We start from the raw sequence: 144,179 nt of genomic DNA, 5'->3' as shown, positions 1-144,179 counted from the left end.
TATGTAACACCCACACCAGCTGCCGACAGTAGTATCGCTACCCTTTATGTAACTCCCACACCAGCTTCTGACAGTAGTATCGCTGCCTATATGTAACGCCCACACCAGCTGCTGACAGTAGTATCGCTGCCTATATGTAACGCCCACACCAGCTGCTGACAGTAGTATCGCTGCCTATATGTAACGCCCACACCAGCTGCCGACATTAGTATCGCTGCCTATATGTAACGCCCACACCAGTTACCAACAGTAGTATCGCTGCCTATATGTAACGCCCACACCAGTTGCCGACAGTACTACGCTGCGTTTACAGATGGAGCCAGCCTCAGTCTCTGCATACGTGGACACGCAAGCGTCTTGGATGCTCGCACGTCCTTTGCCGGGAATGGGGGGGGGGTGAGCATCGGAGACGCACACATGCCAGAATCCCGAGCACACCACAGCGATTGGCATGCCGGGGACAGGCACAATAAGAATGGCACCAACTGGACATAATGCCCACACCATTTACTAACAGGATTACTCCCTCTCACACACTTTTTTTTACCTGTGTGGTAGCTCATCCTGTCCTTCAATCAGCCCTGCTGTGTTCAACTGTAGCTCCGCCCCCTCACCCCTTGTGGCTCCGCCCATCTGTTCCGTGTAGCTCCTCCTCATGTTCAATTCCTGCTGACAGATCGTGTAGTTAAAGGGGGAAGGGAGGGGGGAGGGGGGGGTCAGACTTGGGAGCTGGCTGAGCAGGAATTCATGTTGCAGCACAGCTGCCTGTCATGCAGTGTGACAGGCAGCTGCAGCCACAGAGAGAGAACAGCAGCCAGGATGCAGGGCAGGAAGAGCGTCCTGTGCTCCGTAGCTTGCTGACTCCTCACTCCACTTGTCAAGGGGGGGGGGGGGGGGGGGGCTCCTCTGATGCTGTGCTGTGACCAATCCTCCTGCAGCAGCCCCGCTGTCAGTGAGCTGCTGCTGTGATCACTCCTTCTGGCTGGCCTCCTCTCCTCTAGGTACAAAACAAATGTGCGCTGGAAAGCCAGAAGAGGGGCAGCTACTTGTACAATGCTAGAGCCGGAGAACTGCTTCCGGGCCGGTCACTGCTACCCATAACTCCGCGGTGGCCGGCCCCTTTTTTCCTGCTGCACTGCCATCACATTACATTAGCGATGGCGATGGGGCTGTGGGGCAGTTATTGCTGCTGTGACCTGGATTCAGTGTCACCTGCACTTTTCAGCCTCAGGGTCGGCCGGCCTCCCGGGAAAGTTCCCGGTGGTTTTAATTGCCAATCCGCATCTGGAGCCTTTCATCTACCCTTTTTGACTACCAAACCTTCTTAGTGTCTAGCTACCTCTTATATGTTATATACATGATAATGAAAGACCATAGTCATCTTTGTGGTTGACTTGCAAAGCCGACCATCAAATGATTTCTAAGGCGTTTGCAAATCTAAGTCACTCTCTGGTGACTTAAATATGCAGTGCCTTGGTATGGGAAGAGGGGGCAGCTGACATTAAGTGAAGTCAGCTGCCCATCCCTGGCATCCGCATTACCGGCGAATTACCATGGGAATGCCCAGTGTTTTCATGGGGGCACCCATGAAATTCTTGACATTCCTATGGGCACGACTCGAGTCTGTGGCCCCCCACCGGAACTGCTCCATGCAAACAAGCCGCCGACTAGAAGTCACCACATCTGCTGGCACAGATGGCCCGTACATGCGCATAAGCGAAAATGCGCATGTCCATCACCATGGCTCATCATTGCCAATACGCAACAATGAGTATGAATTAAAATCACCTCCTATATGTATTGCTTTTCTTGTCAAACTCACAAATATGTATACATGTCTTGAAACTATATAATACGTCATCAAATTTGTTGAAATTAATAAAAATTACATAATTTAGAAAAATGCTGGCTTCCTGTCAAACTGCGACTTTCTATGCGTATGGTTGATTATGCGCAATATGCGTGTGCTGTGCACGTGCAGTTGCTCGATAATCCCAGTTCTCTGAATAGTGATCCATTCTGAATTAGGACCTACAGATGTGTCCACGTACATCTTGGTTTTACTGCACTATGGGGCAGATGTATTAAGCCTTAACAAGAGATAATGCAAGGGTGATAAAGAGAGATAAAAGTCCAGCCAATCAGCTCCTTACAGACTTTTTTCAAACACAGCCTGTAACATGGCAGTTAGCAGGTGATAGGCTGGACGTTTATCTCTCTTTATCACCCTTGCCTCTATCTCTTGTTAAGGCTTAATACATCTGCCCACATGTATGGCACAATATGACACACCTTGGAGTCTGCAAAAGTCACGCTTTGTGATTTTTGTAAAAATTTGCTTCTCTAATCTATTACTTTATACAAGTTCTACTGCTTCAGAAACTTTTTGTATATTTTGTTTAGAATGCAGTGACAGTTCTCTCTGTTACTGCTGGTGCTAAATGCAATTTGGGTTCTTTTCTTGTGATTGTAGCGATCAGTCACAGGAAAAGAACCCAAATTGCAGGTGACTGACAGCGGGTTTGATGCAATGCGCGGTCCTTTGTGCATTGCACTGAACCCTTCATGTTGCCCTTGCTGCAAAAGCAATCTGTTTGATTACTTATGAGCCGGGCCAGCTTGGCTGGAATTGCATGCGATATATTGCATACAAAAGGACCACGTGACATATCACAAGCGATCCTGCCACCCGGGAAGGTCCAGGGTGGTTCAAGGCCAGGGAGCACTGGAGAAGCCGCAGCAGTGTATGGGGACCTTTAGCATCCCTTATCCATAGCCTAATTTGTTCATTCTGTTATATATACTGCTGATGTGATGATCTATTACTACAATAAAAGCTGACCTTTACATTTTAGCGCAATGTACTTTTTTTTTCTAAACTCAAGATCATGCTTTATATAGTGTGAGTGATGGGGCTTACAATGTTCTACCTGTGTGGGTGATCTGGTTATTGTTCAGTGTAGATCTGTGAGCAATATTGTATTCGGCACTTAAATGTGCTTTGATTTCATGTCGCAGCATAGTAAGAGAAGTTACGCAGGGCAAACAATGGAAAATATTTCACTGTTTACATGGAAGAGAATGACTGAATGTGAGCTCTCTAGAGCTCTAACTCCGGGACACAGTGATCTGTATCAGTGGCTGTATTCTATGTCTGTTAAAGAAACAGTCAATGACTGTATGTCAATATCAAGTGTGGTATGACTGGTCAAGAGTTCAACAGTCAGGATTCCAATGTTCATTATTTCAACAAGGGGGCAAGCCAGGGCCATCTTAACAGCAGTGTGGGCCCCTGGGCAAAGCAATGCACTGGAACCCTTACCCATTCTCCCCTCCTAAGGGTGGGGGGTGCTATCAGCAGCAGCTTTGATGTCCCACTGGTGGCAGGGGGTGCTCTATCTTCCATTCAACATGTAGGACCTGGAGCAGTAACTTCTGCTAATTACTCCTTTACTGCACAGGTGGTGGGAGGGTGAACACTAACGTGTGGAAGGGGGCACTGAGCTGAATGAAGGATCCCTTGTATATGACTTCCAGGGAGGTAGGGGGTGTTTTATACGCAGGGGAGGGTTGGATAATGGAGTGGGCTTAATATTCGTCATTTTCCGGTGGGCAGCTGGTTTGACTGCAGATATCGCCATTATCTGGAAATAGATTTCTTAGCCTTCAATAGTATAAAAACCTAGAGTCCCAACTTTCAGGAGGTGCTGGGAACTTGGGGATCAGAGATCAGGAGCCAGAGCAATCCATTGACAAAAATATAAAACTGTACACCAGATGTTTGGAGCTGGAGCAGGGACCGGCTGCTGGAAGGCTGATACCTCTGGTTCTGGGCATGATAGAGACAAGCCGCTAGTGTCAACAGAAAGGGAAGAGTCCCAGCTTTTGGAATATGGAAAAACTCAGAGTCAGAGAGAACCTGAGAAATATGACTGGGAATTGCAACTACCAGGTTGGATGTGGACTGCTGCTTTGAAGTTGGATATCTCCAGTTCCCCAGGGCCGATTAAAAAAATTCTGGTATCCCTGGAAAATGGGGATCATCAGCTATCAGCATAGGGCCCTTATACACCTGGGGCCCCTGGGAAAGTGCCCATTAAGCCCATACAAAAAGACGGCCCTGGGGCGAGCACTAAGAAGCCCCTTGTGTTCTCACTGCACCTCCCCATGCTGCGGGCTCACTGCACTCGCCACAGGTTCTATTCTCCCTCTATGGGGTCGTGGATCCACCAAAAGGGTGAATAGCCCCTATCAGTCGGGATCCTTACTGTTGGACACTTGAACAGTCGGGATTCTGATGTTGGGATTCTGATGTTGGTATACGGACCATTGGGATCACGACTGTCGTGAAATATTATTTCAGGACCAATATTCATGGGTCATACTAATATTCATGACACATAAGTTCCTACAAATATAATAAGCAAAACACTATGGACCTTATTCTGGTTGACCTGCAAAGCTGTCATTTTCGCAGCTTTGCAAGTCCACTAAATGCCGCCTGCACAGCCATCCGGCCCCACGCCTCACGCGCTTCCCCGCAGGAATGCACATGGATGTTTTGCATGAACATCCATTCGCAGCTGGCATGCGGGGAGGAAATCATTCAATGGTCGCCGACCACTGAATGATTCCTACAGAACTCTCAGAGGGTAGACACCTCTCTGGTATCTCACATCTTCATGCACCCTGTTCAGGCAGCTGACATCCGCTGACATCAGCTGCCTGCCCCCGGCACCCACGTCATCTGCCCATTTCCATGGGAACACACAGCATTTTTATGGGAACTCCTATGAAACACTGGGCGTTCCCATGGGTGCAGCCCATCGCTGCCAACCCATGGCCCCCGCCCGCACTGCTATGTACGGGATGGTGAACAAGAAGTTTGCCTCGCTCGCTTGCACCAAGCGGCTGCACATGCACATAAAAGGAAATGCGCATAGGCAGTCGCAAAACAATTTTCCCCTGCGCGAATACACAGGGGAGTGAAAGGACCAGAATTAGGTCCTATATGTATGTGAATGGTGCTGTGGAAGAAGTGATTTATTTAACATACTGCATTTATATCGGAAGGCTTTACTCAAACTTGTATTACTCTTTACCACATACAGTATATTGTGCTCTAGAAACATCCTAGGACCATCTTAATGTATAACAACAATGGGCAGCTGCCCAGGACCCAGCAGGTGGAGCTTCTTGGGAGGCATAGCTCTTGCCTGCCTTCTCTGATTGAGAATTACACACATTTAAAGCACTCATGCAGTATTCTTTACCTGCCTCCCAGCCAGTAGCCAGATAGTAAATGGCTGTCATCATGCAGGAGTTATCCACCAATCAGAGTGTTGAAAGCCATGGAAGCATATGGCAAAACGATGTAGGAGCGGGCACTGGCTCCAAAATGAGGCAAAACATCATCTATCCAGCATTGGATCTTACATGGTTTGGATTTGATACACTATAATACCTTTACACAATGCCATTTTACACAGGAAATCCTGAGAGGGAGCACATAAATTAGACTGCTAGGGCAGTATATATCTATGTATATATATCTATATATATATATATATATATATATATATATATATATATATATATATAGGGCTGGGGCAGACAAAGGCACTCAGAGACTTATCTTATGTAGAAAACGAAACGTAGACAGGCTTAGCACCTTTCTGGATTAAAATTGGTCCACCGTTTGCTACATAAGATAAGTCTCCGAGTGCCTTTGTCTCCCCCAGCCCTATAGTTGTCTGCTGCATCCCATGCAGCTCTCTGACCTACGGCAACGGAGCAAGAACTTTTCCCCTGCAGCAGAAGTAAGTCCTGAGTGACGGTTCTCTCCCTTCCTTCCTATCTATATATATATATATATATATATATATATATATATATATATATATATATATATATTTATACACACAAGGCTGGCGCCACCACTAGGCAGCTTAAGGGTGTGGGTGCCAGCCATTGAAGGGTGTCATTGCACACTGCTAGCGATGAATGGTTGTTACCTGTAACTCAGTAGTGGGCAGGATCAGTTTTTGTGCTCTCATCCACCCGCAGCTGTGTTCTGTATCTACATTGCTGGCTGCAGAAGGCCCATAGGAGGAAGACCAGTGGCTGCAACCCATACTTGCCTACCTGACCCTCTCCATGAGGGAGAAAATGCTCTCTTCCTGGACTTCCCTGGTAATGTGTGATTGCCATCACCTATGGGGAGCTTGGTAAGAGACAAGAAAAGTGTTTAACTACAGGTAATGCCAATCCCACATTACCAGGGAAGTCCAGGAACAGAGCAGTTTCTCCCTGAAGGAGAGGGTAAGGTACGCAAGTGAGAACACGCTGTGCACTGGAGACGCGCCACCATACAGAAGACCGGCCACTTCAGAGACCCGCTAGAAGTCCCATGGCCATATCAGGGAGTAGTGGCTGCACTAGGAGACCCACGAAGCATCATAGACCCACAGATGCCAACACACAAGAAGACCTGCTGCTGCACAAGGAGATCCGGCGATGCATGAGAGACCCACAGCCACCACACAAGTTGACCGAGCTCTACACAGGAGACACGGTGACACCACTTCTGGTTAATGGGAGTTACAGTACTGAAAGCTGGTGAGTGTGATACCTGCCACTGCCAAATGTATACAGCAATTCTTGTACTGGTGTAGGAGGAACTGATGCCTGTTACAACCCTTCCAATCCCCTGCTCTCCATCCTACCCCCTCTCCCCTAAACCCCCATTGCTTCCTCTACCCTCTCTCACCCCCTCTCTCTCCCTCCATCACACTACCTCTTTCCCCCCCTCTCTCCTCCTCTCACATCCCTTGTCTCTCCCCCTCCCACACCTTCTCTCTTGCCCTCACATTCTCCCCCCCTCCCCCATTCTCTCCCTTCCCCCTCTCTCCCCATTTTTTCTCATTCTCCCTATTTCATTCATCTTTTTTTCTCCCACCTTTTATTCCTCCTGGATCCTTCTTTCTCTCAATACTTTCTCACTCACGCTCTGTCTCACCTCTCTATCTCTCCTCATTTCCTCTTTCCCCACACTTCCCCTCTATCTTTCATCCCCCTCTGTTTCTCACTCTCTTTCTCTCTACCTGACACCTTCTCTCCCTCTCACTGGTGCCCTCTCTCTCTTAGCGGGATGTAATGCGGATGCAAAAACTCAGGTGGCGTTATATCAGCCCCCCCCCCCCCCCCCATCTTTCCCGGACACCCATCTCTCACTCCCTGTCTCTCCCTGACACCTGTCTTTCACTCCTTGTCTCTCCTTCATACCCTCTATCACTCCATCTCTCTCTCTCACACACAGCCTCTCTCACTCCTTGCCTTTCCCTCACACACTCTTTCACTCCCTGTCTCCCTCACACCCTGTTTCGCTCCTTGTCTTTCCTCTCTCACTCCTAGGAACTTATTCTAATCCAAACTCTCCACTGCGCAGGGGATATGGTCATTTGGTCTACAGTATGTTGGTCGACAAGTATTGGGTCGACACCATTAGATCAACAGGAGGATAGGTGGACATGGTTCTAGGTCGACAGGTCATTAGGGCGACACAAGCATTAGGTTGACAGTGTCTAGGTCAACAGTCGAAATGTCGACATGGGGTTTTCACTGTTTTTTGAGCCGACATGTGCTGACAGGTGGTATTTCATGCCCTACCATCCACTAGGGCATGGTGGGAAAATAAAATAGTGTGCCAAGCATAACGAGGCACCGTGCCCAAAGCATGGCAAGCACAGCCAGCCATACGAGGGGACACAGTGCACTTTAACCGGTGTCTATGTCGACTGTGTCGAAATTTGCGTAAAAAACAGTGAAAACCCCCATGACGACCTTTTGACTGTCGATCTTGCCCAAGTCGACGTAATGCTTGTCTTGACCTAATGACCTGTCAACCTAAACCCATGCCGACCTAGACCCATGTCGACCTAATGGTGTTGACCCAATGCTTGTCGACCTACTTGCTGTAGATCAAATGATCCATACCCATCTCATAGCATGTCTTCTTTAAGACAGCAAATGAAAAAGTCATTGACACAAAAAAGACATAACGGGGGAAATTTACCAATATGAAAAACCTAGTTTTTCGTATTGGTATTTTCCCTACGGTTGCATACGACTGTATAAGTCGTATGCAAACTCGTGTTCCGGAGGGTCAGTTACAAAGCAGTCAGATACGACTGCTTTGTAACCCTCCGATGGTGTAACCATCCGTATTAGCGGCCGTATATACGGCTGCTAATACGAATTATTTCTAGCAGTCTGCACGGATCAGTCAGATCCGTGCAGGCTGCAAGGTGTAAAAAAAAATAGATAAATAAATAAATAAAAAAAAAAACAGCGTGGGGTCCCCCCCACAGCTGTAACCAGCACCAGGCTGAAGGAGCCGGGGCCGGTAATTAAAAATCAGGGAACCCGACAAATAGGGGCTCCCCGATTTTTAACAACCAGCCCCAGGCTTGACAAATTAATCGTACAGCTCATCTGCATTATGAAACCTATCTTAACTCTGCCTAGATATATTGACTCTGTAATGCATTTACCAATTGTATAACTTAATATGATGCATATGCTTCAATAAAAAGAGTTTGAAAAAAAAAAAAAACAACCAGCCCCAGGCTCCAGGTCCGGGGCTGGTTCCCAAAATACGGGGGACAAAATGACTAGGGGTCCCCCCAGGGCCGGTGCTAGGGTGTCCGGCGCCCTCCTGCAAACCATACATTTTGCGCCCTTTCACATTGCCATTGCAACAAGCTGCAGCCCGATTGTGGAAGTGTATGCAACATGCGATCCTACTGTATGGAGGATCTCGGGTGCATGTACATGTACTGTACATTTTGCATACACCATCTCAGTGCTGTGTCCGCAAAATGTTGCAGGCACTAAAGGTGCCCATACACGCTGCGAGAATCGCATACATTATGGGTTAGATCGCATCGCACGGCATGCATGCAATGTGTGTGCGATGCGATCCGAAAGCAGTACAAAAAGTACTGTACAGTACTGTACAGTATGTGCAGCACTCGTGACTGAGGGGGAAAGGAGGGGAGACAAGGAGGAGATGGAAGAAGAGGGGAGGAGAGGACTGGCAGTGGCACTGGCACAGCACACTGAGAAGAGGGAAGGAAGGGGAGGCGGCGCTGCTGCCTGTTCGTCATTTGATTGACAGCTGACAGGCGCAGGGAGCAATGGGTAGGTGGCGGATCCGGACATGACGGGGGAAATTTACTAAAGGAAATTTGTAAAAAATAGGTGTATTTGTATCCAGAAATACACTTATTTTTGACATTTACTATCCGGAAAATACAGCAATTCGTATTCGTATTGATGTACTATCAATACGAAAATGAATTGCTGTATTTTCGGGATAGTAAATGTCAAAAATACTGTAAGTGTATTTCTTGATACAAATACACCTATTTTTTACAAATTTCCTTTAGTAAATTTCCCCCGACATGTCATCCAGGCATTCACAGACAGCGCTACATGCCTCAGCGCAAGTGTCTGTGAGGAAGAGGGGGCAGGTCGCAGGAGGAGGACAGTGTGTGCGCGGTGCAAGGAACTGCTCAGCCTCTCCATACTGCCGCCCGCTGTCAGACAGGCGTGCAGGTGGCAGTGACAGTGAGGGCTGAGGCAGCTTTAGCAGAGCAGGCAGGGAGACAGCGCCTTTTCAGCATGGCGCCTCCCTGCTTTGCAGGAGCTGCTGAGTGGGTAGCGCCGGCCCTGGGTCCCCCGTATTTCAAGAACCAGTCCCAGGCACAACCAGCCACCAGGGTAATGCCACAGCCGGGGGGAGACTTTTTATGCAAGTCCCCCCGGCCAAAGCATTCATCCCTGTGACCGGTCAGCCTGGCCAGGGGCCCTGGGGGAGTGGGGACCCCCCCAATGAAGGGGTCCCCCTCTCCAGGACTTACCTGACCAGGCTGAAGCCTGGTACTGTCCCCGATGCCCCTGGGCGGTGGGCATCGGGCTGATTATCGTGTAAAAAAAAAGATGAACCTATTGTTTTTTACTGTGGCACTACAAGTGCCAGCAAGCCTCCCCAGCAAGCTGGGACTTGGAGAACCACAAGTCCCAGCCTGCTGGGCATTAAAGGGCCCGCTGGCACTTGTAGTTCCACAGTTAAAAAAATAGTGCACAAAACACAATGACACACTTTTAAAATAAAACTTTATTACATACAAAGCCCACACATACTAATACTTACCTATCTTCTTTCCGTAGGTATCCCTGATGTCCTGGTCCTGTGTCGTCTTCTGGTCCTGTGTCGTCTTCTTCCTCCATGTCGACCGTCGCTGTCGCCGTCCGGATCCGACGAAATCCATTTGGGAAGCTGTGGAAGGAAACCATACTCACCTGTCCCAGCGCGACGTAGTCCAGGTAAGTGTCTTGGCAAAAAAACAAACCGACAGCCCGAAACCAAGCGGACACGGAGACGCACGGTGTTTGTTTACATCGTGCGGCTCCGCCTCCCGAATGCCGCTATTGGCCGCCTTGCGGCCTAGCGGCCAATCAGGAGCCGCTAGGCCGCAAGGCGGCCAATAGCGGCATTCGGGAGGCGGAGCCGCACGATGTACACACAGTACCGTGCGTCTCCGTGTCCGGCTGGTTTCGGGGTGTTCGGTTGGTTTTTTTGCCAAGACACTTACCTGGACTACGTCGCACTGGGACAGGTGAGTATGGTTTCCTTCCATGCATAAAAAGTCTCCCCCCGGCTGTGGCATTACCCTGCTGGCTGGTTGTGCCTGGGAATGGTTCTTGAAATACGGGGGACCCCTAGTCATTTTGTCCCCCGTATTTTGGGAACCAGCCCCGGACCTGGAGCCTGGGGCTGGTTGTTAAAAATCGGGGAGCCCCTATTTGTCGGGTTCCCTGTTTTTTAATTACCGGCCCCGGCTCCTTCAGCCTGGTGCTGGTTACAGCTGTGGGGGGGACCCCACGCCGTTTTTTTTTAAAATTTATTTATTTTTCTATTTTTTTTCACTGAAGCCTGCACGGATCTGACTGATCCGTGCAGGCTAAAATGCAAATAGAACAGGAAAATGGTGTTCTATTTTCCTGTCGTATTTGCGTGGGTGTTTCACACCACTTAGCAGCCGTATTGTCAGTACGGCTGCTTAGTAAATCAGGAATCACCATTCTTTTGAATGGTGATTTCTGTCATATCCTATCGATGGTGTAGGACATTCGTATTTGTAAATATGTTCCATCTTTAGGACTACGAATTGTTGTATTTTTGGGATTGTAAATCCCGAAAATACAAATTCGTAAAAAAAAGGTGTATTTCTGCCTACGAATACACCTTTTTTCTACGAATCCATTTTGGTAAATTTCCCCCAACATGTTCGGACGGTAGAAGCAATCAATATTCCAATGTAAAGCAGCATTATACGCATATACTATAGATGGTGGATTCTCTTGCAGTTCACAGCAGCAATATAAGAAATATTCCCATTGCACTGTCTTTAGCATTAAGCAAACAGCTGTTCCTCCCAAATTTGCTGTTGGCATCTCCATGGAGACTCTTTCACTCAACCAGGGCTGAGTGGCTTTCCCTGATTGGCTGAAAGCGTCTCAATGGCGAAGCCAACAGCAAATCTGGGCATTCAATGGTCGGCAACCATCAAATTATTTCTTCCTATCACACAAAGCTATTTGCATGCGTGCCGGTGAAATCTACGCGCGGGTGGAAGAAGGACCTTCGTGCAGGCGGCGGGCCATCGTTTAGATGACCCGCAAAGCGGCGAAATGTTGCCACTTTGCGGGTCAATCAGAATGAGGACCTTGGTGTGTATGTCTTTAAAATTCCTTTTACAGGTGAACTACAAGTCTAAGGGGGCCAATTAATGCCCCACATAATGGGACTTGTGATTTGCCTAGTCCTAGCATGCGGGGGAGGCCTGCTGGGTTTTGTAGTTCAACTCTAAAAAAGCAATGTTTATTATAATATTACATGTGCAAGCCACAGGTGTGTGAAGCCTGGGGGACCCCTTTATTGGGGAGTCCCCACTCCCCCAGATACCCCATCCAGGGCTGACCAGCCCTGGTGTGCATGGTATGGCCGGGGAACCTTACGTAAAAAATGTCCCCTGGCTGTGGCATGACACCGCTGGCTGTTGGAGCCTGGTGATGGTTCCAAAATACGGGAGATCCCAGTTTTTTTGGAACCAAGAGCCTGGTGCTGGTTTCTGAAATACGAGGGAACCCTAACACATTTTGTTCCATGTATTTTTTAAACCAGGAACGGTTCAATGAGCCCAGGGCTGGCTATGCTCAGGAGGGGGGACCGCAAGATAGTTTTTTTTAATTTTCACACATTTTCACACATTTTTGGGGACAGAACCATGCACAGATCTCAGTGATCAGTACATGGTTTTATGCTCAACTCAAACTCAACAGCCTAAACTTGTTCTACTTGTTTTGTGGTTTTTGGTAATGTTTTCCACAAATCGCACCCTATTACATTTGCGAGTTGTATGCTTTATAATGGGAAAACATCTGGGTATAAATTGAAGTGTGCAAATTTACAAACCGGCCATAATGTTTGATTTCACCGCAAAAAAAAGTACAAATCAATTTGCCTCCTATTACTGTATATATGTGATTTGGACAAAACAGGCGAATTCAGCAGTTTTTCTGGAAAAAAACAACAAAAGTCAAAAATCCACACTCTATTACAAGAACCCCTATGTTCCCTATATAAGGTACACATTACAGGTCATTATGATGAATATAAATTTTTGCTTGACAATTTTCACACTTAATTTGACAAATTCACTTGCCACTCGAAGGGTTAAAACCAAAGGGCCCATACAAACTGGGCAACTTTGAGCTGAAAGTCGCTCAATTGACCCAGTGGCTTTCAGCTCAAAGCCGCCCAGTGTGTATGCCCCGCGATGAGCGGTGACCGCTGCTGCACACTCACACAACATCACCGGGAAAGCCGTTCATCTGCTGGTATTACCCGCAGATGAGCGGCTTGAGGATGGCTTTGCAAAGCTCTGCGCTAAGCAAAGCTGCCCTCCCCCTCCGTCTGCGCCGGGCAGGGGGAAAGCCGCTCAGTGTGTATGCACTGAGCAGCTTTCCCCCAAGCAATGAACGTGATCATCGCTGTCCATACACACTGGGCATAGTCGCTCAGTGTGTATGAACCTTAAATGAGATTAAAACAAAATGTATTCCTCAAGAAAAAAAAAGTGGTGATTAGTAAAATAATGATATAGAAATGTTAGTAGAGAGGACTTGAAGTGATATTTTCCATCATAATCATTCCCATCTCAGAGTACAATTCCTAAATGGCACGCTAACTATTTTCATGGAAACATTTTCTTATGAAAGAACCAGAGTACAGCCATGTGTGTGCAATTTTGTTTAGATAAAGAAGGAATAAAACTGCTGAATATTAAATGGTCTGTGTCCGCAAAAATAAACTTGTCATGGCTCTTTTTTCAAAGCACATTCTAAGCTGCTTTTCTTTTGTTTTTATAAATTCATATTTGTCAAAATAGGTGTGAAAATTGCCAAGCAAACATATTACAATATTATAATGACCTGCAATGTTTACCTTTATATGGGAAATATAATCTTTTTTTACATAACATTTTTTATTTGATTCGACATAACAAAGGTGAGTGACGCTAACAAGTTCAGCTGATATTTTGCACAGTTCTCACAGAGATGTTGGCATTTTTAGGCGGATATTTTGCACAGCTCTCACAGAGATGTTGGCTCTCTAAGGGTTAAGGCTTTCGGTAGCTTTTACAACAAACAGAACTTCAATGATTTAAGCCATACCTCCTAACTTTCATTGGTGGTCCAGCGGGACCTTGCTGCGTGCCCGAACTCCTCCCCCCCCTCCCGGCCTTGGGACACTGTTGGCCTCGGGCGGGTCGCGGGAACATCCCATAATAAATGTTACGGTTGGGAGGTATGTTCAAGCAGTAGTTGTTCTTTGATTTTTATACAAAGCTTCTTTCATTGCCTTGATGGCATATGTCATATGTGTATATCAGGAACTGTCAATGACTATTTTCTAGACTTCCTTAGTGATGACCCATTGCAACTTCCTGAATGCGCAATGCGTTTGTCTTACTAGTGAATTCTGGTGACTTCACCAGCTACAACAATGACTCCTCCTTATGTATTGCATACAATGTACTAAGCTATACATTTACAATCACAGCCAGGGAGTGAGCTGACTAGAAGATTTAGTCTTAGCCTATGGAATGTGACAGGAAGCCTTGCCCTGCATACTTCTCATGTGAAGGCATTTCCTGACAATGCTGAATTAAAAGAGCCTACTTTCATTGGTCTGAGAAAACTTAAGGTCCCCATCAACTATTGCAATATGGCCATTTTTTTATGCGATTCAGGCACATTGCATTTAATGGATCACATTAAAAGTTACACAACGTATGTTATTTACCTGTGATTGCGATGAGAGGCACGTTCCCGTGCACCTTGCATCGTAGTCACAGATCCGATATGCTGCCATGAATATTTGTCGCAGCCCTTGCTAGGATCGCATACGATACATTGTATACAAAAGTACCGCATACAATGTATCGTATGCAATCCTAACCCCCAGGAGCCACCATGTGAGTTGGCAGCATAATCGAAAACAGGGGTGGCCAAACCGGTCCTCGAGATCTACCAACGGTCCATGTTTTCCAGTTTACCTAGCTGGTGCACAGGTGCAGTCATTACTAACTGTCACAGTTTCAAACATGCAACATTTATTCCTATTATAGAGTCACAGGTTGCCTGAAAAACATGAACTGTTGGTGGATCTTGAGGACAGGTTTGGCCATCCCTGATCTAAAAGGATTGCGCTGAGTGGAAAAATACAGTATGTCAGTCCCAGGGATTCCACCCTTCCTGCTGGCTGAGCTGCACTAGTACAAAGGGAGGGATCTATCTATCTATCTAAAAGGGTGCCAGGGATCTATCTCTTTATTTCATAATCTATATAACTAAAAGAATTGCGCTGGATGAAAAAAAGATGTGGTTCCCAGGCAACCCACCCTCTCTGCTGGCTGATCTACACTAGTACACAGGGAGGGGGGAAGGGGTCCCTGCTATATTACAGTCTATCTAAAAAGTTGCGATACTGTATGTAAAGAAAATACAGGTGAAACACAAAAAATTGAATATCGTGCAAAAGTTAATTTATTTCAGTATATAAACTTAAAAAATTAAACTAATTTATTATATAGACTCATTACATGCAAAGTGAGATATTTCAAGCCTTTATTTGTTATAAATTTGATGATTATGGCTTACAGATTATGAAAACCCCAAATCCAAAATCAATAAGAAAAAGAGGATTTTAAATACAGACATGTCGGCTAGGGTGCCACTCAATAGAAAACAAAAAAATAAAGTTTATAATTTCCTCGTTCCCACCCCCTAATTTTGTTCCATATTACGATATAGTAATATTCTGAAAATTGTATTCAAATATAGTTATATTTAGAGGTCGCTCAAACAACTTAAAGTTTCTTAAAATATTAAATATTCGTGAAATTGGCATTAATCCCTTACCCATATTAACGAATTCCATCCTATAATTTCTAGGCATCATTTTCTATTATAATACTAGGCAATGGAGCAGGGCTGCCATCAGAAATTTTGGGGCCCGGTACTGACAAAATCCCAGTGGACACCAAGTTTGATAATCTGGAAGAAAGGCGTTTAGAGAGGCAACTGAACAGTGAATCCAGGAAGAGAAAAGAGGCAGAGAGATCAGTTGCGTCCACGTCCGTCAAAGGCAATCATTCAATGGTATCCTCACCAACCATGAGGGGCAGAAACTATTTCTTCTCCAAGTTGTAGAGCAACATAGAAATAAATTTCCTAAGGCGAAGAAAACTACATTACTGAAAGGAATTTGTAAACTATAAAATCGTAAAAATCTTGTTGCGTATAATGTGTATTATAATATGTAGGATTTTTATATAAAACTTTTACAAAATTGAGTGACCTCTAAATATTGTCCGATTTATTTTTTAAACTTTGTGTGAATTACTTTTACATGGAAAGGAACAAAATAAGGGGGTGGGAAGTTGGAAACCACAATTTTTTTTGAGTGACACAATAATGTCAGCCCTTTGAAAAGTCTAAGCAAACATATGTACTCAGTACTTGGTTTGGGCTCCTTTTGCATGAAGTACTGCCTCAATGCAGTGTGGCATGGATGCTATCATCCTGTGGTACTGTTGAGGTGTTATGGAAGACAGTATGCTTCAATAGCGGCCTTCAGCTCTTCTGCGTTGTTGGTCTCATGTATCTCATCTTTCTTTTGGTAACGCCAAGGTCAGGCGAGTTTGCTGGCCAATCTAGCACTAGTAATCCGACAGTCAATGAAACCGGTTTTGAAAATGAAATGGAAAAATATGCCAGCATCTCCATAAAGCTTGGCTGCTGATGGAATCATGACGTACTCTAAAAATGTCCTGGTAGATGGCTGTGCTTACTCTGTACTGCACAGTGGACCAACACCAGCAGATGGCATGGCTCCTCAAATTAACACAGACTGTGGAAGCTTCACACAGGACTTCAAGCATCGTGTGCCTCTCCATTCTTCCTCAAGACTCTGGGACTTTCTGAATGAGATGCAAAATTTGCTATCATCAGAAAAGAGGACTTTGGCCCACTGAACAACAGACCAGTGTTTTTTTCTTCAGCCCAGGTAAGACGTTTCAGATGTTGTTAGTTTTTCAGGAGTGGCTTGCCAAGAGGAATACAACATTTGAAGCCCATGTTTAGGTAGGATCTGTCTGTGTGTGATTGCTCTTGATGCTCTAACTCCACTCCTTGTGAAGCTCCCCTACACATCTGAATGCCCTTTTTCTGCCATTCCCTTCCAGGCTGCGGTCATTCCTGCTGCTTGTGCAACTGTTTCTTCCACGCTTCGACTTTACTTTCTATTAATGTGCTTTGATACTGCACTTTGAGAACATCCAACTTCTTTTGCAATTTCCCTTTGAGGCTTTCCCTCCTTGTGGAGGGGGTCAATGGTGGTTTTCTGCACCACTGTCAGATCAGCAGTCTGATTGTGAATTCTACTGCACCAGACTTTAAAGGCTCAGGAATCCTTTGCAGGTGTTTTGAATTAGTTAGCTGATTAGAGTGTGCCACTTTGGGGTAAATTTACTAAGAGTACGTATTTCGTTGTCATTCATATTTTAATTAGATTGAATTTCTATGTACATATTTGTCTTCTAAAACATAGAATGTGTAAGTATAATTTACTAAGTATTCGTATTTGGGTCAATCGTAATTTCCAATGTCGTTGCCGTTCCTAGTCATTCGTACACTATACGCTCATAATTAATATGATTCATAAAAAATGTGTGCGTATCTGTATATCTATCTGTGTGTGTATGGGATGCATACAGATGACTGAGAGTCAGAATACCAATGCTATGGATTCTGACAGGGGTCAGGTGAGTAAACTTCCCCCAAAGCCTGACCGCACCTCACCACCTACACCTAACCTCCTCCTCCGCAGTCTAACCCTAATTAATCTTTTGAAGTGTACTAAGTATTACTCCCCACTGCCTAATTGCAAACTTCCCACAAGCAACCTAACCCTAAATCCCCTCCCCATAGTGCCTAAAAGAGCCCCCCCCCAAAAAAAAAAAAAAAATAATTAGCAGTCCCTGGCATACTTAAAGTGCCCATACACCAGTGCAAAATGAACCCTTTTCATCCAATTCGTATAGATCAAGCTGAAAAATCAGATAAAAATTGTCATCACATGGGTTTAACCTCTGATTCTGATCCATACCCTGTGTATATTAGTTTGGAGATTGCAAGTCCTGTACTACAGACTTCTTGATCCTGCAGTCCTTGCTGGCTTTGCTTATGATACATCATATTCAAAAGGACAGCATACGATGTATCGTATGCAATCCTGCTGCTTGGGAAGCTCCTGGGCAGGTCAAGTGAAATCTAATGTGACTTCTCCCCTGATCCCTTTTGTGTGTGTGTGTGTGTGTGTGTGTGTATGTATGTGTGTATATATCATACATTTATTTTATTGATTTATTTACAGTTTCTTATATAGCGCAGCAGATTCCGTTGCACTTTACAAATGTTGGCAACACTGAAAGAACAAACTGCTTATATCCAGAGACCTTACCTATATGAATGTAATGTGCAAGATCAGACAGCGCCCAGGAACCCCCACTCTGTTTATCTAATTAGCTGTGTCACCAGTATTACATTTTTGCAGGGGGTCCTGAGTGCCGTCTGATTTTATGCGCACACACACACAAATATATTTAATTTTATACATTGGGGGTCCTTGTTTTATCATCCCAGGCACCCCAGAAGCTTAATCCAGCTCTGCATACAGCAATCACAGTACACCTTTACAAAAGCATTTACAGATGGGGCCGGGCTCATCTTTGCAGGGGATGGCGATGCCATCCGCCATCCCCCGCCACCCACCATCTGTATTTGCGAAAGGGGACGCGCTCGCATGAGATGCGCGCGCATCCCCTTCCGACGGCTTCCCCTGGGTCCCCGCCGGCTTGGCGACTGCAAGCTGGATCCCTATTGTTGTTTCCGGATATTCACTTAAGTATAAACCACAAAAATGTGCACATAAAGTGGGGACTGTTATCTATGAATGTCTACTAACCGGTTTAACAAAGGACAATCCATATGAATGCATGCATCTACTAACCACCAATAACATCTTTAAGTACGAGCTATAAAGTTGAGAAAAGTTTATCTTAATCTTTGTCTGTCTAAATTGTTGCGCACAATATTTAACTTTTTTTAATAAATATTAATACTAGTTAGCACAGTGCTGTTCCATTCTGATTTTTGCTTTTTTAGATTGCTAAGGGGTTTTGGTAAATCTCCCTTTTGGTAACAGCAGCAGTGCACAATAGTACACAATCAGCGATCATTATCAAATTGTTATCTTTTGGTTTTGCTGTAATACACCCCTGTTTTTATGTGAAAATGTTTGTCTGAATAAAAAGCTTCTTTTTTTCATACACTGCATCTGGGATTGGAGGGACTTGTGATTTAGTGGTGACATTACCGCTCCCTAACAAGCGAGTTGTGTCTACCTTGAAAAGTAGACCACCTTATGGGGTATGAGTCCTACTTACTTCGAACCTCTAAATCAACATTTGTCAATAACTGCAAAGATTGTATTACACTACTGTGGTTTTTTCTTTCTCTTTATTTTGTGTACAATTTGATGAGAACAAGAGAAAATTCTCTGTCTGCACCAAAGAATTGTTGGCATTTTCTCGTAACGGAGGAGAGCTGGGCTCCGGCGCCAGGATGGAGAAGAGCCCAATTGCAGCACGGAGGAGAGCCAGGGTCCGGTCGCAGCAGCAGACATGAGAGCCGAACTCCGGGGGGCAGCAGGAAGGAGAGCCGGGTTCCAGCAGCGGGAAGGAGGAAAACCTGCCTCCAGGGGCAGCACGGAGAAGAACCCGGCTCATGCAGTGGCAAGCAGCAGAGTGGGGTTATGGGGGCTTTGCTTTGATGCTGCCATCAATCCCAGTATGCACCACTGCTCCCACCATTCCTGGAGGAAATTTCACAATACCTTGCTCTGCTCCAACCCCAGTGGCACCATTTGTGTTGGTGTTGCACCCACCCAGGACTTAATGCTTCAGGCTGCAATCAGCCTATTGGTTAATCAGGTTGCTAATCTGGGGGCATTTTTTCAATCCCAGGATTCATTTTGATAAAATGGGCAGGCGTGTCAGTTGGCCCGGGAACCGGGTGTGTGTGTCCAAGAGCCAGGCAGATGGGTGCAGCTATTGGCCACAAGTCAGAGCAGGTGGGTGCGTCCAGGAGCCGGGCGTGTGAGACAAGCAGACGGACGGTTGGGTCAGGAGACAGGTAGTTGGGGCATCTGTGCAGCCAGGAGTCAGGTGATGTGGCCGTGTGGCCTGCGCAGTGTGACCTCTGACCATGTCATGCTGTACACAGCCGGGGACGGGAGAAGCCTGGCAGCATCTGAGCGGGTGCTCAGACGCTGGCTGGCATTAGACCATGCATGCGCAGTCTAATCTCGATATCCCGGGATTGAAATCCCAGGGATTTTGGGACCAATTCCCGGCCATCCCGCTGATCCCGGGATTGGCCACCCTATTTCTGAGCCAACAAGAATCAGGCCATAAATGTATGATAAAAGTCCTGCGATAATGCAATTACAGTCAAAGCAAAAAAAAGAGAAAATTACCATTTAATCAGGAAGATATTATTGAGAATTTCTATGAATGATTTAATTATTAAAGGAATTGTTTGGAGTTTTCATGTTTATTATATACTTTAAAGTAAGAAAAACTTACTTGTCAAGAATTTACATATATGCAAATCTGGTTACAAGAACACTGGAGTGTTCATTTTGGCACAAGTAAATTAACTTCAAAGCCTCTACAAAGTGACCATCCCCAGCTGAAAACTGCCAAACATGATGCATATTCACATCTGACCCTGCACATGCATTTCTGAGAGACATCCAGCATGTCTGCACCTGTACATCCACTGTGCTGACACATGTTCCTTCCTCTACAGCCAGCTACACGGTGATCACGTTCAAAGCACTCCACTAGGGGTCTTTGCTAAATATATTATTCTTTCTCTAGGGTTTCACATGTGTCTCAACCAAACATCTATTACTAATAGCGAACTGTCTGAACTTTTTTCTGTAAGTTTGGGAGGAGTTTGTTTTATTTAGATGTTTTGAATCAAAATAACTTTTATTTTCTTTGCAAAGGTTTCCAGAAATGTAATTGCACAAACTAACAAATTGCAGGATTGATTGGAGTCTGTAGCTACTGGGTGCACATTTTGCACCTGGAAAAACCATATTGTGCTGTAGGGGGTTAGGATAACAAGAGAGGGGTTGCCTAGCCCAAATGTACAATGTGGTTTAGAAGGTAGAGCAAGCTAATGTAGAGGAGAAAATATGCGTGACCAGAATATAAGCAGGAAAACAGCATCCATAAAGAAAATTACATGTATGCGGTGCTCAAAGTGGAAATTTTGAACTGGGGGTATGGAAAATTGAAAGTTGTATAATGATGCGTGCGCCCTGGAAAAAGAAGTGTGGCAACTAAATAGGGGCATGTCATGAAGTGTAATGTACCACCCATATACACATTATGCACCACAATAGTAGGACCCCTTATACTAGATAGCACTAGTGCATGCCCCTTACACATTATGCAACATGGAATAAGCCAACATTCACATTACGCCACACAGAATGAGCCATATTTCCCATAGAATAAGCCTGAAATCACACGATATGATCCAAAATTCCCATGGAACAAGACAAAATTCACATTATGCAGCACGGCATGATACAAAATTTAGGGTCAGAGGGAATAGCAGTAGGGGCAGAGTGATGGACAGCAGGGACAGAGGGACATAGGGACAGGGAGAGTGAATGCAAGGACAGAGAGACTGGCAGCAGGGACATGGGGACAGAGAGACTCAAAGCAGGGACATAGGAACAGAGAGAGTGACAGCAGGGAAAGAGACAGGGAGAGTGACAGCAGGGACAGAGAGAAGATTACCTAAAGAGGAGACTCTGGATGGCAGCGGGAGTGGTGGCTCTGGTCAGCATCAGCAGCAGTGGTTTTGGTCAGCAGAGAAGGCTCTGGTCAGTCGCAGTGGCGCCACCAATCTCTCTGTACATTCCCCTCTAACCGATTTTCACAATTACTCAGTCATTGTTATTTCCCTACTTTTTTATTAGATACCATAGCACTGACAGTTCTTTAGTCTCTCTCCCCCCCCCCCCCCCCCCACCAGGCTCACCATCCAAACTATAGAGCAGAAAGTGGCCCACAGGACAGCCTTGGGCAGAAGAAAGGTCCACCAGTGGCTGGACATATAGTAACTGTAAGATGACAGCCATCAGTCCTTGAGTGCCCTACTGGATATTCTTCTGTTCCTACAGACAGGACACTGGGGGGGGGGGGGGGGGGGAGACAATAACAGAGGGGGATGCGAAGCTGCCGGATGTTTAAACATCAGGCAGCATCGCTTAGGGTCCCGGGGCTGCCGCCTTTCTGGGATGGCAGTAGCCCATTGTAGCAGGGAGTCAGTGCCAACTGCACATACTGTATGCAGACCCCCAGGCACCCAGCTGAGCTCATCGTAGAATGATTCTGCTCCTGAGGAAGCTGGGAGACCAATCCCAGGGAAACGCATTGAGCTTTTAAATATTGGACATTCAATCCTATTTCCACTGTGGAGGACCCAAGAATACGGACAGTCTATTCAGCCATCTCCACATTAACAACTTATCCGGAGGACATTCCGAGGCAGCGTTAGACTTGCAAAAGTCATCCAGGTTTACCATTTACCCCATCAGAGGACCTTAATCCACCTATGGACTCTGCTCTTTTGGACTAATTAGCCACCTAGTGTTTCATCTGCTGCTAAATTGGAGACCATTGACCTATAGGGTGAGATTTAATAGGATGAGAGATTCAGAAAGTGAGAGATTTGGTAAGAAATCTCCAGGTTTTTTAAAGCGGCAATCATTTACACTGCAAAACCAGTTTGATTTTGTAGTTGACATGATTGCTGCTTTAAAAAAACTGGAGATTTCTCACCATAGGCCTTATTCTAGTTCACTCTGCACATGTTACATCTGCCCCACCTGCAGTGCACATGGTTTTGTCCATCTAAGAAGGAACTTGTCAGAAAGAGTAAACTAGAATAAGGCCCCAAATCTCTCACTTTCTGAATCTCTCATCCTATTAAATCTCACCCTTGATGTCCACTTGGTAATATGCCCAACATGAATTATACAGTGATGATTATTGATTGATTATTGTTATTGTCCATAAAATTCTTAACATTTTTTATATATGGAATTCCATAATTTTAACTACAGCTAATGAATTAAAACTTAAATAAATTGTAAAAGATAACGTTCTAGTAGCATTTTAATTATGCTTACCCCTCTGCATCATGCCAGGACTTGCCGCATCTGTCTGTGGTCATGGCTCGCCCAGCTCCCGCCACCTCTAGCATTTGCCACCTCTAGCATTTTCAAAATCTGTCTGCTGTATTAGGGCAGCCATTTTGTGAGTCTCACACCTTTTTATTAGCAGCAGGAGCCGGGAGAGCCATGACCGCAGACAGATGCGCCGGCAGGTACCGGCTGACGCCAGCGATTAACATTAGCCCCGCAGACCCCCCGGTTCCTATACTTCTCAGCGCCTCTCCGCCTGCTGGGCTATTGTTACGCCACTGCTAATTGCACATCACTGGTGCACAGCATGTGTGTCAGCAATGTGTACTAAGCGATCTGTGCTAAGGTACATCGCTCAGCAGAGGCTCTGTCACCCCGTATGTAAGGGGCTTAAGGGCCAGATGCACTAAGCTTCAAAAGTGATAAAATGGATTGTGATAAACAACAACCAACCAATCAGCTCCTGCCTGATTTCAAACACATTGCAGTTTAGAGCTGATGACATGGCAGTTAAGATCTGATTGGTTGGTTGTTTATCAGTTTATCCATTTAATCACTTTTGAAGCTTAGTGCATCTGGCCCTTAAGACTTTTAAAGCATGGATTAATCTGTCTGTAGCAGTGTTTGAATACTGTATATGACAATAACACTATAAAACTGTCAAAAATGGGTTTCCTAGTATTTGGAAGAACACACACGTTAATTTGTTATATCCCTTTTCCATTAGCCTAAATATCCTGGGTTTTTGCATGGGAGCGCACAAAACCTGGGATTTTAGGCAGGTGGAAATGCTCCCTGTTGAAATAACCCAGGTTGTGAGACCTGGCATTTCTTCCCAGGTAGCGACAGGGGGTTGAACACAGGTTCAACCTGGGTCACTGTGTAGTGTAATCTAGAGATGAGCAGGGTGAGAGGGGATGCAGAGTGAGAGGGAGATGGTGCAGGGTAAGGGAAGACGCAGGGTAAGAGGGGGTTGCAGGGTGAGAGAAGATGTGGTGTGAGAGCACGCATGGTGAGAGTGGGGACACAGGGGGTGTTTGCAGGGTGAGGGAAGATGCAGGATGAGAGGGGCTTGGTGCAGGGGGGGGCGGAGGATGCAGGGTGCAAGGAGATTGGTGAGGGAGGACGCAGGGTGGCAGGGAGATGCAGGGTGAGGGAAGGCACAGGGTGGCAGGGGGGATGCAGGGTGAGGGAAGACACAGGGTGGCAGGGGAGACGCAGGGTGAGGGAAGAGGGCCAGAGGGGGTTGGTGTTGGCAGGCACCATACTCCCACCCCACAGATAGGCAGCACAGGCACCATACTACGGGTGTGGTATGGGACTCCGACAGTTGGGATCCTGACAGTCATTATCCCGACGTCGGAATCCCGACTGCCCGGAGTCAGACAGCATTGCGAGCGCAAAAAAGCCCCTTGCGGGCTCGCTGCGCTCCCCACGCTGCGGGCACGGTGGCTCGCTACGTGAGCCACCTATTGTATTCTCCCTCTATGGGGGTCGTGGACCCCCATGAGGGAAAATAGCGGGTGGCCATCGGGCACCCGGATGTCTGCGTTTTGACAGTCTGGATCCCGACGTCGGGCACCCCCATACTACCTCCCCCCATAGATAGATAGCACAGGGCAGGCACCATACCCGCCCTCCCCCCATAGATAGACAGCACAGGGCAGACACCATACCCCCTCCCCCTCATAGATAGACCGCACAGGGCAGGCACCATACCCCCCCTCAATAGATAGACAGCACAGGCACCATACTACCTTCCCCTCCATAGAGAGATAGCACAGGGCAGGCCCCATACCTCCCCCCCCATAGATAGACAGCACAGGGCAAGCGCCGTATGCAAGGAGAGAGCAGAGAGAGTCAATGAGTCACATGGCAGTGTAGGCAGGCACCATCACTTACTTGCAGAGATGCAGCAGCAGGAAGATTACTCATCCACCCGGCGGGGGACCCAGCGTTGACCAGAAGGAGGGTGGTGGATGCCTGAAGTACCCCCAGCGGAGGCCTGGAGGACCCAGCGGTGACCTAGAGGAGGGTGGCGGACATCTGATGGACACCCAGCGGGGGACCCAGCGGCGGCCATGAGGAGGGCAGGGGACTCAGCGGTGACCAGGAGGAGGGCGGCGGATGCCTGAAGTACCCCCAGCGGAGGCCTGGAGGACCCAGCGGTGATCTGGAGGAGGATGTTGGACGTCTGATGGACACCTGGCGGGGGACCCAGCGGCGGCCATGAGGAGGGCAGGGGACTGAGCAGTGACCGGGAGGAGCGTGGAGAGCCACTTCAGGGACACCCAGCGGGGGATCCAGCAGCGTGTGGAAGGAGAAGCAGCTGAGCTGAGGTATGCAAGCTGCGGGAGCAGAGGCTGGACCACAGTGCCTATCAGAGTAGCCCCTCCTGCTGCACGGGGCTGCCTCTGAAGGCTGAACAATGAAAAAAATAGCACTTCCGGATCAGTGGTTGAAAAGAGCCGGTATGCCATACCGTTGCATACCGGCCCACTTCGACCACTGAAAGAATGTTAATAAAAGCTCAGATGTTTTACTAGGGAACTCAGCACAGGTTGGCTCCATACTTGCCTACTTTTGAAAACTAGTTTCAGGGAGATTATAGGTGGTGATAGAATTTTGCACAGCGCCCCATTGTGTCATGCTCCACCCAAGGGGCGTGTCTATTCCATATATGGAGAGATTGTGCACGTGGCACCTAGAATCGTTGGTGTGTACTGCTACGTCTGAAATTAATCTTTTAAAATGACTTATATATAAATGTAGAAGAGCCCCAAAGCAGTTAGTAAGAGCTACTATACTTGCTAAAGTGTTGGGATATGGTGCTGATGATTCAGTGTCAGGGCCGGTGCAAGGCACCAGAGCGCCCCAGGCGAGTCGGGGTGGGGGCGCCCCGGTGTCTGCCGCCCTGGGTACCTGTCCTGCGGCGCTGTAAAGCTGGCGGCGGTGGCAGCAGGGGTTCCCTGCAGTCAATAAGAAATAACGAGCGCTATCCGCCGGGCTATGCGGAAGCACTTCTGTTTTGGAAACACTGGCCGCACGGCACACGCTGATTGGCTGAATCTCATCCAATCAGCGTACGGCCAGTGTTTCCAAAACAGAAGCGCTTCCGCATAGCCGGATAGCGCTCGTTATTTCTTATTGACTGCAGGGACCCCACGCTGCCGCCAGCTTTATATACGCACAGCGCCGCAGGACAGGTACCCGGGCGGCGAGGGGGGCGAAATACTGCCCTCCAGTGGCCGGCGACCTAGGCAAATGCCTAGATTTGCCTAGTGGTGGCGCCGGCCCTGTTCAGTGTAAATGTATTTACAGTATCTCTCATTTCTTTTTTTCATAAAAATGTAACAGTGTAATGTGGGATATGTGAAATGATGGAGATTTCAAGACTAATGAGGAAGAGAGGGAGATTGCTGCTATTTCAGGGAGTCTCCTGCAGAATGCTAGGCAACTATGGTTGGCGCTGTGTTAAACAATAACATGGGGATCCCCCACTACCACTTTCCCAGTTATAGTGTGAATAATCCAGCCAGGTGGGGGTGGGGGGCGGACGGACGGACGGACGGACTACACATTCTAACACACAGTGTTAAGGGGCCCATACACGGTCCGTTAAACGGACCCGTTTGGGTCTTAATTAGCATGCATCGCATCGGATCGCATGCCTAGTGCATGCGGTGTGCATGCAATGCCATCCGATGCGATGTATAGCTAGTACAAAAAGTATGTGCAGCACATACTTTTTGTACCGTACTATGTGATGCGCGGGAGCGTGCATCGCATAGTACAAAACGGACGGTCCGGGAACGGACCGTCTATGGGCGCCTTTAGCATGCTCTAATGGCAATCTGGGAAATGTAGTTCTACAGCAGCTGTAGACATTTGAATACCTTTGTTAAAGTAAATTATGGTATACAATTATAGGCTTCTATGGGATTTAGATTTGCTATATGGATACTATTAACCCTAAACCATACCTCCCAACATGACCCTCTCCAGGGGGGACACATTGCTCTGTTTCTGGACTTCTCTCTTAAGGTACGATTGCTATTACCTGTGTGGAAGCACCTTTCTTATCCATTTACCTGTTTAAAACAGGTGACAGCAATCATACATTAAGAGGGAAGTCCAGAAACAGAGCAAAGTGTCCCTCCTGGAGAGGAGCATGTTGGGAGGTATGTCTTAACCATTCAGTGATTAAAGCAAGGTTAAAATGCAGGCATGTAGCCAGTCCGGGCTTGAAGGGATAGTATGGTAAGCCTATGCATTAAACACAATGTAAAACATCTGTGCATATCTGATAATTCAATAGGTGTGCAAATGCACCATCTTTTTAACCGCCTTTTACATATGCAGTATATAAATATATATATATATATATTTTTTTACTTAACATTGAATATGAATACATAAAAAGGAGTACATGTGTAAGAAGGTATAAAGGTGCCCATACACGTTACAATTATTGTATACAATATTGTATGCAATATCACATCTCGGTTTTGCTGCACATATTTTTTTGTACTAGATCTCACCTCATCGCAAAACCGAGATGTGATGAGATGCAATATTGTATACAATAATTGTAACGTGTATGTATGGGCACCTTAAGAGGCAAAAAGCAAGTGTGATACATATGGAGGAAAAAAAACACAACAGTAAGCTTAAGGGTTATAATGAAAAAGCAGCTATAAGAACTAGAAGTTACAAAGAAATCAACAGGGAGTGTCCAGGCAGTGACCACGGCTGATGCATGAGGTAGCTGATTGCAGAATCACACAGGCAAGTGTTGGATGCTGTCCTGACAGAAGTTTTCCAGGTAAAACATTCACCTCTGTGCAATTTACTGTTTATAAATGATACACTTGTTAACAGCCTTTATAGATGAAGTAAAGAGGGTTCCAAAATCATGTGGCCAGTATCTGGAGCAGGGACATAACTAGATAATCGTAGACCCCATAGCAAAGGTTTTTAAGGGCCCCCTATTTAGCAACTGATGGTGTTCAATGTGTGTAAAACATTACGTAAACCGTAAAGATGGGCCCCCTTCAGCTCTGGGCCTCATAACAGCTGCACCCCTTGCACCTATGGTAGTTACACCCTTGATCTGGAGCGCACCATGGGCCAGATGTCCTAAGCTTCAAAAGTGATAAAATGGAGAGTGGTAAACAACCAGCTAATCAGCTCCTGCCTGACATTTTTCAAACACCGTCTGTGACTTGACAGGTAGGAACTAATTGGCTGGCTGTTTATCACTCTCCATTTTATCACTTTTGAAGCTTATTAGCTTAAAAAAAAAAGCTCATCTGGCCCAAAGAGAGATTACAATGTGTAAGAAAACAGAGATTTCAGGGCAAGCATCAACTTCTAATCATCACTTCTGGTCCATTAAAGGTGTTACACACAGGGTGACTTTGCCCAGCATGTATGCACAGCGGTGGGGAAAATTGCATACCCTCCAACATGACCCATTCCATTAGGTACAAAATGCTCTGTTCCTGGACTTCCCTGCCAGTGGCAGTTACAGAGGTTGGACTCCAGCACAGTCCAAAATTCAAAGAGGGGAGGTCACATCAACTGCCAGTGAGTCCAGGACAGTGATGTTTGGAGTGGCATTAGGTGTGGCTCCTCTTTTTGAATATTGGACTGTGCTGCAGCCTCACCTCTGCAACTGCCACTGGTAAGTAGGCCAGAAACAGAGCATTTTGTTCCTAATGGAATGGGCCATGTTGGAGGGTATGAAATTGCTGGGCTGAAAATCGCTGATTGCATACACACTGAGGGGGAAATTTACTAAGATGGAAGTTCTATTTCACATTGGAGGTTGCTATAGGCAACCAATCAGAGTCTACTTCTTATTTATTCAGCACCTTCTAGAAGATAATAGATCATATCTGATTGGTTGCCCATAGCAACATCACATCTGAAATAGAACTCCCATCTTAGTAAATTCCCCCCTGAGTGTTTTTCACCTGTTTTAGCAATTTTCTCAGGGGGTGGATGGCTTTCCATAGCTTGAAATATCAAACTGTTAATACTCACTGGGCAGCACAAACGACAAGTTTTGGTTCATTAGGTCTACAGTAAAATAATCATTGACATACACAAGGTCAATATGTGGTAAAGTGTGTGACCTGTCTACCACGGACTTGCTGCCCAGCCTCTCCTGTATTTGGATATTGGATTCCACCTGCCTCCCCTGGTTACCATCGTGGGTGAGAGATCCTATACTGGAATAGCCCAGAAGCATTTGCCTGGTGGATTTTGTGTGTTCTGCTTTTTTATCAAGTCTCCTTTTGTGAGTGTATTTTTAACAATAACTACCTGTTATACTTTTAAGAAGTGTTGCACCAATTTTCTTTGATCTCCACCGCATCCCAATAAAAAAACATCGGTTTTGGATGTCGGAGAGATCGATTTGATTACAGAGGCATCAATATTGGATTAAAGGGATATATCTTGTGGAAAAGCCCAGCTGTTTATGCCATTTGGAGTTTTTTTATATGCGTTGACACATCGCATGTCTGTGAGTGCATATCATTTAATAAAAACTTCCTCCCTCTCCTTCGAACCTACTGCACCAATTGTTATTCTTTCTCCATGAAAAAAACTCAAACTTTTTGGGGGTTCTTGGAGATTATTTCTTTCAGAGTTGAGGAGAGGAATATTCATGATTGTGATGCAAGAAGGGGCAATCAACACTGCCTAAAGTTATGTATTATATCCCATTCTAAATATATGGTTTCACTTTGCTTTGGAAGTAGCGCTTATTGGTGTTTACAATATTCTCTTTGCACATTGGTTTATATTATTGGTGATTGACAAACACTGATCTTTGTAGACATCTGAGCTGCACAACTTCCTCTGCGGTTGAGTTCTGGAAAATGTTGGCATGAAAATGGACGACACATGAAAAGTTTGACATGAGTTTTTTTGGGTGTCAGTTTTTCTTAGAAGCATGGATATCCCCTCTCTTTGGCATTTGTTTCAGAGCTGGATAAAGGCTTTGAGGCCCGGATGCATTTAAAATAGAGAGCCCATAAAGTAAAAAATTAAAACCTTAAGCCAGGGGTTGGGAACCGTTTTTGTGCCAAGGGCCGTTTGCATGGGGGAAAAAATCCTTCGGGGGCCATATGTAAAAAATTCTCTTACAAATTGTCCTGCTGCAGCCACCCCACGCTCCGACAGCTGCCGCTGAACAGGGCTGACAGTCTCCGGCTGCTGTTGATTAAGAGGAATCTTGCAAGAACGAACGACCTCTCACGAGAATTCCCCTGTACTTGACTCCCGGAAAAGCCACCAGACAGGTGGGTGGGCCACTCAGACCAGCTACGGGGGCTGCATACGGCCCCCGGGCCTGAGGTTTCCCACCCCTGCCTTAAGCTGTGTACGATGCTAGCAATATATCGCTCAGCAATTATATTGCTTAATGTCCCGTTTTCATTAGCGACCAGAGATGGTTGCTGATGAAAATGACACACTGCCGGGAAAGAAGGCAGTGGAAGTGTCTGGTCAGAGGAGCATGCTCCTCCGACCAGTGACCATTAGGGGGCTGAAAATGGGAGAGCGCACCCAGTGATTTATCGCCGGTGCAAACTCCAATCGCTGGCAATATGGACGCTCGACGACCATATTGCCAGCGATTTATGCCCATGTGTACACAGCTATAGATTCATCATTCACAAAAGAGAGATAGTTAGAAGTAACTGTCAGACGAATTCCATCTTACAGGTAAATTTATTTAATAAATAGTAGCACTCCATTTTAAGTACTTTATTTTGCTGTGCTGATCTGAGCCCCCACCAATGTGTACAAATAGAATATGCATGTGGTGCCTTTATTCAGTACTGACTTAGTGAAATCAGGTACCTAACTTAGCCTGGGTGGGCATTAGGTGGTAGATGCTGGGTCATTTGTACAAGATGGCAGTACTTTTCGGAGTATAAATATTTTTTACTTCTATTGTAGATCTTAGCTGATCCAAAAGGGGGAATTCCTTAGTAAGCAGAAGCCAGAACCACGAACGTGTTTAGCAATGCATTTACAGGCCAAACTAAGTGTTTTCCATTAAAAAAACACATCTCCTCCAAAGTAAACCAAACACCAGTATTCATAGCCAGGTCATATTACTGCTAATATATTACATAAAAAACAGCCCAAAGTCCGCTAGCACGTTTATTACTGCATACCTCCAACTGTCCCACTTATCTGCGGTAACGTCCCATTTTTTGGGGGACGTACCTGCCTCCCATCCAGGGCCAGCAGTGTCCCGCGCGGGGGGCAGTGGGAGTTCCCACTGCCACCCGCTGGGCAGCGGTGAGTAGACGATGTGCACAGCGTCTATTCCCTGCAGGCAGAGGGGCAGCAGTGTCAAAATGTGCATGTCAACTTTTGACTGTTGACCTTCCGATTGTCATCCTAATGTTTGTGTCAAACCTTCCAACCCTGTAGACATTAGTCGTGTGGACCCTGTGACCCATACCTGGCCAGCAACAGTGACCAGGATCATATACATTTTATACATAGGGTAAATGCTGCAAGTTTATTTTTCCACAGTTGTTTCTTACAGAATGTCAGCAGTTTTGTTGCAAGTCATAGGTCATTTAACAGATCACAGCAGGTCTTTTGCAAACAGGCTGTAACTCCTCCAGAGACCACAACGTTCCACCCCCTGTCCTATCACACGAGTGACTAGTTCACCATCAGAAGCAATTTCTCTGAAATCCTTTAACAGCAGACTGCAGGCTTGCTTTTTGTTAAACAGGGTTCACACATCTAAAGATTTATCTGTTTAATGTGTCTGGTCAGAAAAAAAATCAGCTAATGTATGGGAGCAGTGGCAGATTTTAGCTATGGGCTGCAGGTCTGATGCTCCCCCAGTAAAATCTGCCACCTTAGCTCATGTCAATATGTAGGGTTACCACCCATATATGATTACCCCAGACAGTCCAATAATTAAGACCGGAGTCCAGAAGAGTGGTGGTCCTGGACTATGCAATGTCATAAATCAGTCTGGATTTTGTGAGAGGCAGGGAGAGAGTGGTAGAAAGCCCTGCTGTATTCAGAGCAGGTCCACAGCTATTTCAAATCTTTTACTGGCTCGCGAGCCAATCAGAGCTCATGGTCTGGCAGCCAATCAAGAGTGGTGGCTCCTGAATGGCTGCCGGACCGCAAAGTCCGATTGGCACGCAAGATGGCACAAAAGTTGTAGTAGCCGCCGTCCCGTGGACCTGCTCTGACACAACCGGGCTGACCAGAGCTCGCTGCCAGGCGGTCAACACTGTGAAAGAAGAGCATTTCATTCCCTGTGGCAAAGAGCATTTCATGGGGCAGGCCACTGTCTGGGAATTTTTCAACACAAAGGTGGTGAATGGCAGGACCTTCCTATAGGAAGCACTACCTGCCAGTCACATGCATGACAGGCAGTCCCATTGAGAGGTGTTTCCTCCATCAGGGACTGCCAGACCAGGCTGCAATAGGAAAAGAGTTGGCTTCCTCTAAGAAGTCAACACCTGCTTTATTGTCATCCCTAGCCGGCTTAAATAGGCTGCAGTTGATGTAGCCCATAGAATCTGATTGTCTATGCGCCATACCATTACCCCTACTGCCCAGGCAACTGTCAGTAACACTGCATACTATAGAAGCTGGGACTCTGCCAGCATAGGCGTATCTAGGGGGTGGTTCCGGGGGTGCACAGGACCACCTATTAGACCGCCAGCCGCACACAATTTAAAGTAAAGACAGCCGGGCAGAGAGCTGTGTGCTGCCTGGCTGTATATGCCGGCTGTCTCCCAGAGCGGCAGTAGGCTGTAGCAGCTTCAGTGCAGTCAACAAGTTGGGATGCAGTTAATTTGCCGGCGGTCGGGATCCCGGCGGTCGGAATCCCGACACTGGAATCCCGACCGCCGAAATCCCGAAACTTTCTCCCTCCGTGGGTGTCCACGACACCCATAGAGGGAGAATAAAATAGCGTGCCGAGCCCGCTGCGTGGCGAGCGCAGCGAGCCCGCAAGGGGGGGTGATCCATGTCCCCCCCCCCTTGTCGGGATTTCGGCGGTCAGGATTCCAGTGTCGGGATTCCGACCGCCGGGATCCCGACCGCCGGCAAATCGTATCGGATCCAACAAGTTGGTTGTCGCCTCTCGTCCTCTGGTGTAAGCGGCCCCTGTTCCCCCTGCACGTTGTCAGTTATGCACGCCCTGTGATGTTAATGTCAGCGCAAAGCCTGAGGAAAGCCTGCGCGCCCAGTATAGAGTGTCCGCAGCACATCCTGACCCCAGTTAATCATCGCCTCACAGGTATTGACTCGCGGTCCAGAGTAGAAGAGCTGCTGACAGGACGGGCTGACAGCGCACGGCGGCAGTCGGAGGTGAGCAGTGCAGGGTGGCATTAAAGAGGCAACTCATCCGACCTGTACCTCTGGGTGCACCCGCATGGAGGGACTTGCTGTTGGCACTTGGCAGCACCTGGCCCATCATAAGCCAGGTGCGGCAGCACACAGTCAGCAAGGGGACATGGGAGTTGGCCACACCACCAGCAGGACATACCTGGCCCTGACTACCCAGGAGAAGTGGGCAGTGACCACTTGGCAATGAGCATGAAGCCCCCTTGGCATCGAGCTTGAAGCCCCTGGCATCAAGCAAGAACCCCCTAGCAATTAGGTAAGTAACACTTATATGTGTCAAACATTATGGTTTGTTATATAGTATTTAATGGGCATCATGATGTGTGGCACAATTTGTAATGGGCATTATGGACTTGTGTGTAAATGGCATTACGACGTGTGGTTTTATGTGTAATGGGTATTACAGAGTTTGCTAAAATGTGTAATGGGCATTAAGGTGTGTGGTCTAATGTGTAATACCACGCCCCTTTTTGTGATATAACACGCCTCCTTTCCACAAGACCACACCCTTTTTGCAGCGCAATAGTCCCACATAGTGGTTGAGCCTGGGACCACCCATTACCATATTTCTAGATTCGCCTATGCCTGCCAGTGGTGGGTAATTGGTGTCAAGGGCAAGGTGGTAGGGACCACAGGCAGCCCCCCTTCCTCCTTCCAGATAGGAGTCACTGCTGTTTGGGAGAAAATTACAATTGACCATTTGTTCCCAAACACTGAAAAACAGCCAATGGTCCTTCAGGCAAATTGGTTAAATAATTTTAACAAATGTATCCATTATCAATAATTTCGCTCCATTTTCCAATGTTTGGTGTTAGCAAGATGTGTGTGGACATTATTTATGCGCGCTTCCCCCAAACCCTGCCCATCTCCCTGAAGCGGAGACGGGCAGGGTTCCCATCCCCCGCCGATGGGAAAGTGGGACGTGAGTGTGTGTGGGACACTCGCGAGTCCCAGTCAGATGTAGCATCCGTTCGCCAGTAGGGGTGGTCTGGCAAGCGCTGGATGAGCAGCGCTACATCTGTATAATATGTGTGTGTTAGATATCGATATGTGCTTGGCTCTGCATATGAGTAAAGTTAAGCTCCATAGTTGTAATGTAAATTACTTGTTTTCAAAATAATTTTTAGGTATGTTTTTGTTTTGTAAAAGGAACACAATTAAAAAACCAGGATCATTAATTCTAGTTCATATAGGAATATAATCGGGTATGGATCTTTAAGTCTCCATCCAGTTAGGTCCACACCATTAGGTTGACATGCAGAAAGGTCAACATGGGTGTACGTTGACGTGGCATTAAGTCGACATGTGCAAGGTCGACAGTCAAAAGGTCAACATGGAATTTTTTTTACTTTTTTTTGCCCTTAATGTCGACACAGTTGACATAGACAATGAAACGTAGCACCGCACCCCCTCCCATGGCTCGCTGAGCTTGCCATGCTTTGGGCACACTATTTATTCTCCCACCTAGAGGATGGTAGGGCATGAAATATTGCCTGTTGGCTCAAAGAACAGTGAAAAACCCCATGTTGACCTTTTGACTGACGACCTAATACTTGTGTCGACCTAATGTTATGTCGACCTAACGGTGTCAACGCAATGCTTGTTGACCTAATGACCGTATCAACCATGGGAATAATCAGCAATAAATTAAATATTTCAGTCTGACTCATGGTATATACAGTAGCTTCCTAGATAACAATAATTGCCAGGCCCCCAGGAATAATTCGTTTTCATGAGATATCCCACATTCCTATAGGAGTGCAATTTGTAAAATCATCACATTTATATATACAGTTGTAACAATTATCTGAAATACAATTGCAAAAAATAATATACAGTAACTTTCTCCACTAAAGCACAGGGTCTCAAAGTTGGTCCTCGGGACCCCACACAGTGCAGGTCTCCTCACAGAATCAAGTGAAATAATTAGCTCCACCTGTGACTCTTTTAAAATGCGTCAGTCAGTAATGAGTGCAACTGTCGGGTGACCTGGAAAATGTGAATTGTGTGGGGCCCTGAGGACAGAGTTTGAGAAGCACTGCATTAGAGGACAGTATAAAAATGTATTTTAAATCATAATTTGTCAAGCAAGACTAATAAGGCGGCAACTCTAATGTGTGGTACTGTATGTGCTCATGCTTGTCTTTGTCAAAGCATTGCAGTTACAGTGGGTATAGCACCCTGATGGGTGAAAAGAGCAATTCACCAATCAGAATGTCAAGAGGACTTGTATTGTTTGTTGAACTGAGCCTTTGATGTACACAGACTTTTTATTATATAGTTTTTCTTTATTTACCAACTTATAAATAACTTAAGGCCCGTCCGATTGAGTTTCTGCTTATGCAATTCTTGTTCCACCTACCCTTTCCAACCACAGCAGGGCAAAAGCTGTTGCAGCAGCAGCGAGAGCAGGTCTCCAACTATCCACCTACCTACCCCCCCCCCCCCCCCCCAACCACAGCAGAGCAAAAGCTGCTGCAGCAGGAACAGCAAGTCTCCAACTATTCACCTTCCCTTCCCAACCACAGCAGGGCAGAAGCTGCTGCAACAGCCAGAGCAAGTCTCCAACTATCCACCTACCCTTGCCAACCACAGCAGGGGAGAAGCTGCTGCAGCACCTAAAGCAGGTCTCCAACTATACACCTACTCTACCCAACCATAGCAGAGCAGAAGCTGCTGCAGCAGGCACAGCAAGTCTCCAACTATCCACCTTCCCTTCCCAACGACAGCAGGGCAGAAGCTGCTGCTGTAGCTGTAGCCAGAGCAAGTCTCCAACTACCCACCTCCCCTTGCCAACCACAGCAGGGCAGGAGCTGCTGCAGCAGGTACAGAAGATCCCAAAAACCCTCAATGAATAAGCAAACAATCAAAAAAATACTCACTGTGGATCGATCTCACATGGATTTCACAACAATATCTAGCGTTCGATTCACAGACCACTCTGCCGATGAGTCGCTTATTAATTTCAGTTTCTCAAAAGTTTTGTAAAGTGAAAATGTTTTTCATTTAATGGACCCTTACACGCATTTATGGGCCCATTTAAGGGAGTCAGTTTATTGTGTTGTAATTAAAGAGTCATAAGATTTCCAACGACATATCATAATGCATGAAAACTACAGAAATAGCATGGACTCTTAGAGAAATTGTCATGTGAAGGGAAGAATGGAGGTAGGCAGACCATTAAAAATACTTCTAAATATTCCAATAACAGTTGTTGGAAAGTAGTGACCAGTCAGGGGGGAGAGTGAGAGAGCCCATGAATGCAGGTATTCAATACTTTAATTCCCCTTGTGCAGCGAATCCTGTTTTGGATTTGCTGCACAATCGCCGGGTACCGGAGGGCTGCAGCATTCGCTGCCAGCCCTCCCTCACCCCCTATTCAATGCCTCAGGGCTTGCTGCCCCTGGCGGCGAATTTTAACCTCCCGGCGAATGCCGCAGGGAGCCGGAGGACGGCTGTAGGCAGGGAGATGAAAGCCTCCCTGCCTGCGCCGGACACTGTGGAGGTGAAGGAGGGCTGTCGGGGACACAGGGAGAGCCCCCCAGAGCTGGCAGGGGGCTGTGTTAGGGAGCCGCTACACACTGGTCCTGATCGTGCATATGTAATGATCCGGACCAGTGTGCAGTGAATGTATGAATATTAATGAGCGGCTCCCGGCTCGGCCCCCTGCTGGTGAATGTGTAAAAAAAAAAAAAAATGAATATATCCATGTGCTGCAAGCACATGAATAAAAATAGCATGCCCCTTCACAGAAAAAAAAAATCAGATTTTTTTACACCAAAATAAAAATAAAAAACGCTTCATTTTCAAAGATCACATTCCAGTTCACCTAAAAAAGATGACGAATGTAAAATGGAGAATCCTGGCGAAAATCACTGGAGAAAGCAGTTCTACACTTCAGCATTGAATACACTCTCTGCGAATTCCACTGAAAACCACATTGAAAATCGCCAGACATTCACTCTTCATTTGCAGCGAATTGTGTCCATTGAATAGGGCGAATTTGTTTTTTCTGTGAGAAAATTCACAAGAGAACAGGCGAATTGCCACATTCGCTGAAAAAAATTGCGAATCAGAGGCATTGAATACTGCCCTAATGCCCTGTACACACGGGGGAGATATGTTGCTGAGCAATATATTGCTGAGTGTCTCTCCTGTTCATCAGCGACCAGAGATGGTCGCTGATAATCAGGAGACTCTGCCGGGAGAAGAGGCAGGGAAATAGCTGATCGCAGGAGCAAGCTGGTGGTTTTCTGCCAAGGTTAAAATGTGAGTGAGTTAATTTTTTTCAGTGCAGGGTAAATACTGCCCGCTTTATTTTGACATTGCCATTTAGAATTTAGTTTTATCACACTCCACCCAAATCTAACTCTCTCTGCACATAATACATCTGCCCCAACTGCAGTGAAACAAGCAGCTTTGTGATCAGGTCTAAATAACCCCCAATATACAGTAACCGGTAATCTGGCTATAATAAGCACATGAATACAATAACTGATCAAGTAGTGTCATCAGAATAAAAAGCCTGTAAAAAAAAGCCACATTTTAGGTATATTGGTAAATAGATCTTAATGCGTCATGGGCTAGTTCCTATTACAAAAGTCCTAAAGAGTTCTGGTTTGGCTTGCTTCCATTCACTGGCCCTGCTGACTGGGTGTGGTTCCATCACTGCTTTAACTAGTGTCATTGCAAGGGAAACTCTAGCTACATTACGAGCAGCCCCAGTGCCAAACATCCCAGAATAAATCTGATTCTGTGTGGAAAACGTATAAAACGAGTCAGGTTTGAGGCCTTAACGAGCACTTTCCTTCTAAATGAATTTGTTTCTATACCATTTACAGCCCTTTACAGAGCCAGAAAAGTTCATACAAGGCTACGCAATTATTCTACGAGGTACTGTCCCATAGTTTACTACCTATTGTGTCAAGACGAAAAATTTTTATTTTATTTGTGCTGAAAAACTTCTACAATAATCTCACAGCTGTAAACCTACAATCTTGATACTGTACCAGAATGTACATTCCTCAGTTTTACAGCTATTACGTACCAAATGAGCAGGAGATGAGCACTTATCACATCATTATTCAGTAGGGCCTATTGACTACAGGGAGAAAATGCCTATTCACTGACAAAAACTGGTATACATTTAATTTATATCCTATTTTTAGTTTGGAATGAATACATTTGTTAAAATATCATGTATGGATGAATATATATTCTTAAACATTTAAGTGCCAACATCTCTCTGAAAGATGTGCAAAATACAGATGGAGCCCCTCTAGTCTTTGCAGGGGCTGTCGATGCTATCGCCAGCCATCGAAAGGTGGCGCACGCGCACAAGACGCTCGTGCACTCCCCCCCCCCCCCCCCCCCCGATTCACCGCCGGTGCCTGCCCCCCACAAACATGTCTACCTGACACGGAGATGGGCAGGGTCGAGCGCAGCGAGCCACCGAGCCCAAAGCGTGGCGACGGGATGCGTAATACAGGGTGTTTTTTTATAGGGTGTGATGCCATGCCATTAGCTATACCAGTGGTTCCCAACCCTGGTCCTCAAGTACCCCTAACAGTGCACGTTTTCCCGGTCACCCAGCAGGTGCACTCATTATTCAGATACATTTTAAAAGATCCATAAGTGGAGCTAATTATGTCACCTGTGATTCTGTGTGGAGACCTGGAAAACGTGCACTGTTGGGGGTACTTGAGGACCAGGGTTGGGAACCACTGCCCTAGGACCAACAGAGCAGTGAATAAGTTACATAACAAAAATGGCATCGCATTGCATGGCACTATAATGGCCCATGAGATGCAATGCAATGCGATTTTGCTACGGAGAATAGCCCTGTACGCTTACAGCATACTAGGTGCCCTGTTAGGAAACAAGTACCGCCAGAAATTATATGAGGGGTGAGGTTGATGTAAACATTAAAATGGTGAAGTATATGGGCATACGATAAAGATAGGGTGTTTATGGTAAAAATAATAAGGGGTGGGTGATTATTATAAACTATATAAGGGTTGGGGTAATAAACAAAATATCAAAGTGGAATACATTAAATTTTAACTAATGTATAAGAGGCACAAACTTAATGTGTGTGTGTGTGTACAGTATATACATGATGGGTACATAAAGCCTCCCAGCATCCCCATATGGAAAATCCATTCAAGGGATTGAAAAAAGTCCCCCTAGTGCCTTGCCTTAACTCTCACTAGTACCTAATCTGGCATTCTGACACTTAAACCTTCCCCCTCCACGCAGCCTATCCTCTCTTTCGCAGCCTGATCCTAACCTGCCCAGCCTATTTTCTTTCAGGATGCCGGCTGTCGGTATTCCAGTCTCAGCATCCTCACTCTTTTCAGGTTTTGACGCAGATGTTCTGAAGTAGTTAATATACCAGTATCGGTGTACTAATCACCAACATCCGGCAATGGTGTCAGGAGGGCATATGAGCACTTCTGGAGTGGGGAAAGACCTCCCGACTGCTGTCTTTATCCATTAGTTCTCCCAGGGGCTAACGCAGGATATTCAGAAGAGGGTTTCCAGTGGGGCGGACCAAAGCACGGAGACGGACACTAAGGTGACCCAGTATATGCCGGGTCAGTTAAAGTACTATAGATAGACCAAATGTATATAAATAATAATAAATAAATATATATATATATATATATATTATATATACATACACTGGAGGAGGCACCGCACTCAGTCCATTTAATGAAGATACAGGGTGGTGCTCCACTTTAAAGGATTATCCATGCCAATAATAATACTTGCAGAGAGAAGTAGGCACTCACCAGTCCTGAGAATTGTGCAAAAAGCAGACAAAGTTTTATTTCAGTTCATCAGGACATCAAAAATGGTCGACGTTTCGGCCCACCACAGGGGCCTTTGTCAAGACTTCAACACCTGGATACAGCAGCAGCACATACAGGGGCATCAGCAGCAGTGATGCCCAATGTATTTGGGCCCCTACCGATCCTCCAGCGTTAGGGGTGGGGGAAGCTTTGATGTCCCGCAGGGGGGTAGGGGGTATAATATCAACCGCTCAGCATGTAGGGCCTGGATCAGTAATTTCCACTAATTACCCCTTTACTGCACAGATGGTGGGAGAAGGGGGCATTGGGCTGAATGAAGGGGTCCTGATACATAACTTCCAAGGTGGTAGAGGACATTTAATACGCAGAGGAGGGGTGTATAGTGGAGTGGGCTTACTGTTCATAATTTTTTGGTGGGAGGACAGCTTGCTTGACTGCAGATATCTCCAGTTCCCGGAACTAGATTTCTTAGCTTTTAATGGAATTAAAAACTAGAGAACCCCACCTACCAAATGGTATTGGGGACTAGGGGATCAGAGTTCAGCAGGGAGAGCAATCTGCCAATGAGAATATAAAACTACATACCAGGTGTATGGAGCTGGAGCAGCTGCTGGAAGGCTCTCTGGTTCTGGGAACAGTAGAGACAAGCTACTAGTGTCCATCAAAGAGGGAGAGTCCCAGCTTTTGTAATATACCCTCAGAAAAACTCTAAATCAGACAGAACCTGAAATATCTGACTGGGAAGCGCAATTAACAGTCTTGGATGGGGACCACTGCTTTGAAGTCAGATTTCTCCGGTTCCCAATGGCCGATTTTTTTAATTCTTGTACCCATGGAAAGAGGGGACCCTCAGCTTTCAGCCTATGGCCCTTAGACTCCTAGGGGGGGTTTCTAGGTACTCAGAAACCCCCCCTGCGCGCGCTACTGTCTCCCACTGCCATGGTTTGCTGCTCAGTGTCGCCATGCCCAGGAAGGAAACTGCTGGTACCTGGCACATTGAAGCAGGATTGCCTGGTGGGGGTGAGGGGATTGTCTTACTGGGGTGAGGAGTGATGAGATTTGCTGGCTGCTGCTTATCTGTGCTGCTCGTAATGGGTGCTCTGCTGATAGAGTGGTGCTGGGTCACAGCATCAGTACTAGGGGGAACCAGCAAAAATATTCCCTATGGCATCAATATGGTTAGGGCTGTCTCTGGGGTAATCTCAGACGTAGTGTACTCTTCTGCACCATGGGCCTGCCACTTTCCTTCAGGCCAGTACATTTGAATGGATTTAGGGTCACGCCTGCCTGTCTATAAGCGTAGAGAGTGCGCTGCTACCTTGGTCTGAAGGCGGGACTGGTGCCCCCTCCTTCCCTCTCGCCCATGCACCACCACATGCCTTGGTGACTATGCTCCACAGCCCCTCTTTTTGGGTCAACAACAGGAATATTGCTGAATAGCTGCAACATATAAAACTCTTTACATCCTGAAGGGACAGCTCCAACCTATAGTAGACCAAAAAAAGTTGGTAAATAGCAATCATAACTTTATAAGGGGGTGTAAAATTGTTGTGGTGGTGGGAGGGTGGTATATGGGAGGGCAATGTGAGTGAAACCTGCCAAGCTTTCCTGTCTGAATGTGCTTCCTGGTAGTCGGGGCTTGTCTTAATAAAAAAAGTGTCAATGCCTACACCAACCACTGCACTGGGTTTGCAGCCAGTGCAGTGGTTGGTGTAGGCATTGACACTTTTTTTATTAAGACAAGATTATGCACTAGTTCAGTGGTTCCCAACCTGGGGTACTAGTACCCCTGGGGGTACTCTGCAGACCAGTTGGGGGTACTTGGAAATAATATTGGTAATGGCGGAAGAAGAAAAAGTCTCCCAATGGCAAAAGAAGTCTACCATTGACATGGAACTGGAAAGGACACAACGTGGCTTGTTTCCATCTGCAGTGTCATCAGCGTCGCCTCGTGCTTTTGCCAACCAGCAATTCACTGAGAGCTACCTGTGAACATCTGCTTCGCACTGACATGGGTGGATGAAGCATTAATCCTACAGGCATTAGCGGGAACTCTGGAGACAATACACAGCCAGCGGCCAGACAAAGAGGGACCTGATTCCTGACCATATACTAGTCCACGGCTACTCCTTAATATTAGGACACGCATACTGCTCACTTCCACTCATAAGTACTGTGTAAATTTCAAATTGGTAGGAGGGGTACTTACTGTATAAATGAAAAGCCTAATCAAGGGGTATGGGAGAGAAAAAAGGCTGGGAACCACTGCACTAGTTGATACCCACCACAATTGTAGCTCCTCCCACCTCTGCCCCCCACCATCCACCTGTGCTTCCTTGGAGAGGGGTGCCCTGTCAATTAGGTTAGTTTGTTGGTCCTGGGACCCACGGTTTCTGATGACAGCCCTGTGTGTGCGTGTGTGTGTGTGTGAAACACTGTATAAGTGTGGCGCATTTGTTCGCCCTGACCTCACCACTGCTATAACTTTGATTTGTGGACTGTTTTGCATTAGTAATCTTTCCTTTTACTATTCTGTTGTTCACATTTAAAATATGGCTAACGTACAGTACACCTTAGGATGTGTTAAAAGTAAACCATGGCATAAGTTCAGCCAAGTCACCTGATGGAAGCAGGATAATTGTTGATGCCCCCATTCCATAGATAGATATAGAGCTAGATAGATAAATATAGAGATATACCAATAAATCGAGTACTGGCGTAGCACTTACGGCAATATGAATAATTTGGCTTGCTGGCGAGGATCCTCAGAGCTCACTGCTGCATCCCTAGTGCACCCATACAATCATATTGAGGCATCTAAACTTCTCCCAGCATTCCATGCTTGGCCAGCAGCTGACCTGAAGTGATGATTGAGCTCATCTCCCTTCATATTTGAATTGATAACACCAGCGCTGCAAGGTATGCAAGGGTTTTAGGGGAGGTCAGGATAAGGCTGCATGAGGGTAGGTTAGGTTTAGAGGAAAGGTAAGGGTAAGGCTGCAGGATGAGAGGGTAGGATAAGGTGCATGAGTTGAGATTATGGGAGAGATGTACTACCGTAAGCCTGAAAAGTAATAAAATGAAGAGTGATAAACCACCAAACAATCAGCTCCTACCTGTCATTTTTAAAACACAGCCTGTGACATGGCAGTTATGAACTGATTGGCTGGTGGTTTATCATTCTCCATTTTATCACTTTTCAAGCTTAGTACATCTGGCGCTAGGTGAGATGGATAGGGTAAGGCTGGGAGAGACTGCAGGAGGGGAGGTTAAGGTAAGGCTGGGAGAGACTGCAGGAGGGGAGGTTAAGGTAAGGCTGTAGGAGGGGAAGTTAGAGGAGAGGATAAGGTAAGGCTGGGAGAGGTTTGGCCAGTGGTTCCCAATCTGTGCTGTGGCACCCCGGGGTGTCTCAGAGCACTTGCAGGGGTGCCCTGGGTTGGTGGTAGAGGACCAATTCAAATTATTTATGGTCAATGAAGTAGGCAAAACCAGTGCCAGTGGCCTCCATTCATATGATTTGCTTCTATTTATTCACATATTCTATTACTCAACACATAACTAAACCTAAGGATGACCTAGAAACACAATTTACTTAATTAAATGGTACTCTTTACCTAGCACGGCGCCCATCGCGGGCATTGAATGCACTTAAAAATCGGGTGCGACACGACCGACGCGATGCCCACGATTTCCCATAGGGATCAATGTTAAATTTCTCAATTGACCCGATTTTTTTCTGTTCAATGCCTCAATTGACCCGATTTTTCCATAGGAAACAATGTTAAATGGCCCACAGAGGCCAAATAGGCACCCTAAAGTGTGAAATGGCCCCCACAATTGTTAACGCCACCCCACGATCAACGTGAACCCGGTCGCGTCGCACCCGATTTTTAGTGCATTCAATGGCCACGATGTCCGCGATTGTTTTACCTGCGATGCCCACGATCAAAATCGTGGGCGCCGTGCTAGGTAAAGAGTACCAATTAAATATTGTTTTCTAAATGACTTAAACACAGAAAATTGGTGTCAAATGGGCTCTTAGGTGGTTAAGCAAAGTAGTTCTTACATATACTGTAGTGAGTTAAAACCAATTTCTCCAGATTGCAATCCAGTAAAGGATATTGGCCCATATTCAGATCCGATCCCAGTACAAATTTGTTCTCAAAATGGGCAAAACCATGTGCACTGCAGATGTAACATGTGCAGAAAGAGTTAAATTTGGGTGGTTTTTTTTTTAAACTGAAATCTAAATTGCAGTGTAAAAATAATGCAGCCAGTATTTACCCTGCACAGAAACAAAATAACTCAAAAAATCTAACTCTCTCTGCACATGTTACATCTTCCCCACCTGCTGTGCACATGGTTTTGCCCATTTTGAGAACAAATTTGTACTGCGATCAGATCTGAATAAGGGCCATTGCCAGGAACAAAAGTGCCCCTACTATAATCCAGTATCCTATTTATAGAATAAAGATCGCCAATATATAGCATATCATCACGATTCTGGATAAACTCCAAGGCTAAGTCCGCATTGAGTCCCAAATTGGTCTACGGGTGAGTTTAGGAGAGGGTGTCCGCTCCACGCGCCTCAACTATCAATATGCATCCAAACGACCTCAGGTTACCAGGAAATGGGAAAGAAAAAATGTCACCAGCCTTCACTTAGTTCTAAATGACTTAATAAGATACCTTTTGGCCTAGGGGTGCCACAAACATATGTGGCATACTAAAAGCAGGGCCGGATTAAAGCAGGGGCAAAAGGGTTCAGTACCCCTGGCCCCCTCTAGCTAGGGGCCCCTGTGGTTGGCATGTATTTTTAAATATTTTTTATTTTATTTTTTAGCTAAAGGTTTTGTGCATGGGAGTGGGGTAGTGCTGCAGCTTCACCTATCTGCCAATGTGACAATGATTAATGGTGCTGAGCATGGGGTGCCAAAGGGAGTTGACTAAGTCCCATGACACTTTGCACAAGAGGGCAGAGGCTGAGAGGTTTGTGCTGAGCTCTGATTGGTGGAGCTCATTACATGCTTCTCATGGAGGACAGCAGCAGCCTAGTCATGGGAGGGTTTTTAGTCAGAGGCAGCACTGGGACTGTGAGGTCTCCTGTGGCAGAGGGACAAACACAGGCTTTTCATGTGGTGTGCGTGTGTATGTATGTATGTATGTGTGTGTATATATATATATATATATATATATATATATATATATATATATATATATATATATATATATATATATATATATATATATATATATATATATATATATATATATATATATATATATATACATACATACATACATACATACATACATACATACATACATACATACATACATACATACATACATACATACATACATACATACATACATACATACATACATCTCCCCCCTGCAGTTACCCATTGACCGAGTTTATACTACCTTTCCTTTACTTTACTGTTTTGACAGTGTAATAATCTCCCATGCAGTTTGTGGGCAGTAATGACAAGTGCAAGGGGGCCCCCTGTCTAAAGTGCCCTGGGCCCCCCGAAGGCTTAATCTGGCACTGAATATAGGACACCGTGATTTGGAGTTTGGGAGCCTCTGGGTTAGGGTAAGGCTGCAGGAAGGGACTTTAGGGGAGTGGTTATGGTTAAGCTGTGGGAGGGGAGGTTTGGGTAGAGGTTAGCATATTATCTGAGCAACCATATCCCCATGCGTACAGGGTGACTGTATGCTTCTGCGACCAGCCCTGCAATGGTCGCTGGTCACAGGAGTATGCCCCTGCAATGGTCTCAGGTCTCGGGAGTATGCTTCTGCGACCAACGGCTTCCCCCGATGGCTTCCTGGCAACCAGAAGCTTCCCCCAACGGGGTCTTGTTTTAATCAGCGATATTGCTGGTCGCTGTTAAAAACGTGACTCTCAGCAATTTGGTCACTGAGCGATATATCACTCGGCGACCAATCACTTTGAGTGTATGGAGCTTAAGAATGAAGGAGGGGAGAGGTTAAGGTAAGGCTATGGGAGGGGAGGTTCGGGTTGGGGGAGCGGTTAGGGTAAGGCTACAGGGTATGCTGTCATAAGGTCAACTGAATTTTTTTTTTGTTAAAACAGACTTGTTCTTACTTTACCATCCCAGTGGACATAGGAGAATATATGATATCTCAAGCTTTTAATGTCGACCAATCACTTGTGCCGTCATTTTGACCATGTCTATCTAATACATGTCAACCTTTTTGTTGTGTCAACCTTTTGATTGTGGACTTGGCTGCAGAAGGTGAGGTTAGGGGAGCGGTTAGAGTAAGGCTGCGGGAGGTTTGCCAGGTTATCCATACCTCCCAACTGTCCCAGATGTGTACAGCATTTATTTAGGTTGGCAGAGGAGTGGGGGCATAGCCAGCAGCTTACAGAGCACTGGCCATGCCCCCACAGAGATTAAACAGGGTGTGGCCTCGTGAACGCGGCATTGCCATGATGCCACACCTCTTTCTGTCCCACTTAGAGGCTGTCAAATAGTAGGTGTGTGTGTGTGTATGTCATGTATCTACCTATCATATTTACACAGTATATCTATATACCAGATCCATATAGGGGCCAACAGTTTATATAGCTAGTCAATGATTGCATAAATAAAATGTAAATCAATGTCTTATTAAACACATCATCAATTACTCTAGGCAAAGTGAATTTAGTCAGCTGCCAAGAAATAGATACAGTAAGCTTACATTCCATATCTACTAGGTAAAACCCTGAGTTTTATTACAGTAACTAAAGTAATGTATTCCCAAGACACTGACATTGCTGAGCTTTGCCCAGTTGGCTGAGGGTGTGATTGCAGCAGGACTGGTATGTTTATAGCCCACTGCCTGCTTCCCATCCGAGCGCAGACTGAAGCTGTGAGGCAGGACAGGCTCTGCCTACTGTATGAATGTCCTTATTTAGTCAGCCTGTGAGGTGGAGCACTGTGCTGCATTCCCGCAGCTCCGGGGAAAACACAGCAAACAGAAGTCACTGTTACCCGTCCTTTATGCAGGCTGACATATGTGAGTACAGACTCACAGACCATATGAGTGCAGTGTCACGGATCATATGAGTGCAAGGACTCCCAGCCTGCACACTTTTCCATACTTCTGCACCCTAAGGAGCACTTATCCTGCGCTCTCCCTTCTTCATGCGCCGCCTGTCTTACTATGAATATGTAAGATGCAATTTTAATGTGGACATTAGGAGTACAGGATGAAAATGACTCCACAGCAGAAGAACCCTAGTAAAGACTTGGGATCTTGGATTCAGGAAGGAGGCAAGGTTTGTGATAATGTACACTGCATGGAGTTAGGCATGGGGGCTGTAGGCATGATTCCATTTGTGTAACACTTGTGCACAGCAGCACAGTATACTGTACATCCACCTGTGATAGGAGCTCTGGTATCTGGGAATGACATAAATATAAGGACTGTTTTATTATTGTGTACATACCTGTTGCATTGCTGCTAATTTATCCTACAGTCGGCCACTGTACATCTACTTTATATTACACTAACTGATAACAATGATGTAGTCTGACCATCTCTGGTTGTCATAGTGATGCAAAACCATCAGGCAAGGAAATGTCATTTCAATAAAATATAATGTTAACTTTTGTTCATAAAATATATGAATCTGTATTTACTATTTGTATGTATTCCTACATTCCAGATATTTTAATTAAATGAAGTTAATACTGTACATTGTTAGTTTTACGTTCTGTTAATATAATGTACATTGTAGCTATAGAAATCAGATTGTAACTATAGAATTTGTCGCAGTTGGTATAAAATGATTTAAGTTACAGCACTAGATAAATCTAAAGCTGGGTACACAGTACACAATATATTGGGGGATTAGTTGTGCACTCCCATGCGTTGTTCCTCACAGTTTTTCATTTACGTGCTGGTCTGAAGGTATCATTAACAATTTTCAGCAAATCATCTAGTTGTGTACGCTGTTCCTACATCTATTGCTGCGTATATAGTTTCCTTCCAAACATCGCAAGATTTATCGTTCGGTCGTTTGAAGGATTGAACAGTGTATATGCACTGTATCCTTGTTCAGTGGATAAAGGGGGATCCGGATGACCATTGTGTCCCTTGTACATCATCTAGTGTGTATCCAGTTTAAGATTTCTTATAGCGCATTATCATTAGATATGTGTTTTTGTGAGCATTGAGAATTTAATCATCACCGATGTCGGCAAAGCTCTCAGTACCAGTTTGGTACATGAAACAGACAAAGGGGGAGATTCTCTAAACTAAAAGTGCGGTAAAAACCCGTTATCTGGGTTTTTACCGCATTTTGGGATGCTCTAAGCCAGTGGTAGCCAACTCCAGTCCTCGAGAGCTACCAACAGCAGCAGCAGTGGCGTAACTAGCTTTTGGGCGCCCCCCCCGCCGTTAAAGGGAGGGCGCCCACCCACGCGCACCGCCGCACCAACCCTCGCCCGCACCGCCGCACCAACCCTCGCCCGCACCGCCGCACCAACCCCCGCCTCGCCGCCCATGCAATCCCCCGCAGTCTTACCTACGTCGCTTAGTACGCGCTGGTCCCGGCTCCCTTCTTCTGCTATGAGGACCACCACAAAATGTCCGCCCCCATGCAGCAGACAGTTTCAGAGAACTGTCTGCTACATTGGGGCGGATATTTTGTTGTGGTCCTCACAGCAGAAGAAGGGAGCCTGGACCAGCGCGTACTGAAGAAGACACTGACAGGTAAAGACTGCGGGGGATGGCAGCGGGGTGTAACTATAGCACTGCAGCCCCCGGCGCCCGCACATGCACAGCGCCCCCCGCAGTCGCGGGTGCTGCGGTGCTATAGTTACGCCCCTGAGCTGCAGCGCCGGGTAAGGGAGTGAGGGGGGAGCTGCCGGGTCCTGGTGGGACCCGCTGTCTTCGACCACAAAGGACAACTCTTAACGCAAGAGCTGTCCTTTGCCATAATTATCGCATATGTTAGAGCATATGCGATAATTATGTTTGCGGTAGCCAGCGAAGGACAGTGGTAAGGGGGCGCGGATTTTAGAACATCCCACCCAAAATCTGTCCGTAACAAATTATTTCAACTAGGACATTTCCCAGATAAGCCATAAGGTGCTTTAGAATATGAAGCCTTTTGTTGCAATGTCATACCATATGTCCCCCAAGGCGATATTTTGAAACAAATTAGGAAATTTGTCAAAGCTTAAATTGGGTACACATTAGCTAATTATCATAATGATATGCACGATAATGATCTCGTTAACAATATTTTTGTGCATATAAACTAGCGTGTATGCACTATATTATTAATGAAGCACACTCCCGTCGTCGTTATTGACCCCTCTGTCGTCTGTACATGCAGTAAAATCCAGACTATTTGCAGCTAACCCTGGAAACCAGTAGTTTCTAGAGAATTATCCACAAATATTGAATGATAAATGGGCCCCTATATTGTCAACAATGGCATGCTCCTGGATGTAGCCAATGAATGATATTGTTTGATGTGTATAGGGATGTACACTCGGGCTGCAGGATGGGTGATTTTCTGCTTAGTTAAAATCACCCAGGGCCAGATGTATCCAGCTTCAAAACGTAATAAAATGTAGAGTGACCAGCCAATCGGCTCCTACCTGTCCAGTTACAGACTGGGTTTGAAAAATATCAGTAAGGAGCTGATTGGTGCTGCAATCTGCGGCAGGTGATGGGGCCCAGGAATACTTGCCCCCAGAGCCAGCAAGAATTTTGAAAGAGTGGAAGTGCCCCTGCAGCAGGACTCGGAGCGCAGGCTGGAGTCCCCGTATATTGTACAATCACTTTAATTTCCTCTGCTCCGAATCCTGCTGTAAATTCCAGTCCCCGGCAGGAGGGAGGAATAACGGAGGAGAGACTGGGTTGTATGGTTTTCTCCCCCCTACCGTGCACTGAGGTATGTATAGGAAAGGGGGGGGGGGGGGGGCAGCACCAAATGACTGGCTTACCCCGGGCATCAGAAACCCTAGTTTCTGCCCTGTATTAAGTAACAAGCAATCAGCTACTAACTCAGATCTGATTAGGATTAGATTTGTAAGTAAACTCAGTCCGATGACAAAGGAACTGTTGGACCTGTTGTGTGCCTGGGCAGAACTAGTCCTGTGTGAACGCTTGCAGTTCCCCTTGAGCATGGGAGGAGACCAGGACCGTTTTACAAAATGGGCATATATCATCCCTATTGTGTAGGTGTGCAAAGCCTGGGGTCTCCACCTTCTAATGCAGACAGCAGAGAGCTTCTGGCATCCAGTCTGATTAAGCGGGGTACGTCATTAGGTCGACAAGCATTGGGTCGACACCATTAGGTCGACAGGTCCTTAGGTCAACACAAGCATTAGGTCGACATGGGTTTTTCACAATTTTTTGAGCCAACGTGTCGACAGGTGGTATTTCATACCCTACCATCCACTAGGGTATGGTGGGAGAATAAAATAGTGTGCCAAGAGTAGAGAGGCACCATGCCCGCAGCATGACGAGTGCAGCAGTGTCCATGTTGACTGTGTCGACATTCGGAAAAAAACAGTGAAAAACCCCATGTCGACCTTTTGACTGTTGATCTTGCCCATGTCGGCCTTTCTGCATGTTGACCTAATGGTGTCGACCCAATGCTTGTCGTCCAACATCTTGTAGACCTAATGTTCCATACCCGATTAATCCCAGATGGCCTTGGGCTGAGTCCGCCCTGACTGATGGTTGCGACCAATGTGGCGTTTTCAGACACGCATGCTATGCCAAACATATCAGAATTACAGTTAGTAACTCAGGGCTGCTTCAGCCTCATATCACTGTGATATTGTGGGTGGAGCTACTACATGGGTGGGGTATAACCTGTTTGTAGGCATGTGAGGGCTGTAAGGGTGCAGGGGCGCTGGAACGTTTTTAGGTTGGGGGGGGGGGCAATATATAATCTCATTTTGGCGCCCCCTAAATTGCTATATGTTACCCCCGGGCACTATACACACTGGCAGCGGCATATACATGTGGGCATTATACACAGGGCAGCGGCATATATGCATGGGCATTATACACAGGGCAGCGGCATATATGCGTGGGCATTATACACAAGGCAGCAGCATTTACGCATGGGCATTATACACAGGGCAGCGGCATATACACGTGGGCATTATACACCGGGCAGCGGCATATACATGTGGCCAGAGACACCAGGACTGACATTAATCCAGGGGTTGTCATTTACTCGTAAAAAGTGGAAAAAGTGGCAGTGTCACCCCCAAACAGATTTATGTGATTATGTCTGATTATGATAATCAGACATAATTACATAAACCTGTTTGGGTGTGAATCCAGGGGTAAATGACAACCCCTGGATCTGTCAGTCACTGGGGAAGGGAGGGTGAGAGGAGCAGCATTTACCTTTTAGGTTTTAGTTGTGGCAGCACAGCGTGATGGCTGCTGCTGCGGCTGTTGTAGGATGCTCCCGCGGCTCCCGCCCATGCACTGACCAGTCTCCCTCCCGACGGCCCGCATCACGCCCGCCAATCACTGTGGACGCATCACATCCACAGCCACTGTGATTGGCGGGCGCTGGTTCTCAACATCTCCCCGCAGCAGTCATCCATGTGGGCGGACGGCTTCGAATAGGTATCGGATTCTTGCTGAGGCTCTAAAGCAGCTGTGCGGGCGGGCGGCTGCGATTAATCAGTAATATAGGCGGATGGGTGGGAGGCTGGATCAAGCTTAATCAGCCCACCGCCCGCCCGCCTATATTACTGATTAATCAGCCGCCCGCCCGCACAGCTGCATTAGCGCCTCAGTAATTTTGGGGGGGGGGGGGGCAAGCTGCCCCCTCGCCCCCCCCCCGTTCTGGCGCCACTGTAAGGGTGGATGCTGCAGGGCCCGCCGCTCCCCTGATACCAGTCACACTGCAGAACTCTGTCTAGTATCGAGACGCAATCAGACCAGATGGTGCTGTCTTCTCACTAGACCATGCCTCTCTTAGGGCCTTATTCTGGTCTGTGCGTACTTTCCCGAACTCTTTCGGATGGCGTTTTTTAGCCGTCTGCTCATGCGTGGGCAACGCTATGCGCATGTGCCATGCAAGGTCTCCGTACTTGTTCTTACTAATACCGTACAGAAATGTGCACCGCATTCACTCGGAAGATAAGGGCGTCATTCGGAAGTACACAGGGGCGTAGTTTCAAAGTGGGCTAAACTGGGCGTAAACATGGGCGTACACGAGGGAGTGCACTAATTCTGGTACGCATACATTCGGACAGCACACTAACAAAAAGGCAGAAAATATGCGGTCTTCATAAGCAAGTATTGCTTTGCGGACACCACTCGGTCATGCGCTAGGCATTCGGAACGCCCAATCAGTACGGGCGCACCTGAACCAATGTCAGCTGAACACAATACAATCCACTCCTTTACTCATTACTCCTTAAATACACTCTTGTCATTGCTTCAATTGGAACCATTGCAGCTTAAATGGACCATTACTACACACACAAATATATGCTGAAAGGCAGGTTCCCGTCCGTTCTGACGCGGTAAGACCGTGCAAACGCTGTAAGACCGTGCAGAATATGTGTGTGTCCACCGCACACGCAAGGTTTGGATGTCTTCCGTAAACACGCCCTGTTCTTCTAGTGTGAGTTTGTCCGTATGCGGAGGTCCGGTGGGCGTTTCTTCGGACGATGTCCGCACAGCGTGGCGTGCGGACCGCTCCGTAAGATTGCGGAAATGTACGCACCAACCAGAATAACTTCCTTAGTGACATCAGTGTGGTTCCCACAAAGTCATGGCCCCTTTTTCCGGTGTTATAGGTGGTGTTTGCCATCAATGCCTTGTTAGAGAAGACGTCATGGTTGATGATAACCAGTGCAAAATTATAGTCCTCAAAGGCAATAATGAGAGTACTCTGATATAGCTATCAGAAAGTATAGGCAAGCATACCTCTGACCTGCAGTCTTTCTCCCATGTGCCAGAGACATTGGTGGTAGATGAGCGGTATGCATGTGGGAGGGGGGTGCTTAGAATAATGGTTGCACACGGGACCGCGCATCACATTGGACCTGCTGACATTCACCTGAAATGTGGGCCCTATTTTTACTGTGTACTGTTGATGAGTTAATTAAGGAATGGTGGTGTACAAAGTCAGAACAGGTTTCATTATCTACATGCAGTAAATAAAAATGTCATTGCTCTTTGTGACCGCTGTATATTGTAGAATCTTTGACGTTATCCTGTAATAAATATCAGCTGTAATGACAAAGGAAGGTTTTCAATATCATGTATTTGTAATGTTAATTTTTAGTATTATTTAAAAAAAAAAAAAAAGACACAATTCATGTATTATTATCATCTTTGTTGAAAACATGCCCAGGATTTCTAAATTCACTAGCTCACTACTTTCAGATGGAAAGTTCTGTAAAATACTTTTTTTCATTTAAAAAAAAATATGGTACTTGTGCAGTTTTACGGCGGCAGGCTACGCTACATTTTCACCATAGGCTAAGCTACGTTGTCACCGTAGCCCATCTTTTCCCTTAAAAAGGCAATTAACTGATTTCAGCAGTGTCATGTCTGCTTGTTTATAACCTGAGAATAGATTAACCCTGAAAACTTGCAATGGTTTCAGGTATGTTCAAATAAACTGTAATGTTGGATGTACTGTATTTCTGGTTTTTTTTGTCTTTGTCATTTGTAGTGCCATGGTTCTGATTCTGTCTGTGTTTATGGAACATTTTCAAAATGCAGCAATATCTGCTGTACATTCTTTTGTTTCCGTATTTATTGGCGTGTTTACTATAATGTGATATCCACTTATATAGGGCTTCCCCTTACTGTATTTATTAAATGATTACCCCCCCCCCAACATGCGCACGCGCGCCAGAGTAGTTTCCCTGCAGCTGCAGTTTGCGCGCCCAGACAGCAACTGCTGCTTTATATGCCATTGGACAGATGAGCCGCTTGGCGGCTCAGCTGTCTGTCAATGCAGAGGGAAGCCAATGAGAGATATCGCTGCTGGGAAACTCTGGCGGCATGGCCTCTGAGTATGTGGGGGCCCTTAATTTGTGGGGGTCCTGGGATGGCTGCCCCTATCACCCCCCTTAATCCCGCCCTGAGAGCCTATTTAAGAAGACTCACAGCAGAAAGTCCTTGGTTAAGTGATACTCTGCTCCTCAGTGGTTCTAGCTGGTAAAAAAAAAAAATAACATTTATAAAAGTGTAAACACAATAATATCCAGCTTGAAAAAAATGCTATATAAATAAGACTTTGAGAAAGAAGTAGGTGAGCCCATTTGAATAACGTAATGCATGCAATAGGCGTGTAGTGGGTTAAACATCCCTGGCTGTGTGTCACCCTTGGATGCATGTGACTCGGTGAATCATTAGGGGTCATGGGTCTGGCAAGGTTGACTGTAATATCACTAGCAGAAAGGGGAGGAGGCTTCCTCTTCCTGCTGAAATTCCCACCCTCCCTCCCCTTTGCTTTGTTGAGGGTGGTGGGTTTAATCGCATTAGCTGATAGGTGGGAAAGAACGGCAGGTTTAAGCAAAATAGCTCAGATTATGTGTTTGTTATGTATATGGCTTGTTTTCAGTGCACTCACCTCTAATTCGCTGGATCACCCATTCGGGGACAGCGACCCCACCCAGCCGGGTGGGTAGTCAATGCAGTTGGGTGGAGTTGGATACCGCTTGTTTGAGTTAGGCCAGTTGCGTTTGTAGTTGATGTGGATTTTTTAGTTAGTAGCCGTTCTTTCTTGGCCACCATTAGTTAATAAATTAATTTAATAAAATCAATCTAGTTTAAAAGTCTCTATTTAATAAATCAGTTAACAAATTTCTGCCAAACCTATGTCTGAGTCTTTATTTCAGGTTTATTTATGTAAGCTAAAAATGTTTAAGGTTTTACATGCTAGAGGAACACATAAGACTTTGGGACGTTTAGTAATAAGATAGAGAGCCTGATAGGAGAGGGCAAGAGTGTCAGTGTTAGGGAGCAACACAGACAAAATCTTAAAGGTTAGAGTGGGAGGAAGGAATCAATTGGGAGAAGAGGCAGCATTCATTTGCGGAACAAAGTGGGTTAATTAATTTGTGTAGTGTGAAGGGTGTATATGAGATGAGTATAGTGGGCATTCCATAGGAACAGCTGTGACTAGTAGTTGCAGGGTGCATGAGATCACTGCCGCAATGCGTATCCATGTGGCAAGCAATCTCATGTAAGATGAGAAGGGACGCATTATGAATAGAAGATTGTTTGAGGGCTTTGTGAGTGTGATAATTCTGATTTAGCCGGGAGTTTGTGGGCATTCCCTGAAATCATTAAATCTCCTAGACTTTGTGAGAGTAGACAAGTATGGCTTGTATGCCATTTACAGTATGTATATACTACTTGTACTGTACCTAAGTTACTGTACCAAGGGCCTGTTAGTGCGCGTATGCTGCAAATACCAGTTCACAGTACATTATGTATACTCTGGGCCTATACTGCATATATGTACGGGTCTGCCACATCAGAAGCAGATTGGAAGCAGATTGTCAGTGACAGCCTCCATTTCCCAAAATGGAGGCATGTCTGCACCACTCTGGTAAATCAGATCTTGGTTTGATGACAGAGATATCATGGGTAAGGAACATCACCAGACCAGGTGGGTCCTTGCCTTCTCCATTGGATGGGTTAGCATCTCAAGTTGGTAGTGATGGATCAGTTGGTCTCTTCTGGTTGTTTGGTCCACGTAATATTTGGGCACATGGCCTTCCCTTTACAAGTTGTTTGGCAAGAATGTTGTCCTCATCTTTGTCTATTTGTGGCAGTTGGACTATTATTCTATGTGATAGACCAGAAATGTCCAACCTTGGCCCTCCAGCTGTTGTGAAACTACAAGTCCCATCACGCCTTGCCACAGTTTGCTATTGGGGAATGCTAAAACTATTGCAAGGCACTCATTTAGTATGTAAATACAATTATTTATTATTCATCAGGCATTGGGGCAGATGTATTAAGCCTTAACAAGGGATAAATGCAAGGTTTATAACGAGAGCTAAACGTCCAGCCAATCACATCCTAACTGCCATGTTACAGGCTGTATTTGAAAAAAGTCAGCTGATTGGCTGGACATTTTCTCCTTCTCACCCTTGCATTTATCTCTTGTTAATACATCTGCCTTATTGTTACAATGTGTCTCCGTTGTATCTGATGTTCAGTTACAACTCCCTCTATTAATTACCTAGAATACATTTCTGGAAAGTTTTAATTCTAATACCTGCTTGGAATTTATGACAGTATGGAGATTGTTATCCTTACCATTATACATTGTTGTGTATGGTATGCAGGTACACCTCAGTAGGAGAGCAATGAAGCTGTGACAGGTCACCCAGCAGTGTGTGAGGCAGCTGCTTCTTCCCCAGCACCTCACCTTGAATTGGCGATTTGCTTATAAGTGGGTGTTGATGAGTGAGCATGGCTCGACATTCCACTGTATATAGGGTGGAAAATAGGGAATATCTGCTGTCCTAGTCTCCCACACCTTAGTTCCTGTTTGTAGTGCTAAAATTGCAGGAATTTTGTCAGTGTGGGTTCCAATAGGATGAGAGCATCCTGAGGAGTGAGTATAAATTACAGAGTGTAAAGATATTGGGTGACAGGTACAGTATCTTGGGGTATATGCTGCTGCTCCCCAGGTATTAGAATAATATTGGTGGAGAGTGAGCGATATCCCCCTCACCCTGTGTCACTCTGAAAATGAAAGTTTTTAAAAAAAAAAATAGGTAAGTAATGGTATTGCCACTAGAGGGCCACTTGGCCTTAGTGGGGTAGCCAGAGAGGAAAAAACATACGAGGTGTACCTAATAAAAGTGAGTTTCCAAGACAGGAGTGTAGTTGGGTGGAAAGAAAAGCCCTGCCGTGCACAGCAGGAACTCCAGAGACGGACCGTTTCACCTGTCGGCTTCTTCAGTGTGAGTGAGTCTCACTACTCTTATAGCAGAGAACGTCCTTGTAACCAATAGGAATCCATGGAGGTGGTGCAATCAATTACAAGGGAGAATCAAAGCGATCCTTAGATAGGGTGTTGCCTCATAATTAAATAGGAAATACAATTTAAAAGATATTAATATATCAATAACAAAAGATGGATTTGGTTAGGAATGATGTTCGTGATAATCTAGATTGTTAAAAGGACGAGTAAAGATATTAATAACTGACAATAAGGTCAATTAATATGGTATGGGATGCGCTGGGCTCCCCGAATGGTTTATGGCTATTGGTATATTCTTGTTTCCCCGTCTATGTGATGTAACTGGATGTCAGAGTTACCAATGTCTTATAAAAAAAAATATATTGGGGTGTACATTGCGCTAAATTGATGGCAGAACAAGGTCTGTATTTAAAAATAGAAGCACTTTAATAAGTACATATAACACATTAAAATGAGCAGAAATATATTGTAAAATAATAAAAAAAATGGGAATAGCAGGTGGATTGAGAAGGCTGGATCCAGTTACTGTAATATTACCTTAATGAGTCCACAGTTGAATTGGGAAAGGGGAGAGATGGAAGGTGGAATTTTCCTCCATAAAGTCCAATGTGGTTTCCCTTGTAATGCTTCCTCCAAAACAAGTAGGGGGTGGCGTTCCTCCAGGTTGGAATATCTGAAGCCGTAGGGGGATCCACTGGGTGACCAAGAAAGTTACCTTTAGAGAGGTGGCTTGCCTTCAAATGGATGGTACCATGCTCGGGTGTGTAGAAAATGGTCAATGGTAGTCTGGTTCTCCGTTTTTGTTCTCAGGTGGAAATTTCTCAAAGATGGTATAGGTGATGTCTGGAACAGCAGCAAAGGGTGGGGGGGCTGAATGCCTACCATCCATTTGAAGGTTTCTTTATAGGGACTGATCATTCCTTTCTCAGATTGCTGCTGGCCTTACAACTCACACAGGCGCCCCAACAGCTACTCCGGTACCTGTTTTTTTCCCCCCAGTATTTTGCAATGTCTTATGTATATTTTCATGTATTTGTACAATTGATTCACAGACATACTTATTGCCAATAATATAGGGATTATGTAAAAACCGGACCCGGACTAGACGCTGGACCGGACATCAAAATCTGCAGTCCGGAGCTTGTAGTGTCCAGTCCGGGGGGTGTCTTGTCTGGTGGGAAGCCTGTGATAGCTTTCACCAGGGACATGGGGAAGGGAAGATTACAGCCTCCCCCGTTTGGTGCAGGCCGTCAGGTTTTTGCTACCATACAGGGAGGCAGTATTCTCCCCCTTCCTCCTTTCCCTGGTGACAGGTGTCTCAGGCAGGGCCGCCGAGAGGCAGGGGGGGCGGGTACATTTTACCTGGGCCCGGGCCTGCCACGGGGGCCCGGGTCTGGACACACACTTTAAAATATATTTTTTGGGCTGCGGGTGCGTAGGGAGGACAAGGACCTGTCCACCCGCCCGCCCATGTGTCCGGCCACCCGCCCATCAGCTGGGGCTTCCCCTGTCTGTCCTTCCCCTGCACACAGAGAGACAGACGCTAGAAGTCATAGTTCACCTCTAGCGTCTGACAGGAAGCACAGCTCTGCACATCCTGGTAACGCTGCAGAGCTGTGCTTCCTGTCAGATGCTGGATGTGAAAAATGAGTTCTAGCATCTGGCTCTCTGTGCGCAGGGGAAGGCAGGGTAAAGCAGGGGGCAGCAGCAGCTGACGGGCAGTTGGCCGGGCACATATTAACCCCTTGGCAACGAGCTAGAATCCCTGGCAATGGAAATAAACCCCCCTTGGCAATGAGCAAGAACCCCTGGCAAAAAATATTAACCCCTTGGCAACGAGCAAGAACCCCATGTAATGGACATTAACCCCCCTTGGCATTGAGCATTAACCCCTGGGAACAAATATAAACCCATTGGTAACAAGCAAGAACCCCTGGCAATGTATATTAACCCCTTGGCAACGAGCAAGAACCCCTGGCAATGTATATTAACCCCTTGACAACAAGCAATAACCCCTGGCAATGCATATTAACCCCTTGGCAATGGACATTTACTCCCTTGGCAACAAGCAGGTAATTTATAATGCAAAAGAAGCCTTACTGTGGGGGGCAACGTGATGTGGCATAGTCAGTGTGTATCGATCTTTGTGTGACATCCCATTTTTTTGGGACGGTCCTGTGGGAATTAGACGCTGGCCATGCCCTCACAGCGACAAAACGGCGCCCAAAATTTTTTGATGCGTGCCTGCGGCATGTACATATATTCCTTTCTCCACTGCCGTAGTTGGGAGGTATGCATTAGGTGTGAGGGGTATTGCAATGTGTGGCATAATGTGTCAGGGGCATTACAGTGTGCAGCATAGTATCAGGCATTATGGTGTGCTGCATCATGTTTCAGAGAAATGGCATTGTGTGGCATAATGTATCGGGCATTACAGTGTGCAGCATATTGCGCTGGTGCATTACGGTGTGCGGCATAGTATTAGGGGCATTGTTCAAATTTTAGTAGCTCTCTGGGACTTTTTTTTGTCTTTTTTTGTCACAAGTAGCTCTTGCTCAATTAAGGTTGGAGACCACTGGACTAGGAGAGCGGGCATGGGGTTAGCTGTGTCCATGCACCAACTCTCATTCATATGTGCAGTCTAATGCCGGGCAGCGTCTGAGCACTCGCTCCGACACTGCCCGGCTGTTCCCGACCTGGCGTGTGGCCTGCGCTGTGTGTTTCGGTCATAGGTCACGCTGCGCAGGCCGCAGCGCTGACCACCAGTGCCGAAACCTGTTTGCCGCCGAGCCTCCCACATCATACCCGACACCGGAACCTGCTCGCCGCCGGGCCTCCCACGTCGCACATGTCTACCCGACGCCTGCCTATGCACTGCGGCCGCCTTCCCCCCTCCACAGCAAGTCAGTGTGGGGGCACAGGGGGCAATTTTCTTTTAGGGATGCCAATCCCTGGATCCCGGGAATACCGGGTTTCAGCATTTTTCAATCCCAGTGATATTGGTGTACCGGCCCCAAGATTTCTGTAGAAATGACCTTCTAGACCTACTTTGTCTCTGTCCCTGCATCCCCACCATCTCTGTCCCCACCGTCTGGTCCTTCGTCACCACCGTCTCTGTCCCTGCATCCTGCCATCCCGCTGTATGCACCTTTGTCCCCGCCATCTCTCTCCCTGCATCCCCACCATTCCTCTCACTCTCCCTGAATTTTGCCTCAATCTGTGTGGAATAATTTGAATTTTGTGTCATTCCATGTGGCATAATGTGAATTTTAAGACATTCCATGTGAATTTTGGCTCATTCTGTGTAGCATAATGTGTAAGGGGCAAGTATATTTATGCTACACTACTATTGTGTTGCATAAAGGGTATATGGTGTGGTACACACCCCTATATCCTTTAATGGCCACACCTCTTTTCTGTCGCTTGCCACTCCAGGGGGGCCCCGTGACGCTGTTGTACCGGGGCCCAGGATTTCTCTTAGCAGCCCTGGTCTCAGGCAGCCCCCCCGGACAGGACGCCCCCCCGGACCGGATGCTACAAGCTCCAAAATGCAGGGTTTGATGTCCAGTCCGGCGGTCCGCGGGTCTTGTCCTGGTCCGGTTTTTACCCATACCCCAATATATATTTTCACATGCTTCCAATTACTGTGGCATCAAAATTAATTGCGATTATCAATTCATAGGGTAACTGACCTTTTTCCTACATACTGTATATATCAATGTGAGCTTATGTTTGTGTCCTATTGTCTGGAATGGTTTTCCATCATTTTTATGAATAAGAAATAAAAGTTACATTTTATACATACTAAACGATTGCCCCCAAACAAAAGGGAGTGCCTCTCTATCCTACCTTTTCTCTGATATAGACTCTCAGGGGAGCACCGTCACGTGAGTCATTGTCCACAAATTTTCTTGAGTGGACAGCATACTGTATATTGTAGTTTTCATTTTCGTACCATGTTTTTATGCAGCCTACCCTGTTTTTAAATGTATTTCAATTGGAACACTTGTACATAGGTAGTTAGAAGGATTTTATTCAATTTAACTGAATAATGAAAACTAAAAACTTCCAGATAGTATCTCGCCTATATCACCATTTGTCATATTTATCAATGTCCTCTCATTCAGAGGCATTTAAAAATACCCAGTACTACAGGTTGAGTATCCCGTATCCAAAATGCTCGGGACCAGGAGAATTTTGGACAACGGATTATTCCGTATTTCGGAATATTTTAATATTTCAATGATGTGTTTATACAGCATAAATGCAAGATACTTCAAAATACATCAAACACATGAAATGCACACAAATATATTTTATTTGTTCAAAAAACAAGGTATCAAAACATGAAACAAAGTTTGTGTACTATAGCAGATATTGAATTTGAATGCCAAGCAATCATTGTCTTGCACATATATAGTGCCAGTTACATATCATACCCTCAGTAGTGCTGTTACATACAGATGTCCCCAGTGAGTTTTTAGCCAAAAAAATTTTTTTTTCCCTTTCTGGAATGTATGGTTTTCGGAATAATTCGGATAACGGATACGGGATACTCAACCTGTACTATACATACATTGTGAGGCAGCTGTAGCAAGCCTTGGTGAGAGAGATAAAGTAGAGCCAACCAGTTCCAGTTATTTTTCAAACACAGTCTATAACATGGCAGGTAGGAGCTGGGTGATCTGTTCTTTCTTTCTCCAGTCCACAGTAAGAGGGTGGTTTTAATAAAGTAACAACACCTCTCATTGGATAAATGGATTGAACTCCTACATATACAATTAATTAATAGAATGACCTTGGTACAGATTGTTTTTTAACATAGTGCCCATACTTGTCTAAGCCTTAAAGACATCATTAGACCAAGGCATATATTCTGGCATAGAAGAAATCTCTGTCAAGAGCATGAAACTATGACATAAAGTCTAGCTAAACTTCACTGCCAGTTGTGAATCTCCTATCACACAGGTGCTTCTTCAGTGGTCCATAGAAATGGAAATCACTCCGATCCAGGTCAGGAAAATATGGAGGATAGCCCAGTACCTCCCAATGGTAGAGCCATAACAACCCATGTGCGGCCTGGTGTAATCGAGCAGCAATACAATATCTGTTCGCAATGTGTCACAATATCGGTCCATATTCCAGTATCTTGTTTGGGTCCAGATGCATTAAACTTTAAAAATGGAAAGTGATAAACAACCAGCCAATCAACTCCTGCCTGACATTTTTCAAACACCTTATGTGACATAGGCAGTTAGGAGCTATTGGTTGGTTGTTTATCACTCTCCATTATATCACTTTTGAAGCTTAGTGCAAATGGACCTGAGTGAGGAATTCAGCAAAACACATTCGCCCTGACCTTCTTTGCTAATGGTGTTGTTTTGGATTACTATGAAGGTAGGTGCTATCCAGTTTCCATATCATGGATGCTTGCTTCATCTTCATTGTCACATGATGCACTTATGTTTCATCACCTGTAACAATACGCTACAGGACTTGCACTCGCTCCTTGTGGTACTGTGTCAAGTGCATGAGAGACAATCCCAAAGTATTGATTTTGGGAACTTTATATGCGTTGCTTTGGTGCCTAATGTAAAGAATTTTTACTGCACCCCAGGTACTCATGAAAGATCTTGTGCACAGTACCCAGTCAGACAGTTATACCCTTTTTACACAGAGGCAAAAACCTGGGTATTTGCCTCGTGGACCTGGGTCAGTGTCGGTGTAAAAGGGTTACTGGAAAAAACACTGGTCCATTCCCCCGTGAATCCTACCCTGGTTTTGACCAGGGTGGAACACAGGGAGGAACTGGGTAGTGGGACTGTGTAAATGGGTATGTTTACAGCTCTCATTTACACCAATGGGGGAGCCCAACCTCAGCGTCCTGCAGTCAGTATGGAGGTTGGAAGGGGGAGAGTGCGCACACAGCCTTCACTGCTCTCTGCTGTATTGTGTAGACAGCAGTGGAGCTAGGGAGGAGGTGAATGAATGCCTGTGTGCGGCATCCATTTACCTCGGGGGCTAGGGGGTGCACAGAGGCTGGAGGCAGCCCAACAGCTTCCTTTGGTGCTGGGCTTGCCCTAAGGCAGTGGTCCCGGTGCTTGGAGATGATGTAATCTCCCAGTGTCGCACCCGTGTGCAGTGTAACCGGTGCCGGGCCAGGAATATTCCGGGATGGCACCGCGGTGTAAATAGGGAATATCCTGGATCTGACCCAGATTGGAACAGTGTTCCAAATACCGGCTCGGATCCGGGATTTTGGTGTTAAAGTGGTACAGTATTGAGTGTGTCTCTTCTATGAATCAAACTTTCACTATTGCACAAATTGTTATATGTGATAGATCACTGCTTATTTATTTATTTATTTATTAGCCATTATTTGTACAGAGCTTTGCAGATAATATTTGAACATTCACATCAGTCTCTGCCCCAGTGGAATTTACAATCTATAGGCGGATTACCCACGGGGCAGTCGCCCCGAGGCACCCACACATTCTAGGGCCCCCGCCACCCCACTGCTGCCAGGCAGCTGGACGGGCAGCGAGTGGGTGCCAGCGTGTCTCTGCGGTGTATGTGAGCCGAGGTCCACCGCGGGGTCCCGCTGCTGACCTCACATCCTCCGCAGGGACCCAGCGCAGCACCGATCCCCATAAGGTAACGTCCGGGGGGTGGGGGGTTTGTGTGTGTGTGTGGACTGTGCCAGCCATGGGGGGGGGGGGGGCATGGAGTGTATGTGACAGGGCCCCACAAGCCGTTTTGCCCAGGGCCCCCACAAACCTTAATCCGGTCCCTTTACAATCTATATTCCCTAATATATAGACACACACACATTCATGCTCATTCTAGGGATAATTTTGTTTGGAGCTAATTAACCTACAGTACCAGTATATTTTTGGAATGTGGGAGAAAACCGGGACACCCGGAAGAAACCCACGCAAGCACGGGAAGATTATTCAATGTCCGCACCGTTAGGCCCATGGTGGTAAACGAGCCCATGACCTCAGTGCTGTGAGGCAGTAATGCTAACCATTACACAGTCCGTGCTGCTCATAGTGAATGCCTATCCTGACATTACCATAGGCAGCGCAGTAAATCTGTATCGGTGACGTAACATTATAACTGTATACCTTCAGAAGTTGGCCATGACTTTCAGCAGCTGATCTGTGCTTTAGATACAGAAATGTGATCACACTATTCACCTTAATGCTTGACCATGTTTCCACCATGTCCGTCACCTTGCAGCTGATGTTGCCTACCCTCCTACATTCTGCAGGAGTCTCTCTGAAATACTGTAGCAGCAATCTCTCTCTCTCCCTCATTAGTCTACCAATCTCCCTTCCTTTGGGAAAAAAGGAATGCGAGAGATACATTTATATTGCATTATCAGCACCATTTCCCAGCATTGGTGATAAAACACAATGATCCCTATGGCTACATGCATTTCTTGTGGCCATTTATATGAAACAACATGTAAAACACAATAGATGACCCGTATCCGTGACTTTTATTTAGCAAGTATAGTAGCTCTGAGTAACTGCTTTGGGGCTCATCTACATTTGGATATAAGTAATTTGAAAAGATTCCTCTCGTCTGTAGCGGTACACACCCAAGCTTCTAGGTGCCATGTTGAGAATCTCTTTTCACAATCTCTACACACAGTATATGGAACTAGACATGCCCTTTTGGCGGAGCACGTCACGCCCACTCAATGGGGCGCTGTGCAAAATTCTACAAACTTTAATCTCCCTGAATCTAGTTTTCAAAAGTAGGCAAGTAAGTGTTGGTACAGTATGAATGATATGAGGCACAGCCTAATGACTGTAAGGGGGAGCAAGTAGTCTGCCTGGTGAGAAATTACTAGAATGAAAAAGAAAACCTTGCACCAGTTAGAGTTCTTGTTTCCTTCCTTTTGAACTACCATTGTACACACCTATACCCCTGTGACTTGTATATTTCTAAACATCTATATAATACCACTTTCACACTGCCTAAACGTTTTAAAAAACGGTATTTTGAAATGGTATTTAAAACGCGTCTGAGCCTTCACATTGCAGTAGATTACAGTTTTAAATACCGTTTAAATACCATTCACACCAGTCAACCCGTTTAATCCCCTGAACACGTTTCAAGGCAGAATGCAGGGGACAGCCTATCACAGGTCTGTAATCTGTTGATTCTACTAAATACCGTTTCAGAGCCATACTCACTGCAAAAAAACGGCTCTGAAACATGTAGGACTCTGGTGCTTTCCCACTGCAGCCTTAAACGTTTGAAAATGGAGAAAAAAAACGGCAATATACCGTTTAACAAGTGCAGTGTGAAAGGGGTATCAGTATGTTCCTTTTCTATAGAATCTGGTTACATTGAATTTATGTACACTATGTAAAACATTCATATAATTCTGATGATAGATACATATAGAAACATCTTTTTTTTTAAACAAAAAAATACTAAACCCCAAAGACAGTAAATCCAGTACACAAAATTCTGTCAAGCCTCAGAATATGTTTCTTTATTTATATGTATATCAATTTGCCTGCAGTAGTGCAATCAGAAGATTGATAAATGGGCCAAGTGCCACCAAACTACGTAAGTAATGGGACTCTTGTTTCCAAGCATTGTCAGGAATGGTTTGGTTGCTAACACACGGATCAGTTCCACAAGGTGATGCTCATAAGTGGTAAGGCATCAGCAGCTCAGTCTAATGAAATCCAGATGCTGGGAGCTGTGTTTATTCAAAGGATCACTCTCTTTGCCAAGCTGCTAACAATTGTATTACATTACGGTAAACACTATCCATGCGATAAGAAAGAACAAACCGCAGCCAATGTGAATTAAACCGTTAACAGAAACCCCTGTGCTCCAACACTGACTGTAACAGTTGCATTGGCTCACTTCTAAGAAATCGGATCACTTCTGCACAGGGCCAAATAAAGGTCTTTGGGGGCCCTGGACAACAACTTGTGGTGTCCCCTATAACCATACTTGCCTACCCTCCCGGAATGGCCGGGAAGCTCCCCAAAATTGGGCCTCCCTCCCGCCGCCCGAGAAGGTAGGCAAGTCGCCTCCCCCCCCGCACCCGCGGCACCATGTCCGTGATTTTGTGGGTCCTCGACAAAGGAATGGGGCTAAAATGACACAATTCCCACCATTTTTGCATCATTTTAGCCCCTCCCCTAATCTGTGGACCCGTGAATTGCCGCGTTTGAGTGACATCAGCCCCTCCTGGCAGCAGTATCCGGTCTCCTCTCCGGGCTTCTCCCAGAGAGAGGAGAAAAAAAATCGTTTAAGTATGCCTATAACTAAAAGTTATATAATGGCAGTTCTAAAAATAAAGCATGTCTCTGTTATTCCCTCCTGCCCCATGCACCCTGAGTCTTTTCCATCCACATGTTACTCCAGCTGCATGCCTCCCTTATCCCCTCGAAACCTGTGCCAGTCCAAAATTATGCCTCCAGTGTCACTTCAAGGCCCTTGCGTCACCCTCTAGCCCTGTCACACCATCCTCCCGCTCACTGCCCCCCCCCCCCCCACACACACACAGCCCTGTGTCACCTTATTTATTTATTTACAGTTTCTTATATAGCGCAGCAGATTCCATTGCACTTTACAATAGTAGACAGTGATAAAACAAACTGGGTGACAACAGACAGACTTGGAGGTAGGAGAGCCCTGCTGCAAGCTTATACTTTTGCTCACTGTCCCAACCCAGACCCCTGTGTCATAGACAGAAATAATTTACTCATATTGTCTAACTGCAGCTGACGAGTCTGACCTCTCTCACTGACACCATAGCATTTCTAATTAAAAGACTATGGGTACAACAAAATCAAATTGGTTTTGCAGTGTAAATGATTGCCGCTGGAGGTTTCTTACCAAATCTCTCACTTTCTTAAGGCCCCCATACATTAGGCCCAATTCTCCTGTGAGCCACCCGGCAGCTCCTCGGGAGGCTCACATACAATTTGGCACTTGATGAGCCAATTTTATATGTAATAAATCGCTTGCTGCAGGGAGCTGCAGGGGGCGGGCGGTGATACTCATCAGGGGGACGCCGGAGTGGGCAGCAGGTCCTTTAACTAGCTGGCGGTGCTGGCGGGTGCTGACCTGCTGACCTGGCCGGGCAGTGCAGTGGCGCGTATTAGATTTTTTAAATACCTGTCAAATGACTGGCCGTTCTCTGATTAGCTGAAAGGGTACTTTTTACCTAGCAGGGCGCCCACGATTTTGATCATGGGCATCGCAGGTAAAAAAATCGCGATGCCCGCGATTTCCCATAGGGAACAATGTTAAATGTCTCAATTGACCCGTTTTTCCTGTTCAATGCCTCAATTGACCCGATTTTTCCATAGGAAACAATGTTAAATGGCCCACCGAGGCCAAATAGGCACTCTAAAGTGTGAAATGGCCCCCACAATTGTTAACGCCACCCCACGATCAACGTGAACCCGAAGCGTGGCGAGCGGCGGCGGTACGCGTCCTACGACCTTTTCATACCCCCACTATCCACGTCAGCGTGGAGTTGAGAATAGATAGAGTGGCGAGCGCAGCTCGCCACCGAGCCCGAAGCGTGGCGAGCGCAGCGGATACCTGTGAAGCCTGCGAAGGGACGCGTTTACCTGTGAAGGCATCCGCGTCCCCTCGCGGGGCTCGCCACGCTTCGGGCTCGGTGGCTCGCTGCACTCGCCACACTATCTATTCTCAACTCCACGCCGACGTGGATAGTGGGAGTATGAAAAGGTCCGAGGACGCGTACCGTCGCCCCTCGCGGGCTCGCTGCGCTCGCCACGCTTCGGGTTCAGGTTGATCGTGGGGTGGCGTTAACAATTGTGGGGGCCATTTCACACTTCAGGGTGCCTATTTGGCCTCTGTGGCCCATTTAACATTGTTTCCTATGGAAAAATCAGGTCAATTGATGCATTGAACAGGAAAATCGGGTCAATTGAGACATTTAACATTGTTCCCTATGGGAAATCGCGGGCATCGCGTCGGTCGCATCGCACCCGATTTTTTTTTTTTAGTGCATGCGATGGGCGCCCTTCTAGGTAAAGAGTACCGCTGAAAGCTCTCAGCCAATCATGGTTGAGAGCTTTCAGCTAATCAATCATAGAACGGGCAGTCATTTGACAGGTATTTTAAAAATCGAATACCCACCAGTCCACCACTGCACTGCTTGTCCCGCAAGGCGCTGCTGATCACACCGCCCGGCCAGGTCAGCACTCGCCGGCGCCGCCAGCTAGTTAAAGCGTCAGTGCCCGCTCCGGCGTCCCCCTGATGAGTGCTGCTGACCCCACTGCTCCCCCGGTCAGTCTGTATGCATATGCCTCTCAGGCGGGCAGGCATATGCATACAGGGAGGTCAGACATGATCTAATGTCCCTGATCCGATTCAATGCGCACGGGACCGCACATCGGATCGGATCAGATGTCACACACCTGCAATTTTGGCCCGATTTCACCCGGTTATCGGCACAAAGTGCTTAAATCGGATGAAATCGTCCCAAAATCGCAAAGTGTATGGGGGCCTTTACTCTCTCATCATATTAAGTTTTGGTACTCTTTACCTAGAAGGGCGCCAGCGATTGAAATCGCGGTCGTCGGGGGTAAAAATCGCGGGCATCGCGGGTAAATCGCGATGACCGCGATTTTTCCATAGGGAACAATGTTAAAAAGGCTGATTGACCGCGATTTTAATGTTAAATGGCTCAATGGACCCGATTTGGCCATAGGAATCAATGTTAAATGGGCCACACAGCCCATTAACCCTTCAATGTCCCCCCCAATTTTTAACGCCACCCCACGATCCACGTCAACCCGAAGCGTGGCGAGCGCAGCGAGCCCGCGAGGGGCGGCGGTACGCGTCCTCCGACCTTTTCATGCCCTACTATCCACTAGGGCGTGGAGTGAGAATATAATAGTGTGGCGAGCGCAGCGAGCCACCGAGCCCGAAGCGTGGCGAGGGGACGCGGATACCTTCACAGGTAGACGCGTCCCCTCGCGGGCTTCACAGGTGTCGGCGTCGCCACGGACACCTGTGAAGCCCGCGAGGGGACGCGTATAACTGTGAAGGTATCCGCGTCCCCTCGCGGGGCTCGCTGCGCTCGCCACGCTTCGGGCTCGGTGGCTCGCTGCGCTCGCCACACTATTATATTCTCACTCCACGCCCTAGTGGATAGTACGGCATGAAAAGGTCGGAGGACGCGTACCGCCGCCCCTCGCGGGCTCGCTGCGCTCGCCACGCTTCGGGTTGACGTGGATCGTGGGGTGGCGTTAAAAATTGTGGGGGACATTTAAGGGTTAATGGGCTCTGTGGCCCATTTAACATTGATTCCTATGGCCAAATCGGGTCCATTGAGCCATTTAACAGTAAAATCGGGTCCATCGCGCCTTTTAACATTGATTCCTATGGGAAATCGGGAGCATCGCGTCGTGGGCATCGCGGGTACATTTATGGCCGGCCGCGACGCGACCGACACGATTTCCATGTTTAACATGGGTTTCAATGGGAAATCGCGGTCATCGCGTCGGTCGCGTCGCGGGCACACATAAATGTACCCGCGATGCCCGCGACGGGCGCCGTTCTAGGTAAAGAGTACCTAAATTTCCCCCAGAATTTATAGTTTGTAATCCAGTGGTTTTCTGGGATTTCATTGAATTGCAGTCTGGATGCATAGAAATAGGATCAGGGCTGTCTTGCTTGTACTATTTTGCTTGGCTGGTGATAGCGGAGGAGGGAGATAAGGTATAGAACATGTGATGGAAGGTAAGATAGCCGTCTGCACTCAATGAATTTAAGTTGTATCCTGGGTCACGCAGAGTGTAAAGTTCTGTCATTACATTGCATAGCACAAAAGGCATGGGCAAAAGATCGCTACAACTTGATTAGAATGTATTTATGATTCAAACACTTACAATGTTTATGATTCATGTTCATTAATTCCCAGGTCTTAAACCCCAAAATTATAAATTGTTATCCACACTATGGGCTAGATGTATCAACTGATAGTCGGAAAGTGACCACTAGCCTGCAACATGGCAGTTAGGAGCTGATTGGCTAGCTGTTTATCGCTCTAATTTTTCAAGCTTTATATATCCTGGCCCTATGTGTGGCAATATTCACAAGGGTGTATTAAAATTAGGGGTGTGCATTGGGCACTCTTTATGTTTTTAGTTTTGGATCTGGAATTCCCGTTGTGTTTTGGATTGGTTTTGGCAAAACCACACGTTTTTGGTTTCGGATTTGTATTTTTATTTTTTAACAAAAAACATATAAATAGTTAAAAATCCACACACTCTGGTGTTTTGTTTTTTTTACGCTATTATTCACCTCAATACCATTCATTTGCACTTATTTCCAGTCTATTGTGAACACCTCACAATATTGTTTTTAGGCAAAAAGGATGTATGAGGTAGCTGGATGACTATTCTAAGCGACAGAAGTGGGCGGTAAAAACACGGGACTGATACTGCATACTTAACAGCACCCCTGGACTGATACGGCAGAGTAAGCATCACTCCTAGACTGATATGGCACATTTAATATCACCCCCTGGACTGAAAAGGCACACTTGGCAGCACTCCATGAATTAATTATACTGCAAACTTTGCTCAACCCAGGAAATATACGTCACAGATGGCGGCACCCCTGACCTGATATGGCACACATGGTGGCAAACATGGAATTATATAGAACACATGGCGGCACCTTGCACTACATTTTTTTTTTTTTTTTTAAGGGCAGCTGCCAGGAACTATACGGCTTTTTAGCAGTACCCCTGAAATTATATGACACGCTTGGCTCATCTCAGGAATTATATGGTTGATTTTGCTGCACCCCAGAAATTATATGACACGCCTGGCTCTCCCCAGATATTTTATGACACACTTGGCTCACCCCAGAAATTATGACAAACCTGGCTCACCCCAGATATTTTATGACTATATATATATATATATATATATATATATATATATATATATATATATATATATATATATATATATATATATATATATATATATATATATATATATATGATATATATATATATATATAGATATTTTGGCTTACCAAAGTAATTATACGGCTGATTTAGCAGCACCCCAGAAATGATATGATACAATTGTCTCACCCCAGATATTATATGACAAAAACAAACCAAAAAATACTTTTTTCTCTTCTAATAAAAAAAAAAGGGGGCAGCTCCCCAGGCCTGATACAGGACACTTAGCACCACCCCATGAATTATGTGGCAGACTTAGCAGCTCCCCTGAAATTATACGGAAAGCTTGCAGAAAAACAAACTTTTTTTTTCTTTTAATTGATAACAAAAAAGGGATGCTCCCCTGGAATTATACAGCACAGATGACTGCACCCCTGACCTGATACAGCATACATGGTGGCACTCCTGGAATTATATGGCACAGATGGCAGCACCCCTGGAATTATACGGCACAGATAGCAGCAACCCTGACCTGCTACAGCAGGCATTCCAAACCACGGTCCTCAAGGCACACCAACAGTGCAGGTTTTAGTGATATCCAGGCTGCAGCACAGATGGTTTTATCAGAATCCCTCAGATACGAATTCACCTGTGCTCAAGCCTTGATATCTACAAAACCTTCACTGTTGGTGTGCCTTGAGGACCGTGGTTGGGAATGCCTGTGCTACAGCATACATAGTGGCACTCCTGGAATTGTACGGCACAGATGGCAGCATTCCTGGAATTATACGGCACACGTGGTGGCACCCCTGCTGTAAAAAAAAAAAAAAACTTTTGTATTTAATTTTTAAAAAAGGCAGCACCCCTGGAATTATTTGGTTGGTTTAGCAGCACCCCATAAATATGACACACTTGGCTCACCCCTGGAATTATGCAGCACACATGGCAGCACCCCAGGAATTATAAAGCACAAATGGCAGTACCCCTGGACTGATACAGCACATATGGTGCACCCCTGGACTTATACGTTGCACATGGCAGCACCTCTGGACTGATACAGCGCACATGGCGGTATCCCTGGTATTATACAGCACACATGGCAGCGTTCCAGGATCCGAGTTTGGCAGGAACAGCCGAGCACCGGTCGGATCGCCCCTCAGATTGTGAGGTTCAGGTGCATTCAGATCTGGAAGATCCCAATCTCTAATTAAAATACACACGCAGAGTCGATGCAATGTGTTGGATTGAAGTGATCGCATTAGAGAACACGTCACTGCTCTATTGGAACCATAGGCGTGCGCAGCACATTTTATTAGGGGGTGCACTGTGCCTAGCACCACCTATAGGGCATGTCTAACATCACCCATTGGGTGTGTCTAACATCGCCTAGCAGACGTCTACCATCCTCTATTGACACTCACTACAGTATAAAATGTTTCTCAGTCACACTATAAACTCCTGCCTATTTCAGATTTAATCTTCTAATTACTCTGTGTAACAGAACATGCAAATACAGTTAAAAACATATATGGATGGCGCAGGTATGTAGTGATATGACAATGGTCTCTACTAAAAGTAACAATGCCAAACACACATAATTGATTGATGAGTGCTCCTTTAATTGAAATACAGTTCTAAAAATCAAAATTATTTAGTAAGAGGTAATGCTGGTATTGCTAGTGGCAGGAAGGTGTTCATAAGGATGGGCATAGCATTAGGGTGTGCCTGTGCACCCCTAACACTCAATGTGCGCACGCCTATGATTGGAACTCTATTGGGTGCATTCTGCTGATCGCGTATGTGTGGCAGCCATTGTCAGGGGAGGTTTCCCATAGTGTAACCCATAACATACAGCTGCTAACACATAAGCTGAAAATGAAATTAGCAGTCATGGCCAAGTTCTAAAATGCTTTGCATTCTGGAGCGTGGTAATTTCAACAGCCTAGGAGCCCCCTTTGGGAGCTACTTCTGCTGTTGGAAATGATGGCTGGTCCCTTCTTTTTACATTATATCCAGGCGATCCTTAATATTTGCATGTTCCCACCCAAAAGCAAGTGTTTTCTCAGGGAATATCCATAAGCCCATGTAAATAAATACAAGTTTTTGTTTGGAATGGGAGGAATTATTGTACACATTAAGCTTTGTATTACATTGGATACCATGCATGCTAACACTCCAGGGACTTACTGGTATGTTAGTTAACTGCCTATGTGATAGAGAAAATCGATTGCAAGCTCCATAAGTGCAGTGACTGAAGTGAACAACTGTGTAATATGTTTGCACTAAATAAATAACTGATAATTGTTACAAATTCCGATACTTGTTTCCTAGCACGGCGCCCATCATATGCCATTGCATACCACTAATTAAGGTATGCGATGGGACCCGATTTTCGGGTTCTTAGACCCGAACTGTACAATTTTAATATCGCGTCGCATCGCATGCCAATAAAATGGCATGCGATGCGATTTTTAATTGTACATGCACCCTGATGGGTGATTACTATGTTGCACCCCCATTAAATGCACCCCCATTGTTAACGCCACCCCCACTATCAACGCCAACCCGAAGCGTGGCTAGCGCTGCGGTACACATCCTCCGACCTTTTCATACCCCCATTATCCACGTCGGTGTGGAGTTGATTTTGTATAGTGTGGCGAGCCACTGAGCCCGAAGGGTGGCAAGCGGACACGGGGCTCGCTGCGCTCGTGGGGGTGGCGTTAACAATGGGGGTGCATTTAACATAGTAATCACCCATCAGGGTGCCTGTACAATGAAAAAATCGTGTCACATCGCGATGTGATCAAAACAATGGCATAAGATGAAAATCGTGGGCGCCGTGCTAGGAAACAAGTACCCAAATTTCCAACTTATTCCATGGTATGTGGTTGCAAAAGATGCTACAGGAGGAGACACGACCTGTGTCTGCTTTTCTGAGGTTTTTATGTACTGGTGCACAAATATTTTCCCTCGGATCATTGCTTTCAATGTTACAGTGCAGCTGACATGACCTTAACTGGTCCACACTTCTTGATTCCTCTATATATTCTGGGAGAATTGGCAAGTTTCTGTTGCACTTGGTTTATTATTGGTTGCACTTTTTTACCACATTTGTAAACAATCCCAAATATGTCAGACAAGATTTCCCTGAAAATGATAAAAGTTTTTTTCACAGACCGTTGTATCTGGGCAGTTCTGTTGCAGAGATGTATACAGGGCTGCATTCAGGCTTATATCCGCATTTAGGGCCTGATTCTGGTTCACACGCAAAAGCAAACTCCTTTATTGGACAAAACCATGTGCACTGTGGGTGGGGCAGATGTAACATGTGTAGAGTTACATTTGGGTGGGGTTTGTACAACAATTTGCATTGTAAAAATAAAGTATTTACCCTGCACAGAAACAAAATAACAACTAAATCTCTGATACATCTGCCCCACCTACAGTGCACATGGTTTTGTCCATTAAAGTAGATGTTTGCTTTTACACGTGAACCAGAATCAGGCCCTTAGTTCCATGCATGCGGTACGAATGGATGTTTGCATCGGCCTCATTGAGCCGTATTCAAAGCTTTTCTTGGGCAACCTCTAGTGGAAGCCACTAGAGGTTACCCAAAAGGGGCTATTGAAATATAGCTCCATTCAGGCGTGTCTGGCTGCCGGCACTGGCATTTCAACCCCCAGTTACGAGGTGAAATCCGTGAAAAATACCGTTTGGGCACTTTCATGGCATGTCCATGAGTTTGGTCAGATTTATATGCGGTTAAACCCTACTTAAAAAAAAAAGCATGATATGCGCAATTTCCCTTTTTTTTTTAGATGGGGGATCGGGTACAATATGCCAAATTAATACGGCCCACTGAAGAAGTGCATTTTGTTTTGAGGTTGTTTGTGATATACAATGCATGAGATTAAGGATACTTTTGTGTTTGTTTCACTAATGCTTAGAAAATGTCATATCTGAAAATGAAAGAGAATAATGAACAAAATAGGGGGGTGAGGTTGCCCAATAGATTGTTGTCTGGTACGTTGGCAGACTGACCTAAAGGCAGAAGTGGTTATAAGAATGTGATCTGTGTGCAAGCTTACGAAGTATAGGAAGCAGATGTTCTCATCAGGAAGCTACATTTGCAGAAGGAGATTGGCTTCTGTGCAATGTATGAACCTCGTCTAGATCGGCACATACAGAAATGGAAGTTAGAAGGACAAATAAGCTATTGAATGTTTCAGTGGTTAGAAATACATTATGTATGTATGTATTGTACATATATGGTGAAAACAGCAGCAAGAATAGCTCACAGAGAAGTGGAACTGAAGGAGTTAATCCTCTTGGCTGTGGGTGGGATATCTGTAGGTAGGTCATCTGTTACGAATGTATTTAAGGCTTAGACGGGTAGGTCTAAGCCTCTTTGTGGTGTGTGAAGATTGCCTGTGGTGTTTCTTGCCTTGTTTGATGTGCTGGCTATTTTTTAACAGGAAAAGAACGGCAATCCAACAGTCTGGGGCAAATATTATGAATTATAGGTGTGGTGACAGTCATGACTTTTATCCACCCTACCTTGGGCAGTATCACTACCCTAAAGGGTGGGTAGTCAATGTAGAAAAATGAGTTGGGAACCTTTTGTGGTGTGATTGTAAGCTTTAAGCAGTGTTAGGTGGAATACAGCTGCAATGCACATTGTGGTTAAAGTGTGTACACGAACTGCTCTCCACCAAGCAGTTTCTCTTTTATTAACTGTTGTACTTGGTAATGTATTCATCACAGTCCTCAACAATAGGCCATCTGCCCAAGGGGTCCGTAGAATGTAGCGGTTTGGGTCTGCAGGCGTAGTATGCAGAGATTTTGGTTGGGAGACTTGCAGAGCGTGCTCCTATCCTGGCCACTCTGATGATAAACACACACCTGGGGTGAAAGGTGGAGCCTTTAATGTAACAGGCACAGCAAGTGAATTACTGCTGTTCTAAAGCGCTGTCCTCCAGGATTATTATAGACCGCTCTGTTTAGCTCGTACTGTACTCTAATCAGTTATTGTACTTGTGTGTGTGTGGTGTGCACCCCTGTATATATCACTAAAAGTTAGCACACCGATAATGCAGAGAAATGTATGAACGGTCAGCAGTGCACCTCCGACTAGTCAATGATTTCCCTCACTTTGGGCCAGGTGCCTCACTCCACTAATGCTGCTCTTGTCACTTCATTCCCAATCGGCCTCCACTTGGGTAATAAATTATGAAAAAGTCCAAAAAATGTAAGAGAAAGAAATTGTGAAATACTCATGTTGACTATAGCTGTGTTGACCTTTTGAAACCATTCGACCATATATATGTTGACCAAATGCGTCAACCTATTGACGGTGCACTAGACATTTTCTGTCAGGCATCCAGATACCACAAAGGGCAGGTATCATATCTCTATGCATACACCAATAATAAACACAGCTATACAAGCAATCATGGCAACATGCATCGCATTAAGAATGTAACGCATGCTGCCCAATGCGAACATTGTGCAGGATACACTCTAGAGGCAGTTTCATTATCATGTAGTACTAAAGCATCATTTCAAACAAACTTTCCTCATGATTAGGTTGAAGGCATTACTTTGTGGAGATGGAGGTAGCCAGGCACACAAAGGACACCCAAAGCTGTCTCTGGAGCTCTTCAACAGAGTTAAACGATGTTCAGAGTCTAATATCAACATACCAAGGGGCATGGGTTGGGCTTCATTATTAGAATAACACTAAGCAGACAGTTCAGCTTACGGGAAATGTGGAATCTGAGCAGGTTCTCAACTCAAGAAAATACTTCATCAGTGTTTCTTTCCACAGCTATCACTGTGTGCACTATTCCTGCCCTTAGAACTGTTTACTATAGAATACTCTGTTGAGCTCTTTACTAGAGTTAAAAATCTTTGCTTGACATGACCAATACTGATTGACAGATCTGACTGTAGTCATTAAACAGTTATCTCCTGCATAAAAAACACTGTTTCAAAAGTAGCAATTTGTTTTATACCAATCAAAGTGTAACCAAGGAGACTTGGCATCATTTACAGTCTCCTCCATTCCTACCAAACGCACCTCTGCTACACCAGATTTATCACATAACAAATGTGTTTTTAAAGAATATTTTCAATCGTGACAAAGTTTTCTCATGAACGGTCAGATCCAAGTCACTGTGGGGAGTATTCAATGAGTTTTTTATCCATGTGCAGCGAATCCTGTTTAGGTTTTGCTGCACATTCACAGGGTTCCGGAGGGCTGCAGCATTCATTGCCAGCCCTCCATGTCGCCCTATTCAATGCCGCAGGGGCTCGCTGCCCCATGCGGCGAGTTTTAACCCCTGCCCCCTGCGAATGCCGCAGGGAGCCGGGGATGGCGGCAGGCAGGAGGTGTAAGTCTCCCTGCCTGCTCCAGAATTTTTGGGGGAGCCGCTTCACTGGTCCCGCTCATAATGAGCCAGGACCAGTGTGAAGTGAATGGGCAGTTTTCAATGTGAATAATCGCTTTGTGCATCGAATCCTATTTAGGATTGATTCGCTGCACAGTCACTGTGTTCCGCTGCCAGCCCTCCCTGTCCCCTGACAGCAAATTTTAACCCCTACGGCAAACGGCAGGCAGGGAGATGGAAGCCTCCCTGCCTGCGCCGGACACTGTGGGGCAGAAGCAGGGCTCCCGGGGACACAGACAGTATAAGCTGCCCCCCGGGAGAACTGGCAGGGGTCTGGGGTAGGAGCCGCTGCACTGCTCCCGCTCGTGCTTATGTAATGAGCGGGAGCAGTGTGAAGTGAATATATGAATATTTAATGAGCGACTCCCGGCCCCCTGGTGGCTGTTAAAAAAAAAATAAAAAATTTAAAATTAAATCTATATATTCATGTGCAGTAAGCTCATGAAAACAATAATAGCATGCCCCTTCACAGAATTTTTTTTGACACCAAATAATAAAAGAAAAACCCTTTATTTTAAAAGTTCACAGTGCAGTTCACCATAAAAAGATGGCGATTGCTACATGGTGACACACGGTGAAAATCACTTAGAAAGCAATTCGCCATCTGATCATTGAATACACTCACGGTGAATCACATTGAAAAACCCATTGAAAAACCACAGCGAATTACCTCCAACTCGGGTCCAATGCACATAGGACCATGCATCGGACCCAACTGGAACACCTCCGATTTGGGCCGATTCCTCTGCCCATTCCATCGGGATCAGGTGAAATCGGCCCAAATCAGACAAGTGTATGGGCACCTACACAGTACCAACCAAACAGATCCTGTCCTTTTTCAAACACAGGTTGTAATAAGACTGCTAGAAGCTGGTTGTCTGCTACTTATTGCTCTCCACTTTATCTCTCTTAAAGCTTTGAGAAATACCCCCCTAAGTATTTTTAGAGAAAGAGTTAACAGTTGAAAATGAACAAGGACAGTGTAATGGTTAGCATTACTGCCTCACAGCACTGATGTCATGGGTTCAATTCCCACCATGGCCCTAATTGTGCGGAGTATGTATATTCTCCCCGTACTTGCGTGGGTTTCCTCCTGGTACTCCGGTTTTCTCCCACATCCCACAAATATACCGGTAGGTTAATTGGCTCCCAAAACTATTAACCAAAAAGTGATAGTGTGTGCATGTACATATAGAGTAGGGAATATAGATTGTAAGCTCCACTGCGGCAGGGACTGATGTGAATGTTATATATTCTTTGTAAAGTGCTGCAGAATATATGTGCGCTATATAAAAAAACTTCTTAAATAAAATGAATCTAAGGTTGTTCTACCAATGACTGTAGGCAGTTATTGGGAGGAGGAAAATAATAGACAACAAGTTATCTATTTGTAGGCGCTTTATAGAATGGGGTGTTTCTCTCAAGCAGCAGCAAAAAATAGGAGATTGTCAGTCTCCTGGTATGTATACAAAGAAAAAAAGGAGATTGTGCTGCGCTTCTTTTGAAGTAGATAGAAAAACTTTTAATAAGCAACAAATATAATAAAATTACATCTCTCATAATCAAAATATTAATAATAACGACATATATATAAAAAAAGTTGCTAATATTCAGTGCATTATATAATCACCCATCACTTTGTCAAATGGCACAATTCCGTTTCTGTGGAGCCAATCTGTCCCAAAGTTTGAGGAAAAATGTCTCTCTTTATTCTGGGGGCAATATGCAGATTCCTTTGGTGTATTTGTGGCATGGTGGCTTTCCTTTATGGTGAGACGGCAGTAGGCTCTATGATGTCAGCAGGCTGGATATGCCTGTCTCCCTTGGTGCCGATTTGTCCAAAAGTCGCTCCCAGAGAGTATTGACGGTTCCACAACAGTTGGTATGGCTGATGGACTGTAGGTCCAAGTGAGGGTGATCAGGATCCCAGTACTGCAAATGAGCACTCTCCGGTGGGAGACAGGCATATCCAGCCTGCTGACGTCATACAGCCTACTGCTGTTTTACCATAAAGGAAAGCCTCCATGCCACAAATATACCAAAGGAATCTGCATATTGCCCCCAGGATAAAGAGAGACATTTTTCCTCAAACTTTGGGACAGATTGGCTCCACAGAAATGGAATTGTGCCATTTGACAAAGTGATGGGTATATACTGCACTGAATATTAGCACCTTTTTTTATATGTCGTTATTATTAATATTTTTAAATGCAATAGAGAGATGTCATTTTATTATATTTGTTGCTTATTAAAAGTTTTTTTATCTATTTCAAAAGAAGCGCAGCACAATCTCCTTTTCTTGTAGTTATTGGGAGGAATTATTTTAAATATACAGTACATCTCCTCTGTTCTATCGGTTTACCGTTTCTGCTCCTGATCTTCACAGATACAGTATGTATTACCCTGGGGAACTTCTTATTGCACCTACTGTACATGGCATATGCAAGAACAGCTCCTCTCCCAGTGAATGTACTAAAACTACATACTGTAACTGCTGGCTTATACTGTATAACTGCTCTGTGCTAAAATATACACGGTTACATGTAAAATGTGCTCCGCACCCACATTCTTCACGGTTCATATATTACCCCCATTGTCTTAGGTTTATTTTTTCTTTTACTAAACGTTCACAGCCAATGCGAATGTAGATTACATTTTTGCTGGTTACTTTGTTATCAGTTCACAGTTGACTTCTCTGTCATTCCAGTCAAAATATTAACATAGCAACAGCCACATAAAGTATTCGTTGTTTAACATTTGCTGGTTTAGTAGGTCTTTATTCATTTAACCTCTCACTGTCTATAGCGCAAGTAAAGGTGATGGGCACCAAACCTTCAGATTTATTTTACAAGCACTTTGCAGAACTATGATGATGTTAATGCCAGTGGAATTTCAGGACTCTTTACCTATGGAATCAGCACTGGCGACTTTTATGCAAATGTTTATACTACATGTCAGCTTAAAATACTGTATATTTTTTTTATTATTGAGAAATACATTCCAACCTTTCTCTAGTATGTTTTTATTTTTTTCTGAAATACGTTACAATGTCAAGATGACCGTCGTATGAAGTCAATGTTGAAATCACTCGCTTTATGTGTGTGTGTGTGTGAGTGTGTGTGTGCGTGGCAAATACTTTCACATCTATTAACAGAAAGAGGTGATTTCATTCAACCATTTTTCTGCACTTCATTTCACTAGGAGAAATGGTTTCACAACTTGCAATTGATGTTTAGCGTGTCAAGTGTCACATCAGTACAAAATACTGCTCAGAACTGATTATAATTCTTTCATGGTTATATTTCTTTCTTCACCAATTATTTCATGGTTATAATTGGTAAAGCATTTGAGTGAAATTTTGTTGTTTTGCACCCTAATCGAATCATAATTAATTAATTAATTAAACAGTGAATGTGCTGCTTTCCATTCCAATGCCAGTGCTCTAATATCTGGGTTAAAGTGCAAAGAACAATGATGTTTAAAAAATGTGATTTCTACTGTATGTTTGGGAAGGGAAAAGCTTCCTTCTGTGTTTAAAATGTCCAACTCTACTGATGCCTGCATCACTCCTGCCAAGGCTACCATGGCCTCCAGGACCCCTTCAAGGAGACCCGGGAGTGACAGCGCCGCCTGCGGGGCATGCTTGGAGGGATCCGTGATGGGTCAGGGAGGGTAGGCAACCCTGCTTAATGAACTGCACAGTTTTTTTACCATCTTTGAGCTCATAGTAAAGCTACACCTCCTTTTTAGATTCCTGGTGCACCTCCTGTAATTAGGAGGGTAAGGAGGCATACATATCATAGCTGCCTACCCTCCTGTATTTTGAAATAGCAGCAATCTCCCTCTCTCCCTCATTAGTCTAGCAATCTCCCTCATTTCATCAGCCCACATTACACTGTTACATTTGTTGGGGGAAAAGGAATGAGAGATAGATACATTTACATTGAATCTTCAGCATCATTTACCAGCACTGTAGCAAGTATAGTAGCTCTTACTAACAGCTTTGGGGATCATCAACATTTGTATTTCTCAGATGTGGCAGTACACACCCACGCTTCTAGGTGCCACGTTCGCAATCTCTTTTCACAATCTCTCCATATATCGAACTAGACACGCCCTTCGGGAGGAGCATGACACGCTCCCCCTCAATGGGGCGCTGTGCAAAATTCTACTACAAAATATAATCTCCCTGAAACTAGTTTTCAAAATGCTGGTAGCAAAATGTGTTTGTTCTATTGGTGCATTATATTATATTATGTGTATATCTTGCAGTGTGTAATTGTATTTGAAGCATGGTGTAAAACTTATTTTCCTGAAAGCTTTCAGCTACAATATATGAAAACAAGAAAACTTAATGTTACTTTAAGCCATAAATGGGTTTAGAATGAACAATATTAGAGGTTTTTGTGCCAAGAAATACAGATCGAGCTGGCAGTTCTCTGATGGATAATGCACAGCTACAGCGCAGAGCCCTGAGCGGGTAAACTCTGAGGTGTTGCCTTGGAAACATAACACAGAGACAGAGTTGTTGATGAAGTTATCCGAGTGACAGGTTTTAAAATCAAAGCCCAGTCGAAACCAACGTCCGTTACCCAATATGGCCTCACTGAAGAGAACAAATCCCAGTTTGGAACAACTTTTATTTGAAGTCTAGAAGCTCTCGGGGAGTGTATCTCCTGTAGATTAGTGAAACTGAAATCGGAAAATTCTGACGGCAACAAGGATGTCAATTACTCTTCATTTGCCAGTTCACAGCAAACATAAAGGTTTACAAGGATCAGATTATTACTTTGTCATGCAATACAGTGAGTGATATTAGCTATTTTTATGAAGATATTTTGATCAAGGGGGAGATGTACCAAACATTCAAAAGAGATAATGTGCAGACTTTTGACAGGATGCACTAAAACTAGCCAGTGCATTCTGCTACATTAGATCTGGGGTGGGAGGATCTAACATATATCATCCCCCCCTTCGCCGGGTACAGCATTCTTAATAATTGCATATGCTCTAACATATGCAATTATTAACACAAGGCACAGCTCTTGCAATAAGAGCTGTCCCTTGCGATACAGCTCTAGTGCTGGACTTCCGGGTCTGAGACCTGGGAGTCCGCCTTCACATGCACAGAGCCTGGCACCAGCCGCAGGACATGCTGGGAGGGATCCATGATGAATTTTGCTGGCGATTTCCTCTGCAGTGCTGACACTGCAGAATGGACAATAGAGCATACCGAAATGCAGATAAACCCAGATAGTGGGGTTTTTACCGCATTTCTGGTTTAGAACATCCCACCCCCGGTCTGAATAAGGCCCCTACTTTAATGTGATGTGTATATAGATGCACCTACCCATCAACAAAGTGACCATACAAATTTCTATATGTAGCCAAAAAGACGATGGCCACCTGTATGTGTATTTTCACAGGAACAATAATGTTTCTGGCATGCAGTGAGAAGATTGTGTGATTCCATAACAACATGGGTGGACTGAGGTTTTAGATTCAGATAAATGCTTGACCTGTGAAACATAATTTCTGGTTTCAGAAAACTACTACTCTGCAACTAACTAGATGGTTATTTTCATTAAGCTGAATTGCAGTAATCTAATTAAGTGACCTACAGTAATAGAGAATTATAGATACCTACAGATGGGGGAAAGCAATATAGCTGTTACTGGGTAACTTTATATTTTGGCCTGCTTACTGACTGTAAATTCCACATTTATTTCACAGAAGATGAGGGCCTCAGTACAAAGAAGACGCTCTGCTTCTGTCATCACTAAGGCATTGAACAAGACCAAGTCAAATTCCAGGTAAAAGGTTTGTTAGAAATAATAAGTCTTCCATTATGTAGTATTACTGTATATACTAGGGGTGTGCACCCACCACTATTTCCACTAATTTCCAGCCTATCCTGAATACCTCACACCTCACAATGTTGTTTTGAGTCAAAAAAGGTTGCACCGACATAGCTGATGACTATGCTACACATAGACTAAGCGACACAAGTGGGCAGCACAAACATTTGGCACTGCAGCGGCAGATAGGATGGCAGTTTGAAAAAATAGGCCCAAATAAAATTATAAAAAAATAAATAAAAAAAAATAGGCCCAAAAGAGCACATAATGGCAAATAAAGAGGTACAAGATGGAATTTTCCTTGGGTCCTCCCACCCACCTTTATGTTGCGTAAATAGGATATGTACACTTTAACAAACCAACAGGGTCTGCCACACGACTGAGGCTGAAATGATTGGTTTGTTTGGGCCCCCCACAAAAAAAGAAGCAAATCATCTCTCCCTGTACAAACTGGCTCTACAGAGGCAAGATGTCGTCCTCATCCTCCGATTCCTCACCCCCTTCAGTACGTACATCCTACAGATTATCAATTTGGTATCCACCATTATAGGTCCCTCTTTAGTCTCTGGAGGCAATTGCTGGTCTTTGTTGAAGAATTGAGAATTCATTTTGATGAACATCATCTTCTCCACATTTTGCAGAAGCAACCTCCTATTGCACTCGCTGAACAGGTTCCCAGCGGCACTAAAAACTCTTGAGTACACACTGGAGAGGGGACAACTCAGGTAACATAGAGCCAGTTTGTACAGGGGCCTCCAAACTAACTTTTTTTCCTGCCAGTACAGGCAAGGACTGTCTGACATGTCTACTTGGATGCTGTAACCAAAGTAATCCTCCAACATTTTTTCAATGGTGACAGCATTGTATGCAGTGACAGTAGACATGTCAGCAATTGTTGGCAGGTCATTCAGTCCGGACCAGATATCCAAATTCACTCCTGCCTGCCCTGCATCCCCGCCAGCAGGTTGAGTAGGAAATTTGAGCTGTTTACTCGCATCCAGAAGTTTGGGAGAAAATGAATGAGGAGCTGTTGCCGTGTCATTTGATGACAATCTTCTGACCAGCATGTCTTTGCACAGCTGTAAACTTGTGTCCACCAGAAACAGAGACACAACATATGCTTTAAACTGAGGATCGAGCACGGTGGCCAGAATGTATTCCTCTGACTTTACTAGACTGACCACCCTCGTATCCTTTCAAAGCATATGAAGGGCTTCATCCACAAGAGCTACATGCTTTGTGGAATCGCAACACTTTAGCTCCTCCTTCACTTTCTCCAGCTGCTTCTAAAATAGCCTGATCAGGGTAATGACCTGACTCAAGCTGACAGTGTCGGAACTGACTTTATGTCTGGCAAGTTCAAATGACTGGAGCACCTTGCACAACAAACATGGAAATCAGTTTAAAGTACACAGGCCCACCTTGGCGACAAAAGCGAAAGATGTAGTTGTGCGCTCGCCGAAGGTGCGCTCCGGAAAAGGGGGGGTGGCCACTCAAAAGGGGGCATGTCCCTGAGTGTAGTGTACCACACCATATACAACTTCTACACATTATGCAACAAAATACTAGACCCCATTATACTTGCCCCTTACACATAATGCCAAATGGAATGAGTCAAAATTCACATAATGCCACATGGATTGAGCCAAAATTCACATAATGCCACACGAATAGAGCCAAAATTCACATAATGCCACAGATTAAATCAAACTTCACAGGGACATTGCGCGCCAAAGGAGCGCATTAAAAATTGACACCATAATACCCATTACTTGTTAAGCCACACAGCATAATGTCCATTATGTATTATGCCAAACACCATAATAATTAAAGTGCTGCTTACCTACATGCTCATTGCCAGGGGTTCCATACTTATTGCCAGGGGTTCCATGCTCATTGCCATGTGGAATTACATGCTCATTGCCAAGGGGGATTACATGCTTGCTATAACTGGGGGACAGCCACCGCCAGGCAGAAGTGACAGCCAGAGCGGGGGGCTGCCCGGCTGTATTCAGAGCACTGCAGGTCCCAGCTATTTGAAATAATACCCCTTTCACACCAGAAAATGCACGGATTTACCAGGGAATATTGTCCCAGGATCATGCAGGGACATTCCCGGGTTGGCTCCTTTTACACCAGCCTAGTCCCTGCATTTTCTGATGTGAGGGGGAGAGGAAACACCCTCTCCCCTCCCTTTAACCGGCTGTCTCATTTAACTGGCTATATCTTTGGAACAAACTAACCCATTTACATGACCAGTATCATAAATTACATTTTAGAAATAAAAAACTCACATTGTGGGTAAACTCATTGTTTACCCACAATATCTTCGGAACCAATTGACCCATATGGACCTGCCTGGTATCATATTGAAGGCCCTGTGATTTGTGTTTGAATGAGATCAACGAGTTTCTGTGATGCCGCGGGGTGAAATGGAAGCCGTCGGAACCGGGTGGGGGTCAGAATTATCGGGTCCCATGTTATCCTATGGGGAAAACGTTCTAGCTTTGTCTGGCGATATCTCCGGTTCATGTCTGACAATGACAGGGGGCATGTGCCCGGGTGCCCCCCCCCCCCCCCCCTGAATCCACCGATGGTGGCAACAGCTTCAGCATTAGGAGGAAGTGTTTTTTCTTCTTCTACTAGTTTATCCTCCAAATTTTGGTTCTCCATAATCTTCAAAAGCATTATCACTGGACTGGACTGGACACCCCTTTGCAGCTTGAAGCCCCTCTGCAGCTCCTCTTAGGTGCCGGACTATCAGGTGTCAGAAAATAGGTATTCAACCAGTAATATGATTATTAGAGCTGCTGCCATATGATTGCAGCATCTCACACCAAGTTTGGTGAGTGTGTCTGTGTTGTGGTATGTGATAACTCTCCTATCACTGGACTGGACTATACAGCACTATCCCTGGACTGGATTATATACAGCACTATCAGTAAACTAGACTATACTGTATACAGCACTTTCACTGGACTGGACAGCACTATCACTGGACTGGACGGTGGGCAGGCAGTCAGGCAGGTGGCCAGGATGCGCTGCCTCTTTACTCTCTGTGTCTCTGCAGTGAACATGACGTCTGACCACCCACCTCCTTTAAAGGGTCCAGATTTCATGAGATCCAACGGCGGGATCTCATGAGGTCCGAGTTTGGGCGGGAATTCCTTGGAAACAGCCTTGGAAAGTGGTTCAGATTGGGGGGTGTCTGGATACCCACAATACGAACTCACAAATCGCTAGTGCAAAGTACTGATTTTATGTATTTTGTTTTATAAGGGTGCTTGTATGCTATTAGACCCCCCCCCCCCCACACAAGTTTCCAATGATGAAAAATTAAGTACAGTACATTTATATTCTAGTCTGGTTTCAGTTGCTAGGGCAACAGTGTCTAGGTTGACAGTCAATAGGTCGACCACTGTGGGTTGACAGACAAAATGTTGACATGGTCAGAAGGTTGACATGCACTAGGTCGACAGTGGCAAAGGTTCGACATGGCAATGGTGAAAACATGAAAAAAGCTTTGTGGGTTTCAGATACATTATTCATATTTTACTATCCATGTGCATGTGGACTGCAATTTACAATAGTAAAGTGTGCGAGGCACCATGCCTGATAATACACAGTTATACATGCAAATTGTATGTGCACTATTGAAGTTGTGCATTACCAGTGTCAACAAATGACCTTCTCTGAGAGTCAAAAGTTAAAGTGCAAAATCATAGTACCTGATCATGTTAAGAATAAATGTAAGTATTATTACTCTAGAAAACAAAACATCATATTGGATTCCTTTGCATAAGACCACAGAATCCTTTGTAGGTTTAGAATGTACAGCAAAGGATATATTAAGTGGAGCTATTTCATGTCTTACTGTATGTCCTTTTCAGTTAATAGCGAAACAGGGAATCTACTGTATCTGGGCTCAGCCCAAAGAAAAAATAATTTCCCTTCCTAAACATTAACAGAGACGAGACAATAGCAGCCAAAAGCTTTTTCATTCTGTTTATCGCTGCGCTTTTGTATAAATTATACCCCTGGGTGTTTATCTCTAGTTAAGAGTTTCTTCAGCGAACGAAAAATAAGAAACATGATTTTCATATCAGATTACAGTCTGCTGATTATTCAGCATAGGCAGTTTTTCACTAATTTCCAGACATCATTTTTGGGGCATACGCTAATTAGTGGTGATTTGATTTATACAAAAAACTTATACATGGTAAACACATTAACACTTGAGTTTAATTAAATAAATTTGTAATTGTAGAAATTTGTACAGATATACAACTGAAGTCTTGCCAATAAACATCATGTCATTTTAGTCATTTCAAACACTTACTCCACTGTAGCTTTTGATCTGTAGTAATCATAGGCGTACGCAGCACATTTTATTAGGGGGTGCACTGTCAAAGCGTTGTGCCTAGCACCACCTATTGAGCATGTCTAACACCGCCATTGGGTCTGTCTAACGCCGCCAATCAGGCGTGCACTCACTACAATATAAAACGTCTCTCAGCCACACCATTATAGCCTGCCTATTTCAGTTTTAATCTTCTAATTACTCTGTGTAACAGTACATGCAAATAAAGTTAAAATCCTATCTGGATGACACAGATATGTAGGTATATTTCAATGGTATAATACAATTAATAATGCAAAACACACATAATTGATTGGGCGCTTATTTTAATGGAATACAGGTCTAAAAAGCAAAATTCTTTGGTAAAAGGTATTGCTGGTATTACTAGCAGCAATAAGTGTGGGGGCACAGCATTAGGGGGTGCCTGTGCACCCTTAACACTCAATGTGCGTACGCTTAAGGATAGTAATGTGTAAATTAATTTATGGGGTCTACACACGGTGATTTCAGCCCATTTTCTATACATTCTGACTAGATCACTTACAAAATGAACCTACATGGCTTCGTGTGTTGGGGCCATAGCGATAATGATGCACGACAGATATCAGCTGGGGTCAGTGGGGGAGGGTCTGTGGCAGTGCAGCGGTTGTTCCCAGTGAGGCAATGGCTACAAAGCCACTTCCTCGATGATATTCATTGGCTGCTGACGCAGGTGATGTAGTGACATCACTGTTTTCCTGGAATATTCCAGTTTTCAGTTGTCTGAATAAGGGATACACAACCTGTACTAGTAATCTAATAGGTGCAAAATGGATTTAATCTGAAGGGTGAGAGTTTACCAGGCTATTTTTGTCTGTCCGGAGTTAAAATAAATATAAAAATTTACAGTATACCGGTGTTCTGAGATGTTGAGTATAAATGTGCAAAAGGTGTTTTTTTGGAGACCCCAACCACCACTTTTAGTTGCATATCGCTAGTCATGTCCAGAAAGAGTTAGGAAGTAACTTTTTTATTTATATAGTGGAATTTCTCTAACAGCACTTAATATACATGTACATAGGATTTAGTTATTACAACAATTGACAAGTCACAGACTTAAAAATAAGTACAGTGCAGTGTTGGTGCAGAAATTTTAGATAATAACTTCCAGAAGTTGTGTATTCCACCCTAATAAGGTACCAAGTGAGACCGGCATCTTGGGTACCCTGGTTGGGATAGGTTACTCCTAGAAGAATTGCCAAAAAATGGGTGATTCCTGTGTAGAATAGGGTCGCAACAGGTCAATGTATTTTTCATCCCATCCACAATTGTACCAGATGAGGCAGCCATGCACTGCGAAGGTTACAAGAGCCCAGTGCAGATGTATGGGAAAGCAGATAATTGTGAAGTAGTGTGATATACCCTGCAATCCACTTGAGGCACATCCTGCCTGCATAGGAAACATCTGAGGCAACCATCTGAGGTATACTGCATTGGTCACCACTGGCAGGGTATGCAATTTGCGGAGGTACACATTCCCAAAATACTGTAGCACATGGTGAACATGTAAGCTGCAAGGGGAAGGGTATTATGAAAAACAGGTGGTTGTGAGAAAATGGGGAGCACATTCAAGTATGCATGAAGTGTTGGTACGTGGGCTGGCCCTGGCAATTTCCATCAACAGCTCCATGCTTACCATGAGGGTTAGTCCTGGGGGTGGTGGGCCTGGTCCAGGTGTTCTCATGGCAAATGGTGAGTTGATGGCACATAATGTTTCTATAATACAGTCCTTCTGTAGTAACGTTAGTCCGTTTTTTTGCCTTCTGGTTATCTTTGGTTTAATAACGGTATAACGCTGCTATTAATTTAAATCTGACTCTTTATAAGTAGACCCTTCAGATAATAGACCCCTAGTGTCCTAAAGGACTAGCATCCAAACCTATTCTGAATAAATCAGGCTACAAGGACGTGTTCATCCAGATTAACTACCCCACCCAGTATACCTCCCTCACCAGCAAAGGGTGCTAATCAAATCTAACAAATGTAAAATGACACAAAAATTAGGCTTAGGCGCTAGTGGGGGATTTAGGGTAGGATGCATGGCAGGGGAGTTTGGTTTAGCCACCTTCAAATGGGGGTTAGGTTTAGCCATGAAATATGCAGGTTTATACACTAGCGGGGAGGGTTAGGGGTCAGGCTGCAGGGAGGGAGAGTTGGGGGGGGGGGGGGCAGGCTTGGTTCTTGGAGCTAAAGTGTGCACAAAGAAGGCACTTGTTTAGGCAGTTGGTCAAGCATTGAGTCTTAACACAAAATGTAAATTGTCAGATCTGCCTACTGTTCATATTGGATATTAGACTAAACATTTCCAGATTTGTTCCAGAAAATGAGCCTTATGAAGGTATTATGACAATAAAGTCTAATCAGGTTGTCTTCTCCAAGTGGGAGATCTATGAAACCATTCAAAGACAAAATAGACAACTTACATAGTATTTAAGGCTGAATAAAGACTCATGTCCATCCAGTTCAACTGTATTAGCTTCATCCCTTGTTATACACAATGTATACTGATATGTTTAAGGACAGATTATGATTATTGTTTGTACCCCTGGATGTTTTTAACCAATATATGTTTGTCCAACCTTATTTTAAATTTATTTATTGTGCCTTCTGACACCACATTAGTTCCATAGTTTGGATGCCTGTACTGTAAAAACATGTTTTCTTCTAATGGTATGAAATCTTCTTTCCTCTAGTCTAAACTCATGACCCCATGTCCTTGATTCCTTCCTTACAGTAAAAAAGGACATCTGACAGTTCCTTATATTGGCCCCTGATATATTTGTACATGTTAAGCATGTCCCCCCTTAAATGTCTCTTTTCTGGCGTACACAATCCTAAATGGTTCAATCTAGCTTCATAGCTTAAATTCTCCATTCCCTTTATTAGCTTTGTCGCTCTTCTTTGAACTTTTTTCCAGTTCTTTTTTATAGTGCATACTGTAATTGTACTCCATATTCTAGATGTGGCCTAACCAATGCTTTGTACAGTGGCATAATTACATTTGAGTTCCTAGTCTCCATACTCCTTTTTATGCATGCTTGTATCCCGTTTGCCTTAATTGTTGTTAATTGAGCACTACACCCCAGGGTACTTCTGTACATTCACGGCGCCAGCATGGCGCCGCGCGTCAGAGTCCCCTTGCGGGGCTCGCTACGCTCGCCACGCTGATTAAAATCAACTCCATGCCAACATGGATAGTGAAGGTATGAACTATCCATGTTGGCATGGCGTTAACTCCGTTTATTTAACTTAATTAGTGGCGAGCGTAACCCGGAAGTACGCGCGGCGCCATGCTGGCGCCGTGAAAGTAAAGAAGTACCCACCCCAGTTTGTTATCTATTTGCACTCTTAGGTCCTTTTCAAGTTCTGAATTACTCAATGCCTCCCCATTTAGTTTATAGCTAGCACATTGATTATGTTTCCCAAGATGCATAACCTTGCATTTATCCACATTGAATATCATTTTCCTCTTTTTTGCCCACTCATCTAATCTATTAAGATTGCTCTGACATCCTGGAGACATCCTCAGTTGATCTAATTACTCCGCTCAGTTTTGTGTCCTCAAAGATGGAAACATTGCTGAGTATACCCACCCCAATATCATTAATATATTAAATAAAAGGGGCCCTAGCACCGACCCCTGTGGCACTCCACTTAGTACTGGTATCATATTTGATACTGCGCCATTTATAACCACTCTCTGTTCTCTATTACGCAGCCAGTTCCTTACCCATCTACAAATACTTTCCCCTAGTCCCAGATTTTCTACTTTATTTATCAACCTCTAATGCGGAACCGTATTAAAAGCCTTAGCAAAATCAAGGAAGACCACGTCTACTACATTTCCATTATCAAGGTTGTTACTGACATCCTCATAAAAGCCTAGTAAATTTGTTTAGCATGAATGATTCTTCCCAAACCCATGTTGGTTAATACTGATTAGCCTGTGAAGCTCTAAACATTTTTGGATACCATCCCTTAAAATCCCTCAAATAATTTACCCACTATTGTTGTTAAGCTCACAGGTCTGTAGTTAGCTGGATCATCCCTTTTTTCCTTTTTCCAATATTGGTACTACCTCAGCTATTCTCCAGTCTTTTAGTACCTTACCAGATGAGTTCTCAAAAATGTAATACAGTGGTGTTGCTAATTCCTCCCTTAATTCCATTAGTACCCTAGGATGAATCCTGTCTGAGCCTGGGGATTTGTTGGTTTTGATTTTGCTGAGCCGTAATGTTATCTCATCTATCGTGAAAGTGGTTTTAAGAAACAAATTGCTTGTCCCATTTGTGGTACCTGTATTCTCCAATGTCTGCTCTTCCCTAGTAAACACTGATGAGAAAAACTGATTTAACAATTCAGCTTTTCCCACTGTACACCTTTCACCGTTTATATTGGTTAATATGTTTTCTTTTATTTTTCGTTTACTATTGATGTATTTGAAAAACTTCTTGGGATTGGTTTTGCTCTCAGTGGCTATACGCACTTCATTTTCCTTCTTAGCAATTTTGACTACCCCTTTACAAATTTTGTTTGATTATTTGTACTTGCTGAATTCCTCCTCATTCATGTTATCCTTGTAAAATGTAAATGCTATTGTCTTATTGTTAATTGCTTTCCTTACTTTTTTGCCCAACCATGGTGTCTTTTTCTTATTTAGTGTTCATTCTAGCACCCGCCATATTTGAAAACCCATGAAGTTCCTGTTCCCTGCCTGGGGTGTCGCTGTCTGCTGTAGTGCTTCTAGCACAGTGTGGTCTGTATATCAGCACTGATATGCAAACCTGTGCTAGAAACACCACAGCAGACAGCGACACCCCAGACAGGGAACAGGAAATTCATGGGTTTTCAAATATGGTGGGTGCTAGAATGAACACTATTATTGAATTTGCCCTTATTGCCTTTAGGGATATATTTAATAGTTAACGAATCAAGTACATTTTTTTAGTGTTTCCCACATTTCCTCTGCCCTCTGCCCCTTAAATATCACTTCCCACTTTATGTCTTTTTAAAGAGTCCCTGTATAAATCAAAGTTAGCTTTCCTAAAATTAAATATTTTAGCTGGTCCTGTTACCAGGTGTTAAAGTGAGGGGGAACGAAGTGGATCTGAGTTCCACCACATCTAATGGTGAGGTGGAACATTTTAACCTCCATATTGGCCCTGCGCAGTAATTCTCACAGAAAAGCATTCTAGTTTGCAGGGGGATGCTAAAAACCCTACCACTGGCCCTGTCTCTGCCTAATGGGGGGAAGAGAGGGGGGGGGGGGTGTATATAGGTGGCATAGAGAAATGAGTTCCCCCATCCTCTGCTTGACCACTTTAAGCCCTGTCCCTTACCTCTCCATTCTGCTTTATAAACATATATCTTACCAAATGTTCCTGACACAGTAGTGCATGGTACCCATTCATTGCTACTGTATGCCAAGTTTTCCAATCTGCATGACAATAGTTTCCGTGAGCTGGACAAAAGCCTTCTGCATATTTAAAATAAATTTGCTCATGATATGTTCCACCTGTACTTGCAACATAGCCTTTCCTATGTGCAGAATTGCAGATTTTAAATGTATTTAAAAGGGAAGTGACCCCCAATTTGTCCCCCTTATCCAATGGCATTTTATTGGTAAATAATTGAAGGGCAGAATTTTTAAGCCTGGTGAAGTGATAAAATGGCTGGTGGTAACGCTGAAGCCTGTCAGGTTCTAACTATCATTTTTCAAACCCTGCCTGTTACTTGACAGGAGCTGATTGGCTGGTCCTTTATCACCGGCCACTTTATCACTTCACCAAGCTTAATAAATCTGCCCCTAAATAAGAGTAACAGCCGAGTGCCATCAACAGGATGAGCTGTTCATTTATGTTTATATAAGAAAGTAGAGGTGTCTACAAAGAAATATATTTCTGTTCTGCTCCTCACATGCATTTAATCAAGATGACATGTTAAGTCCCTGCACTTAAATGCATTTTTAGGCCAAGGTCAGCCTTTAGTGAAAGCCTGGAATACCAGGTATGTTCATGGACAGTTCAAGGTCAGTTGGGTAGAATGGGAGATAAGGATACATTTATAAACTTTATAAAAGTGGCAGTTATTTTCCTGTTGTTTAAAAAAAATCACACTCTGAAGGATACAATGTTCCAGGCATCCTGTTGGGTTTCCTGTAGATATTCTCAGTTCTAGTAGAATTCTTCCTTAAATTCTGATGTTTTTGCCAACTCTGATTTTAGAACAGGGGCGACAACATAAATGCGCCCAGGTCCCCAATGTGCCTAGTAGTAAAAACGCAAGAGTGTCTGTTCCTTTTGTTGTTTTATTGCACCAGTTTGGCAACTTTATTTCACCACTGAACATACCTTTTCCTGTATAATTCTTTGATTTCGAGAACTTTGACCTTGTGTTCTGTCCTCCCATATCTTTTTCCAAATTTCATGGTTTATTTATGCAATGGAAACATTTGGAAGATTGTGCCAGAATGTTCTTGAGAGATTAGAAGACACTTCATTCATCTGCTTCTCAAAATAGCTGCCATGTTGGGCTGTTGATCACATTGAGATTTTAGAATGATGAAACGTCCATACAGAAGATTTATGTGTTTATATAATAACAAACAACCTTAAGTTTGGAACACAGTTGGTCACTGGGAACAGCATACATGTGGAGCTGATCCCAGCCAGCCAGCCAGCCTGCTCGCCATATTGCAGTTTCTGGCAGAGCTGGAAGATGACAGGGATGCAAGAGCATTTCACTCACTCGCCATTGTTATGCTGGGTGTACCTCAGCTGAAGGCAGACGGGCTTCGGTGCAGGTGGTAGACGGAGTGGTAAAGCAGCTGCCCTGTGCTGGAAACGCAATGCTGCCAATGGGACTTCTGCTGGATGGTCTCGAGAATGGGGCTCACGGGTGCCCCATTTCTGGGGGACGGCGGACCTGGCGCATGGCGATAGTTGTGCCAGGTCACTTCCCATCTCCTGGCTCCATCTGTAGTTTGGCATTTTGGGAGCAACATAGATTGTGTTGTGAATTGAGGCTAGAACAGGGCTGGGCAATTGCGGCCCTCCAGATGTTGAGGAACTACACATCCCAGGATGCTTTGCATTAGTTTTGCTATGTGGCCATGCTGAAACTGATGCAAGGCATGCTGGGATGTGTAGTTTCTCAACATCTGGAGGGCCGCAATTGCCCAGCCCTGGGCTAGAACATACTTGCCTTCCTTTTGGTTCTGCTTCCCAGGAGATTTTGAAAGAGTAGGACCAAAGGGCATGTGTAAGAATCATAAGGCGTAAAGGGGACACAACTATGGTGATGCATCTTTGCTTGGCAAGAGGCAGGGGTATGATGCTGTGCATTATTAAGGTAGCGATCTCTTCCTATTAAAAAAAAATACAGAATGATGGTCTACAGAATATATACACTGATGCTGTTTTATAAAATTACAAGGTACATGTCACTTTAATTTACTTTATTTTTACAGTTGGAGCATTAGGTTTTTGGCCATGTGCCCCTCCATATTCAGGCGTAGTCATTATTCTTAGTTAAGTGGGGAGATGACAAGGTGACTAAATCTGGTCTTTTATCATTCCAGACTATTTCTCCCTTTTAGCCGGTCTGCCTTTTACTTTACAGAACCTATTGACTGACCTCTCTCCCATGGATCTGTAGAGAGATGAGTATGCAAGTGAACATTCATGCTCCTGCTTGCCTGCACCTCCAATTGCACCCCACTATTATCTACTGTTACAGACTCCAACTTGCACTTTTCCGGTACACAAGACATTCTCTTAGAACATGGGCTCTCCAAAACATTACCTGTCACAGTTCAGTCCCTGGGGTAAATTTTATCAAAGCTTCTAAAAATGAAAAATGGTGGTGTTGCCTATAGCAACGGGGGTATTATGGTTACAATGACTTCTAGTACAATATTTTATTTGGAAAAAAAACAACATTATTTCACATACTGTGTACATGTACAGGGTGTTTACAAAGTTTGTGTGAGTGGAGTATTATTCTAATACTATGTGTGTTTCTGTGTATGTATGTGTGTGTATGTGTACGTATGTATGTATATATATATATATATATATATATATATATATATATATATATATATATATATAATTAGTAATAAGCCTGTACTAAGCACAATTAAAATATAGTAAACAGTTAAGTAGTCTGTACTAAGCACATGTCTGATATTTGCTCCTGTTTTCTCAGGGATATCACACTGTTTCCTGCTCAGTCTGGGAATGGGCTGCTTTTAGAAGCTTTCTCTAGTCCCAGCAACGTGTTCATCCTGAAAGAAAGAGTTCAACTATCCAGTGGCTGGCAGACCCAGGAGAGACACCTCTTCCTATTCAGTGACTCCATCATTATCGCCAAGTCAAAGTGAGCACAGTTTTTCCATCTGGATCACCACATTTGTGATTATATTATTGCATTATATGTGTTTTTTATCTGATTCATTAAACTAATTGGGTCACCTTTTTTTGGTACTTGTGTAGTTTCATGGCGCCGTGCTACTTCTGGGTTCTACGCTCGCCACAAACTATGTTAAAAAAAGTAACTTAACTCCATGCCAACATGGATAGTTCATACCTCCACTATCCATGTTGACATGGAGTTGATTTTAAATAGCGTGGCGAGCGACCGAGCCCGCAGCGTGGGACTCAGACGCGTGGGACTCAGATGCACGGCGCCATACTGGCGCCGTGAAACTACACAAGTACCCTTTTTTTTTATTTATTTTGTCACTTAATTCAGTAATACAGTAAAGTGACATATGAGAGAATTATAAAGACATAGCTGTGAGATATATCACCACGGTCGGTAATCAGGGATCACTTTCCATGCTCCTAGTCCTGCATTAACAGTATTAAACTGAATCGTTACTTGATTTTGGGAAGCCATTTGCAAAAGAATGGTCAATTGCCATTCACCGTTCTTAAGTACGTCAGATTGTTTCTACTGATTCTTGCAACAAGCTAAGCATTTCTAAGAGAAGGGTATTCTGTATCACAGCACTTTGGTGTATTATAATTGACTGGTGGTGATTGTGAATGAGCTTTTCAGTAATGAGTGATGCAGAAAACCAGATGCAGCTCTTGCCTTGTATTGCCGTAGCTGTCACTAAGCTCAAAGTAGAGGCCCATGGGAGGAGCTGCTATGCTTAGGTATTCTGTCATCTAGCCTTACTAGTAAGGGGCAGGGGTTTCACCGTACTTAAACCCTCCCTCCTGAGTGTGTTAGTGATGAAGCATGACCTGGCTTCTGCACATGCTCAATACAAGCTTCAGGAAGGAGCCTATGAGAGACCTCTCATCGCAGATTTCTCTGGCAGGTGGAGAGGAATAAATATAGTGCAGAGGAGGCAGATTTTGGCAGACATTGCAAAAAACATCAACATCTATGGTAAATACCAGAGAAAATAATTGATTCACTGACTGCCTGAGAAGAGCTTTAGTAAACCGACCCCTCAAATACACTGCTCAAAATAAAGGGAACACTTAAACAACACAATGTAACTCCAAGTCAATCACACTTCTGTGAAATCAAACTGTCCACTTAGGAAGCAACACTGATTGACAATCAATTTCACATGCTGTTGTGCAAATGGAATAGACAACAGGTGTAAATTATAGGCAATTAGCAAGACACCTCCAATAAAGGAGTTGTTCTGCAGGTGTTGACCACAGACCACTTCTCCGCTCCTATGCTTTCTGGTTGATGTTTTGGTCACTTTTGAAAGCTGGCAGTGCTTTCACTCTAGTGGTAGCATGAGATGGAGTCTACAACCCACAACAGTGGCTCAGGTAGTGCAGCTCATGTAGGATGGTACATCAATGCGAGCTGTGGCAAGGTTTGTTGTGTCTGTCAGCGTAGTGTCCAGAGCATAGAGTCACTACCAGGAGACAGGCCAGTACATCAGGAGACGTGGAGGAGGCTGTAGGAGGGCAACAACCCAGCAGCAGCAATGCTACCTCCGCCTTTGTGCAAGGAGGAGCAGGAGGATCACTGCCAGAGCCCTGCAAAATGACCTCCAGCAGGCCACAAATGTGCATGTGTCTACTCAAACGGTCAAAAAGAGACTCCATGAGGGTGGTATAAGGGCCCAATGTCCACATGTGGGGGTTGTGCTTACAGCCCAACACCGTGCAGGACGTTTTGCATTTGCCATAGAGCACCAAGATTGGCAAATTTGCCACTGGCGCCCTGTGCTCTTCACAGATGAAAGCAGATTCACACTGAGCATGTGACAAAGGGGCAGATTTATTAAGCTTGGAGAAGAGATAAACTGGAGATAAAGTGGAGAAAAGGTAAAAGGAGATAAAGCACAGCCAATTAGCTGTGTTGGGAGTTGATTGGCTGTGCTTTATCTCCTTTTACCTTTTCTCCGCTTTATCTCCAATGTATCTCTTCTCCAAGCTTAATAAATCTGCCCCAGAGTCTGAAGACACCAAGGAGAACATTCTGCTGCCTGCAACATCCTCTAGCATGACCAGTTTGGCAGTGGGTCAGTAATGGTGTGGGGTGTCATTTCTTTGAGGGGCTGCACAGCCCTCCATGTTCTCTCCAGAGGTAGCCTGACTGCCATATGCTGGTGTGGTTGGCCCTGGGTTCCTCCTAATGCAAGACAATGCTAGACCTCATGTGGCTGGAGTGTGTCAGCAGTTCCTGCAAGACAAAGGCATTAATGCTATGGACTGGCCCACCCGTTTCCAATTGAGCACATCTGGGACATCATGTCTCACTCCATCCACCAACACCACATTGCACCACAGACTGTCCAGGAGTTGGCGGATGCTTTAATCCAGGTTTGGGAGGAGATCCCTCAGCAGACCACCAGCCACCTCATCAGGAGCATGCCCAGGCGTTGTTCGGAGGTAATACAGGCACATGGAGGCCACACTTACTACTGAGCCTCATTTTGACTTGTTTTAATGACATTACGTCAAAGTTGGATCAGCCTGTAGTGTGTTTTTCCACTTTAATTTTGAGGGGGGCTCTAAATCTAGACCTCCATGGGTTAATAAATTTGATTCCCATTGATAATTTGTTGTGTGATTTTGTTGTCAGAACATTCAGCTATGTAAAGAACAAAGTATTTTATATGTAATAGTATTTTAAATATTTAAAGTATTTAATAAGAATATTTCATTCATTCAGCTCTAGCAAGTGTTATGTTAGTGTTCCCTTTATTTTTTTTGAGCTGTGCATTTCGGAAATTGCTCTCCATGTCTAGATGATGTTTTTACAACCTTTTATTTGTTACATACATCTCTTTCTCTTCCTCGAAGGTCTCCCTCCAGCATGAAGCTTAAAAAACAAGTGCGATTGAGTGATATATGGATCTCCACTACTCTTGGGGACGTCTCTGGAAAAAAACATTCGGCTGACTCTTCGTTTGTTATTGGCTGGCCTACAATAAACTACGTTGTTACATTTAGGTACTGTAATGTCAGATTTAGCAGTTACTCATACCTATGCTCATTTACTGTTTAAATACATAGGCCAGTGATTCCCAAACTGTGTACCTAGGCAACCTGGAGTGCCATGAGACTCTTGCAGGGGTGCCTTGGGTTGATGGTCCAGGACCAAAACACATTATTTATGGTCAAAGTGATAGGCAAAATCATTGCTAGTGGCTGACCAGGCTAAAATATGGGGACAATTAGAACCAGAAAAGATGCCCACCATCACATAACTGAATCTAACTGTAACAGGTAAGCACAATTTACTCAATATGTTTTACAATTTATTAAGAAACATTTAGCCTATGGGTGCCTTGAAAAAAATTGTTGATACTCTAGCTTCAAAAAGTGCTAAAATGGAGAGTTAAAAACAACCAACCAATCAGTTCCTGACAGTTCAGAGCTGATTGGCCGGCATTTTATCACTCTCCAGCTTGATACTTGTGGTCCATAGGCTATTACCAAACTCCATTGTACAAATTCTATATACACGGTGAGATATGCACTTTTCCTCTATTTAATTTTGTTTATAGAAGCAAAATTGAATTGGAAACAAACGTGTGTATGCAAGTTTGTAGATTAGAATAGATATTATTTAAAATGTACTTAATACAAAAAACTAGAAATATTTTTCACCCTAGAGTATGTTTATAGCTATAGCAAAGCTAAGGGGACAATTCTCTTTTTGAACAGTATAGAAATAATTTTTTGTGAAATTTGTCCCTTTTTCACATTTGATATAATCTATTTTTGGCTCATTACCACTAGCGTAAAAAAAAAATCAAGTTTTTACTTTACTTTGCTGGTGTGCCTCTGTTACTCCTGATGTCTACAGTGGGTAACCAGTCTTGGATTCATTTTTTTTTTATTATTATAGTATATATGTGTATATATATATATATATATATATATATATATATATATATATATATATATATATATATATATATATATATATATATATATATATATATATATATATATACAGACACTACAAGACAAATACACATAAGACATACAGTTGTGCATATTTAAAACATTTCTACTATTACAGTTCACATTGAGGCATATTCAGATTATCATGCTACCTCATTTTTATTAAGTCCTATTCCAATCGCATCTATCATACCAGTTCAACTATTGGAGTATAATCTAGGCAACCAACAAAAATAGGAGAAAATACAATAACAAAAGGAGTAAATAAGATACGAATATAGCTGGAATAATAATAGCTCTCATTTTTAGCAAAGCTAAGGGGACAATTCTCTTTTTGAACAGTATAGAAATAATTTTTTGTGAAATTTGTTTTTTTCACATTTGATATAATCTATTTTTGGCTCCTTACCACTAGCGTAAAAAAAAAATCAAGTTTTTACTTTACTTTGCTGGTGTGCCTCTGTTACTCCTGATGTCTACAGTGGGTAACCAGTCTTCGATTCATTTTCTAATACAAAGTCCACATGAGGGAATAATATCCGGGTCTTGCTTCAGTAGGCTGTTTACAGTTGGTATACAGTTGAATAATGTTTAGATTATACCAGCAGCCTACTTGCTTCAATTTTGTATTGAGTTGTGGGGTGGTTCAAAGCACATTTTTTATAGAAAATACAGAAGTCTTAAAAACACATTAAAAACAAAACTCATTTGGAAGGATAATTACTTAAACATGCAAAACCTAAACACATTATAAATTTTTATGAATAGACACTGGGATGGCAAATAATACCAATTAACCTTTTGGGATTAAGTGTAGAAATCCTTTAAAATGAATGTTCTCAAAAGAACAATTATGTACTGTAAAATATAAGAACTTTGGTACTTATGTAATATCTGGGCTCCCATTTTCCTTATGAGACCGCGTCCCCTCGCGGGGCTCGCTGTGCTCGCCACGCTTCGGGCACGGTGGCTCGCTGCGCTCGCCACACTATATAAAATCAACTCCATGCGTAGTTGGATAGTAGGGGTATGAAAAAATGGGGTGCATTTAACATGGGAGTCCAGATAATACATAAGTACCAGAACTTTATATGCTCACACTGTTATAATTTATAGGCATTAATCAAATACTTTAATACTAATAAAAATACTTAGTCACATGGCCTGATTTGGAGAATGATGTAAATTCCATCATCTCCAATGTTTTTAGATCTACGCAACAGCTGCAATGGACATTTGCAGATCTTGTTCTGCGATGTCAATCGTAGTGCTCCAAAAGCATTGTCATGCTGCTAGCATTTTTTGTCAATAAGTAACTCTTGGCCTAGGGGTGCTGCAAAAGAAAATCCTGATACTGTAGAGTGCAATGATTCAAAAAAGTTTGGGAACCACTAGATTAGGCACTAGAGGTTGGATAGGGTAGGAAAGAATGGCCTCTGGAACTGCTGCACGCCAACACTACTGAACCACCAGGGCTGTTTGTCAACATTTTCACATGTTGACATTTCAGCAGTGTCCACATAATAAATGATGACATGATGAATCTCAACCTTATTTATGACACCCATAGTTACATTGTAATATCTCACCATGGAGGAATGAAGTAAATGTAACCTTTGCAGTAATAAGTGGTAGTGCTGCCATATGTGTACCCGTGAGACTAAATGGATGAAAACACAATGACCAGGTCAATGAAGATAAATATAAAGGAAAACTTGGCAGATCTTGATATCAGGAGAAGGAAATCCAGACTGGACATCATTTCAATGTTAAAATAGAAGCAGGAAGGGCCGTTTGCTTATGTTGTGGATAGGAGGAAGGAACTGGGTTATGTGTCTAAATGTGCCTCCAGTAAGAGCGCTAGTCACTTCATTTCTCCCCGCTTTGTTTTTCTCTTGCAGTTCCTCAGACACAAAGGAGAAGTGGCTCTCAACTTTATGCTGGTAAGATCTCATTTATAAAAAAAAACTTAACTCTATCGTTAGCAGACAGAAGGTTATTTGCAGTCAATAAAACCCAGAAGACATTTTTTATTAATTAACATTGTCTTCTGTTATTTCACAGATAAGATCATGACGTAAGCACAATACACACACACACAGACACACACACACACACACACACACACACATATATATTTTAAAGAAGGTATTTGTAGCACTTTAATGTATTTCATATTTGCCTACTAAGCATACCTAGAGTTAGAATACATTATTTTCTATCACTCTCCAAAACAAACTAGTTATATAATTTAGAAAAACAGGATTAACTTTTAAAATTAGATTATGTCTTGTTTTTGATGCCTCGGCAGGTTTGTTAAATTAATTCTGTTCATGCAAATTATTAAAAAAGACAACCAGCTTGCGGTACTGTCATAATACCAGTTGTCGAGATTATTCGGTGGTACTTTTATATTTTACTTGCTTTTACATGGATTTTGTGGGAATTGTTTTTTATCCTTAGGCATATCAATGATGCGAAGAAAGATGAGTACCCCAGGAAAGTTCCCATTAATGTTTTATACTTGGATGCAGATGAGCTCATGTCTGTAAGTTCTTATTTAATCACATATTTGGGTATCCTCCTGAAACAATCCTTATACCTCCCATGCCACTGGCACAGCAGCACAAATGGCTTTTTCAGCATGCTGACTTTTTTGGGATTATTCCAGTTCCCACTGAAAAACTCTGGTTGCTGCCTAATTTATGGTGAACGCTATTTATGACTTAGGAACACAAAGGTGGAGACAAGAATTGGCAAAAGAACACGAAGTCTTTAACTAGAAGCTAAGTCAGTTGATTTCTCAGAACATCAATTTAAAAATGTATTTACAGAAGTTCAGGAAAAAAAGATTTAATATGTAATACATCTGATGGATGTTTCTTTTTGTATTTTAGTATTGAAGATTTAGTATATACAGTTGTGGGAGTGGTAGATAAGTTGCCCCAAGAGAATACAGCTGAATCTATATTTTAATAAAATACATCATCAACAAATTAACTATTTAGGAAGTTCAAAGGTTGTTTTGATAAAGTATAAAGAAAAATGTTGAGAAATTAAATGTTTGAGATTTTCAAAAAAAAATACATAATCTAAAAATTAAAAAAAAAAGTTATTATGCATTTAAGATGTTGCTGATTACATATAAATACTACACAATGCCAATAATATTAATATATCAGACTTGATTTTTTTCAGTAAAATCAGTTATTCCTTTTTGGCAATGTAAAGGTGCATACACACAGTGCAATATGACATACCCATATGGACTATATTGTCCCTGTACGTAGAAAACATAGTACATGTAGCATCGTGTTTATACAGCTTGCGATGCTGATGCACTACAGAAGGATCGATATCGCTAGAAAAATTATGACTAGAGAGAGTACAATGTATTTCTGGTATGGCCAAATTCCTCCATAGCCAAACTCTTACATAGTCAAAACTGCACAAATGTGTCTAGTCAATATTGGTGGTTCTGAGCACCGGGGAGTTCAAGAGAAATCGCATAGTCAAAATCGGCCATATTCAGAATCGTACCACGTGTATGCACCTTTACCCTACCTTTCTTCTGTATGCAGACTTGCAGTAAGGTGGGCATGTTTAGTTGTGTAAAACATCTTCTCTACTTGATATACAAAATAAATTTGATAACTGTACTACCTAAATGGGTTCCGACTTGCAACATGAAAAACTCATTGCTCTTATGAATATGCAGCTTAAAAACTGCAGTTTATGACATGTCAGCCTGTTCATTATGTCTACATTATGAATGTCATCAGTGATAAAGTCAACACTTCTATTTAGCCTAACCATAATTACAGCCTTACCCAAATTTATTGTAAATACTGATTCCTTAAATGTCAACATTGTGAATAAATCCCAAATATAATTTATCGTAGTTTCTGACAAGCTTGCGTAGTACAAAATAAATAGAAATAGCAGTATGTTCTAAAAGTCCTGCTCCTTGAGACTCATGTTCTCTGATTTATTGTATTTAAAAATGATTTTTTATTTAAAAGCAACATTGTTAATATGGTCATGTTTGCTAGACATGTATTATGTTATATGTATTTGCAGATGTTACAACATTAGTCATTGTAATAGACACATATAACACAATACAACATATACTTGAACAATAGTTTCATATATACAGCCCCGGAAGGGATATCTTGCTAGTCTAGCTGAATAGAAGGTAAACAAGTTCAATATGTGATCACTTCCCTAGCACAATGACCTCAGCTCACATCTGGTGTGGAAGTGAGTGATGCTGACTCTACTTATCTGTTTCCATCTAGAACCAGGCTATATAGTGTATAGTACCCCTTACTACTCAATAGCATTCTAATGTATATCGACTTTCATTGAGTCGACCCTATGACTCCTACCTTTACATATTTAATAAATCTCAGGCAACTTCACTTCTCTGAAAATGTCCTCCTGTTACCGATGTTAAGGTGTGTGATGGTAATGTACTGTAGTAGGGATATAAGGGAGGGTTGGATAAACACCTGGTAAGTCGCACCATACACCTCACAAAATGACATGCTGTGATTTGTACTGTATATGATTGGTTCTATACTTTATGCAGCAATCCTAAGCAATACAAAGACTAGAATATTACGTTTCTTACATAACTGTCCATTTATTACCAAAACTCAAATGTATACAGTAATGAATATTGTCAATGCTGTATTAAGGGCAGTATGATTTGTATGCAGAGAAGGTTAGTAGTGTCTGCAGTTTAAATTGTGTCTTTTCTGTTATTTATTGCCTGTTTTGTTCTTCTCTCCATAGAGTGCCGCAATTGCTGTATCTAACAGGGATACAGCAGAGAAAGTGATTAAACTGGTTTCTCAACAGCTCAGCGTTCCAGTAAGTACAACAGGACAGATTTACAAAGAAATAGAACATTCTGCCCCTACAAGGTGGTAGGAACTTCGGATGCTTCTTCTGGCCCTGACCATGAGGCTACATTTGACCTCCTCGCAACAATGGTTTAGTTTTTATCATCTTCCCATAAGGAGTTCCCTTCATGCATCGATGCACTATTTTAGGGGACGAATATATACAGTTACTTCCTCATACATTTGGCTGCCGTCATGCCAAACAGCTTCTCTTGGCACTCCATGTCATGAGAAACTCTTCTTTCCAGAAAATGCTGCTTAGACACCACAAATGCTACTATGATGCACGGGGAGACTGTTCTGATTAATTGGTTTCGACACACTTATCCTAGTCACTCACACCAGGCATATTGATGCTAGATGTATAAGGACGCATCTGTGTATATTCTAACTCTGACCAGTGATATTTTTAGGATTAGGAAATTTTATTTGATTCCCACTAAATAAGAATTAAGATATGAAAAATACCATAGGTGTAAAGACTCTTTTTAAAGCTTTTATTATCAATTTTTAATGTCGGCTAAAAGGTTGGCATATAAAAACCGACATATTCCAAAAATACAGTAGAAAAATGTGGGGTTTGAAGGATATCTTGGCGCTACACTTGGGGGATCTGCCAATCTGGGTATATGGAGAACTACCCTAAGTCTCCTTTAAACAGACAGTATACAAGGAGGTTAATACTCAGATGTTAGGCGCTCCCTTTTTTTTTGGACACTGAGGGATATATGGGAAGACTAATAATAAAAAGATAATACTCTCCTCTATCTGTAGAACTGTTTTTCCTCCTTCCTCCAGATTTTCAATGATTGCCGGTAGGGACACAGTGGGTATATGGAAATAAAGCACAGTGATAAAGATGCAATGGGTGAATCTGTTTAGAGTTTCAACCTTCTATACAATACTTCCTGAAAGCACAATGAGTACCAAAACTCACATGAGTTATTATAGGGTGACATATATAAAGGTATCTTTGTGTGATAGATGGCGTACCAGTACTCACGATGTGCGATGAAATGCTACGTCCAAAAAGGTTTCTTTATCTTTTCCAAATAAAATAATTTATTGTAAAATACACAAGGTGAAATAAAATAAAATAAATATGTGTAACAAGAACACCAGTACAGGTTTTCGGAAGGATGTATTGGACTGTCTTGTGATACCACAATGGACCAAAGATCTGGATCTGGAACCACCGGGCACACTAGGAGTCCAATCAACATGTTTTGAGATGTCCAGTCTCTTCCTGAGGAAGAGACTGGACATCTCGAAACATGTTTATCATACTCAGTGTGCAGACCAAGTAAAAGGCGGACGCTTTGGCTGATTGGACTCCTAGTGTGCCCGGTGGTTCCAGATCCAGATCTTTGGTCCATTGTGGTATCACAAGACAGTCCAATACATCCTTCCTTCCGAAAACCTGTACTGGTGTTCTTGTTACACATATGTGCTTAATATAGGGATGCCAGGTTCGGGGAAAGCATCCCCATGCTTGCACTAAAGTATATTTCTGCAGTGTTCACAATAATCCCCAGGATATAACTTTCATACGGATGCATACAGTTGGAAAGGGGGTACTTTTGAACAGTTGCTCTACAACGAAGACATCTACAGTATAATATGTCACTGGTCTCTGGCCCTCTGCTGATTTTTACATTTTTGTTATCTCATTGCTGTGTAATTTGTGAAATCTTTTCCTCTCGTTGCCATGTAATGAGATAAAAAGAGGTTGATTCAAATTCAAAATGTATAATTTTTTATAATTTCTTGTGTATTTGTGCAGGGAAGACCAAGTGATTACCACCTGTGGGCAATGTCTGGAAAGGATGAACCTCCCTGTCCACTTTTTGGTGAGAGCCTCACTGCATATCTTATAAGGTGGTCTGGACACCACATGTTGTCCCATTGGCAGCAGAGCACCACATATCCTTAAACCCAACAGTCTTCAATATCATTCTATATTTATAACTTTCATTCCTCCCTTTATTTCATTTCCTGGATGTGGGGACAAACGTGACTCAGGCAGTGCAAGTAGAATAGCATGTTTCCAACTGTACAGATGAAAGCATGGTATTAATATTACAGTAAAAATAACTGCTTATAAACATCTATCCATTATTTATTCAACAGTATGCCTCATTATGACCCAACTGTCTGCTGTTGTTCTTAACTGTATCTTGTGTCCCACCAGGACATGAATATCCTTACAGTATTGCAATGAACAGTCTCCGGGAATCATTGGACATTCCCAGTGGGAGCAATAATAACCTTTTAATACAGCAGAGAGCAGACCATGTCCTTCGTGAACAATTCACTCAGGAAAGTCTGTCCCGGTTCATCATTAAACTGAAGCCACAGGTTCCATTTTACGTGAGAAGAGGCAAGTACCTGATGTAACTGTCAGTATTGTTTTTACTTAAGAGTCTTAAATATATTCTTAACTGTAACACCGTTCCATAATATCGGAATACGGGTCACAAAAGTGCAAAGGAAAATACTATAATGCATGCATTCACTTTCTGTATCTGGAGTGCATTACACTTTGGTAGCATAAACTACAAGAATGTTTCTTTAACAAAACCCTGCATTAGACTGCTGTGGAGCGCTACAGCAGAATAACAGGGAAGGCTGTGGAAGCCAGAGATGGACAGAACTCCCAGGTTTCAGTTTTCGAATGTATGTTTGACCATTATTTCACATACTTTTATTTCAAGTAAATATAAATGTTTGAGATGAAATATAATATAAGGTTTCCTGCCATTGTGCTTATTGGCTGTTATAACATTTGATAAAGTATGTAAACAGATGTTGGTATTATACCTGTTGGTTACATTAACTCCTGTAACTGTGGTTGGGAATGCCGATTGCATATCAGCAACTTCTGCCTGCTCTATATACCTGCATTTTCTTCATCAGTTCCTTCCCCCTGACTGGTTGCCACCATGTCAGACATGATGGTAAATTCCTATTGATAATGGTTAACAAGCTGGAATTTGTTCAATTTGCTCCTATTTTTGTCTTTTTTAAATAATTATTTTTCAAAAATGCTATTTTACACTACACTTCTGAGCATTTCCACTTACTGAGTAATCTCATTCTTTACTAAAAATCTGACTAACCGTAAAATATGTGACAATGTTTACACATCTCTATTGAACACAATACCGCCATTGATTATTCATATATGTGTGTGTATGGACTGGAGCATATGCCAATTATTTTCTATTTATTTAGCGATATACAGTAGACTATACTGCATCACTTTCTGTTTGTATATACAGATTGTAAGCTTGCGAGCAGGGCTGTCATACCTTTGACTGTCTGTAAATACCTTGTTTGTTTTATCACTGTCTCCTATTGTAAAGCGCAACGGAATATGCTGCACTATATAAGAAACTGGTAATAATAATAAATACAGTAATTAAATAGGCTGAAATTGCTTGTTTCCCAGAAACACTTGTAAAGAGATGTACTGAATCCTGTATTCGGGATGCGGTCATTTGGTCTACTGCATTATGGTCGACAGTCATTAGGTCGAATCCATTAGGTCGACATGCTAAAAGGTCGACATGACTCTAGGTCGACATGGGAAAAGGTCGACATGATTCTAGTTCGAAAGGTCATTAGTTCGACAGGTCATTAGTTCGACAAGGTCATTAGTTCGACATTGTCTATGTCGACATTCACAAGGTCGACATGGAGTTTTTCACTGTTTTTTGAGCCAACATGTGCCGACAGGCGGTATTTCATGCCCTACCATCCACTATGGCATGGTGGGAGAATAAAATAGTGTGCCGAGCGTAGAGAGGCACCGTGCCCGACGCATAGCGAGCGCAGTGAGCGATGCGAGGGGATGCAGTGCACTTTAAACTGTGTCCATGTCGACTGTGTTGACATTCAGGTAAAAAAACAGTGAAAAACCCCATGTCGACCTTGTGAATGTCGACATAGACAATGTCGAACTAATGACCTTGTCGAACTAATGACCTGTCGAACTAATGACCTTTCGACCTAGAATCATGTCGACCTTTTCCCATGTCGACCTAGAGTCATGTCGACCTTTTAGCATGTCGACCTAATGGATTCGACCTAATGACTTTCGACCATAATGCAATAGACCAAATGATCCCAACCCCTGTATTCAACTCAATCATCTGACATTTTCAATAGTGTTTGACTCCATTTCACAATTAAGACACATTCAATAACATTCCTAAGTGCATGGACCAAATGTAATACATGTGCAGTGTCTTTCCAGGTTATGGCCTCGGTTACTGTCACTCCCATTTAGCCTATGTCACATCTGTGCATATCCATCACCAATGAGCCATGGCTTATAACTGTTCTGAATAATAACTGACCGAAATGGGAACATGAAGGTGCTTAGTGGAGATCAGCGACAGACTGGGCTGCCAAATCTGCCCTGGCATTTGTGCATGCGCAACGTTTGTCGGGCACAAGCATGCATATGCCGCGCATGCGTTTGTTGCCTCTCCCGGCTTGCAGGAGAGGTGGGAGTAGCAGCATGTGATGCCCCCCTCTCTTCTGGACCCCAGTGACACACACAGTCCAGTGTATCTCTCTGTGCACCGATCACGATGCAGAGCCTCCACCTTGCGGCAAGAAACCGGCCCCTCATTTGCCAGAAGTGCCAGTCCGGCCCTGGGGGAGATGTATCAAAGCTTGGAGAGATAAAGAACCAATCATCTCTCAACTGACATTTTTTGAAACCGGGGCAGATTTATTAACCTCAGTGAAGTGATAAAGTGGCTGATACTTTATCACCTGCCAATCAGCTTCTAACTGCCAAGTTACATTCTGGGTTTTAAAAAGTACCATTCACTTTTTCACTTCACTTGACTTAATAAATCTTCCCCAGAGGCTGTAATATGACAGTTGATGATTGGGTTTTTATATTTTTCCACTTTATCTCTTAACATTTTTAAATAAATCTCCCCCGTTAGACATTTATGGGCAGATTATAAAACATTTTTTACTAGAATAATGTGAAAAAAGTTGTGTTCACTCCCTTTTCATATCATTTTAGTATCACCGGAATGTACTAAAGAGCAGTTGGATGAGAGCTATCAAAATTATCCTCCAAGTCTTTAAATTTGCATATCAGTTAGCATTTCCCATACTGATGATGGCGAATGCAATGTGCCAAAATTTACATAAAAAAACCTTAAACAAAATACTGAAGGGGGATAATGATAATACTATATCTTTATCTTGAGATATCCTTATCCAGGTTTCTCTCTGGTTCTCGGACTCCTGCACAGATTTCAGCGAAGGCTGTGCTCAGATCTGGCCCCTGTAATCCGCCATGTCCAAACACGGCTGACCTCTGTGGGAAGAGAAAGCGCTTACCTGCACCCCCAGGGAGTGGCAATAGAGAAGCCAGGGCAGGGGGGCATGTGGTCATCTGATCGCTGTGCTCCTGCTGTCATCCATGGTGCAGTAAAGTACAGTACATCGGTGGTCACAGTAGAGCACATGATCATATGTCCAGCTGACGTGACTTGTGATAAATGTATACCTTAAAAAAAACTTGTAAGTTGCTACAGTATGTTGTGTTGGACCTTTTTTACAGTTTTGTGACAGGGATGTGACTTGCAGTTGGAGCTTAAGGGGAGATTTATGATCAAACCTTCTAAAGAGGACTATTCTGATTCTATTTATCTGTTTATAGTATGTACTATATACATCAATAACTAAAATATGATTGGTTGCTATGGGCAACAAAAAGTTTGACAAATCTCCCTTTAATGTGCAACAGCTGGGGTTTCTGTACACCAGTTGGCAGGAAGTTGGAGGATTCTACACTTAAGGCTCATACACACTGGGCGACTTTGAGCTGAAAGCCACTCAAAACAGCCTGTTTGAACAGCTTTCAGCTCAAAGCCGCCCAGTGTGTATGCCCCAGCGATGAGCGGTGAGCACTGCTGCGCGCTCCCGCATCATTGCTTGGAAAGCCGCTCATCTGCTGGTAATACCAGCAGATGAGCGGTGTTGAGGATGGCTTTGCATAGCTCTGCACTTTGCTAAGCCGTCCTACCCCCCTCCGTCAGCGCTGGGCACAGTGTGTATGCACTGAGTAGCTTTCCCCGCAGCGATGAGTGACATAATCACTGTCCATACATGCTGGGCATAGTCACCCAGTGTGTATGGACCTTTTAAAGTTGGTTATTCTTTCTACAGCTTGGTGCTACAATTTAAGGATGTCTCGGCGAGCATGACTAGACATTAGGGGCATAGGCGAATCTAGGGGGTGGTACGGGGGTGCACAGGACCACCCATTAGCCAATTTTGTAGCTGAGGGATGGGGCTTTCCAACGAGCCCAGCCCTGTGTCTCTAGCCCCCTGGGAACCGGAGATACTGTCAGGCAAAGCCGGAACGTTTTCCCTATAGGATAACATGGGACCCGCTAATTCCGACCCCCCACCCAGTTCAAAGGCTGCCAGTTCCCCCTTCGGCATTACTGAAGCTTGAGGTTGATCCCAGTCAAACCCAAATCGCTGGGCCTTCAATCTGATACCAGGCTGGATCCATATGGGTTAATTGGTTCCAGGGATATTGAAGTTAAACCGTTTTTTTTTTTTTCATTTCTTAAATGTAATTTCATGACTGGTTCCAGAGAAATCTGCCCTCAAAGAGCATAAACAAACAGCCCAGTTTCACGGGACCAAAATCATTTGAAGCCAACTCAAAAGTTATGATAAATATGATACTGGTCTCATGTAAATGGGTCAGTTGGTTCCGAAGATATAGCTGGTTGGTTAAAGGGGTAGGGAGAGTGGAGAGATTGTCTCTCCCCCTCACACCAGAAAATGCAGGGACTAGGCTGGTGTATAAGGGGTCAGCCTGGGAATGTCCCTACATGATCCTGGGACCATATTCTCAGGTAAATCCCTGCATTTTCTGAAAGGGGTATTATTTCAAACAGCCATGACCTGCAGTGCTCTGAATACCAGGAGGGGAGTGACTCCTCTCCGCTCTGCTCCTCTCCCCATAGAAGCAGCTGCACCGCTCTCCATCTCTCCCTGCAGCAGCAGCTAAGGCTCATATAAAAATTTACAGTAAGTGGCACTTTTGGGGGCATTGCTTAAGGGACCCTACAAGTGGCGGTATGTGGGGGCATTAAGCATAATGTGTGGCTTAATGTGTAAGGGGCATTACGGTGTGCGGCATCATGTGTAAGGGACATTATGTGTGCAGCATCATGTGAAATGGGTACTATGGTGCGCGGCATCATGTGTAATAGGTACTATGGTGTGCGGCATCATGTGTAATGGGTACTATGGTGTGCGGCATCATGTGTAATGGGCACTATGGTGCCATCAAGCAAAAACCCTCTAGCAATGAGCACGTAGGTAAGCAGCCCTTATGTGGCAAATATGTAATGGGCATCACGGTTTGTTATATAGTATGCAATGGGCATTATGATGTGTGGCTTTATGTGTAATGGGTATTACGGAGTTTGTTAAAATGTGTAATGGGCATTACTGTGTATGGTCTAAAGTGTAATACCACACACCTTTTTGTGATGCCACGCCTCATTTCCATGAGGCCACGCCCCCTTTTTGCTACGCCGCGCAAAGGTCCCCCTGCTGTTATGTCTAGGTCTGGGACCACCAATTAACATAATTCTGGATTCGCCTATGATTAGGGCAGGGGTTCCCAATCTTTTTTGAATCACGGCACCCTAGAGTATCAGATTTTTTTCACGGCACCTTTATGCCAAAACAAAATTAACTAGATTGGGTTTATATACGATTCCTAGGGTCAGTTATGTGGTAAAGGGCAGGATTTGCTTCTGTTTGTACACATTTTATGATTGGCACGCACCAGCACTGGTTTTGCTCATAAATAATTAACCATTAATAATTTGAGTTGGTCCTGGACCACCAACCCAGGGCACCCCTGCATGTGTCCCGAGGCACCCCAGGGATCCACGGCACACAGTTTGGGAACCACTGGATTAGGGGGACACTTTAACAGGTGGGCAGCAGTTGGGGGAACTTTGTAACAAATGGCTAGCAGTTGAAGTACATGTGTAACAAGTGACTAGCAGATTGGGTCTTTGTGTAACAAGTGGCTAGCAATTGGGGGTTTCTGTTTAACAATTGGCTGTCAGTTGGGGTCTCTGTGTAACAACTGGCGGGCAGGGGTCTTTGTGTAACAAGTGGCTGGCAGTTCGTGTAACAAGATGGCCTAAAAACAAATGTTTTTCTTGGATTTGACTTGAAACATATATATATATATATATATTACACAGATGTATCGGGTCTCATCCTTGCTGGCGATCCGCCAGCAGCACGGCGCCGCTATCTGACTGAGACGCGCCTGCGTCCCAGTATCCGGGCGGCGAGGCGCACGCATTACTGTCCGCCTCCCGCTTGAGGGGGCAGGGGGGGACCCGAGGAGGCTGCAGGGGGGGTGCGGTCGCCCGGTGTGGGCACCGGGCGACCGAGGGCAGCACCGTCGGAAGGGGACGCGCGCGCACCTCGTGCACGCGCGTCCCCTTCCGGCATACAGATGGCGGCGGGGCAGGGGATGGCGACGCCATCGCCATCCCCTGCAAAGATGAGACCCGATACATCTGTGTGTATATATATAAATATGTATATGTATGTATGTATGTATGTATGTATGTATGTATGTGGAAAAAAGGAAAAATGCACACTAGTGAGTATAATAGTGGTATAAAATTTACTCAAGTACATATGCTCACATACATTGAGATAAAGGACAATCAGCTTGCCAGCAATATAGGGGGTACATCAACCGATCAGATGGATAAGGTCGGGGAACGCCAGATGGTAGCAGGAACCAGCATCCAAGGCAGACCGCTCTCACCGCCGCACTTGCACGCTTGAATCCAGGGACGTTGCACCACAAGACCTCGGGACCTCTCACTCGTTGCTGGAAGCAATAGCCACAGACTTAACACGTCAGGAGTCTTAGCCACGCTCAATGCATTTCGTCACCGTTGAACTTCGTCAGTGGGTGTGTCCAAACCTCTCCTTGTCGGGTATATATACAGCTATCAATTACCCTATCTAGGTGACATACATCATACAATCATTAAGTATGAGAGAGACTTTTTGGATATATACTTTGGGTACACTGTCACCCTCAGGTTTAAACGAGGGATGCGACATCACAGAATCACTTGATCCCATTGATATTTTCAAAGGACTATTGCGCTGGTATTTCTCTGTATCGTGTGTGTGTGTGTTTGTGTGTGTGTGTGTGTGTGTATGTATGTGTGTGTGTGTATATATATATATATATATATATATATATATATATATATATATATATATATATATATATATATATATATATATATATATATATATATATATATATATATATATAATCGGGGCTTGGCCTAGCGTCAAAGCGTGACCCTGGAGCCAGGAGAGAGTGTAACTACTCCAACTTGTGATTTATATGCTGTCTGAATCGCGGCTATTTGTTTGCCGCCGTCTGTGGTACGTTACCCATCCCTGTGTTTTTATGTGATTTTTAAATAAATATACTTTTGTACCAGCGATAATTTTGCACTATTGGAGCGCCCACCATATCTTTTCAGATATAGATTATATATATATATATATATATATATATATATATATATATGAATAGGGGAAGGTCCGGCACTCTGTCAGTATAGTCAGCAACAACCACGGTGCCAGTATAATCCTCCTCAGGACGTAATATAGCTGCAGATACGGCACTCGCTGGATTTTCAATGTAGCAAGTAAATGAACTGGACTCACACCAGCCTTGAGCTTTCGGATACTTTAATCCTTCATCAGAACAAATAACAGTGAAAAAGATCTTACCTATATACCAGAGTGAAGGTCCGTCTCCCCGCAACGCCAGGACGGGCGTCTGACGTCACACCTACTTCCGGCAGCGGCAGGATGTAGACGCTACCACCCGCTCAGGCGTTGCTATGGGGATACAGAAAAACAATAACATAAGTGCGTATACAGATACAAGGCTGCTACAAGCCGTAATACATTACTATTATCCTGCATAATCATTTCAATTCATTAAGGGGAGAAAAACGCATATGCACAGAATTTATGAACACCTGCAAAAACTAAAAACGATATAATCAGCAAAAAATTATGCATTATTAGACATCACATGGAGAGCTTCCTAAACAAAATATGGTGCCTGGCTTTAGAGTTGCGGAGTTGATCTAATTCAAATTTAAATACTCCTAAAGCTAAACATAGGAATTACAGAAAGCAGCTAAGGGGGAGAGTCTCATTGAGCCCGTTAGGGTGCACGGAATTGAGTCTGTGTATCCAGCGGGACTCAAGACATAACAGTTCTCTGTCTCTGTCACCCCCTCGGTTGGAAACTGCTATCTGGTCGATCATCTTATAACGAATGGTTGCCAGTGGATGCCTGAAGTTCTTGAAATGCCGTGCAACGGGCTGATCACACGGTTTGCCTTCTAGCGCCAACTTGATATTTGATCGGTGCGCTGTCATCCTTTCTTTAAAAGTTCTGGTGGTCTTACCCACGTATAGTAGCCCACATGGGCATTTTACAATGTAGACAATGTATCTACTATTGCAAGAGAACACTTGTTTAATCCTGAAGATTTTTCCAGAATGTGGATGTGTGAAGGTATTTCCCACTTCCAGGAAGCCACAGGTAATGCACCCTGTGCATCTGTAGTTTCCTGGCTTCCTACTGAGGAAGTGGCTTGGCTGATCTATCTTAAGCTTACTCAGGTCTGTTTTTACAACCAGGTCCCTGACATTTCTGCGACGCCGATAGCAGGGCATTATTCTGGTATTGTTAAGAGACTTCAGCGCTGGGTCCCCACTGATGACCGGCCAATGTCTTTTCGCTGTCTTCATGATAGAATCACTGGCTGTGGAGAAAGTGTTAATGTATGGGATTCGATGCTTGTCTCCCTCCAAACGTTTATTTTGCTGCAATGTCTCTGTTCTAGTCAATTTAAGGACCTTTTGTTTTGCTTGTTGTAGCAGACCCATTGTATAGCCCCGCTGACGAAATTTGTTAATCATCATGTCCATTTGGACAATGGCATCATCCCGGCTGCTGCATATTCTATATGCTCTCAGCAACTGGGAGAAAGGCAATCCTTGTTTGAGTGCCAGTGGATGGTGACTGCTTGATGCCATATATATATATATATATATATATATATATATATGTATGTATGTATGTATGTACGTACGTATGTATGTATGTGTGTGTGTCAGTATTTTAGGATTTAGACATCTATTTAGTACATAGATTTATGTACTATAATTATGTGACAGGAAATGTATGCAATCTGCAGCCTGTTCATCAAATACATTTCATCTGCAGAATCTACTCAGAAGCATTCTCGGAGAAAGAAGTCACTGATAGACTGGGCTCTGCGACGTAGCGGAAGCGCCACACTCATGACACCAGCATCTCAGTCACCTTTAACCCCACGCAAACTTTTTGGCCATTCCCTGTCATCAATCTGTCCAAATGGAAATCTACCCAAACCCATAATGGTAAGGCCAGTTCTTTCTATGTTCAGCTATAATCATTCTTTACATCAGTGGCGTAACTATAAATTTTGCTCCCCCCCCTGCCAAAATAGTTTCTGCCACAGCTGTCTAAATTAAAAGTAGGGATAATTGCCTTCCATATGGTATGCAACATGTATTTCAGTCATGCGTGTATGGACAACAGACAAACGTTCCTGCACAAGGACACTGTATATTGGAAGAGATACAGCACAAAAGCACATTTATGTGAATATGTTCAGCTGGATGCGTCTTAAAATGTGTCTAGCATAAAGTCAACAGCATTTTTGCAAATCCTTACATTGCATGATCCTGTTTGCACACAACATATTAATACAATAAAATTCCATCTATTGCCTTGGCAATGATTAATAAATATGAAAATTACAATTAAAATTATAATGATATACAGTGGTGTCCTAATTAATTGGGACAAACAAAGTTTTGTGTTTTGTAGTATCAAATGAGCTGCGATATCCATAAATATTCATGATATAGAGGATGCTACTATATTGCCGATTATCTGGGGTAATTTGCTAAAGCTTTAAAAAAAGAAAAGTGGTGATATTGCCCATAGCAACCAATCAGATGCTATTGATCATTTCTCTATTGCATCCAAGAAAATGATAGACCGAATCTGATGTTTTCACTTTTAGAAGCTTTAGTACATTTACTTAGTTGGGAACAAAGCAAAAGATATGCAGGAACCTAAAACAAATCCTTGTACTGACAAACCATTGGCTAAAAAAAGTGGCTTACGACCATATAAAGCAAGTAAACAATATTCCTGATTTTAATGGTTAACAAAAAAGGCATGGTAAGTGCTATTCAAACAGGTTGGCACATAATCTAAAAGTACATGGAATCTAGTTTTTCATTGGTTTTAAATATAATTTTGTCCAGATGGTTGCCTTTATTCAGCATACATATTTGTAGTTGATTTCTGATTTTTGAATTGCTGTCCCAGCATCACTTGTAAGATGTCAGAGATGGCGGAAACCTGGCCAAACGTGGAGGTGCGACGTAGTGTGATCAGATTTCACTGCTTAGGATAATGGCAGGGCAGACATTCTAGTCAAGCATGCCCACGTCAACAAGTTGGCATGCTGCTGATGTGCCATTTAGACACAAAAATCTGATCACACCACACAACTGTCCATGTTTCTGCCAGCCTTGCCATCTTAGTGATGTTGGGTCAGTATGACTGATATGAGGTGCAGTCTACTTGATACTTGGTTTACTTGCTTTAGCCCTGCAGAAAAGAGAACATTACACATGTGAAAAGTTACAGTATGTTACCTTACTTTCTGAACCACCAATGACAAACCAAATGCAAGCATTTAATTTCAATCTGTAATATTTGGTGGGCAACAACAATATGACAAAGATTAGAACAAAAGACCTGCAATATGGTTTTAAATAGGCTCTGGACTTCATGACTTGTTCTGAATGACTTCTAGGACATGCTTCTGCTATTATACGAAGAAGGACCCAACACCAGGGGTATTTTCAGACGTTCAGCCAATGCCAAGACTTGCAAGGAGCTGAAGGAGAAGTTAATCTGTGGAGATGAGGTCCAGATGGATGGAGAGTCTGTGTTTGTAGCAGCTGCAGTAATTACGGTACAAATCTTTTTTTACATTGACATTTTTCAAAAACATTTTCTTATTTTAAAAACATTGATGTTTTAATTAAGTTCTGAGTTAAACATGAATCAATGATTTAGAGACGGTTTGTACAACTATATAGGTTATAACAAATAAATTATACAGATGGAGCCGGTCTTAACTTTGCAGGGCTGGCGTTTCTATTGCCAGCCCCACCAGCGGCAGGCTCCCACCAGGGGCGCGCTCGTATGAGACACTCACGCGCCCCGTGGCTACAGACCTTGTACCGGGTGCCTGCCGCCTCGCCCGGTGCCCCTCGCTGCCCCGCCATCCCCCCCCAACCCTGCCCGTCTCCCTAAAGTGGAGACAGACAGGGACCCGCATCGCCACCGTCAAGAGACTGGGAGACGCATGCGTGTGAGATGCATGCGCGTCCCAGTCTCTCTCGCCGGCGCTCGCCAGGGCGAAGTGATCCCTCTTCACATGACATGCATATTATCAAAGAAATAGCAGAATAAATTATCTTTTTTTATTATTTGAGCTGCAAAATTTTTATTTTACTAATAAATACTGTAAATGTTACTCCTCACAGGCATATACATAAGATGGGATGTGGTAGTATCAGTTGTACAAGTATAATGGACAGGGGTCCCTTAGAGCAATGCCTATAAAGCTAAATGAGTAAAATACACAAATACTTTTCTTGAACTAAACTTCCCTCAAACCCTTGTTCACCACTTCAAATAAGCTTCAAAGCAGACACCCGGCTCAGTTACAACAAACAGGGTATCCAAGTTGCTGACAGTCAATATCTAGTTGCTATGATGGTAGAGAAGGCTTTTTGTGTGCTAGAGATAGTGAATACATTGTAAATTAGTCATAGATATGTAGTGTAATATTTTGACTATTCAGTACTGTAATTCTTTAGGTTATCTAAAACTTTGGCAGTATCTATTTATTTTATTTACTAATGCGGTCACCAAAGGTCCGAGGAGTCATTTAAAGTGTGTAAATGTGTGTTTTGTTGTTGTTGTGTTTTTTAATAAGCTGAGCATTTAGGGACAGTTCACTTGGATGGCAAACTTATAAATAGCTCCAGCCCCAACAATCTATGTGTTAGAAAGAATATACATTCTTTGGGATGGGGGCTGGGCAAGCTGTTTTTGTGCCACTAGTAGTATACCAACCCTGTACTGTGCAGCCTGGGTTTGTTTTTCACTGGTGTAGTAAAGCCACATGCTTGTGGTCTCCCGGTTATAGTGGAAACCGCTATCTAGTGGTAACACTAGTATGTGAGTCCGGCATCCTGCACTATTTTACTTTTTTTTTTTTTTTTTTTACACACTGCACTGTGAAACTGTTTGTCCCAATTAAAGTACGTAAGATCTATCTATCTAATGTCCTTTTGATGGAAATGAGGAATGGCTGTTTGTGACAATCTCATCATAGACAGCAGGGGTTAAAGTGAGGGGGAACTGGGTGGAACTGAGTTCCACCACCTCTAATGATAGGGGGAACTGAGCTCCACCTCTATCACAGCCCTGAACAGTATTTCCAACAGAAAAGCCTGTCACAGCGGCGGCTTCTTCTGGCACGGCGTATGTCACCACCGCAGAAGTGAAGATGGACCACTAACAGCAGGCTCTGTGCTTGCTAAAGACAGGGTGAGAGGGGGCTGGAGGGACTCAGAGGTGGGGAAGGTGCTGGAGGGACACAGGGCATTGAGCTGCTGAGGGACATTGACAGTGAGCTGCTGGAGTGACAGATGTGTATAAGCAGCACAACCGTGGACATTATGTGTATAAGAGGCACCAATGTGTGATTTAATATAAATAAAGGGCACTACAAGCATTTAAATGTGTATATGATTGTGCTACTGTGTGTTGTAGTTTTAAATGGAGTGACTATTGTGTGACCACACTGCTTCCTTGTGAGACCATTATTCCTTTATTGGAGGTAGGGCAAAATTCCCCGGCACTGGTGTAGGCTCTACCTAATGTGTGTGTGGGGGGAAGGGGGTTCCGTGTTATGGGAAATGAGTTCCACATCCTCTCCAGTACCACTTTAAGCCCTGATAGACAGTCATATGGTCGACCACTAATGGTCGACCGTCACAAGGTTCCCAGGGTCTAAAGGTTGGCATAGTTATATGGTAGACATGGTCAAAAGGTCAAAAGGTCAACATGTAAAAGGTCAAGTGGACAGGTGTGCTATTGATTGGTCAACATGGCCATAAGGTCGACAGCCAAAAGGTCGACATGAGTTTTTAATGTTTTTATAAACATAGAATTTGACGGCACATAAGAACCACTTGGCCCATCTAGTCTGCCTCTTTTTTAAACATGTTACCAGAAACCATATTTGATCCTTATTTTTTTGTAAGGATATCATTATGCCTGTCCCAAGCATGTTTAAATTGCTGTACTGTATTTGCCTCTACCACCTCTGATGGGAGGCTATTCCACTTATCTACTTCCTTTCTGGGAAGTAATTCTTCCTCAAATTTCCCCTGAATCTTCCTCCCTCTAGTGTCAGTGCATGTCCTCGTGTTCTGCTGCTCCTCTTCCTGTGAAGAATGTCTCCCACCTGTACCTTGTAAAAACCCTTGATATATTTGTCCTTCCTTTCCATTCTCTGCTCTAAACTATACATATTAAGATATTTTAATCTTTCCTGGTACGTTTTGTAATGTAGGCCATGCACCATTTTAGTTGCCCTTCTTTGTCTCTAATGTATTTATATCCTTCTGGAGCTATGGCCTCCAGAACTAAACACAGTACTCCAGATGAGGCCGTACCAATGACCTATACAGTGGCATTATTACTTCTTTCTTTCTACTGCTGATTCCTCTCCCTACGGAACCAAGCATCTGACTTGCTTTCTTCATTGCTTTGTTACATTGCCTACCTGCCTTTAAGTCCCCTGAAATAGTGACACCTAGATCCCTCTCTTCCCCAGTAGTTTCCATTATAGTGCCATTTATGCTATTCCTTTTTTTGAGACCCAAGTGCATGATTTTGCATTTTTTGGCATTAAACTGTAGTTGCCATGCTCCTGACCATTCCTCTAATCTACCTTGATCATGGGTCCTCAAACTGCGGCCCTCCAGATGTTGTGAAACTACAAATCCCAGCATGCCTTGCCACAGTTTTGCTATAAGGGAGTGTTAAAATTGTGGCAAGGCATGCTGGCAGTTGTAGTTTCACAACATCTGGAGGGCCGCAGTTTGAGGACCCATGACCTAGATCATCACTCTTTTGTTTTACCTCTCTTGGTGTGTTTACCCTGTTGCATACCTTTTTGTGTCATCTGCAAAAAGGCACATTTTATCCTCAATTCCATTTGCAATATCACCAATAAAGATATTAAAAAGCACTGGTCCAAGTACAGATCCCTGGGGTACTCCACATGTAACCTTCCCCTACTTTGACTGTACTCCGTTTAATACAACTCTCGGTACTTATGTATTATCTGGGCTCCCATGTTAAATGCACCCCATTTTTTCATACCCCTACTATCCAACTACGCATGGAGTTGATTTTATATAGTGTGGTGAGCGCAGCGAGCCACCGTGCCCGAAGCGTGGCGAGCGCAGCGAGCCACGCAAGGGGACGCGTCTCATAAGAAAAACGGGAGCCCAGATATTACATAAGTACCCAACTCTCTGTTTTATGTCCAGCAACCAAGATATTATCCATTCAACTATCTTAGAATCCAATCCAAAGATTTCAAGTTTATTTAACAATGGGTCAGTGTCAAAAGCTTTACTAAAGTCTAGATAAGCTACATCTATAGACCCACCTTGATCAATTACTTTAGTCACCCAGTCAAAAAAGTCAATAAGATTTGTTTGACATGATCTTGACCCGGAAAACCCATGTCGTTTCAGATCCTGTAAATTGCTATTTTTGAGATATTCTACAACTCTTTGTTTTAAGAGTGTTTCCATCAATTTCCCTATTACTGAAATACTGGTCGATAGTTGCTTACCTCTTCCTTGTTTCCACTTTTGTGCAGTGGGACTACATTTGCTGTCCTGGGATTACTACAGTAGCTAGTGACTGTTATTGGTTTTACCAGCTTCCCTGGGTGTCTATGTCGACATAGGTCAACATGGACACTGTCTAAGTGTACTAAGTACCCTTGCATGGCTCGCTGCAGTCACCATGCTTTGGGCTCGGTGCCTCGCTTCACTCGGCGAGCTATTTTACTCTCCCTCCACGCCTTAGTGGATGGTAGGGCATGAAATACCACCTGTCAGCACATGTCAGCAGAAAATTTAGTAAAAAAATGCATGTCAACCTTTTTTCATGTCGACCTTTTTTCAATGACAATGTCGACGGTTTGCATGTCAACCTTTTCCATGTCGACATTTAGACCCTGTTGGCCTATTGTGTGTCGACATTTAATACCTGTCGACCTTTTGATCCTGTCTACCTTTTGACTGTCCGCCATCTGACTGTCTATGAGAAGTCAGTCTATGATCAGTCTGGATACCTTATAAAGCAGGGCTTGCCAAACCTGTCCTTGAGACATGCATAATACTGACCACACATCAGACCAACTTTTCTCCAACCATCCAACTAGTTGATTGGATGGAATAAAACTGGATACTGGATAGGTGCAAATATAATTTTTAATGAAGTCATTTGTTTCCCAAACCTCAAAATGGACGACTGTCAGTCAGACAATGTACTGTAGTTGGACCTATTTGATTTAAACAATTTCACTGAATGTTTTTGTCCATTCTCCTGAGTTTGTGAGCAAATTGCTTATTGGTAATTGCCCCTATACAGTACCAGATTTTGAGTCCAACCAACCAACAAGTTGGATGGCTGGAGGAAAGTTGGTCTGATGTGTGGCCAGCATTACAGTTCACGTTTTCCAGACCAGTCAGCTGGTGCACAAGTGCTGTCATTACTAACAGTCACATTTTCAACAACAGTCGCATTCATTCTTCACCGACACATTCTACAGATCCAGAGGTGGCCTCGAAAACATAAACACTTGGTAGATCTTGAGGACCAGTTTGGCCAACCCCATTGTACAGCATTACTATTTTATTCTTTCAAGTCATTTTATTGCACACTACCCATTTATGTTTAGATGCTAGATGTTGATGAGCCCTTTTTTTTTCTATTATTACCATACCTCGCAACTGTCCCTATTACAGTTGGACAATCCCACTAATTAGAGACTGTCCCTCCAACTGGTTGCAGTGACCCACGGCCAAGGGCAATCGGGGGAGCTGGAGATCACAGCTGGTAGGGACTGACACTTATGTGGTTGAAGTATTTGGTTTGTCTGGGCCCCCAAAACATATTTTTTTGTAAGGATTACTTCCAATTATTAGAGAAGGTTGATGATGAGGAGGTGTTATTGGTGAAAATTGTATGTGCTGGTTCAAACTGCTGGTAGCTGATACTGGAGATTATAGTTATTATTTTATAGGATTCTGTCAGATTTTGATAAATAGCTAAAATGAAGCTGTTGCAAATTATGTATTATATAGGAGGTTCCTAGATGCTTTGTCCCTACCTTTACTCAATTTGCCCTCACAAATGGTAGAAATGCCTTGTTGATATGATGTGAAAATAATTCCACACACAAGAGGTGACTTTTTGGCCTTATGCCCATTCATGACAATGGTTTTATTTTTATCATGTATAGGAAGTGCTGCCACTTGCGGCTGACCTATGTCTTTGACACAACATCCTCACTATTTTCAGATATACAATATCCCATTTATCCTATTACACTTCCATACTAGCATCCTTAATTTCTGGGCCACCATTCTTACATGAACTGCTCCACCCCATATTTACAGAGGGCAAAGAAATGGTGGAAAGAGGCTTCTGTACAGGTTAAGTGGGCCTGTTTCAGCATGTATTGCAAAACCGAAATATTTTGGGGCAGAAGTAACATGTGCAGAGGGGGATAGCTTTTGGCAATGTGTATTCAAACCATAGTTGCCTACCCTCCTGCATTCTGCAGGAGACTCCCTGAAATAGCAGCAATCTCCCTCTCTCCCTCATTACTCTCTAGGCTCATCAACATTTGGATACAAATCATTTTACAAGATTCCTCTCAGATGTAGCAGTACACACCCACACTTCTAGGTGCCACATTCACAATTGCTTTTCACAATCTCTCTATATATGGAACTAGACACGCCCTTTGGGAGGAGCATAACACACCCCCTGAGACGCTGTGCAAAATTCTACTACCAAGTATAATCTCCCTGAAACTAGTGTTCAAAAGTAGGCAAGTATGATTCAAACTGATAGCTATATTTCAGTGTAAAAATAAAGCAGCCAGTATTTACCCTGCACAGAAACAAAATAACTCCCCTAAATCTCTCTGCACACCTGCAATGCACATGGTTTTTCTCATTTGATTTTGTGATTCATGCTGCATCAGACCCAGTGCTGGAAATGTGTGACTAACAAATAGCTAACATACACATGCAACACTTCTGACCATGTTTATGGCAGATATTTAACCCTTCCCGACATTTGACGTATATATACGTCATGGCCGGGATGTACTTCCCGACACATGACGTATATATACGTCATGACTTAAAAGTGCCACCGCGTCTACAGACGCGGTGACAGAGGGACGATGTCTGCTGTCCCTGACAGCAGACATCCTCCCTCATTGCCCAGGGGGGGCAGGGTTGCCCCCCGTCTTGGGCGATCGCTGCTATTGGCTGTTCAAAAGTGAACAGCCAAAACTAGCGTTAAACTGCATGTAGTGTAAAATTTAGACTCTGCTGCCCCCCCTTAAGGTAAGGCATACAATCACAAAATCGGAAGCCCAGATACTACATAAGTACCTAGAAACTTTCAAATATACTGTATCAAGGGCTTTAACAAGGTACAGGTGGGAGACAGGAAGAGGAGCAGCAGAACACGAGGACATGCACTGAAACTAGAGGGAGGAATATTCAAGGGAAATTTGAGGAAGAATTACTTCACAGAAAGAGTAGTAGATAAGTGGAATAGCCTCCCATCAGAGGTGGTAGAGGCAAATACAGTAGAACAATTTAAACATGCTTGGGATAGGCATATTGATATCTTTGCAAAAAAAGAAGGATCAAATATGGTTTGAGGTAGCATGTTTAAAAAGGGGTAAGACTAGATGGGCCAAGTGGTTCTTATCTGCCATCAAATTCTATGTTTCTAACTATATTGATCTGTTTAACTACAGTATGTTAACCATACAGGGTCTGATTCTAAGTCAACTACAGCGATTGGAAATTAATGTAATGCACCTATACTGTATGCCCATAATCTGACCTTCAGTGAATTGAAATATAATGTGGCTATACTGTATGCCTGTATTCTGACTTGTATGTATTTAACTGCAGTGAATGGAAATGTAATCTGGTGTATTTTGACTTATATGTATCTAATACCCCTTTCACATCGCACTTTTAAAACGGTAAATTGCCGTTTTTTTCCCTTTTTAAAACGTTTAAGCCTGCACTGTGAATGCACCACAGCTGATTTACCGTTTAAAGTTAACTGGCATTTCGAACCGTGTAAAAAGCAGAGTCCTACACGGTTCCTTGCCGTTTTTTGTGCAATGTGAATGTGTACAATGCTATGCATTCACAGTGCAGGCTTAAACGTTTTAAAAAGGGGAAAAAAAAAACGGCAATTTACCGTTTTAAAAGTGCGATGTGAAAGGGGTATAAACCGGTATTTAAAACGGTAATCTGCGGCAATGTTAAGGCTCTGACCCGTTTTAATTACCGTTTTAAATACCGGTTTTTAAAACGTGTCGGCGATGTGAAAGTGGTATTAGCAAGTCTTCTAGAGGTGGACCGAGAAAAAGTGATCAGGCTTCTGCATATAGGGTTGTCAAGCCCAATTCTAAATAGCACAAGTCCACTCCTGGTGGAAGACAGGGAGTACCAGGATAATAATATTAAAAATTGTTGGCTGAGTTGTTTAATACAGAATTAACCCTGTCATATTTCTTTAATAAGTACATAATAAATACATAATATGGCTCCGGTAATGTTCACTTAAAATACTGAAGGGGAAAAATATATATATAGTGTGTGGTGCACTGATAGCGCTTGTACTCACTTAGTGTGTCCCAGTATTTAATCTGGTATGTGATTTTGATTTTGAAAGTGGAAAATAGTGACTGCAATAATTATATTACATCAAAATAATATCTAAAAGAACACTCCAGAATTTAAACTGTGTCGCCAGAAGTCATCAATAAGTCCTGATTTCCACAGGACCAGAAAGTACGTAAAAAAAGGTGGTATGGCTGCACCTCCAGTGTTCTAAAACAATCGGTGCTACAACAATCCTTCTAGGAATATATAAATGCACGGTACCAGCAATTAACTGAGAATTTGCATGTAGCAGTATCTCTCTCCTGAGCGATCTCCTTCCCTTTTCCTTCCTCTTTGCCCGTCTCATTGGAACATATCAGACATGGGGGAAGTATTAGGGGGAGCGGGTCATTATATAATCGAGAAATAGTGAATATGTGACTTTTGTGAGAAAAAACTCAATGATACAGGTGCTTGTGCTTAAAAAGTATATAGATTGGTGAACAGCGCCACCTGGTGGTTTATACTATTTACACAAAGTGATCACCTTTGTGAGAAAAAGGTATTAATAGGTTTGTTAGTGTAAAACTCACACTTGGATTATATATATCCAGGTGGTCTTTTCCAGCCGGTCTCATCCGCAGCCCTTAAAACCAAAAAAGTTTCCCAACACGGGAAAAACTCATAGTGTGATATTGTTTTGTAAAATAAACATTTATTTAAAACAAATACAATACAAATTCACATAAAAAAAAGGGAAATTTGTAAAGTAGACACAGTGTAGGTGAACCCGTACATTAGCAAAAAGTTTTTTAACTTATCTGGTTGTGATGCCAGCCGGGGATGAAGAGGAATTAGCCCAACCGGTTTCGTCCCTTTATCTTGTAGTATGGGACTTCATCAGGGGAAAAATATATATATTTAAATAAAAAATGTATTTGCCCCTCATTAGTTTCACTAATTATTAGATGTGTGGATCTGTATTCATCTTTGTGGTTTGGTTTTACAAAACCATCTACACATGTTTTGGCTTTGGATCTGTATTTTTCCATTAAATTTTGTTCACCATAGATCACAGTATTGTTCACCAATATAGGCCAAAGGCTCTCTGTGCTACTGCTGTGTTGCTTCATTTTGCCAAATGTCACTTACTTTACAAATGTAGCACATCCATGAAACATTGCAGCACAGCAGTGGCAGACACAATGGCAGTTTAATCAAATATATGACCCCGTAGAATTAATGTTTTCAAAAGAAAAGGCCACCGGCAGTACACGGAATGGATGTGGAGTATGTATGTGGTGGACGGCAGGTAAAGAAAAGGATTGAGACTCTGGTTAACAATGTGTTGCAAATTAGTAATGTATTAGATAAAGCAATAGCCAAAAACAATGTTTGTCTATAAAAAAAAGACATTCCTTAATGCTCCCCAACATACAGTCCATTATGATAAGACTTGGGGTGCAAGAAGGAATTGTTCTGTGAAGTGGCCTCTAGTGGTCACTGATGGTACTTTAGCGCATAGAGGTGAGGACTATTTATGTATATGTATGTGTGTGTGTGTGTGTGTGTATAAATATCAAATTATTATAAATATTAATAGTTCCATCTCTAATGGTGTATATATATATATATATATATATATAATAAAATGATGTATGTAATAATAAAATAAAATTTGGCCCCTTCTTTTAAGAGTTAAAAATTCCTAATAAACATAACAATCTGTATGGTATAATCCGGGACTGAAGAGTGCGTGGTCAGTGCCGTAACAGAGTTTCAGTGAAGGCCTGCAGATACAACTCTAGCTTCTTGAGCCCCTGCTTTGTTACCAAAATAGAAGTGTGGGTGCCTCTTAGGCTGGCACATGCACAGTAAAGCCATGCTTTGCTTAGCTCAGGTCTCTGATATTTTGATAGCAGGGCAAGGACCTAGGGACCTAACAAGGCCAATACTGTTCTATATAAATAATGTACTGTAACTGCAAAGATGTATAAAATAATCCTGCTATAGCTATTTGTCCCTTTATGTCTTTTATGTGTATGTTAGTATCTCTCTGCTGCTGAACTGACCATCCTACTGTACGTGTATATTTGATTTAGGATTTTCTACGCAATATTCCTGACAGTATTCTATCCTCAGACATGTACGGACTATGGATGGAGGTTACGGAAATTGAGAAACCGGAATATAAGATAAAAGTCATAAAAAGGTTAGTTCAACAGAAGGTTGACAAGCATATTTACTCTCAGAGGGTTTGAGTAGCTTGGTACTATCTATTAAAGTCTGACACTCTCTAACTTGTATACTGTGTATGTATATATATATATATATATATATATATATATATATATATATATAACTGTAAGGGATACATTTACTAAAGTGTGTTTTTAGAAGTGAGAGCTGTTACCCATGGCAATCAGATTCTAGCTAGTATATACTGTAAATGACAAGTGGAATTTGATTGGTTGCTATGGGCAACAATTCACTTCTAAAAACTCACACTTTAGAAAAGTTACCCGTAAGTATACATCAAGTAAAAAAAGAAAAACAATTGAAATGTTTTAATATTCATTCTCCATGTAATACTCCCACCACTACAATGCACCTTTCTTGGCTTCGCTCTGATTTTATACAACTGAAGTGAAAAATGACCTTGTATAGGTGTTTAGAAGTATCCAGCACTTGGGACACCAATGGCATTTTAATTGTGTTTATAATGGTCATTCCTTCCTTAACTTCAGGGACTTATGAGGAGTTAGGTGTATGCCTCTTTGCTTAGTGTGCATACTCCAACATCATATGCAAATCATGGATCTAATCCATTTTCTTTATTTACATAATTACAGAAATCCATTTTTTTCCCATTTCTAACGGGGTTTGGTGTTGGTTATCTCATACAGGTTGGGTATCCCTTATCCAAAATGCTCAGGGACCAGAAACGTTTTGGATAACAGATTATTCCATATTTAGGAATATTTTTATATTTGGATGCGGTATCTTGCATTTATCTTGTATAAACACATCAAACACTGATACACACAAATATATTTGTGCATGAATCAAGGTTTTAAAACATGAAACAAAAATTCAGTGTCGGAAATTCTCCAAAATCTTTATGTCCAGAAATCATTTTCTTGCACATATGTGTTGTGCTAGTTTCATATGATGTCCCCAGTAGTGCCAGTTACAGATGTACCCAGCAGGTTTTTGCAAAAAAAGTACATTATGGTTTTCGGAATAATTTGGATAATGGATACTCAACCTGTACCAGTCTTCTCAAATGTCTAGTGCATATTTGTTTTCTTTTTGTATAACTACAAACCTGGCAGAGGTTGTGGGCCCTGGTGCACAAATATAATTTGGACCCCCCCTCCTGGACCCCAACCTAAATTTGCAATATGCAACATGGAAGTGGGTGACAGGGAGAGGCAAAAGATGAGAGTGTAAGGCTGAAGGAGGCAGAGTATGACAGTGATATAGACTGGGTGACCGGAGCAGCCCTTAATCCTCAGCTGCCCTGGTGGAGTGCACTTGCTGCATAATGGTAGTTGCGACTCTGCCACAAACCCTGTCGGAGATACATGTGTAAGAGGAAATTGTACAATCCTTAAACCACATACTCAATAGACGAAATAGTAAAAGATATCACTCAGAAAGGCCACTTGACCAATATTTTTTATTATCTCATCTAGTGTGTATACGCAATATCATTAACAATGTGCACACCCGCGTATCATTAATGTCCCCGTCATTCGTCCTGCATGTACAGACAAGGTAGGTCCTCGTTAACAATGGCCATTATGCTCCCCCCGTCCCTTGCTGATGCCGGCATCCCGCTGCCTCCAATATCGGTGTTGGTGGGCATCATCTAATACAGGGCTGGGCAACACCGGCCCTCCAGATGTTAATGAACTACACATCCCAGGATGCCTTGCATTAGTTTTGCTATGTGGCCATGCTGAAACTGATGCAAGGCATGCTGGGATGTGTAGTTCACCAACATCTGGAGGGCCGGTGTTGCCCAGCCCTGATCTAATATGTATGGGGCTTTAGCTGTAGCTCAACTACACACACATGTTATGTATCATGTTACACGACAACGGGTCATGTAATATTTGACAAAGCACTTATTCTTTTTATGTATTGAGTGACCTACTGTATTGAATGAAGTCTCCATGAGAGTAACAATACAGGTATTTGATCACTACTTGGTTTAGGAAACATACAGTAATTGACACTGTGTACTATTTCTAGCTTGTTGGAGCAGCTTCCGGAAGCTAATTACATTTTGCTGCAGCATTTGTTTGCTGTACTGGATCACATAGAGGAGAAATCTGAAGAGAACCAGATGACCGCTTTCAACCTCGCCCTCTGCATAGCTCCCAATATGTTATGGCTGCCCACTGTGAGTGACCCAGAAGAGGAGAGCAAATCAACAAAAAAGGTAAAATCGGAATGACAGCAATATTCGGTACTAATGTAATATCTGGGCTCCCATTTTTCTTATGAGACCGCATCCCCTCGCCACGCTTCGGGCACGGTGGCTCGCTGCGCTCGCCACACTATATAAAATCAACTCCATGCGTAGTTGGATAGTAGGGGTATGAAAAAATGGGGTGCATTTAACATGGGAGCCCAGATAATACAGAAGTATCCAATATTCTTATATGGAACTAAACTTTAAACACTGAATATAATTGGTTATATCGGTTTTTTTTTTAAACCTGAATTTAAAAAGTAATCTCTGAATGCTTTGATTCATTGGGCCGTATTCAATGAGAATATTGACGGCGTGCAGCGAATGCTGTTTAGGATTAGCTGCACAGTCGCCGCTACCCGCCGTGTTCCGGAGCCTCGCTGTCCCGCTGTCGCAGGGGCTCGCTGCCCCTGACGGCGAGTGTGACGCCACAGGGAGCCTGAGGACCGTGGCAGGCAGGGAGATGGAAGTCTCCCTTCCTGCCCGAGAATGTATGTGGGGGGGGGGGGGGAGGGATGCTGGTCCCCCGGGCGAGCCAGCGGGGGACCAGGTATTCACTGCACCCGATCGTGCATATGTAATGATCGGGTGCAGTGAATATATGAATATCTAATGAGCGGCTCTCAGGCCCCCGTCCCCCTGCTGGCTGGTCTGTGTAAAGAAAAAAAAAAATAATTATATATATTCATGTGCTATAAGCACATGAATAAAAATAGCATGCCCCTTCACAGAATAAAATTCCTGATTTTTTTACACCAAATGTAAAACAACAACTTTATTTTAAAAGTTCACTTTCCACTTCACCATGAAAAGATGTCGATTTGCTACATGGCGACACACGGCAGAAATCACTTAGAAAAACGGCGAGAAGTGCACGTTGAATAGGGTGATTCGCTTTCTGACCCAGAAAGTCACCTTCCAATGCGAAAATAGCACAAATTCGCCGTGAAACAGGGCGAATCATCCTCATTGAATACTGCCCATTGAATAGCTGTCAGCACTCTGACTGGTGGATAGCTCCAGCCATCCACCAATCATTGTGCAGTAGCGATTCACTGTCTGGCTGCAGGCTGGTATGTAGGGCATGTAGAGAATGTATACAGTATTTTACAATCCGAGCATTCATAAAGCATAGTGCTTTGCCTTCCTCTTCGCCAACTGCCCTATGCATAGAATGAGTGGTTGCACACTCCATGTCCTTGTCTCTAGGGTGGCCAATCCCGGGATCGCATAATCTATTGCCGATAAGCTTCTGAGCACCCGCGTAGATGCTGCCTGGCTGTTCCTGACCCAGCGTGCAGGCGGGAGAGGTCAGGCAGTGAGTGGGCTGTCTTCTGTCACTCACTGGCGGGTTTTAGCCTCACTGGGCGGCGAGCGGGTTCCGGCCACTGACTTCCGTGACACTGGAGAAGTCAGGTGGTGAGCTGGTTCCAGCGCCGGAGGTCATCGTTGCCGTGTGACCTATGGGTCACCCTACACAGGCCTCAGCACTGCACCTCCGGCGTCAGAACCCACTCACGGCACCTGACCTCTCGCGGCCGTACACAGCAATCACCTCCATCCAGCTTAACAGCCTGCTTCCATTCCGCTGCCACCTGTCCCGATCCACCGCAGTATGGCTCCACTAATGTAAGGGGGACAGGGGTGGTTTTCTTTTAGGGATGCCAATCCCGGGATTGAGCATTTTTCAATCCAGATTCCTGGGATTGAAAAAATGCCCCGGGTTTGGCATCCCTACTTGTCTCCAGGTTAAATCAGAAATGCCAAATATTAGGCCAAATTTAGTCTGCTGACAGTTTATCCCATTCACCAGTGCCCAGAAATAAATATCCCCATCACTAAGTCACTGTTTATCAAGATAATTGAATGGAAACGGCTACTGGCAGCATTATATGTATGAAACGTAATGTGCTTTTGGTGTAAGTTTGATGCTCGTTACTTCTTTAACGCAGAAAAGTTAATTTGGAAAAGTAGATGGCTCATGAACGCCTTATCTGTAGTTAAATTCTGTTGTTGTTTGTTTATTTTGAATGTTCAGTGTAAGTATTTCATGGCAGGGATCACTGTGTGCTTATTTTGTATATTTGCTATCTTACATTCCAACTACCTAATTATAGAAATATTTCCCTCAATGATGGAAACTGTGAGTGTACCGGGGAGTTCTTTTTCACTAAAGCAGGGTTTCCTGGCTGGGTTCCTCCTTTGAATTGCATGATATTACACTGTATACCTGGCACGTCTGCACACTGTGTTCCGTTTTGCGGATTTCCTAAATACTAGTATGTAGACATTTGAATAATTAAGACATTACTTTTGTTTGTCAAGTTAATAATAACAAAGTACAAAAAGAAAGACCAAAATATCTTGTGTCTGGAGAAAGGACTCTGCTAAAATACAACATATTACATTATCTAGGCTGACCAATCATTTCCATGTTGATTTTTTACATACAGGTGGCCCTTCTGATCCAGTTTCTGATAGAGAATTATGGACTTATCTTTGGGCAAGATGCTGAATCTTTGTTTATCAAGCACAAAAACCAAGACTCAGGAAGCACTGAGGAATTAACAGGTAATTGTTTAACAGGCTTATTTAATATTTTATGAATTTTATGCAGAAAATATAATTTTTTATTACTGTACATTGCGGCATTTAAAAAAAATATCTGGTATTTACTAGGTGACTCTTTCTGGACAATGGATTCTGGTAACCGCTTGTCTGTATAAAGAGAGCTGAACAGGGCACGTGTATTATGAGGTGGATCCCCAAATCTGACAGGTGTTACCACACCCCTTTAAAAAAAATTCTTAAGAAAAAATATTATTCACAGCACCAAAATAGCTTTGCATGCTGCATGTACCCCCGCAGCGAGTCAGGGCCCTTCAATAAGCCCAGGTCTATGTAATCAGTGCTCTTCCACACCCTCTTGGCACCCAGTTACTGTGCAAGCTTGTGCATGCTCCAGTACAGACTAAAGGGGAGCGAGCTGAGGAATTTCTTACCCTGGGCCAAGATCGGAAAAGCTAAACTTTTTGGGGTATTAGGTTAACATACAATGGGTCGCCCACTGAAGGTCGACATGACTTATGCATGTCGACCTATTTCAAGTGACAACCTAAGGTCGACATGGATGGAAGGTTGTCACAGGCATTAGGTCAACAATGTCTAGGTCGACACATCAAAAGGTCGACATGGGTTTTTCACTGTTTTCGTCACGAATGTTGACATGGTCAACACAGACAATGTATCTGTGCACCGTGTCCCCTCGCATGGCTCACTATGCTTCGGGCACACTATTCTATTCTCCCTCCACAACCTAGTGGATGGCAGGGCATGAAACACTGCACGTGTCGCTCAAAAAAAGAAGAGAAAACCCCATGTCAACCTTTTGACTGGCAATTGTAGACCGAATGCTTGTGTGGACCTTCCTTTCATGTCAACTTTAGGCATGTAGACCTATTTCAGGTGCCTAAGCCATGTTGACTATCAGTGGTCGACTCAATGTATGTCAACCTTATATGTGTCGACTCAAAGGCCATATACCACTCTTTGAATGTTGCTTAATTTGCCTGTATAGCATTCCCCATAGACAGCTTATAGGAAGACAGAAAAAAGATGGTAGAAAAAACAGAAATATTTATAGGAAGATAGGTTTCATGGTACTTATATGTTAGTTGGGTGCCCACTATAGTTAGTACACTCCCTATCCATGTCGGCATGGAGTTGATTTTATATAGTGTGGCGAGCGCAGCAAGCCCGAAGCATGGCGAGTGTATGCGGAAAACTAAGCAAATAGCTTAGCCGGCGCCCAACTAACATATAAGTACCGGTTTAATTTATACCAGGGCTGGGCAACACCGGCCCTCCAGATGTTGATGAACTACACATCCCAGCATGCCATGCATCAGTTTCAGCATGGCCACATAGCAAAACTAATGCAAAGCATCCTGGGATGTGTAGTTCATTAACATCTGGCGGGCCGGTGTTGCCCAGCCCTGATTTATACTGTGGTACCCTCATTATAAATAGCAGTCTTTATATAAAATATGCAGCAAACCACTGAAAACATCCGTTTTCATAGGATTGGTTTAATATATGCCCTATGTATATTAGAACTGATTGAAAAAAAAATGTACTGGGTATTGTATGTAAAAACTAAGATGACCTAAAATCAATAAAATTTTAATGTGTGTGATCCTACTAATTGTTTCACAATTAAAATACATATTTGAGGCATTACTGTAGTTAAAGGTAAGTAGTAGCAGGTAAAAACTAGGGTTTAGCGTTAAGTGGGAACAGGTAACATTAGGGGTTAGAAGTGGTAGCAGGACCTTAAATAATGAGGTGCACCCAGTGCTACATAGTGCACATAGCCAGAAGCAACGGCCATGGGATGGCAGCAATGCCACCCACAAAGCCATTCACTAGGAGGATGACTGGCAAGGCACCATTCAGCCAGGATTGCTTCTGCAGCGTCCGGCAATCTGCAGTCTTTACAGCGGACACTCAGGTGAGCGCTACACTCACCAGTGCTGCGTCACACACCCCCTCTCTGCAACATACTGTAATAAGGGCATGCCTGCACAGGGCAGATGTGAGCCATGTTATGTTTGACCAGTAGAGTTTCTGCCTATGAGATGAAAGAAAATCCAGAATGCAAGTTAACCGGAAGGTATCTTTTAAACAGGACAAAGGCATCAAATATGCTCCCAAAAGTTGAGATGAAAGAATCATTGTTTTATTTATTAATTTTATTATCCATTAATGATATGATGCCACAAGGGTTCTCCAATGCCTAACAAAGTACAAAAGCAATGAGGAAACCAAGAAAACAGTTACTTACAGTACAAGGCAGTGCCGGACAAGAACATGGTTTATAGGACAGGTTCTCAAACTCAGTCCTCAGGACCCCACGCAGTGCATGTTTTGCAGGTCTCACAGAATCACAAGTGAAATAATTAGCTCCACCTGTGGATCTTTTAAAATGTGTCTGAGTAAGGAATGCACCTGTGTACCTGCCGGGTGACCTGGAAAACATGAACTGTGTGGGGTCCTGAGAAACAAGTTTGAGAACCTCTGGTTTATGACATTGCTGCTTTTTGAGTATTATGACTGCCGTTACAGCAATGTGGCAGAAACAAATGGTTAGGAGCTGTTGAAGGAAGTATCAAGCAGATGATGGTATAATTAGGGAAAGGTAAAGCACATGAGGGAAGAGAACCCTGCTTGATAAAGGTTATAATAAAAGAAATAGCAGATGAATCATGGAAACCGCAGAATGTACTTAATGTCAAGTGTAAATGATGCATTTCATGGGCTACAGATTGCTTCATACTTTAGAAATGTGGGTTTTGTCCTAAGCTGTGCCGACATGTACGATGTTCACATACTGTATAATATTTAAATCATCAGTGTCATCTGGGTACAGCAATGATGTGTGATCTAAACTGAGACTACGTTTTTTTTTTTTTTTTTTGAGGATTTGAAAATGTAAACAATATGAACATTATAAGCAATATGGGTATTACAATTACATTCTGAGATGGAGTACTCAGTACCCCTTACGGGTCCACCATTGACATAGTTATAACTCGGACCTAACCGCGATAATTAGTAGTAATCATTGTGCCAAGTTTTTCTAGTATATGTAAATTCGGCCAAAAAGGTGAACCTCTTACATTTTCTATTTTTAAATAATTTCTAGTGATGATGATTTGCAGCATACCAAGATTTTATTCACCTGAATAAACATTTCTTTACAGGCATACATTTGATCCATGGACAAGATTCCTCTGATGAGCTTGAATTTGTGGCCTCAGATTTAGAGAAGTCAGAACTGAAAGATGACAAATTTGCATTTGATGAGTCTTTGCTATTAGAGGAGAGGGAAGACTGGGACCTATTTAGTGAGATAGCTGCCTGTTATCAGAGCAAAACAAAGATGGACATCCTAGACTGTTATAACACTGACCCACTTAACTGCATAGATTCAGCATGTTGCCTCAGTCCAGCTAGAGACCGTTGCTCTTCAGAACCAAGTGTATGTCTCAGTTCCAGACTTCCTTCAGAGGATCATGAACCAGTTGCCCGACAGTCTAGCTGTGATGCCACCATCATACACAATAAATTTGATTACATAAATAAACTGAAGAATCTACGTCTGGAGAGTCAGAAGCTGCTAAACAACAAACTGGGTCGTAGTATGAGAAACACTCAACAAGGCTATTGGATGTCTACCCAAGCTAGTACAATAATGAAGGAGAGCCAACAAAAGGCAAGCCCTTCAAACAGATCAAGTTTTTCAAGTCTATCTTCCACTACCACCTCCCCCTCCATCTCCTCCTTAAGTTCTTTGGACAGTGCTTTTTCTTATTGCTCAGAGTCCTCAGTATTCAGTCCCAGTGAGGTCACATCTTTACCATTCATGTTTGGAACATCAGCCAGATTGCATACATTGTCCCCAGAAATTACCAAAAAGAAATTAAAAGAGTGGCATATACCTCTGTCAACACTTTTTGGTGGCAACTCTTGTGATCTCGACTCATGGGAGATGCAGTGGGAATCAAAAGTTAATGGCTGCGTGGAGAATGATAAAGCTATAAGTAAAGTCCCAGTTCAAAGTGGTATCCAGAAGGAATGTTTGGACAAGGAATCGGGTCTCAACTGTAATTACTCTGTACAAGCCAAAGACAGTTACACATCGAAAACCGAAGTTGAAGGATACCTTGTTAGAACTGAAGCAAGTCAAGAAAATGGGCATTGTGTTCATAAGGAAACCTCGGTCAAGCACATACAGATTAGGAGTCTGCCAGAGTCCTCCAATGGTGAGGCTCTTCAGCGTACAAAGGTCACGTTTTTTATGTCTCCTAATATGACAGTAGAAAATCTGAATGACCAGGATATTAATGCAGATACCAATAGCCCAGGCTCTAAGACCACGCAATTACAAATACCCCAGACAGTTTTTTATGGTCAAAATGCACCGCTTGTACTACATTCAGTGTCTAGGAGGCAACAACCAGAATTGGAGAAACCTTACTGGCAAACACAACTCAAACGTGTACTTAACAGTGGCCCTACTAATGAGCCAACCATGAGTAACAAACCTGAGAATCTTTCTTCCATACCTATAGACAATGAGGTGAAAGAGCACAGCTTCGAAAACCCCCAAAAAGAGGAAACCCTCAAAGAAACAGCACTTACTAAAAGCCATAACAAGACCATAGCATCCTTTACTCAGACTATCCGTATAAATTTACCTTCTTCTGTCAAAAAGTCTGTGAGGGAGTATTTCAAGCACAGCGACTCGAAGTCTACTTCTCAAGCAATAAGTGTGGAAAACAAACTGTCCCAGAATAAAACTGAAACCTGCAACTCACTGGTACAAGATGAGGCCAAGAACACAAAGGATCATGCTCGTTTTGCAGATGAATCGTTTGTTTAAAAATAGATTTAAAAAAATCATTATTTTTTTATATCAAATGCAAAATTATGCTGAAAATGTAAATACTGTACAAGTTTAAGATGTGAACAGTTTAGTTGTACAAAGCTTTAGCTAAGTAAAAAGTTTATTTTGTATATTTTCTATGGTTTTGAGTGGAATTTTATATTTTGCAACCAGGTGACTGTTTTGTAAGTTCTTTTTAAGTTTTAAGTGAGGAATTGAGTACAGTTTATATCCCCCTGGCAGACATTCGTGCCCAGCTCCTCTCCTAAATCAGCTAAGAAACTATTAAAAGGGACAGCATGCTGAAAAGTTTTGTTTTTTAACTGTTATCTTCAGCTCATCTGACTGAGAAGGACTGTTTGATTGACACACTGTTCAAATGTTTACATGGCTGTGTCCAGTAGATGAGAATAACTTGCACTGATAAACAGAACACATGCTTCCATATATGTTGCAGTTCTACATTATGGGGGTGATTCAGGTTGGTTTGCAAAAGCAAACTTTTTCTCTAATGGACAAAACCATGTGCACTTCAGATGGGGATGATGTAACATGTGCAGAGAGTTACATTTGGGAGAGTTCTTTTGTTTCTGTGAAGAGAAAGTACTGGCTGCTTTATTTTTACAGTGCAATATAGATATTAGTTTAAACACACCCCACCCAAATGTAACTCTCTCTGCATGTTACATCTGCCCCACTGGCAGTGCACATAGTTTTGTCCATTAAAGAAAGAGTTTGATTTTGCAAACCAACTTGACTTAGGCTCTATTTGTAGAAGACTCATTTATTAACACTGCGTTTAGGAAGATTTTCTCAGAACTGCTTTACCAGTCAACCATGAGTTTTTACTTGTTTAATGTAGTTATACAATGAAAACAAATGTGTAACTGGTTTAGTGCAAGTACCTGAATGCAATGTTAGCCAAAAAAACTATTGTCAGTAAAATAGAAAGTAAGTGCCAGTCAGATAGATTTTTTTTTTTGCTGACAATATGACAAGGCATATTCTGCTGTTTGTACTGGTGTAGGGTATAAAGGGACTGGAATGGTTTATAGCATGTAGTTGTTTTAAGAAAGGTTAAATACTCTGCTCGAGGTTGCCTGAAGGACGTACTGTACCCTGTAGTGTACCATACCTCAAAACTGTCTCGCTTTTCGAAGGACCGTTCCCGGTTTTTGGTACAGTCCCACCTGGCGCCGGAAGTGGCCTGCGGTGCCAGTGGGGGGGGTGCTAATTGGAAGTCCCTCTCTAGCCTGCCAGGAATCACAGCGTCTGTTCAGAAAGGCAACGGGTCTGGGAACATCCCGCTTCCCTTGGAGGAAATATTGGGAGGTATGGTGTACTGTACTTCTGGTGGGGCTTGTAGTTCTAAAACACCTGGAGAACCGCAGTATTAATTTTCTGCACATGGCCCTCAAGAAGTATAGTTCACAAAACATTTGAAAGAAATGCACTTTGTAGAAAAGACAGTTTTTTATATGGAATATGACATTCATTGTATTGTTTTTCTTTTTAAATCCATTTGAGAACGTGTACATTTGTTAGCTGCCTCTGAGATAGATATGGGATACTACTATGCCTGAGTCTATAGGTCACTATACAACTACAAAGAGAAACATTCATGTTACACTTAAAGTTAAAATGTGCGATAGTCTGTACATTAGTAGTATCTCATATTAAGGTGGGTTGGATCCCTTTAACACCGCATCTCTTAATCGGTATATTACCGTTTAAGTGCCGTTTTTTTTTACCCCCCCCCCCCCCAGGGTTAACATCACCCCCCTAGGGCTAACACCCCCCACCCCCCACCCCCCCCACGGGGCTAACATATGTGTTTCAGAAACCCCCCCTGCAGCCAGTACCTCCTGCATTGCAGATCCCGGCAGTATGGACGGATGCGCTTATAAAAACAAAAGTGACTTTCGGAAAACCTGTTTTAAAAAAACTGTCTTTCGTATGGGGGCAGCCATTTTCCGAAAGTCACTTTTCTTATAAGCAGCAGGAGGCTGGGACCCATTCACTGCAATAGAAAAACCTGTGCTGGGAGATGCTCTCCCAGTACCGCCTCCAGTGACTTCACCGGCCCAGCATTATGGGTGGGGAGGGCGGTGTAAAAGGGGTCACAAGCCAGGTTGCACCCTGGTTGGAGCTGGGTCTGAACGTCCTGGCGCAAACCAGATTACTGGTGAAAAAAAGGGCGATTACTGAAAGAATAACAAGGTAATACACTGCTACCCTGTAGAGGGTGCAGCAGTGTAGAATAGAAGGGAATGAATGTTGATGATAGTGTGTGCATGTGATTAGAAAGGTGTGGAGCATGTTGGAACCTTGTAGTATTACACATCAGATTCTTACCAGCCATGGTCATAGTGGCCCTTATTCAGATCTGATTGCAGTACAAATTTGTTTGGAAAATAGGCAAAACCATGTGCACTGCAGGTGGGGCAGATGTAACCTGTGCAGAGAGAGTTAGTTGTACTGGCTGCATTATTTTTACACTGCAATTTAGATTTCAGATTTAACACACCACCCAAATGTAACTCTCTCTGCACATGTAACATCTGCCCCTCTGCAGTGCACATGGTTTTGCCCATTTTCCAACCAAATTTGGACTGCGATCAGATCTGAATAAGGGCCAGTGTGAGGATATATTGTTACATGGAAGTTGGTGTGGTTAGTTGGAAATAAATGAATCCGTTAACATGTTATATATTTAATAATGTTGAGCATATAGGAATCGTGATGATGCAAAGTATGTGTGGTGAGAGGGAAAATGGTTGTGTTAGCTGGTTGGACTTACACTTTAAATGTAAATGAAAACAAAGTGCATTATATTGCCATACCGTGTAGTGTTGGATCTATGGTACATACATTTAGGTAGGTTTGAGGAATGGGGTAAATATGTGTGGAATTAACAGGTAACTCTCTCGGTGCAAAATTGTAATTGAGTGCTTCCAGCTCCTGCAGTACCTTGCTCATACATAGTAGGTATTTAAGCATTGATAAGTCATTACAGTAGCATGGCAGATATGAATAAGGTGTAACTTCTGCTATTACCTTTTAACAACTGAGCCTGAAAAAAAATACAAAAAACTATTTAAATTAAATATATAAATACCAAATGATTTATGTAATGTCTGAGTGCTCTCCTCAGGCCAATGGCACGGCCGACATACAGAGCTGGATATAAGGTGGCACTCAGCAGGACTTGGTTATAGATCTAGAAGAGACTGGTGACAAGAACCTACTTGTATATATCAGTCAATGTTTCCGTTTTTTTTAAACAAAACTTTCAACATACATATATCTAAATGGATCGATCGATCGATCTGTGTTTTCAGGCTCAAGTATTCAGGGTAATATCTGAAATAATAGCAATACTGTATATTTTATCTTTGTATAGCACTTTTTAATAAATTATTTGGACCTCATTTTGAGTTTTATGTAACATGAATGCAGTTCTGAATTATGGTTTCTCAGGGCTACAAGACAACTAAGCTGTGGGGCCCTCTACGAATAAAATTGCCGATATCATATGCTGGTGATTTGTTACAATTATTTAAATGATATGTAAATATTCCTTTTACAACCAGCATGACAAAATACACTGTAGAGCCCCCAGTTTACATTATTGCACACAGAAACCCAAGATCACATTGGGATTGATTCAGATGTGGTTGGAGTTGCTGTCACTTGCTTCCTTGGAAGCAGCAGTGATAACACTGTATGGTAATGCAGCAGGAACACTAATGCAGCAAACACCTTCCGCTGCATTAGTGAACCAATCTGCATCCCATATTACCTACGGCGCCAAGCAAGCAAACTATGGCAGATGCCTTTCAACGACAAACATCCCTGGCGTCTTCTCTTCCCCTAAACATCTGCGACACGCCTCTGTTTTGGGAAACTGGGTCCATTGCCATCTTCTCCCCACCCCACAAACAGCAGCAGACTGCCAATAACTGACAGCCTGCTGCTCTCCTGATTTAGACATCACAGGACCTGTTCGTGCATGTTCAGAATGGGTCCTGCACATCTGTAAACTACTGGACATGTGTGGAGGACCCAATATATGGGGGCATGCAGGAGGACTGCACCCGGTTTCACCTTTCTAGGGGAGTGATAGTAAAATCTCAGCTCCTCCATATTGATTGGGAGTTTGGACCAGATGTACCAAGCTTCAAAAGTGATAAAGTAAAGAGCGATAAACACCCAGCCAATCAGGTCCTAACTACCATGTTACAGGCTTGGTATAAAAAATGGGAGGAGTTGATTGATTGGTTGTTTATCACTCTCCACTATATCATTTTTGGTGCATCTGGCCCATTGTCATGCAGCACAGGGCTCCTGTCACCGCAGATGATCCGGCAGTGCGGCGAGTATCTCTGCACATGCCCCCAGAGTAAAGAAAGTTTAGGTTTGCAAGAAAACTCTGCCACTGTCACACAAACAGCCTGTTCCAGTTGCATGCACTAGGAGGCTACTTTGGTGCACAAGGTGTCCCTGACCCCAGTGATGCCACTGCATTCACAATGTCAAAGCCAGAATTTCAAATATGATCTAAATATTAACAATCTGAATTTTGAAATGGACATAATTGACATGTAAAATGTGTTTTCAGAGGATTGTAACATTTTAGCAATGCTGACATTCTGGCAATGTGTGAATGTCAATTTTTCATACGTTAATCCAACATCCATGTCCTCATTGGTGTGGTACAAAATGTTGACATTCACAGACTAAATGAAGGTAGCTTAAAACCTTTTTGCACCCTAACAACTTTCTAGATAAACTGGTGAACACCAGAGGGCTTTATTATTCTAGATCTAAATTCACCCCAGTTTAGTAAGAAGAAATAAAACACAGCTTGGTCTAGCTGTCCGAGTTAGTCCATTATTAGATTAATTGTGGTTTTGGATATAAGGGGGGTATTCAATCTCCCTCCACTATTCCCAGGGAAATAGCGTCGGGGCCCTATTCAATGCCGTCTTCCCCAACAACATTGAACAGGGATCGTTCTGCCGAGAACGACTGGGAATTGTCGAGCTCCTGCTGAAGCTCGACGATTTCCATCCGCATCTTGCAGCCATGGCCCTTTTCGGTGCTCGGCATACGGGACATTGAATCCCGCCTGCTGAGCTGACGTTGAACAGGCTGAAAACGGGACCGCCCTAAGTGTAATTGAGCTAACATTTTAACTCTGTTTCTGTTATGGGTCTGTGTGCACAATAACATGGCTAGCAAAAGTTCTATTAAAAAGTGTGCTTAATTAAACTTGGATTTTGTATGTAATAGCTTGTGACTACACTTTTAGTATTGACATTTTACATTTTAAACATTACAATTACAAACAAACAAACCCTTGAGTTTAGTGAGAGACAAACAACTATTTCTGAGTTGCTGGCATCATGCATCCGAGCACAGTGGTGTGAGAGATGTTAGCACAATTTTGTGGGCACAGTGTTAGCCAAGAGCAAGTGGGGGAATGTAAATATGAAATATGGAAGAGACGACAAAAATGTGCTGCAACATTAATGCTTTAAATTAGTGTGCAGGATTATTAGTTACAGGCCAGAGAAATGCCATCCTATTTATAAGCAAGGACTAGAATGAGAAAACCTACAGAACAGTTCAGAAATACACTGTATGAGCAGACTTATGAAGCCTCGCAAAGTGATAAAGTGTGAGGTCATAACGCATCAGCCAATCAACTCCTGACAATTCTCAAAAACAACAGATTGGCTGGTGCATGATCACCTTTCACTTTCTCACTTTACCAGCATTAATACATCTGCCGCACTATTTCAAGATAGTTTCTTTATCTCCCTAAACTAGCACTAGTGCAGGAAATGATAATTGCCTCAGA

At 43.6% G+C, this 144,179-nt stretch overlaps 1 protein-coding gene across 2 annotated transcripts; it reads left to right on the top strand.

Annotated features, from left to right (window-relative positions):
• The first annotated feature begins 27,709 nt into the window (after positions 1-27,709).
• Positions 27,710-140,714, top strand: LOC146035581 (uncharacterized). 2 transcript variants are annotated; one of them, XM_083159118.1, is made up of 15 exons: positions 27,710-27,809; positions 83,306-83,385; positions 96,038-96,208; positions 99,118-99,267; positions 102,129-102,170; positions 102,691-102,775; positions 105,028-105,105; positions 106,921-106,987; positions 107,329-107,517; positions 116,509-116,684; positions 118,160-118,321; positions 128,486-128,595; positions 130,644-130,833; positions 133,320-133,437; positions 136,629-140,714. In XM_083159118.1, the coding sequence occupies exons 2-15, from the start codon at positions 83,309-83,311 to the stop codon at positions 138,308-138,310; spliced, it is 3,297 nt and encodes a 1,098-aa protein (XP_083015244.1). In that variant the 5' UTR covers positions 27,710-27,809; positions 83,306-83,308; the 3' UTR covers positions 138,311-140,714. The 2 variants fall into 2 exon arrangements, with proteins under 2 accessions (XP_083015244.1, XP_083015243.1); XM_083159117.1 differs by lacking the exon at positions 27,710-27,809 and adding an exon at positions 47,131-47,500.
• The last annotated feature ends 3,465 nt before the right edge of the window (positions 140,715-144,179 follow it).

The sequence above is a fragment of the Crinia signifera genome, chromosome 9 (genome assembly GCF_055691185.1).
Source record: "Crinia signifera chromosome 9, ASM5569118v1, whole genome shotgun sequence".
NCBI lineage: Eukaryota > Metazoa > Chordata > Amphibia > Anura > Myobatrachidae > Crinia > Crinia signifera.
This window is presented reverse-complemented; position numbering and strand designations above follow the sequence as displayed.

Excerpts from the sequence above, each read along its gene's own strand:
- LOC146035581 (XM_083159117.1), top strand. The coding sequence starts at position 47,432 with ATGAAAATGACTCCACAGCAGAAGAACCCTAGTAAAGACTTGGGATCT. Across the intron at positions 96,209-99,117 it reads ATCATTATCGCCAAGTCAAA|GTCTCCCTCCAGCATGAAGC; the intron begins GTGAGCACAGTT and ends TCTTCCTCGAAG. Across the intron at positions 128,596-130,643 it reads AAGATAAAAGTCATAAAAAG|CTTGTTGGAGCAGCTTCCGG; the intron begins GTTAGTTCAACA and ends TACTATTTCTAG.